The sequence below is a fragment of the Mastacembelus armatus genome, chromosome 24 (assembly GCF_900324485.2).
Source record: "Mastacembelus armatus chromosome 24, fMasArm1.2, whole genome shotgun sequence".
NCBI lineage: Eukaryota > Metazoa > Chordata > Actinopteri > Synbranchiformes > Mastacembelidae > Mastacembelus > Mastacembelus armatus.
The window spans coordinates 6,964,814-7,080,226 of NC_046656.1; the positions used below are offsets into that span (position 1 = coordinate 6,964,814).

General features: G+C 41.4%; 5 protein-coding genes across 13 annotated transcripts; 3 read left to right on the forward strand and 2 right to left on the reverse strand.

The window, feature by feature from the left end:
- Positions 1–6,918: 6,918 nt before the first annotated feature.
- On the forward strand, positions 6,919–15,704 carry hnrnpub (heterogeneous nuclear ribonucleoprotein Ub). The gene is made up of 14 exons (XM_026318427.1): positions 6,919–7,363; positions 8,674–8,788; positions 10,869–10,948; positions 11,077–11,216; positions 11,422–11,521; positions 12,153–12,265; positions 12,482–12,745; positions 12,898–13,017; positions 13,148–13,276; positions 13,375–13,543; positions 13,651–13,932; positions 14,047–14,318; positions 14,622–14,759; positions 14,968–15,704. The coding sequence occupies exons 1-14, from the start codon at positions 6,919–6,921 to the stop codon at positions 15,016–15,018; spliced, it is 2,418 nt and encodes an 805-aa protein (XP_026174212.1). The 3' UTR covers positions 15,019–15,704.
- A 2,782-nt stretch (positions 15,705–18,486) lies between these two features.
- On the reverse strand, positions 18,487–20,509 carry lft1 (lefty1). Its single transcript, XM_026319103.1, is given in 5 exon segments — positions 18,487–18,811; positions 19,165–19,404; positions 19,592–19,838; positions 20,069–20,434; positions 20,437–20,509. Coding segments are annotated over 5 exon segments (1,251 nt in total).
- A 6,076-nt stretch (positions 20,510–26,585) lies between these two features.
- Positions 26,586–92,558, forward strand: cdc42bpab (CDC42 binding protein kinase alpha (DMPK-like) b). Of its 8 annotated transcripts, none has more exons than XM_026318125.1 (44): positions 27,856–28,033; positions 52,363–52,454; positions 56,129–56,212; positions 57,758–57,853; positions 58,808–58,956; positions 65,896–65,989; positions 66,841–67,041; positions 67,244–67,382; positions 67,646–67,755; positions 67,911–67,990; positions 68,745–68,923; positions 69,050–69,172; positions 69,352–69,485; positions 69,808–69,929; positions 70,189–70,309; positions 70,784–70,894; positions 71,072–71,319; positions 72,782–72,887; positions 74,156–74,280; positions 75,262–75,367; positions 75,663–75,811; positions 75,968–76,059; positions 76,338–76,414; positions 76,675–76,722; positions 77,837–77,875; positions 78,501–78,620; positions 79,405–79,488; positions 79,597–79,702; positions 79,970–80,106; positions 80,400–80,539; positions 80,985–81,066; positions 81,183–81,402; positions 81,793–81,855; positions 82,045–82,298; positions 82,524–82,648; positions 82,846–83,060; positions 83,182–83,279; positions 83,590–83,674; positions 84,541–84,664; positions 85,107–85,224; positions 85,864–85,981; positions 86,105–86,262; positions 87,165–87,239; positions 89,390–92,558. In XM_026318125.1, the coding sequence occupies exons 1-44, from the start codon at positions 27,856–27,858 to the stop codon at positions 89,519–89,521; spliced, it is 5,457 nt and encodes a 1,818-aa protein (XP_026173910.1). In that variant the 3' UTR covers positions 89,522–92,558. The 8 variants fall into 8 exon arrangements, with proteins under 8 accessions (XP_026173917.1, XP_026173910.1, XP_026173911.1 ...); XM_026318126.1 differs by having other exon boundaries at positions 85,879–85,981; XM_026318129.1 differs by lacking the exon at positions 87,165–87,239 and having other exon boundaries at positions 89,390–89,521.
- Positions 92,559–93,325: 767 nt separating this feature from the next.
- pomp (proteasome maturation protein) lies at positions 93,326–95,645 on the forward strand. The gene is made up of 6 exons (XM_026318906.2): positions 93,326–93,417; positions 93,659–93,756; positions 94,372–94,432; positions 94,918–95,019; positions 95,151–95,244; positions 95,323–95,645. Exons 1-6 carry the CDS (start codon positions 93,415–93,417, stop codon positions 95,388–95,390), a joined length of 426 nt encoding a protein of 141 aa, XP_026174691.1. The 5' UTR covers positions 93,326–93,414; the 3' UTR covers positions 95,391–95,645.
- Positions 95,646–96,263: 618 nt separating this feature from the next.
- Positions 96,264–114,859, reverse strand: fzd3a (frizzled class receptor 3a). 2 transcript variants are annotated; one of them, XM_026318903.1, is made up of 9 exons: positions 114,769–114,859; positions 113,449–114,003; positions 103,063–103,259; positions 101,901–102,363; positions 101,507–101,806; positions 101,124–101,375; positions 99,141–99,289; positions 98,372–98,629; positions 98,025–98,283 (listed from the first exon to the last, which is right to left on the reverse strand). In XM_026318903.1, exons 2-9 carry the CDS (start codon positions 113,647–113,649, stop codon positions 98,025–98,027), a joined length of 2,079 nt encoding a protein of 692 aa, XP_026174688.1. In that variant the 5' UTR covers positions 113,650–114,003; positions 114,769–114,859. The 2 variants fall into 2 exon arrangements, with proteins under 2 accessions (XP_026174690.1, XP_026174688.1); XM_026318905.2 differs by lacking the exon at positions 114,769–114,859 and having other exon boundaries at positions 96,264–98,283; positions 113,449–113,649.
- Positions 114,860–115,413: the final 554 nt, after the last annotated feature.

Sequence of the window (115,413 nt, forward strand, 5' to 3'; positions counted from 1 at the left end):
CTAGGTGATTAGACACACCTAATCAAGGTTACTCATCAGTGCATGGACTATATATATATATATATATATGCTCTCTGCTTCATCTAATTGCTGGATTGTTCTACCACAATCTGACCTTCTCCCTTGTGTTACTTCTACCTGACATTCCTGGTTCTGCACTCTGCAGTTACCATGTATTTCTGTTGTCCTGTCTCGTCCTGATCTGGACCTGGTGTGACTGTGTCCTGCTCCATGCACTCAGCTTCACGATATGTGGCTATTCTTCAATGAATCTCCCTGACTCGAACCCAAATCCGTTTCCCTGAAGCCAAGCCAGACCCTGTAAGCCACAGTTTAATCCTGAAGCCACCCTCACCAAGACCTCACCTGACCCCTGGTTATCTAGCCTGGTCCCTAACCCAGTCCTCTGGTACCTGTTCCCCCCAGACCCATGTTTCCTGATTCCCTGTTTCTGGTCCAGCTCCTGTCTTCCCAAGTCTTGTCATCTCATGATCCCAATGTCTCCAGGTTCCATGCCTGTTCTCCCCGACGACCAGTCTAAGGTCCTGCTTGTATTGTTTATTTAATAAACTCATTGTCTGCATTTGGGTCTTAGAGAATTATTCCACACAAAACCTAACAAAAGTTTAAAACCACCACCATGAAAACCCAGAATTTAGACCTCTACAATCACTGCTTTTTTGAAGTATTTTCATGTTTTAAATGTATCTTTTGAATAGATTTACTATAACATGCATACCACTACGACATTAAAAATGCATAACCATTTGTGATATCGTTGGCTTATTTTTGTGGGTGGTAAACTTTTGCACACGACTAAGTTTCTCAGAGAGGAGAATAAATTCTGGCACATTGCTGTGAACTCACCAAATGTTAGGTAGATTCTTTTAACAAATAGACTCAGAGGATGAACTTCAGTAAGTTACATAGAAGTTTTAATTGCAAGGAGCAACGGTCATACAGCACCTTAGGGTTATGATAACATCATGTGAACAGGACAAGGAGGTAATTTCTCACTACAAGACATCTGGGTTTTGATACTAAGTGTCTTTATCAAGAAATTAAGGTGAGAACAAACTGTTCTCACTGGAAAAGTTATGTCTGCACAATAGGCCATATTCTAGCAGTGTTTCAATTATACTAGAGTGAGGTGGATTAGGTAACTTGAGGATAAAACATTTTCTTGTGTGTTAATTTCTCTAATACCAAATGTTAGGCATGTTTAAAAGCAGTCATTAGATGTGTGTGGTCCTTTGAGATAATGGGCTGTATAGTCCAGTCTCTGCTGATTAACTGAGTTTTCATGAGGTTAAAAAATGTTCCATTTAAATCAATTAATTAAATGCAATTCTGAATTGCTGTTTATTCTAATAAATGTGTTTCATATCACTCCTAAAGATAAAAAAAAAAAAACAAAACGTAAAAATAGTTCTCTGCAGTGATAAAGTGATTTCTGTTGCTATCTGGTAAGCCAGCTCATAAGTTATGTTCATGTTTGGAAATAAGCAACATCATAAATTAAGAAGTACACTAGGGAAGAAACAGTAATTTGAACATATACACTAACATAAATGACTGTTAAAACATAATGGTGAGCATGCAATAAACATCCATGTCTTCACTGTGCACAGAGGTTTCTGTGGCTGACTGTAGTCGGATGAAATTAACTTACTTGAAGCCAGAGCCAGAAAATCACCAGCATGAGGACCATGTTGGGAAAAGCAAAGGCGAAGCAGCGGGCAAAATTGATCACATCACCCTTCCCAGGAAGGAGCCTTCACGTAAGATTAGAAATAAGAGAGGAGGGTATAAATAGAACAACACGTTGTTGTGTATCTGGAATAACAATCTCCTGGGCATGCTGGAGCATATTTGTTAATGACTGACTTGTGTAAGAATGACCCTTAAGAATGAGGTTAGGGCTGATGACAGTGAGTGTGGACGTGCCTCCAATACTGCCAGAATACACACTCATACCTTTGGTCAGAAGGTTGTAGGCCTCCATCGCTGCTCTATTGTCCTGCAGCGACTCTGGACTCGTCATGTTCTTCTGGAGCCCCACACATGCAGTTAGTTATTGAAAGGGTTAGTCTCTTGTAACGATCAATTTAATCAATGTTTATACTGTTGTTTTAGACAACTTACACACTCTGTCCTCAATGGCATCTGACTGTTTCTTGTTGGTTATTTCCTGCTCAGTTTATGTGCTCTAACCAAGGTTGGACGAGATGCTCATTAAGCCTATCATTAAGCTGTATAGTTATGAGTAGTGACACACTGGGAAAGGTGGAGGTGATGGAATCTAGCTGCAGTAGATTACTTTGAACATGCTTAGCACAGGCTACATGTGACTTATGAGAGGATGAACATGTAGCACATATAAAGAATGTAAGAAAGAGTTCAAATTGAGATACATGCTGCAAGTTGCACATAAACAAAATTTAGAAAATAAAGGTGAAGAGCACACCTGGACACATCTGGAACTTGAAATTATTGAGATTCTGCTATTTAGAATCAGCATTTTGTAGTTACTACCCTAGCAACTCCAACAGTGATAAATATAGTAAAAACCAAATGATGCATCAAGAATGTTAAAACTAAAAAAACTATTAGCTAATTTCCATTAAGTGAATTCAACTTTTTGTAACTCATTTCAGTATTTCTTTGACTTGCAGTGTTCCTGAATCTGGTTTTTCACAGTTTATCTGTAATCAAATGCACGATCTCTCTAAATGCTGCACAACTGAGGAAGCTGTGGTTTTTGTTTTTTTTTTTGTTCTGTTTTTTTGCTTATATTTTCAGGCCACAACACATAATATAAGATTCAATGATTTTATCAAGTGTCTGTTTTGTCAGGACCATAAAAATCCTGTTAGGCACAGCTAAATCCTGCTGCCTAGTCCCAGCTTCGTTTTTGTTGCCTGCTGTAGTTTACACAGGTGAGTTTTATCATCTAACCGGGATGGACAAACACCAGCCAGCAGCAAAACCCGAAGACCAACACGCTTATGAAAGTTCCAGTGCTCCACCACTATTGCCACTAACAGGCCGCATATAAACAGCATGTTAAGAGTCAATGAAATGCTTCACACTGACCTGAAATAGATCAGAGACACAAACGTCAGCAGAATAATTGACATGCAGAACAAACAACAGGTTTTTGAACTGTCCTGAGTTTTCATATACTTCAGAAATGTTTATTCAGAATCTGTGTTTAATCTCTAACAACCTGAGATTTTTCTAATTGGGAATCAACACTGTTTTCAGCCCACCATAGAGAAACCAAATGTACTTTTGTGTTTGAAAACGTCTTGATTTCATTTTATTCTGTTCTGTTCCACACAATATGAACATTACCTTAGATAAAGCACAGGAGAGGAGGGATGTTGACCCAAATGCTGGCCGGTTTGTCTGCCACCAGTTCACCACAGCTTTTCTACAACTACGCACCAACACGAGACAAAGGTGGATGTACAGACTGACCTGAGGGACGATCAGAGTACACCAGTGTCTCTCTTTTTTTCTCTCTCTCTCTTTATATCTTTCTCCCATCCAGAAAACGCCCATATAGATGTGCCAGTTACAATCTGTGTGTATCTGTGTGTGTGAGCATGTGTGTGTGTGTCAAAGCCTAAACAATAAATAATGTGTATGCAAACACACACGTGGACATCCATAGGTCACAGTTTGGCATGGCACAAGCTGTAACATGATAAACCAGCAACTTTTTAAGCCACGTCAGACGGTTTTTGCTCTCTAGCCATGCCATGAAGTGAAAAAACAAACTCTGTATCTTCAAATTATGAAAAAATGATTTTTTCCTTCCTGTACAGAGAAAACAGGCACACATAATGTGGTAATACATCACTGCTAAAGCTAGGTGAATCTATAAACTTCATAAACCTTTTCTTTATCATGTTTACTACAGCCAACCATTTCTATTACATTCTTCTACTTGCTATAGAAATTGAAAGTGGCTTTTATTTCTGTCCTTTAAATTATAATAAGAACTTTTTTTAGCTCCTTGATGTCAGTGATGGGATCCTACTGTAACACATTATTTTCTGCCAGTTTAGGTTATTTTTGACTAACAAACTCTTAAATAACAGCTTTTTTACTATGATGCTTATATATGAATATTTGATTTCTTATTTTCATTAATTAGTGAAATTATTTTAAAAAGTATAGTTCAGAAATTTTGATTTTAGATGCCACAGAACAAAACCAAGACTCAAAAATACGTTGATTCTGAATTTGTATTTTTAGCCTCCTGTAAACCTGGTTCATCTAAATTAAGGCCCACCTGTAATAGAGACTGTGTATTATGCACTGTATATAAATTTCACCATGTCGATGACTTTGAGATTCCCAAAGGAGAAGGTGATGGGTGGTGTGGCCACAGGTGGCATAAAGGCCAGAGAAGCAGCGATGATGCAGGGCAGCATCAGCGGCTGAAGTTTAATGACTGTGGCCTAAGGAACAAGCCAACACCACACAGTTTAATACGTTAGGAACATTTCCATTGACTTTTTAAAAATATTTTTGTATTTAGTATGGGCGGGAACAGGGTGGTGGTTACAGTGTTACCAGAGCATGTGGTGAATGTTGCCACCAACAGACAGAGCGTCAATGTGATGGCATAGGTGGGAATTTTCTGCAGGGGTGTCAAGCTCTGCCCCAGCCACTTGGACAGGCCTGACTCCTGGAAACAAACAGAGAAAACAATTGTACAAGAAATGTTGATTTTTTTTTTTTTTTTAGAGAAAGGAGGTTCAGTATTAATTTAGTCCAAACTGTTACGGTGTTGATGGTGTGGTGGGTGAAGGGATGAGGCGTAAGACCCAAATGCAGGACAAGTTCTTTTATTCGCCTGGACTCACCAGGCACAGGCAACACTAAACTCCGCCACTCGGCGTAAAGTAAAAACCCTCTCTTCTCAAACATACACGAACAAAACATCCACTGCAACTAACGCTCCGACGCTTAACAAAGGAAAACGGGAGACATAAACAGACTCAGAACAGAAGACTAACTAAACACAGGTGAAAGTAAATTTCCTAATGAAACACAAAGCTACCTATAACTAACCTAAGGAACACAGGAAACTCAAAAACCAAAATAAGAGTCCATACCAGAAATAAACCTCACTCCATGACAACAAACTGAGATATATGAAAAAATATTGGAAAAAGTGCAAAATTTTGTAAAGCACACATTCACTTTGAAGACCCAAATCTCTTCTATCACCACCATGAGGATGACATTTGTTATTTGTAACTTTTTATGTCTCAACAACTATTTGAAGACATGCAATTTAATATGACTACATTGTAACACTTTGGTAATCCCAGTGTGAAGGTTCCAGGTTATTTTAATTTTGGAAACATGTTTGATACTACTGATGCTGATGCTAGTGGTTGACCTTCCAGTGCTGCAGGGTGGGGAGAGCCTACACCTGCTTACTTGTGTGATCCAAAGGAAGTTTGAATATGAAACAGTAAAGAGCAGTGTCAGGTGACCACCCAGTGAGCTGAAATTCAGATCATGTAAATATCATTGTACAGAATAATTGAGAACTTATTTCAGTGATGGCTAAAATAAACATTACACCTGCTGTGTTGTAACCATAGCCTCAACATGTGGGCGGGTGGGAGGAGCAGCAACATGAAGATAGCAACAGTTGCATCTCTCACAAGCCTGGCACATATACATAACATTATCCACCATGTTGTTTAAATATATATGCCATTTCTACTCCCTTTCACTGTGAGGTCTCAGGGTAAACGTGTCTGAGCTTTGGAACTAAAAACAAATCTGTACTGAAACGTATTAGACTCACTCTCCCTGCTTGTTGAAGAGTCCTGTTGCTCAGCCGTCTAATGATTTTAGATATACAACATGGGGCAGAGAATATATCAAAACTGCAGCAATTTAATATTGCATTTCCATTTACCTAGGGCACTCATGACAGACAGTAGCCTTAAGCACACTGGATAAATTTGATGACACAGTCTTATAGTCTGAGTCCAGGTCTAACAACTAGAAAATGACTAGAAGACCTACTTAAAACCAGGCTGTACAAACTGAGATATGGAATAAGTGCCCATTTAACTTAAATTATGATTTTAAAAAATAGTGACCAAAACCTTCTTCAAAGTGTTTTAGTACTGCAGCTGGTAACACGTTGTTCTTGGGTTATCAATATGCTAGAGATAAAAAATGAAAATGAAACCATATTGAAAAACATGCATATACTAGATTTAAGTGAAGCTCTTTTACTTTAATAAATAATATCAATCTTGCGATGGCTCCACCTTAAATGACACCATTAATTTATGTTATCATATAAGCTGATGGATGAATAAGAGCTTCTTTTTATTAACCTACTTTTAAATCCCATTTTCTTTTGGAAGACATTACCTTTACAAAATGTGCCCTACATTGTCACCTCCCCCGTAGACGCCAGTTATTGCCTAATACTGTAAACTACGCTATGACATACGGTAATTGTTTTAATAATTGCCTTATAGAAAGTATTGAAGTATTTTCTGAACTTGTAGCTTGTTTATTTTTAAATAAAGATAAGTAATATAATGCGTGTCATAATGGGTGAGGGTGTTTTCCTCCACATTTTGTCCCATTGTTTGCACTACAATAGTTTCGTTTTGTTGTGTTGACAGATGGTGGGCGGGATATAAAACCAAGCTGCGCTGCTCGCTGGGTAATTACGGTAGGGGAGCGTCGTCCTCCCCCTTCCCCGCAGGCTCGGCAGCTCTTTTACCGGGGAAAGGTTGGTCGGACAGCGGGTGCCATTTGGCGCAGTTTTGAGTTACATCCGTTAACAAAGGGCGTCCCGTAATTTATTTATCGTCGTATTTGTGAATATTTGTTAATACAGTTTGTCGCCAAACATTCACAATGAGCTCAATCAACGTGAAAAAGCTGAAAGTTAACGAGCTGAAGGACGAGCTGAAAAAGCGTAATCTTTCTGACAAGGGGCTGAAGGCCGAGCTGATGGACCGCCTGCAGGCCGCGCTGGATGAGGAGGCCCTTGCCGGAGTCTCCCCGATTGAACCAGAAGCTGCGGTCGATGAGGGTTTTGCTCAGGCCGCCGAGCAAGAGTGTATGGGAGAGGAAGAAGAGGGCGAAGGCCCGATAGAGGAAAGCATGGAGGCCAACGAGGAGGAGGAAGAGGAGCCGCAGAATGGGGGCGACGGTGGTGATGCCGTTGCCGAGGACGAAGAGATGGGTGAGGGGGAAGAGGAAGAGGACGACGACATGGACCCCATGCTAAAGGGAGATGTGGACGACATGGAGAAAATAGACGCGGAGGATGGCGAGCCCGGGGACCAGGCTGCCGAGGGTGAGTCGACCGAATTGGTTATGGAAATGTGGCTGGCTGGATGCACTGTGGCTGGGTGTCGGTTTTTTGCTATAGCAGTAATGCGGCCGCGGGAGGGAGCTGGAGGGGAAAGACGCTTCAATAACGAGATAAAGACGGCGTCCATGTCGAGCTATCTAGCTAGCAGCGTTAGCCTCAGACCGAAACCGTAACGCTGCCGTGGTTAACTAACGGTGACCATTTGTGTCGGTAGGGCCGTCGGTAAACGCTAGATGTTCACTGCTACTTCACAGATGAGTGTCCTGAGCTACACAGGGAGAAACCAGATCCCAGACCAGCTTAGTCAGCCCTTCGCGTGTTAGCTTGCTAGCTGACGCCGTGTTCTTTGTGTTGGTGCAGAGCTAACTAGCTGGTCGTCCGCTTGGCTCAGTCACTGGTCCCAGATTCAGGTCTGGATACCAGACTGGGTGCTAGGATGGAGGTGCGTAACGAGAAGCACTAACAAACGTAATGACCGCTACAAAAACGGAAAAAACAACACGTTTGACTAACGCTAAGGTTACAGTAGCCGCTGTTAGTTGCACTGAGCTCACAGGAGACAATTGGACGGTTTCTAAAGAAATGGAAATAAAGATCAGGTTTGTCCACACGGGGTGGATTGTGTCTTACTGTACAGGTCCAAGTGTATTTGAGTTCAGAAGGTCCAGGGAACACCTGAACTAGCTAAGCCAAAGCTGTGCTCTGCTTGTCGAGCCAACACGTGGTTATTTTGTTCGTGGTTTGCCTATAAAGAGTCACTTTGCTGTTGATCACATAGAAAATAAGGATTGACAGAGACTATCTACTGCAGAGTAAGACTGGGCGGGTGGGAGGGGCTTATAATACAGGTGTAGGTAGGTTCCCCCATGTCCTTGCATGATGCATTTGTCCCAGACAGCAGTACATTTATCCTCTTAATGAAATATACTGATATTTGTATCTTACTGAAAACAGTATATTCTCAGCCCTTCACTGTAGGGTTAATATCCCTTTTTACTTTGCAGAGACTTGTTTTTCCAGCCCCAGCAAACACTGTTCACAATGTTTATTTGGACCAGCTTATATTGTAATTACTATCTGGTCATTAGAGCTGTTACAGTTTATGGAGTATGATTGTATTGTTTAAGTGTAATCATGAGGTGTTGCCTCTTAATTATCTTAATATTTCTGATTATGGTCGACACAGTGTCACTAATGAACAGGCTTTGTGGGCCAGAACCCCACTGCCAGTCCAGCCTCTTGCTCACACAAAAAGGAGCACCTCATTCTATATCTTTGTTCTATTTTCAAAGGAGATGCGGACAAAGACACGAATGCTGATCAGAAGAATAAGAAGGGTGTTAAGAGACGCCGGGAGGAACATGGAAGGGGCTACTTTGAATTTATTGAAGAGAACAAATACAGCTGGTAAGGATGGGACAGAGCAAAAATGGCCTTCAGCATCCCTGAAGCGCCATCCATAGCTTTGTTGAATTGTATTGGCTTTAAGTGCCAATGCACATATAACTAGCAAGAGGAAAACCCTCATTTTTAAGTATATACTATTTACTAATAACCTTACTTTCACACATGTTTTGAGGGTCATCTCTGACTATTTAAAGAGCCTTACCATTTACCTTTGTACAGTGCCCACTCATATTGTGTCTTTAATTGACTGCATTCTGTAGCAGAAGTGCATCTATCAAGTCTCTATGAATTTTCACATCTGTTCCTCATGCCACTTATTGTTTTGGAAAGCCCGTTGTGTCTTCAGGGTGAATCGAGGCTACTCAAAGAGAACCCAGAGGAAAGTAGCAGATGTACATTTTTGAATGGAGGGTGGGTGGGGAGGAATAGCTGAGAGGTGTGGGAGGAGGGGTCCACTGCTGCAGGATAGCACACAGGGATGTAGTAAAATTCCCAAAATGTTTGGAACGTCCAGAAGATCTTGCTATTGACGGTCCATCGTTTTGCCTCGCAATGGTCTTTTTTTTATTTTTTTTTTTACCGTTTTGTTTTTTTTTTTGTTTTGTTTTTAAAAATTATTTTTGTTTTTGTTTTTTGTTTCACTGGTTGTAAGATGTCAAAATGCTATTTCTGTCTCATGTATCATGTCTTGCGTGTGTGTGATCATGTTGGAAGGGTGGATGTATTGTATCTGAAAGCTCCTTTTCTATCCCTTCGCAGGTGACATCATGCATGGTGTGCATGGATGTTTTTGAGTGTGTGTGCATACATGTAACTACTTCTTAGTGTTTTGTTTTCATTGCGCTGTTGACATACTAAAGATCAGCGGGCAGAAACATTTTTGAAGTTTGGACATAGTCTGGGACGCCTCACAAATATTCAGAACAGAATTAATGAAACAAAATTGTATTGCTTTTTCTTCAAAACACTTTTCTCCCTGTCCTGAAGTTTTTTTTTTTGTTTGTTTGTTTTTCCCAGGGTTTATTTATTTTCAATTAAAAGTCGGCTTTATCTTCTCTCCCACTACATTTTTGTTCCCCACAACAAGGTTGTACACTTTAAATGTAGCCTACCTTGTGTGTAACCATTTGCCACTAGGCATCCACAGACTCAGAGTGGCAGCCAGTGTGGGACCTGCTGATTGGCAACACTGGCCATATGCTTCATCTTAGACGTTATGTTCTCCAGAGCCAGCATGAATTTCCACCATAGCAGCTATTTATACAGTGGAAAAATATGATGACAGAGTTCTCTGGAATTGGCTGCTTTAGATTATGGGAGTCGGGGACATTCAACCCCAGAGAGTTGATAGTAATTCCAAATTTACTCTCAGGGATTAGTGACGTTTATCTTATGCCTTAATGAGTTTACTCCACTGGGCAGAAATCATAGATTTGACTGGAACAGTTCTTAAGCTGTATTTGAAATGCTGACTTACTCTTTTTCCCCTTTTTATTTTCTTTCCCTCCCAACATTTGTTAAACCTTCCATAAGACTCATGAACCAAATCTGAAGCTACAGAGTTGGTAAGTTGCTGTAGCTCTGAGTACATTGTGATTTCAGTCGGCGACGCAGGCTGGCAGCTCATGCTGCATAGTGGCACGGAAGAGTGAATAGTCGTGACCTTCTCATTTAGAGTTCCACACGTGGATAGTTAAATATAACTACACCCGCTATTGCTGGGACTCAGTATTCCTGGAGACCAAACACACACTTCTCTGAATGGGAGGGCTTTGATTCCCCCACTTTAACCAATGAATAGCCTTGGATGCTACAGCAAGCGGAGGTGCTTTCTTTTTGTTTATCTTTCACATTTTAGATTTCGCTGGATACTGCAAGGTAAGTGTTGTCTGCTAAGGTCTACAATACAGCTGACTATCCAAAAATTTCGAAGCTCGTCTGCCCATTTTACTTGTTACATTTTGTATTCCCATAGTCTCTTTCCACTCCCTTTCTCCAGTATTTTTCAGGAAGTGGTACCCAAGGCTATATTTTCACTGCAGTCGCATCCTCTCATTGACTCACTGGTGTCTCTTTTCAGGGCTTCATTTAAGTCTCCTGTGCCACCCTTGGAGGAGGAAGATGAGGAGTTTGATGACACAAAAGTCTGCCTGGATACCTGTAAGTTTAGCAGTTCAATTCTTAGAAATATTTGACTTAAGACTTTTATGACTGTTAACATTGAGCACACTCTTTACTTTTTCTTTGCATGGATACAAATGACTGAGTGTTAAATGTTTTGTCTCTAGACAACTGCGACCTGCATTTTAAGGTGTCGCGGGACCGTTACAGCGCGTCATCTCTCACAATGGAGAGTTTTGCTTACCTGTGGTCTGGAGGCAAGGCCACGTATGGTGTGAACAGTGGCAAGGCCTGCTTTGAGTTGAAGGTACTATAACAGCACTGATGCATTCGGTGCTTGAAATAATTCACCTTTTCCTACTTTGCCTCACCCCTCTTTACACCCTACAACGTTTATAGGCTTATGTCAGAATTTAAGGTGTTAAGCTGTAGATGCTAAAATGAATACACCCTTTGAACTAGTAGGAATGAATGCTTCATATTTTGGCTTGTGGTTTGTATTACATCAACAGATTACAGAGAAAATTCCTGTAAAGCACATTTCCAGCAAGAACTTGGAGATCCATGATGTGCAAGTCGGCTGGTCCCTGGCTACTGGCACACTGCTCCTAGGTCAGTATCTGCACTTTCAGTCCCGCTTTGTGGCGTTTAGTTTCGGCAAAATGAAGTGTTGTGGTCAACAGCAATTTTCAGTTTACCCTGGAAACAATTAATTCATTGTCAGGGTTTGTGCTTGGTCGCATGAGGTAGTGAAAAGACAGTTGTAGTCTGTCCTGGTCTTTACTGGCCAGTGCCACAATTCATTATGATTTGTGATGATTTGTACATGCCAAATAATGCAAGGTTCAAGATACTGTGCTGCATTTTTAATAGTGTGCATTGCATTAATTAGGTGTCTGCAATAAAATGCACCTTCTATCAATAAAACAGAGAAAACACTGGAGTTTAGTCATTTACATGATGGATTGGAATATTAAAATGATAATAAGACAATGATTCTGTGAAAAACATGTTGTCCAAAAAAGCCCCCTCTAGTGGTTTGTAAGCAGCATGACATGCACATATAAAATGGCTCCATCTCCATCTGCATGATGGTAATGGTGGCTGTCCAAGTGTCAACACTAATGATGAACACGCCAGTTATAGGCTGCCACTCACTGAAACTTGATGTTGTAATAAATATCAAACCATGTCTTTGATCTTACACAATATATGTCTAATGTATTATCCTGTTACTGTTCAGGTGAGGAGGAGCACTCTTACGCCTACTCTGGTAAAGGCAAGAAGACCACAAACTGTGTGACCGAGGACTTTGGAGAAACATATGAGGAGAATGATGTCATCTGCTGCCTTATTGTAAGACATAACCCTGATCATATGCTATGATAATTGTCAGTTTGTTTACAATAGCGAAACCAAAGTAAGATAAATGTAAGTGCCTTAAAGAGATATTCTGTGTGAAATGTAATTTCTTGATTTAATGTATACCAGAAATGGAAGAAATCTCATGTAATACTGGAATTAATGTCTTTAATTGCACAAACAACTTTCCATTGTGCTTTCTTAAATTAGGACTTTGGGGGTGACGAGGTGGTGTTGTCATTCTCCAAGAATGGTGGGGAGCCGGCGGTTGCTTTTAGAGTTAGCAAGGACACACTGAACGGCCAGGCTCTTTTCCCCCACGTCATCTGTCACAACTGTGCTGTCGAATTCAACTTTGGACAGATGGAGACTCCATATTTCCCTCAGCCCGAGGGTTACACCTTTCTGCAGCAGATCCCTGTCAGCGAGCGAGTCCGAGGGCTCAAGGGGCCACAGACAAAGGCAGACTGTGAGGTAAGCATGCTATGGGTGTAGATATTCTTTTAGTCACACAATACAAATATATTTTCACATGGATATTAACTGTAATCATGTTTTTGCCTGTAAGACTTTCATCCTGATGTTTTTTTTTTTTGTTTTTTTTTTTTGCCTTTTATGCTGCATAGATCATAGTGATGGTGGGTCTACCAGGCTCAGGGAAGACTACGTGGGTGAAGAACCATGTCCAGGAGAACCCAGGGAAATACTACATCCTGGGCAGTGACACCATTGTTGACAAGATGATGGTTAGTGCTGACAACAGCTATGTGGCAGCCTGAGCAAATCCTGCCATGCTATATGTGTTACAGTATCCATACTTTTAAAACAATCAAACAAACTTTCATCTAAATATTTCATCCAATCTCCTTTATATAGATCAACAGCCTGAAACGGCAGTCAAAAGACATTACAAAACTGACTGCCATTTCCCAGCGAGCACCACTCTTTTTGGGAAAGTTCATTGAGATTGCTGCCCGCAAGAAACGGAACTACATCCTGGATCATGTAAGCTGTTTGTGGGGAATCTAAACCCTGTACCTTGTACATCTACAGATGTGACTTTAAAATCACAGGCCTAATGGCGTGTGCTTTCCTGTGCCCAGACTAACCTGTCTGCCCCGGGCCAGAAGAGGAAGATGTGTTTGTTTGCCGGATTCCAGCGTAAGGCTGTGGTGGTCTGCCCTTCTGACGATGACTATAAGCAGAGAGTCCAGAAGAAGGTCGAGAGTGATGGCAAGGAAGTGCCTGAGCATGCGGTCCTCAAAATGAAAGGTTTAAAAATATATTTGGACCTACAACCCTTCAAATGATTTTCCCTACAAACATGTTTATCTTTTTGAACCTTTGATCATGTTCTGGTTGCTTGCTCTCTGTTACAGGCTTCTATTCTCTGCCTGAGGAGGGAGAGAGCTTCAATGAGGTCATCTATGCAGAGATGTCAAAGGAGGAAGCTGCCAAGTTGCTGGAACAGTACAAGGAGGAAAGCAAGACTGCTCTGCCTGCTGAAAAGAAACCCAACCAGGGTAGCACAACCCCGAAAAGAGGTGGTGGACAGCGCGGCGGTGGCCGGGGAGGAAAGAACCAGTTTGGCCGTGGTGGTGGGCCTGGGCAGAGGGGTGGAGGCCGTGGAGGCTTCCAGAACAGAGGCAACTTTAGAGGAGGTAGGTTTGATATAAAGGTACTGCCATTTTTGAAAATTCACCATTGTTCAATATGTTATATCTAAGCAGGTGAAAATGCATCCATCCCACATGTACTCTTTGATTTGTCTGCAGCTCCTGGCCCTCGTGGTGGTTTCAACCGTCCGCCTCGTGGCTTCATGCCTCCCCCAGCCTTCAGAGGAGGATTCCCCAACCGTGGAAACTTCAACAGAGGTGGTGGCCCTATTCCCAGCCTAGGTGGGTCCCCCAGGGGTGGACCAATGAGGGGTAACATGGGACCCAGAGGAGGACCCATGAATAGAGGTGGCCCAATGAACAGAGGGAACATGAACAGAGGAGGTGGAGCCAACATGAATCGCGGTGGAAACAGGGGACATCCCAGCCAGGTGGGTGTGCTAAATTACACGTGATGTACATCAGTCTTCTGTTGGCATAGGCTTAAAGACGTTTGCATCTGGTACAACTTCGGGTCTGTCTGTGTTACACAAATAAACCGTGGTGGAGACGTATTCACGGAGTTTTAATGTTTTGTTGCTTTGCCTTTCTTTTACATATGGATCATAAACTTAACTGCTCACACATGACCCTAAGCCTACACACGTTTGTAGCTAAGTGATGCCATCTGAAATCTTTTATTATATATCCTACAAGTTCTCATTCAGTGCAGTCTTGGGTTTCTACCTTTACAGTATCAACAGAGAGGTGGTAACCGTGGCAACTTTGGCAACAAGAATAGCAACTTTGCTAACAACAGGAACAGCGGCAACTTTGGCAACAGAAACGGCATGGACAAGGCTCAAGCCTTCAACCAGAGCTGGCAGCAAGGGGTCAGTATTTCTGCAGTGGAGACATTCTCCTTTTGCTTATCATACTGACGGCTGTAAAACATGTTTGACAAAACATATTGAGTATACTGACTAGAGTCTGCTGTTATTGGTACAGAGAGCCTTGTTGGATCAGTGTTGGGGAAAGTGTCTTTTGTCAGCAGTAAAGTGAAGTAAACACATTAAATCCTGTCTCTTGTGTCCCATGCAGTTCTGGAACCAGAAGCCGTGGAGCCAGCAGTATCAGCCTGGGTATTACTGAGACTTGTTCTAAGGGACTGGTGGCCGATGCTGAGACCCACCACTAGCCACGGAACATCCTTGGACCCAGCTGTTCAAGTTTTGGTTTCTTTTGTTTGTTTTTGTTTTTTCTTAAAACCCACTTTTAATCATTTAAAACCCACGAACTGACAACCAAGACTAAAATGATATGGAGCAACAACATTCCACATCAGAGGAGACCAGACAACCTGAGTGTAACTCAAGGTTTATATATGTCTGTATACTCAGCATGGGTTCAGTCACACTTAATCTTCTTTTTTTCTTTTTTTTTCTTTTTTTGTTGTTGTTGTATATTTCATTATCTTTCACCACTTTTAAATGATGTGCTTTTAAGAAAAAAAAAATCTCATCTGTAATATCAGGAACCAGAACATTTTGCCAGGCTGGCAGATGTTAATGATTTTCCTCCCCCTTCAGAATTGTGCATTTTATCTGTGCTGTGATTTTTGTTTTGCTTTTTTTTTTTTTATTGCAATTGTAAATATTTGTTTTTGCATAGTTTGTATGAGAGGTTTAAGAAATGGAAGTGATTGAGTCCACTGTCAAACAGGTGAACTGAAGCAGCAGGTCAATTACAGCAACTTTTTGTCTTTTGTTCCCACAATCAAACCTGTAACCTAAACTTCATAGACCTACAATAAACAACTTGTTGGCTTTTTTACATTCTTCCTGTCTTATGACTTTTGATTCACTTCAAAGGTGTGTAACAGACCTTTGAAAGGGCGGTGGCCTAGTTTGCTATTTCAAACAATAAGGACATCAGCCCCACTACAAGCCTCAGTTTTCACCTCATTAGTCCAAGTGTCCGTCATCTCTAGCCTTTTTGCTGTTTTAATGAATGTTTTGAGAAAGTACTTTGGCCAAGCCATTTTAAGGATCAAAGTAAGCCATTTTTAGTACTACATTAAGCCTTCAGTTCTTTTACTTAAATCTTTCTAATTTATATTCTTAACATTAGGGCACTGACTATGCTTGTTTCTCAGGAGACAGTGTGGTTCTTAGATTTGTCAACGGTTCCTTTAGTACAGGAGTCTTCTGGAAAAACAGCTAGCATTGATCAGTTAATTACCCACCACAACTACTATAGCATTTAACTCCCTTTTTTTTAGATATATATGTTTTTTTTGTTTTTTTTTCACGCAACAATTTTTATGTTTAACTAATTCCCAGTGTTTCTAGTTTGGCACAGAAGTGGTTGGAAGCAGCCGAGGTTGCTCATCTTCACCAGCAAACCCAAAGGGCTACACAATGTCGCAGCACATCCACACAACCAACCAGTTCATGAAAACCTTTCCACCTGATGACAGTGAAGGGCGAGTGTAACTTTTCCCCACCAACAGTTAAGCCATTAGTACGCAGATTCAAAGCACTCCAGAGTTGATGTTGGTGACTGTGTGGCCCGGCAATAATGGCAGCTCCTCGTTCAACTGACTCATATTGTCTTTCAATACTGGAATAACATCAGATCTAGAAAACCAACCGTTACAGTGGATCGAACTCCAGTAGTGTGAATCCAATGTTTTTTTTTATTTTTTTCCTGCTCATGTTATAATTTAATACACATGTAAATACTTCACTATTTCAGCCATGCACGAATGTTCATTAATAAACTGAGTAATAACTGTATTGTGATTAAGGAAGTGTTAGTTTGCCCGAGTACTGCTGTGTGATGTTGATCTATTTATATGTCTGGAGAGTTTGTGCCCTCCTGTTTTATTGTCCTGGATACACACATCTAGCAAAATGCAAGCTTTGACTTTAGAGAATAACCTATAAAACAACAGACACTATATTTTTATCACTTTACGTTGCAGGTTGTATATCAGGTCTTTTATTATTAAACCAACAGTACAAAAATTTTGAGACTTTTTGAGGTTTGTTGTCTTTTCTATCTGACAGTTTTTGATATTTGTGTTAAAGAATTTGCGATTGTATTTTCTTTTTTAATTTGTCTCAACTCTATTAAAGTCAAGAATCTGGTGTAGAGTGACTGGTTTGTTACAGCGCCTGAAAGAACGACTCACCCAGTTTGTGACCAAATACCTGCAAAGCTAATGACATTCCCATCAGCCTCCTCTGCACTCCATGTTTACAGCTAATTAGCAAGTGTTAGCATGCTAATACTGAGCCAACATGGTGAAGATTATATCTGCTAAACACTGTCATTGTGAGTATGTTTGCATGGCCTGAAGCTTGGACCTCCTTCACATTCATCTTAAGTCCCTTGTGTGGTCCATCAGTTTTGGAGGATGACCAGCTGAGTCAGCTGTACTGCAGGAGATGTTAGGTTTTGATGGAGTTGATTGTAATGTTTCTTTGTCTTCACTGTGAATACTGAATGATGATACTGAAGCCCCAGAAGTTGGACCAGGGGCATTTATGCTACAGTCAACTCAAACCCTTTGAATCAGCTAATTATGAGACCTTTAGAAATAATTGGCTGCACCTTTGATGATTTAGGTGTGACCCTATGATGATGCTGTTACTACTGTTTCTGCTTTGTTTTAATGTAGGAAAATATATCGCAATGAATGTTTGTATCAAAAGGCTGATTTTTTTACTTGTCTTTACAGCACCACTGTTTCTTCCTTCCTCATGCCTCCTGGTGCTGCTGGAGGTGCATGATGGGAATCCACTTCCCTTCCAGACAGACAGCTGCTTGTCCCTGGCAGGGCAACATGTTTACCTCCATCAGCAGCATATTAATGAATGACAAGACCCCCGCCCCACCCCCTCAGACAGTAAACAGCACATTAGGCATTGGCCCTGATTACCCACGTTTGGCCCGGTCTAAGCCTGATGTAAACACACGAAGAGCCCATTCTTGCTTAATGTGGAGAGACATCATGTTTCTCTGTATGTGGCCGTATAGCTCCATCCCACTGTAAATAAAGCATTACAAGGAGGTTGGAGCATCATTGTCAATGACTGTGTGACCTCAGTGTAACAAGTGTTATAAGTCATTAGGCAAATTGTTTGCTCTGCCCTACAATTTCCTATAAGTGTAAATAAAGAGGTGAAAGGGAAGGCAGGCAGCTGCATGTGACTGCATGTCAATGTGTTCATGAATGTGAAAAGGGCTGGGCAGACATTCTTGAGAGCAGGGAACAGGAAGACCAGAAACTTTTAAGTGAAACATAATATTTTATTTTTCAAACATAAACTCATCCATATTATGTACAGAATTTGAATGATTTCTGCAGATTTGACACAACTCATACAAATTCAAATAAAACAAAAAACGTTATAAAAATTTACAAAATATATAAAAGTGCTTGTGGAAGGAGATTAATTTCAATGGCAACAAGACTGACCCATTAAATGTCAATTTAAATAGAAAGTACTAATGTGTTGTGTAAAAGCATTAAATATATGAACACAATAATCTTCCTATAAAACTTCCCAGAAGTCTGTACATATAGGAATAATATAGCTGTTTTCCATGACCTCATACTATGGAGACATTATCCATTGTGCATGCACATCTTTCTACAATCATATTGGGGAATTCAGCCACTTCTATCTCAGTATAGTCCCCCTTCTTCACCAGGTACATGATGGGTAGTGGGGCACTCTCAGACACTGTACACCTCCGCTCCCCATAGCCGTAGTTGCGCTTGGGCTGCTTGCAGCCTCCGGTGCACCTGAAGGCCTGGTAACCTGCCGGCTCAATGATCCAGTACTGTGTCCAGGTGAGGGCGCGGAAGTTGATGAAGTACTGCTCTCTGCAGCAGGTGTCTTTGTTTTGGCTGACATCACAGTCACCACGGGAGCTGAGGAAGAAATTATAAGGGAGGTTAGATGACCGTTGTTGACATGTTCCAGTTAAGGAGGCCTGGATGCCCAAGAAAGGCTGTAACCTCTTGGGTACACCCACGCTCTATCTATCTATCTATCTATCTATCTATCTATCTATCTATCTATCTATCTATCTATCTATGGCATGGCATATATATCTGCTGCTACATTTCTCCACACTATGATAATTACCAATCTTAAGCCCCTCTGCCACACTACTACAGCTCTACTAATGAATGCAGATGCTGGCAGGTGAAAACAAGAAGAGGATACAGGCTAATTGTCACACTGATACAATATCCTGTATATCAAAAGCTCGCGCCCTTACCCGTACTCTTCGAGGCTGAGTGTGTAGAGGATGAGCTCGGGCTTTCCCAAGGTGTTGTCAGTCTGCTCCTGGGTGGTAAAGCGGACACTCTTGGCCACCTCTGCCGCGTAGTTGCCAGGTCTCTCGCCCTCGATCCACACCTCCAGGTGCATAGGTGTCTTCTGCTGCGTCTTAGACCAATAGTGCACCGCCTGGGTCACATCAAAGCTCTTCCAGCCGGTCTCGTGAATGGGGATCAACCTGTGAACATAAAAGATAAGGATAATTAGTTAAAAAGATTAAACTTATATCTCCTGGAGAATAATGTAAGTAAATGATGATTAAGTTAACCCGCTGAGCCCATATTAATGTTGCTTCTGAATTGCCCCAAACTCTTTACCTATTGCCTTTACTCCTTAGAAGCAAGCATGCGTAAATGAGCCCTTACCGTGAATCCACCAGCGATGTCCGGTTGGATCCGTTGGGCAGTACCTCCACCCAGTAGATGCTGACCCGGGCATTGTTGACGGGCCGGTGGTTCTTCCTTTCCATCGCAAAGCGTTTGTGATAGTAAGCCCGCTGGTAGAGCTTCAGCTCTGCCATGGTCACCTCACTGTTATCCGGGATCCTCGCCTCCATGTCGAAAACCATCCGATGCCGAGTGGTGTCAGAGTAAACATACTCCCCAGAAATATCTAAAACACAAAGTACTGTAAGAATATTTGTCGTTTCTTCCCTGTGGCTTAAAACAACTGTTTTCTAAATGCAGTCTGGTGCGTAAAACCGTTTTTGCCCATTGCCGCAATCACGCACGGGAAAAAAATATGTACTTCAGCTTTTTCGGCTATTTTGGATAAACTATTTTATATGGATTCTTTAAAAAAATACGATGCTATATGAATTTCAAAATGTGAACGGTCTTTACCTGCGTTGCCAGGGATTCCCCTCAGGATTCCAGCCAGACTGGGCAGCGATCTGCGTCTCCTGCTGTGGTGCATCTTCAGCATGGACAAATACTTATTTCTAATGTTTGCCGGAATAACCAGGTTCTCCAAATCCCTTTTATGGATGTTTGGAATTTCATCTAAGCCCAGTTTGTTCAGCAGCGCATCCTTCATATCCTGATGCGTAAAGGCCTTGGCGAGACCGAAGAGAGCGGTGCACAGAAAACAAGCGCGGAAGAAATCCATGAGGTAAAAACTTTAGTGTGATAAACAGCAGCACAGTAGCACGAGTCACCCAGAGATGGACATCCCTCTGTCACCCCTCTGGCCCCTTATATTGTTGCGGGCCTCCCAGTCGTTCGCACTTTGTCGATGGGGGCAGGGACCCTTATCAGAACAAAGGTGCGACAATACAGCCCCATCCTAAACAGGATATCTAAGTGACCATACTTCAAACAGCCAACGATTAGACTCGAGCACCATCCGTATTGTGAAGGTGTAATTTCACCACAGTTCCTCTAAAACAATGCTTGATGTCGGTGGCAACAGGGTAATTTAGATTCATCCTGACTGGGGGTTCATTTTGAAGAGGATTTTAAAAGATCACACAAGTCATACATACAAAAAAAATATTTTAGAAAATCAGTGAAAATGTGAATTTAAAATAAATAACATCATCAAACCTATAAATGACTACAAGGATCACAACGACAACTGATGTGACTCATGAGCAGCCATAGCTCCTGGTCATTTCATTCAGTCAAACAAATTGCAGTGTTTCCCTTGCCTTGTCTTCTCCAGAAATCAAACTGTTCTCTCTGCTGCTACACATGTGTGCCAGACAGACAGCTCTTGACCCTCGTGAACCTGAAGTGCCCCCTCTTCAGTAGCACCGTTGTCTGCACACAGACCCCACACACCCTGATGTGTACATTCCACTGGACGATGTCAGACCGGGGCAGTCTGGCAACAGTCTGTCACACAGAGGGCTTAGTTCTGTCTTGATGGCTGGAAAGTAATTTTGTCCAGCAATGGTAGATGCTCAGGGCTAAGACCAACAGGTCACCCAGTCTATTCACTTTGGTACAAGTGCATAACAAGGGGTCCAGGAGGAAGTAGCACAGAGCCTCGAGGGCAGAAGGGGAACCTGAGGATTAGATGTTTATTCCAAACCCTGTCACCCATTCTTGGCCCTCTCCAGCAGATTAAAATTATTAGTCAAACAGACAGTTAATCCGGGGGCTTGGGGGGCAGTGTGGATGTGGATTGGGGCAGGCTCTTCACAGGTTGGTGATTATCTGATTCCATTGCAAGGATTTGCCTTGCCTTTTTTGTCACACAAACATTAGAAGAGGGGTGCTCTCACTGGCTGCCCAGAAGGCCCTGGCTGTGGTTGTGTATTGGACCGTGTTTGCTCAGAGATGTCAGACAGACTGAAGGGGCACACAGGAAGAGCAAATGACAGATGACTGCCAGACCCACTCACTCGCTCCAGCTAGTGCCTGCTGACCAGGTATTATTTAGCTGTGGAGACCTGATACTACATGACCCAGTCCATGATAGTGCAGTCATAGGGTGCAAGTGTTCCACAGCATGAAACTAATGAAAAAACATTTAAAATATCCAAGGACATGTGTGCAAAGGCAAATGTGTGTGTGTGTGTGTATAGAGTTAGGATTACAAGTTATTACAGAGCTATCTAACTACTTGGTTATATTTTGGAATATTTTATGCTATTGCTTTTGCCATTAAACTTGATTAATTACAATTTTACAGTCTTTTTTTTGGAGGTTTTCCAAAGCACCTTTTGCAACAATAAATGATACATGAAATCTGCAATACTATGAGACCATTTTCTGCATCTATACTTGAACCATTTTTCTTATATGTAATTATGTTTATTATGAGAGGAGACATTGTCATTTAAAAAAGTCAATATACTTTACGTATTAGTTTATTTTATTGTTTTTATTATTATTATTATTATGACTGGCAGAGTGTTTATAAATTAAACTGCTAAACAGAGTTTTCATCTTTGAGATTATTTTAAAAAGGGGTAATGCAATTAAAAATCTAACTACATATTTTATAAAATATTATCACAGCATACTAAATATCCACAAAGTGGTACAACACACACCTATCTACACTTGCACACAGTTAAGAAACAACATTAGTGAAATTCCATTTGGATTACGTGGCAGCAGCCTGAATATGATCAGTATAAGTTCATTAATAGAGTCATCTCCTTCAAAGCCCACAGATGAAGTCCAGACTGCTGTGTCAGATTGTCTGATATCAACATCATCAGTTCAGACATGTAAATTCAAAAGATATCAATTGTCCAATGCAGCCAAAGAGCAGTCTCAGTGCTTCTTCTCCACAGATTCACAGATTCATAGGCCTGCTCTACCCTCTCTCCCTGACATTACAAGCCCTAATTTGGGAAATTAAGATGCCCTTTGTGTGACATTTCTCAGTCTTTCTTTCTTCCCATGCCAATCAAAGACAAGTTGCCTAGTTCAAAGCTACATCTGATGCTCCTAGGTGCCATTTCTATTCAATCAAAGGCCAAAAAGCTCCTACAATCAACAACACAGGTGTTAATTAACATCCAACCATTTGCATTCAAAAGCAATCCAATTTATAGGTCATTCCCTTCCATTTGTGAAACATGAAATCCCCTTTGCTTGCAAAAACTGTTGTTTTTAAAAGGCCCCGTTTAGATGCCAGTATGAGACCAATATTACAGCGGCTGCTTCAGGGCGAAGCGCTGGCTGTGGATGTGGGTTTGCACATGTATCACTGCAGCATCTGACTGGGAGCGTCTCCCCGGGAACAAGGCGGAGCTGCAGCCTGCTCCAAGAAGTCAATATTGAACTTATGCTGGAGGTCAGTGCAAATTCCTCATTATTCACATGGCTGCATTGTCACCGACTTCCTGATCTGCTGCTTTATCTTAACATCAAATATTTGGGGTAATGAGCCGCTCTAGTTTGCACTTTAATGGCCCATACAAGCATGTTTTTGTGTGCGACTGCAGAGTCTGGATCGGATCCATCGAGCTGACTGCCAATAATCATCGATCCGTCTGTCAGAAAGGGAACGCGCTAGACCTGTGCAAGGACAATACTATTATTGCTGAATTGCCTCCACTTGTAGACAAAGTACAGGGCAGTCTAATTGCATTTCGAACAGCTAATGAGGGGGTGATCGGCGCAGAGACAGAGGGTTTAGGCAGAAGAGACTTAGCCAAATAGGATCAGACGTGATTAGATAGGACTCACTATAAATATTTCCATGAACTTTTAATTAATCAACATAAGAGGAGAGTTTTAGTGCGCAGGATATTTATTAAAATATCTGACAGTCTGTTATATGATATGATCAGTTCAGTAGAAAGGTTTAAGTAATTAAATCGCTTCAAACTAACTGAAACCCGAAAAACAAATAGAAAACAGACTAGTACTAGAAATGATCTGAATTTCCACAGCTGTGAGGAGGCTTTTTGTCCACCAGAGGTCGCTGTGGTAACAGGTTAAGCAGCTGGGGGCTTTAAAGGGAACAAACAGCTGGTTTTTCAGACTTTGTTCTCTAATTTGCATAGCTTTTAAATAATTTGTTTTTAGTCTGTTGTTCCTTTATTTGTTATGGGGCTTTATTTATTATGTAATTACGCTAAGGCTCCATTGCCGGGCTGTTTGAATTCTATTTCACTATTTCCCTTTGTGTTTTAAAATATTTAATTTTATCTTTAAAAATATATTTTTTTTAAAGAGCAGTTATTATTATTAATTTTAAACTTTTATAGAATTTAATTTGCACTCTTCTGTATTATCGTATTCTTATTTTATTCATATGCTTTTATTTTTATTTGCATTTGCTGTAACAAGTAAATTTTCCATGTGTGGGCTTAAGAAAGTTTTATTTATATAGCACAGCAGCAACTCAATGTGCTTCACTTCAACTTACAAAGAAATTCATCAATACGTTAAAAATCACAAATTAATATTATAAAACCAAATTACACACACACCAGCCATATGCCTCAGAAAATAGAAATGTTTTAAGCTTTCTCTTAAATAAATAAATAGTTGTGCAATGACCTGCATCTTATTTTGGGCATGCACAGCTAGAAAATGACCACTGGTGATTTGAGGGGTCTGACCGGACTACAGTCAGGCGACAGGTCAGATTTATAGTGGGACGCCAAACTATAAAATGCTTTGTAGACCATTAGTAGTATGTTGAAGTTCACTCCCTGTTGTAATGTGAGCCAGTAAGAAGATTTAAGAAAGTTTATCTTATTTTTACAAAATGCTTAAAGTATAGGACTTCCTGCTGTCAGTCAAATGGTCCCCCACTAAAATCCCCACTGCTGATGTGTATAGCATGTTTCATTATTTTGATGTTATCAAAATAGTGTTTGCTGCTCATCTATGGAAATACTGAAGGAAGCACAGATTTCAAAATGTACATTGATTTAAATAGACAACACTGTCATCCCATTCAGCTTTTTGTCAGGTCAAAATGCTGCAAGCTGTATATATACCATTAAACTGTAACCAATAGGCTGATAGACTGGATAATGACTGGTGTGATTAACCATTTAACCCAGAGTGATAAGTATCTCCAAACAATCAGCTATTTTAACAAGTGACAACAGTACACACAGAGTTCTATATTACATGAAATAAAAGTATAACAATAATAAAAGCAAGAGATTAATTTTGACAGATTAAAACTGAGCTGCTCAGTATAATAGATAAAATACCTGTGAATTTTCTCCTTTAATGAGGTGACCTGGTTCAGGATCAGCACCCATTGGAGAGAATCAGAAATGTTGTGAAAGGAAGAGGCAGAGCAAAGACATGTTCTAATCTTAACTAGTGTTGCTATGTTGTTTTATACTGTCATGCATATTATTACCATATTTCCAGACCAGCATAATCAATCATCCCAAGGCGGTTACACATTGTATGATATATTGACTGTTCGTTTGGGTGTTTCTGATGAACAGCCATGCCAAGACAGTATGCTTCAAATTACACTTGGTCACCATCAGAATTCGGTTTATTGGACACATCTTGTATCCTCAGTTGTTTTGTGTGGGCCTGTTTCACCACAGTGTTCCTTTGTGCTTTTCCTCTCAAGAACTGCAACAAGAATTAATTTGAATATTTTCTAAATTATATTATTTCGTGAGGGTCTGTGTGCCTTTCTCTCTCTCTCTCACACACATGCAGCTTGTATCTCTCCCTACCCCCTAAGATCCAGCTGCTCTGTAGGCCATTGATCATTACTACATGTACTTTGAGCAGTGATAAGCACCGCACTTCAAAAGGATGGGACATTTCAAAAGAAGAGATGATGAGTTCAGAGTAACACATTGTGAAATGGCATAAAACTGGTCTTTGGTTATTTTATGTGCTGTGCAATGGTTGGCTAATAGAGCTGGATTATGCTGCTACATATAACATTTCAGCTAATTCTTTTATAATGAGGTACATGGTTACCTTTAAGGCACGGACATTTGTGTTTTCATTCAATATATTATTGTGTTCTTCATGGCTGGCCAAACAGCTAGATGCACGCTTGTTACTTTTACCCAGACAAAAAGTGCAGTGAAGTTACCACGTGCAGGTTGTTTTATTTGCTGGAGACTGCAACATTGAGGCTGTGTCTGATTCCCATGCACTAATCTGTGCAAATAAAAAGTATGACTCATTCATTCATTGCAGGGGCACAGCAGACCTCAGGGTAATCTGAAAGACAGAGACAGAACGTTCCTGGACAAATCGACACATCTAGATGTTGTAGCCCTGCAATGAAGTATACAAACTACAGCATTTGATTATTTTCATGTGACTTACTGCCAGTGACTTGGTCCACACACAGGATGCAGTCACAGGCCTGGTGAGTGTGCATCGTTATCAAAGCTGTAATTTCTGTTGTCATCTATAACTGTGTGATGCAATGTATCAGATGAAGTCACCCCTCAATGTAGACATGTGGACATACAGCACTCTTATAAAGATGTAGTCAGGGTACAATAACCTGCCAGACTTTTAAGCTTATGCAACTGAATTAATGCAACACACAGGAAAACCAGGCCAGGTTGTGGGAATGTGGCCCACGGAGCTCTGAGCTCTAAGCACAGATTGGACTGACGCAGACTCCGAGCTGGGCCATATATCCACAACCTAAATGTTATGCAGCCAGTTAAAGGGACAGTCTGAAGAAACTGACTGACAGGCAGCCTGCAGTTTCCATTCACAATATTGACAGCACCCCCCCCCCCCCTCCGCACAGCAGATGCTATGACGGGCGCCATGATGATGATCCTAGACTTTGCCTGCAGCAGCGACCAGAGATGCCATAACTCCGGAAGATGGGCTGGTAGCTGAATGGGGATCGACGGGTCCACGCTGCGGTACAGCAAATATGGCTGGTTTGAGGATTCCGCGCAGTACGCATGCGTGACCATCTCCATAGTTTTCCTTAAAAAACGACACATGACGAAGTTAAGAACTCGCGGAACGTATCCCGTTGCAGCCAGGACATTATTCATTGAGTGAAAAAGTGGGGATAAGTTGTGTTTTAACTGTGTAGAAGAAGTGTGGCGAGCGGAACACTTATTTGTACCTCATTCATATTTTACGGCCGAGCCCCGCTTCCCATAATCCAGCGCGCCGTTATGGACAGAGCTGTCCACTGGGTGCTCCTGAGTGGGCAGCGTCTCTGGCAGCAGGCAGCCGCTAGTTGACTGCAAAGACGGCGAGAAGAGACCGACCGGCGGGGGAGGCAGGCACAGCAAAGGGAAGGACAGGGGGAGTTTAGGCTGTGTCCCGTATTTGGAATAAGCAAAACTAGACTCCAGCTTTCCTCTTGACGCGAAACGAGCGCCCCTGTAACCTTCAAAAAGGACCTGCGTTTTGACGGCCAACTTACTGGCTGCTGCTCTCGGACTGACCGTCGGTTTAAGAAACTAGAGACGTCTGGTTTGTGGACGAAGAATGGGATTTAAAGAACATATCTGAGTTGTTAAAACAAGGAGGTATTTTCCAGCTGGATGAAAAATAACCATACTGTCAAAAAGGGGCGGAATTTAGTCAAGATTTGCCAACATTGTGCATATTATATGTCAGCGCTTTTAAAGGGTCGATGATGGCATTTAGTTAACGTTAGCTCACGGGCTAGCTGGAGCTAGGCTAGCAGGCTGCTAACTAAGCCTGTGTCGGAGCAGAGGAGGGGCACTGGGGCTTTGTAGCATTGCAGATCTGCCTCTCATTTCTGGCTTGCTGCAAGAATGGAGAAGCCTAAATATCTGCCACAACAACTCAAGCAGATCTGTTGAACTGCAGCGACTCGACTATTTTCAGGTCCACACGCAGGGAAGACCAGCAAACCGCAGGATAACACTGGGATTTCACTAAAAATCAGCCGGCCCGGGCCAGCCAGGGTCTGTGACTGTGACTACTTCTTTCTTATGTGCCCTGTGGGTATTATAAAATGGGGAAGTGCTACACCTCTTACCCATCTCCTAGAAACTGGATCTTGAGGGGGAGACCATGAATAAATTGGTTTTAACGCGGAATTAGTCCCGACTTGGCCTCTACTTAATTTTATTATTTTGGAGAAATATTCAAGGTGAGAGAACTTCTTCACAGGCCCCTCTGGGCTAACCACCAGGCCGAGGAGGTGTTTGCTCATCACCCCCCAACCTCCTCTATCACCACCATCATTACTTTAGAAAGCAACAATAACCATGTCGGGAGAGGTGCGTTTGAAGAAGCTGGAGAAGCTGATCCTGGACGGGCCAGCCCAGTCCACCGGCCAGTGCCTGAGTGTGGAGACGCTGCTGGATATCTTGGTGTGCCTCTACGATGAGTGCAACAGCTCTCCCCTCAGGAGAGAGAAGAATGTCCTGGAGTTCCTGGACTGGGGTAAGCAAGCTTTTATTTCCCTGTTGTTTGGCCTGTGCATCCAGCCTCCCTGTCGTTGTGGTAAGATGATAGGCTGATAATGCTGGTGGTGCAGTGGCCCTCCCTTCCCCATCACATTCCTTTTATAGTAGTAGTGGGACTCAGTTGGCCTGCTCTCTTCTCACTCAAACCCTCCCTAAAACTAAAAGCAAGGGCACTTTATAATCCTCTCATTTAATGTTTTATGTGTTTTGGCAAAGAGCAGAATAGATGACAGCACACTGAAGTTAGAAGGATACACGTTAAACACAAGGCACGTCTTATTACCAGAAACAGAAATGTTATTTACAAAAGGAGGTTTCCAAATGCACAGAAAGACATTTACTATAGCAGAAGATCTCTAACAGGCCCACTCGGAGTTTTGATAGGAAGCCAGGAAATATCTCATAAAGATGTCTCATTCTCTAGGCCACCATTTTTTTTTTTTTTTTTTTTTTTATTGTGAAAAACCAGTTTTACATGAAGTAGATGCCGTTCCCCCTGTGCTCAGTTCAGTTTTCATAGCTGCTTTGCATGGCAGTTCTTTAGAGGCATGTAGGTAAATGCTTGTTGATAACCTACCTGGCTGCGTAGAGAGACATTGTTGTAATGAAAGAAAAGCAGCAGTGTTTTGCCATTATCTGCACCGAGATGAGTCGGATCAATATTTTACCTAGGATTTGACTAGTTTCTAATGAGGACTCTCCTTAGTTTGGGCTAGTAGTTTTATAACTTGCCCACTTTTAAAAGTGAGGTTAGAAAAAACAACACACTGGAGGGAGGAAGACCACACACACACAAACAACTCAAGCATTTGTGCAAGAAGTAGTGTGTGTGTGTGTGTGTGTGTGTTTGTGACACTGGGGGTTTGGTTTGTGCATGAAGCAGGAATGTGAACAACTCACCTTTTTATCTGGTGCAGAGGCCCAGCAAGCTGCCGGAGCATGCCTGGCTGGGCATGCTTGTCTTTTAAAGCCCTTGAAGAAGTGCTGCAACACTTTTGAGGCAGCGCAGGAGCAAAGTACAGCAAGTGATAAGAAACAAAATTATAACGGGGGGAGGCAAGGACACACACACACACACACACACACACACACACACACACACACACACACACTTGCTGGCTTATTTTCTCTTAATTTCTAAAACTACACTATTAAACAGGCTGCAGTTTGACCAGATGTAGGGTGACTGTGTGTGTGTCAAAGACAGACAGGACAGCAGTTAAATCTGTCAAATGGTGGTACATTTTGGCTGTGGCTGCAAGGTTTGTCAACCCCACCAGCAGCCATCTGGGCAACTAGTTCTGTGCTAAATATAGAACTATAATGGCTCATAAAATACTGGAAGTTGTTTTTTGTGTCTGTAAGGGGATAAAGATGTACTTTCCTGTCTATCAAAAGTCTAAACCAACTGTGTCTTTTCATTACACATGTATTGCTTCCTTTAGAGCACTTTATTTTCCCCTATTTGCTAGTCCTACGCCTGTCTGCTGCAGAAAGCCTGCCCATGCAGTTGGCTGTGCAACAATGCCTGTATGCCCTGGCCTTTAAGCTGAGGTGCCCTCTGCTTGGGTGCCAAGCACTGACTTCATCCTGACATTTCCCTGTGTTGACACTAGGAACTCTCTGACAGAGCTTGAGCAGACACAACACAAAACGTGCAGGTGTGCCCAGGCCATCACAGTTGGATAGCAGTTTCATGTTGCTGCTTGTTGTGACGTGGAATTCATATTTCACAAATAATGTCAGTGAATTAATTAAGGTGCAGAATTTGCTCTTAGTACCTAGAAGTCAGTGAAGCCAAAGATACGTTGAGATCTATCTTCTTCTTATCGTTATTAGTTAGCCCATATACAAGATTCCTTTGAGAGCAACAAGATACAAAAAAAACAAAAAACACTTTAAACAAAATACAAATGAATTTCACGTAGCAGGTTACGTGGCTGACTAACAGTAACGTCTCTAATCATCTGTCCTATTCTCTGATGTTTTTAGCTTTATTTGACTTTTGACTATAGGAGTCAGACATTGATTCAGTGGATAAGGTTGCTTCTTATAGAAGGTGATAAAAAGATCCACTGACCCTGTTTAAACAGATGTGCAATATGAATGAGGATGGGGTGATATTGTTTTGGAAGTTTGACTTCTAGAGAAATGGTAAAAAATATTTTAAACATTACTTCTGGGTCACTGCTGTCTTTGACTTTTATTTTTATTTTAAAAACGTGTATTCTTAGAATTCTTTGTTGGATAACAGCAGGAACAAATAGACTATACACATTATGGCCGAGTGGGGTCAATTAAGGATACAGTGATTAAATGATTCACATTGTGATGGTATACCTGCTGGCCTAAAACATACCCTGAGCCATAGACAACTGGATGTTAGAGCAGAGGTAGCAGGCAGCACTAAAGAGTGCTTGTGTACTATTTGGACAATTACAAGCTAAGTGCTATCTGAGGACATGCTGTAATACCATTATGGCCCTGTGTTTATACTTTAACATCAGCGTGTGCACATGACCGGTTGTAGCTTGTAAGAAACATATCGGTTCGGACAGATAGTTAGCACATGCTCAAAACACAGTTCAGTCCTACAAGCAGGAAAATGGTTCAAGATGGCCCCATGAAACCGAAGAGCCCTTTGTCAGCCACTCAGACTGCCTCTGAAGCTACAGCATGCTTTGAAAGCAAAGTTGCCTCATCATACTTCAGTCGCTATGCCTGGGTACCTTTTTGATACAGCGGCACAGGCATGACAAAGGTGCAGTGATGTTCCCTCGTCTTCCGGAAAACTGGTAAATGAGCCAGAGAAGAATACAAACATTTGTGTTGGATTTGCTTTTCGTCTTGTTTGGTGACCTCATTTCAGCTGAAACAGAGACCCCTACATGACCTGCAGCCACAGGGGGAACGAATACGGGAAAGTACGCTGTATCCTGACCCCACATATACCACAGCAGTTCCACACTTCCACCAGCTCAGGCTTTTTATTCCCTCATAACCTGGTTTTGAAATCTCTTCACTTGTTTTAAATGAAATGGATTTCAGTGATTTGCTGTTGTTGCTTATCTCAAATATCGAATTTAAGTTGCTATAACACCATAGATATTTGTGGAGACATAAATGCAGGCTGAGGTTGAGTGTCATTCTACACTATGAATATGACTTTCAGTAGAACAAGCAACTCTTAGTCAAAAGCTCAATAATGCATGTGCCTATTACTCACAGTGTGGGGAGGGAAACCTGTTTACACACTCACATTGTTGGGTTTTGGCCATAATGGTACATCATTGAATTTTAGGGAAGCTTGGTTTAAGGTTAGGGTGATGTTAGGGTTAGGTAAGTAGTGGTTATGTTTAAAGTTAGGGAGGAAATGTGTGTCTTTGTGAGGTTCTTTCATTTCCACATCAGTACCTTGCTTATGAAGTGTAGTGTTTCAGGATACTCCACCAGCAGATACGATGCCGTATGTATTTTTGAACTGATTACCATAGCAGTATTAATGTCATCTTTTTTTTAATTGCTTGGTTTTTATTAACTATTAAAAAAAACTTCATAGATGATTTCTCATAGATATTCTCTTTTCTTGCTCTACTTTCATCATTTCCTGCTTTTTGTTTTGTCCTAATCTCTGTCCCTGCTTTGGGAGACTGGTTGTCGGGCAGCTGAATGAAAATGGTCAGCCATGCCAGCCAGCAGTTGGCAAACATGGGGGAGGCTGCATGACCTTTTCTCAATCCAGACTCAGTGTCAGCCTGCAGTGGCCAGCTGTTCAGCTGCAGCTGATGTGTGCTCCACCCTGCAGAGCTTTCATTGGCAGCATGCCTCACACACTACTCACAGTGGAGACACACACATAATCACACATACTTATATGCACGCATATTATTGTGGTTTTGACTAGGCTATCTCTCAGTGCACAGCTTGGAATCCCTCCCTGTTATTCCAATTATTGAACAGACCGGAAAATCTGCCACTGCGCCTGTAAGAATTTGTGTTGCTTCTGAAGAAAAATTTTTGTGTCACATGGTTTTAAATTCTGCATTGAATCTACACCACCATGCAAAAAACAAACAGCTCTTTATACAAGGCTGTCTCTTTGAACCTCTGGCTTCCTATACTTAGACCATACCACTGCTGCAATAACAAATGCGTGTCTAGACCAGTTGAAGCTAATGGATTGACAGCTGCCTTCAGTTGTACTGTAGCAGTAAGAAATATTAGTGATGTTGTACAATGTGCCCAGTTCATGGAGGAGAGAGAGCAGGCAGGAAATGTACTCTGATGCTTTTTTTTTTTTTTTCCTTGCCACGCTGTGATGAAAGATGAAGCGGAAAGTTTATTACGAGGCAAGATTTTATTGTTTTGGCTCATGATCAGGACTAGTATGACATGTAATTCAATGGAGAAATTAGTTTATTGAAATATTTCCTGATAAAATCTATTGTGTGTAGTTAAATGGTATTTAGAAATCACATGACTGACTAGTTGGCTTTACTAGATTTACTAGAACTCAGATTTAAGTGATTGGAAAATATATACTGTTAGCCCTGTAGTATTAGTAATATGACTCATTAATGACCCTAATTTGTACCCTGATATACATACTGCTTGAAAGTGATATAACCAAGGTACTCTACAAGGTCTACATGGATAATATTGGTAACAAAGTAAAGGTGAGACTTTAGTGATTATTATAAATGTGAAAATTTAAATACACATTCTACTGCATAAGAGCAAATGAAGATGGAACACAGCAAAAATTTTGGATTTCATTTCGGCCTAAAAAAATATAAATTTATATTGAAAATCCCCTCTATAATTATGCTCATGCAGCCTAAAAACCCAAGAAAGCATAAAACAACATCTGATTGTCATCTGTGCCAAGAGTAGTGCTAATAAAATAAACTGTATTGTTATAAATTGTATTGTTGGAATCTGCACCTTTAGCTTGTTTTCAATCACTTGCATTATCTGACCTGCTCCACATAGGGATCATTACTCCACATGGAACGTAATCACTGTTGCACAACACATTTCAGTATCAAAAGTTGGCACTATGGCAGAGTGTGAAACTGTCCATAAAAGGCAGAAAATGTCCAAAGTTTGGGATCATTTCGAACTTAAAAAAGATGACAACACGGTGCAATGCGTGTATTGTAAAGTAGAAATGGCGAACCACAACAGCACTTTGTCAGTGCTTCAACATCTGAACAGAAAGCATCCAGTTGTAAACCAGACCAGCTCACAAGGTAACGTCATTTCAAGGTAACCTGTCATTTCTGTCATGCATTACACAACAGTATTATTTAAAAATGCAGAAGTCTATTTTATCTAATTACTCGAGTAATCACTGAAATATTTGGCTGGATACTCGACTCCAAAAATAATTGATAGCTGTAACCCTAGATTGAATTGTGTTTAGTTTTCCAAAAATTGGTTTTGATGACCTTTTGTGGACTTTCTGCTGGTTACGTGGATGTATAGCTTGTGTGTATTGCTACAAGCGTTTCACATATAACGTCGTAAAAACACAGGCCTAACAGGATATAGTATTGGTGTTGTACCTTAAAATCCTGTATAGGCTAGCTCCTGTGAGGACATCCTTGTCCTTTTTCTGCTCTTTCCTGTCAGGCTGTATGGTGGTTGTGGTGGGCATAGAACAGGAAGGAACCATAAGGGCTCACTGAGCTAGTCCGGACCCAGTGGGTACATGATGTCATATGAGGAACTGGGACAGCTGTATTGCATTGTGTCATTGTGTACTCTGTGGCTCACTTGTCCAACATTTTTAGTGTTGTTTGGAAGGCACAAGGTCACTGGTGGATTTTCTCTTTTCACACCAGTTCACAGGCAACAGATGTCTGTTCACTACAACCCTCAGAAGCCTTTGTCACATTTTCACACACACACACATGGTCATGTCTCACTATAGCTGTGAAGACACTCATTGACATAATGCATTCCCTAGACCTTTACCTTAACTCTAAAGTATTAACCCTTAAAAAAAAAAAAAAAAAAAATTGAAGTTGTGAGGACTTGTCAAAATGTCAGCACATGAATGGTATCAGAGTAAAACACAACCACAGGAAGACATCAGCACATGCTGCTTTTATTGTCTTGTGTAGACTCACAAACAATTAAACATAGCTAAGGCACCCATGTACATCCTGGTTAGTTTCTCTCTTACTCTCAGCCTAATTTAACACAGAAAGATGATATGATCATTTATTACTGTACATATAATTTTAAATTACCCATTTTATTTGGTCCAGCCCAAGCAAAGATTACTGGGACTGGTGCCATTATTTATGAGGAGTAAGCACAACCCAGAATGCACCATGTGTTAAAAAGAAGGCCAGAGTAACAAGTAAAGGCTTATCGCAGCTGGTTAACATCTGTTTGTGAGTTGACCATATCATGGTGCATGGAGCATATTGGTCATGGCAGACACCACAGAGGAAGCTGCTGCTCTAACAAACATTACTGCAGGCCTGTACACACTCCACAGAACTAGTGGGAAAATATTTTTTGGACTGATGAAACTCACCAGACACCAGACATCATAAGAATAAGTCAGAGCTGAAGTCCTTCTGTAAAGAGGAATGGCCCAAAATTCCTCCCAAATGCTGTGCAGGTCTGATCTGCTGCTGCAGGAAGAGCTTGTTTGGGGTTATGGTTGCCAAAGGATTTAGCCAGTTATTAACTCCAAGGGGTCACGGTCACAGTTCAGTCATGACATAAAATATTGGGGATCCATTGGTTTATTGTTACTGTCATTTCACACGTCTATTAACTTTTCTTCTCTATGTGCGGTGATTTGAAGCATTTCTAACATGAATTGGCTCTGCAGGATATAGTCAAATTGACAAGAAACCTACAATATTTTCGTCCCCAACTTTTTTGTATTTTGTGTGCACGTAAAATTTTGATATGGATCACCTGATTATTTTATAGGAGGTCCTGGCCCTTTGCCAAGGTAACATAAAATTGTGCATGGCATTTTCAACATAAAGATATTCACAGATGGCCTTTAAAAACACTTAGTGAATCTGTATGGGAGCTTTTGTAGGCTGAGAAATGCCTGCTGCTAATTGTGATGTGTCATCAGAAAGTGGCAGGGGAAGGTTTGGCTTCCTTTGCTCCGTCTCCCAGAGGACACCCTTTAGTGGAGGTCATTAGAGAGTCTTTCAGCACCCTTGGGATTAGACTGCAAATGACCTCTTTTCCTCCTTCCCCTTTTCTTTTTTCTTAACCCTGCACTGCTGGTTAGGTGGGTTTGGTTAAATTCTCTGCTCAGCTGTCTGTCCATCACCTCAGCCAGTGGTTACAGATTGTATGAAAATGAAGCTGCATCTACTCATTAAAATGATTACTTTTCACAATATCTTCTCCTCGACCTGTCCAGGGTGTACCGCTGCACCCAAAGAGAGCTGGGATAGGCTCCAGCAGATCCCTGTGACCCTAAATAGGAATAAGCAGCTATAGATAATGGATGGATGGAATATCTCCTCCTCTGTTGTATTGGCCTAGTTTAGCCTGAAGTACATGACATATGCATAGTCATGTAATTATTTCTGGATGTTAAGTATTAGCATTACTTATTTCTGTACACTATCATCTGTAGCCTAGTTACTACTACATCACTACTATCTTAGCTAGTGCTTTTAGTAACTACTGCAGATTTCAGCCGTTGGAATTAGCATGCAAGGATTCCTTATGAATTTTGAGAGGCTTAGGTGCTGCTTTTACTTTTAATTATTTGTAAGTGTGTTTTTCTGTAAATACTGGAAGAAAAAAAAAAAAAATACCGGTCTGCTGTAATGACTCGTCAGCTCACCGAAGCCATTTAGTAAGTGGGTGCCACTATTGACAAAGCAACATTGTTTTCTCATATTTTTTTTTAAAAAATGTTGTCAGAGGGTTCTAGTCCCCTCCCTCATCCGAAAAGGTCCCATGGCCAGCTGGCAAAGGTGCATGCTCAAATAGTTTTGTCCCTCCCCATCCTCACTGAACTGGGAGTCTGTGTAAGTGAATGGGGTTGTATCTACACTTTGGTGTAAAAGCCATTTCATAACAACAGCAGAAAAGTGCATAACATACATTCTTCCCTTTCTCCTTTTCTAAAACTAGATGAAATACATAGTAATTACAACAGCAGCTTAAGGGAATATCCCTGAAAATGTATCTTGTTGGTCTTTGGTCTTCTAGTACAAAGCTTACTTTTACTGTCCTGCCTAATGACGGATTCTATTACTATTATGCTGCATGTGTATGGCATGTATTCAATAGTAGTGTATTTCATGCTGTATGTATTGTGATACACTTTTGATGTGGAAAGAAGCTTAATGAAATGTGTAACCCTGAAAGTTTAACCAGTGGTAAATCTAGGGATTAGGTATTCTAAGACTGTGTGGGCAGCAGTTGTAGACACACTTTGGCTTCCATACAGTTTCTATTAGAGGCCATTCAGACTGTGTGTACATAAAATTTCTTTATTTTGTATACTATTGATTTTCTTTGTTATACCAGTTCTTTGCAAGGTTTTTCTCAGTGACTTCATAAATGTTTAACAAAACCAAACTGGGCCTTTATTTTATTAAACTATGTATTTGTGTTCTTTTTAGTGCCTGCTTGCAATTAGCTCCTTTTTACCTTTGGTGGCCTGAACTCTCGTATGAACTGACTCTTTTTATTATTATTTTACTATATATTATTTATTTAATTATTATAGATTCAAATGTATGTATACACAAAATACAATTTCAAAAAACATTTTTGATCATATTCTGGGATTCCGTGCCAAATTGACTCCATGCCAGTGATTCATAAATCTATCAGCACCAGAGTGTGGCTGCTGCTTAGGCTTCATCCCCACTGTCTCAACCCCAGGATAAAACCTATTAGCTGCTGTAAAACCACAGCCCTCAGGAGCCTTGTCAGGGCATAGGTTCATAAATAACATGAAAGAAACTGCAGCATGTGATCCTCTCTGGCCCTTTGGATTCTCCTCCTCCAGTTCCTTCTCTCCTCCCTTCCCTTTTCTATCACAGGATGTGTGGAGAAACAGTAAGGCAGTTTGACATCAAACCCCAGCTGTGGTAGTATGGGGAGATGCCAAGGGGTCTAATTCACTTCCACTTGTCTCTGCTTCAGGCTTGTTGGCTGTTTTAGCAGGGATATTATTTATTTATTTGGTAATTTAGAAGGTTTTGGACTGTATAATATGGCAGTTGCCATTGGGAATTTGTCCCTACTTTCCATCTAATTGCTGTTGGTTCAGGTTTTTGTGTGGTGTGTAGTTTGCCATTGCTTTAGCACAGTAAGTAGCATTTAGCATTAATTTTAGATGCATATTCCAACCTTATGTTGTTTTATCGATAAAGAGTTTGTTCTTCAGCAAGAGTTTGGCTTCTGCTATTATGGCTCGGCTCTTTGTTAGATGCATTGCTTCCTGCATTGATTGTGCACCATAGTACTGCCTCACCTTTAATCCATCAATTCCATTAGCTTCTAAATGTATTCTTGTGATGCAGGTCAGGATAAAATTGAATTTGCAACAAAATTAGAATTAATAACTGTAGTTCATGGTTTGTCTTCAATAGAAAACTGCGTGAGGAACCCACAACTGGGGATGCATTAAAATGTCAGACAATGTCCTTAAAAAAAATCAGTAAAACATAAACCTGTATTTGGGATATTTTTCCTATTGGAAGAACCCCAGTTGGACCAATATGTTTCTTCAGTGTGTTCTTGACTGCTGCTGCAGAATTTTCCTTTCTTACATTGTTTAACAAAAGCCGGTCAGAACTCCAAACATCTAATAGAGGTTGCTTTTCTGTCCCTTACCATGTGCCGTAGCCACACCCCCTGGCTGCTTTGAGAGGAGGGTTCAGCTGTGTGTGGAAAAAGTACTGTCTCAGGCCCCAGCCCATCATAGCTGGCTGCCTGTGGAATTTGGAGCTGAGGTGCAATATTAGGGAGAACAGCAGTTGTGTACATGAAGCCAGGTCTGCCACTTTGTCCACCAGCACCACCCGTCATTCACTCTCCCTGTCTGTCTGCTTCTGCTGCCTTGATTGCCCTTGTTGTTTAGGTCTGTGTCATTCAACCAGTGTGCTGTCTCCTCTGTTAACCTGCACTATGATAAACCCACATGCACCTCTTTACATCTTTGGGGTTTTGGCTCAGTATTGTCCTTCTTTTTCTCCTTTATTTCCTCTGTTTGCTCCGTCCTTCAGTCCCGCTCTGCTTCCTGCTTCTTGCATCTCCTTTGCCCCCTCCCTTGCTCCCTCCCAGATTGCTATTTCCCAGCTTTGCCTAGTGACAGAGAAGGCTGGGTCGGTGTGTGTCTGTGTAGGGCATGCACCAATAGCATTGTGTATTGTATGTGGGTGTGGCTGTTCGCCTCTTTTGGTTGTGTTTGCAGGGTTAGCATGTGCAAAACAGACACACGTACAGAATAAGTCGATCAGACAGCAGCATCAGACCAGCCAGCTACATCCTGACAGCACAGCACAGAGCTGAGCTGCATCCCTAATAAAGCTCTTCTGCTGCATCCACTGACACACACACACACACACACACACACACACACACACACACACACACACACACACACATATATACACAGGCTTTGATCCTCTGTCTCATGCTGTCATACTTGTAAAGGGAAGTCTATGAAAAATAAAAAGAAGAGGTATTTGCTGTTTGAATTTGTTCAGGCTAAATTATGCCACTCATTATACAGTTTCAGCACTACTCGGCTCTATTCTACTCAACGCGGTTTTGTGGGATGAAACGGCAGCATGAAATTACTGTGATGCCACCAAGTACAGAAACGTCTGCACCTCCTTGTAGGACCATAGTGTTGTTTTGCCAGTAGCACTAGCCATTTGCCTCGCTAAGGACAATAAAATGGAAACAAATGGTCGCCGTTTCCGGCTTTTAAAAATGGCGGGTTTGATTCTCATGTCGGACACGGTCGAATGACATTCTCATGACTCCTCTAGTGACATCACTCCCTGGCCAATCATTGCCCCGCAGTCTGTTGACATCACATTTTAGTATTGGCTCAGCTCTCTTGGAACCTCGGCCGAGGAGGTACTAAATAAAGAACCGGATAGAAGGTACTATCCACTAATGGAAAACCCCAAAATCCGAGTCCAGTCGTGTAGAGCCGAGTAGTGCTAGTGGAAAAGCCTCATTAGGTGCTTATTAAGACTTATTAAGGTGTGCTGCAGCAGCCTACAGGTTACACAAGCAGGCTAATTTAAATCCCAGAACACCAGGAAAATGAAGGCTTGCGCTTCTGCCCCCACTTCTGAGCATCAGCTTTTAATTGAGCTACACATCCAATATGTCAAAACCAGTATCATCTGATAATTATATGTTTTTGAGTCAAAACAGGCTAAATTAATAAGACATTCCTCCCTGTTATTAACCAATTACATGTTTTTAAGTTGATATTTTGGAGGGTATATGCACAGTCCTCAGGGCATATGCATGGTGCCCTCTAATCCAGGTTCAGGCCGTAATGCACCTGAATCAGTTTGATAACTGTGATTAAAGAGAGAAGAATAACAACTGCTGATGCTCTTTGCTTCACACACAGTGATCAGTTGTGCTGCCAAGGTGTGCCTTCTGGAGTTCATATTGTTTCTTGAGTAGTACCTGGAACTAGTTGTATGCTGATAGACTGATTTTATTGATACTAACTAGTCATTAACAAGGTACTCCTGAGCAAAGCAGTTCATTTTGAAATGCTACTTGGTCAAGGCACAGCTTGGTGTAATTGGGTTAAGTAAATGTTTGCTTCTCCAGATGTTTTAAGATTGAAGCTTGAATTTTGTGGCATTTCTGCTCAGTTTTCTTAAGTAGGTAATAAGAAATGAGATGTGAGAAATTAGACCAGGAGTGTGTGAGAGACAGAAAGATGGGGATGAATTAAAATAGAACTTAGGATCCCACAGAATGGCTTGAACGTGCTGAAGGAAATATCGGTAGAAGTGATACTCTTTGTTTCTCTGCATCACTGTTGCTAACAATAGCTGGCACTGATGGAGCATTGACCTTGTCTCACGGTGTGGTGGCAAATTTGACTGTGACCTGATCTGTTTTTAGGCCTATCTAAATGTCCACACTGCTGTATGCCTGTCTCTTGTACTCACTGCACAGACCTCTGTCCTTACAGTGGATATGCCTGACTTTAACCATGTTGGCTGGGCGAGTAGTTCATCAGCATCATTTAGTCATCTTCCACCTGAACAGCGGTGCGTCTCACATACAGCTCATCTGATCCCTCAGTCCTGCAGCTTAAGTCTGAATCACAGTGTCGCCGGGGTACATTCTCAGTTATGAAGTGATAAAGTGATGTAGTGATGAATGTGCAGCCCCTGGGAGGCTCACAGGTGACTCTGTAAACAGTTTGTATGGCGATATTCAGTTAGTTATTGGGTTGTTACCAGTTTTGACTGAGATCTGCTTTTTGGTGAAGAGTGAGAAAGAGTTTGTAAATGGTTATGTGCACAACTGAAGGAGTTAAGACGCAAAACCTGTTTGTGTGTACGACAGGTGAATATTTTGAAACTGTCTTTGTGTATTTCTTTGAATTTGAAATGTGTCTTGACTGGCCGACATCCCACTATATCTATATCCTCTTCTGTCTCCTGAGACGTCTGTGGTGGGGGAAATCCTGAGATCTCTGTTGTTCCCCTCTATATATAGAGAGCTGCCTGACACCGTTTCCTCCCTGTGCTGAAGGTCATGATGCAGACACAACAATTTGACATGCTGGTGATGACTAAATTTCATCACCCCCAAATCCATTTTTATCCCCTGAGGCATTCGAAACAAGACTAATAAGTCCCACAGATATTTCATTTATTTTCTCCCTTCCTGTCTATTGATTGCTAATATTTTATGGTAGCCACTTGAGAGTTTTTTTTTTTTTTTTTTCTCAAGTACAATTTTAGTATGATGTATTAAATGTAATTTATTTAACATTTATTTATTACTATTAAATGTGATATTTAACATTAAGTTAGTGAAACTGAAAGAGACACCTGTCTACTGTCTTTATTACACATATCGCTGGGGTTTGGTACACTTTTTCTGTTGGTCCAAAACACTTAATTTACAGAAATAATAATACTAATAATTACTCTATATACAATCTAGATGCTTTACCCCCTCCCCCCAGCCAGATGCTAAGCCTTAATTGCTTTGCTGAGTATCCATCTGTTTTCAGAATACCTTATTTGTGCAAATTTGTTTCCTTCCAGACTCATCCCCATCGGATAAGGAAATAATAAATGAGGCATTTCCATTTATAATAATGATATTCCCAGGGTCAGGAAATGGCTTAGCTGGGACACTTATTAGGCTGGGTGTGTTGTTTGCCACAGAAAAAAGGTGTAGTTATCAACGCAATATGATTTCAGTTAATAATGCTCCAATGGGGAATTTGCTGATTATGGCATTTTTAAGTGTGAAGTTTTTAGTTTTATCCTCAGAGAAGCACAGGTGTGGCAGAGGTGTGGTACTTACTGGCACTTAATGAAAACTGAGAATATATAATCTACAATTCTCCAACTTTGATCAAGAAAAGTGGATTTTTCATGGTCTGTGGCTTTTCTTTATCAAAAATCTGCTTTTTGCATCTATATGACATTAACACTGAAATGAAGCTCTGTTACACTCCATTACCACTTCTGTTAATTCCCACTGATTCATCCATCAATAAAGCAGTTGTGTGAAAAGATGCGGAAGTCACAGGATGATGTGAGATGCTGAAATCACAGGTGTCAAGCTTAAGTCTGGGGGTGGTTACTACTCACCATGGGTGCTTGGTGCTATTCTATACCAAGTCCAGCACACTGCTGTGGAAGCAGATCATGTGCAGCCTGTGGTTTATCAGCCCCTTGAGAGAGTTGATGTCTGAGATCACCTAGATGTCTCATGTCCTCGTCAAAACAAGGTCCCATCCCACTGTAGCCTCCCACGCTGACTCAATCTGCTTATCACTGAGGTCATTAGTCTCCTAATTGTTATCTAGGTGTCTGCATGACCACACTTCGTTCACACAGCTTACACCGTTGGGCCTGAACTCATTGATAAGTCCTAAATGGAAAAGGGTTGAGGTTTCTTTGCTTTAACTCTTAGTTGGAAGCTTAGTTGGAAGAATGACCAGTTATTGAAATTATTTGGGGAAAAAAACAAACAAATAAATAAATAAATATATCTAAAAATATATATATATATATAGATACTGAAAGTTGTTTAATAGATTGTTGCTTATGTAAGCAAGAGGGAAATTATAGAAGACAGAGCATCTTCTCTACTTATCTTGTATGTTTTTGAAATAAACATGGATTGTCTGTCTATGATAACATGGAAAAGACTCGAGCCCTGCCCTGATCTCATCTGTCTGTCAGCTATGTAACATAATCGTACAGTTGTATCCTTGCTTTGAAATGTAATTCATTTTTTTCCTAGTGCTCACGTGTACCTTCCTCCTACTCTGAACAGGTGGTGCGTCCTAACATGCCCAGCTGTTGCCAAATGCATGCTTTCATGATGCTTTTGGTTACAAGTCCCAGTACTGACACCTTACCTCTGGAACTTACAATTAGCAGCCAAGCTTGTGTTTTTTGCACCAATGGGCACTCACTGTGGTCTCAAAAAGTGATGGGGAAGTGTATATATAGTGTAACACTTTAGTCCCCTTTATATAGTTTGAAATCATAATGTGGTGATTTGGTGGTGTAATCCATATTAATGTGTTGGCCAACTTTACAGCCTATGGCCTTGTAACAGGAGGTGCCACAACCTGCACTGTAGAAGTGGACTTTGTTACAGTGTTATATTAGCATGGAGTTACAGCGGGGAGTTTTCTATCCATGTCAGGTGTCACAGCATGCCAATGATTTGCTAACCTGTTCAAGTTTATTGCCTTTTACTGTCATATTTTGTTCTGGTCTCATTCTTGTGTGGAGAGACACAAACAGGAAGAGCCTGAGTTACATAAAACCCTTTTAAAGAAACTGTGCTGCCAGTCATTGTGTATATCTTTACCTTGATTTGATAAATACCCTTAATGGTAGGATTTACATCTAAATGCATAGGTTGTGGTCTAATACAAAAAACAAGACAAACCATGTATTGTACTTCAAATTATTTATTTAATTCAATATGATGATTCTATATTAAATGTTCTTATTCAAAATAAGTCTAACTTCAAATCAGTTATTGTCTCTATTTTTCAAACAGTAAACACAACCACAACAAACACAAATATCCCAGTCACAGACAAAGTTGTTGTCACTTCAGTGTTCTCCATAGCTTCAGGTCCTGTTAGCCCCAGCTTGAGCACACCTAACTGGGCAGATTTCCAGAGAATCAAAGGGATCTTGGGTTACTTCATCAGAGAACAGCTGAGCACATCCTAATGTTGAATAGATCACATCTGGATAACTTGTGAAGTAAATGGCAGCAGCGGGTTCTCAGTATTTTCTAAAATATCCCTCTCAACTTATATTTTCTCTCCTTGAAACTCCTCACTTTGCTGCTCCTCCCTTCATCTCTTGCCACCTCCCAGCCTATCTTCCCACCTTCCTTTCCTCCCTCCCAGCTGGCATTTCTTTTCCTGTCTCTCTTCTCTTTTCCCACCCTGTGCTCATGCCTTTCCTCTACATCATTTTTCTTTTGATGTTCTCCATCTCCTTTACCTGAGATCTGAGGTTTCCTATCAATCTATACCACTTTAATTATCATTTCCTTAAAATTGTCATTGTTATTATCCCCCTCCTTATCTTTAAAGGTCTTAACAAATACCATGTGAATGTTTCATTTATTTGGGTGGATCCATTTTTAGTATGGGTGGTCCCACTGGGAATCAAACCCTTAAATGGTGCGGTGTCAGCGCTGGGCTGTACCAGTGGAGCCACAGAGGACTGTAGCATGGTAACAACCCCCTCATTTTCCACAAGCTGCCGACATCTAAAGAGGGAAAAAAAAAATGTGTGAGCGGATGAGCCTAGAAAAGGCAGTAGGAAACTTGTGTTATAATCTGTGTCAGGAAGTTGTGACATGCTGCTGCTGGAACATCCCTGGTAGTAAAGATGTACTTTTGTTTAAGTGACTTTAATTTGGCTTGTTGGGAAATTTAGAAGGTACTCCAGGAACTTGATGAGGTGCCACAGCACAGCTACATTCTTATATTTGCACTGTGCCAACTTGGAGTTTTACATACATAGGAAAATATTGTCTGGGTTGCTAAACATTCCCACAACACATACCAGTATTCCTAGCTCTGGCTCATGTACCCACCCTATAGTGTTTTTCCTTTCAGGCTGATGTGGAAGCTCTGGCCTGTCCACGCAGCCAGAGACTGACATAAACTCATTTGTTCCTGGGTTTGAACACCAAGTGTTCTTGCTGGCAGTAAAAGCAGAGGATTCATACAGCTGTCAATGTCTGTTTCTCTGGGGGTCAACTCCAGGGCCTGCACCTCCTTCCAAAGTAGAGTTAGGCCAATGCAGTAATTCCGTCAAGAAATGGTCTTTTACAGCACACAAAAATCTATTAAAATAGCTTAAAAACATCCAATAAGTTACACAGAAAATCAAAACATCTTCTTAATGATGTCACCCATCTTGTTTGATTGATCGTTGCAACAACCAATAAAAACACTTTTATCTTGGTTTGAGTGAAGCACTTTGTTTAGGCTCATCTTGCTTTTTTTTTTTTTTTTTTTTTTTTTTTGCATCTAACCAGGTGCTGTAGCTCATTGCACAGCGCATGTCCTCTAAAATAAATAGTGTTCCATATCTTGTAATATAAGCAGGAGTAGGTATGTGACCTGACTATCCTTGACATCCTACAGTCTTATCACAGTCATCATTCTGTCACTGTGAATACCCAGCAGAGGAACAATGCAGCACCTGGTGCTTCCACTGTCACCAGACTGGCAGACTGGGAGGAAACCCAGCCAAGTTGGATAATGTGGTCTGGCAGGCTCCTTTCATATTTGCTGTTTATCTGCAGATGGTATCAGGAGGCCACATTGAATTGTGTAAATCAACTTGTTTGCAATGTGGGTTGAACAGGTCGATATGCAGGCACCATTCTTTGAAGTGCTGAGAACACTTCCTGTACAGATGGCAGAAACTCATGTTGTCCAGGCAGTTTTTCACACATTGTGGCCCTGCATTTATGTTCACTGCAGCAGTCTTTATGCTGTAACACACACCAGATCGGCTCTATTGTTTTGTCAAGCCCTGCCTCCCTCCTTCTCTTTGGTGTTTGTGGTTTCTTAATATTTTGGGAACATCCTGTTTGTTTAATGCTGCTGGGCACAGATTGTTTACTTTAAGGCCTCTGACCATTCCTGCCCTCTTATTAGTGTGACAGAACAAGAAAGACAGACTGAGGCAGGAGACAAAAAGAACAAGAAATGGAGAGAGAGGCAAGTGATCTCATTGGACAGCTCACAGGATAGATGAGAGAGAAGACAGGAATTGATAGGGAAGGCAGAGAAAGGAAAATGGCATAGAGGGAAACCTGACTCTTTTGGTTGGAGTGGGGAGACAGACATACTGTAGACCGAACTGGGAATAATGGTGACACTGGTGTGCAGCCTAGCATTAACCAGAGTTAAATGATTTAGGATATGTCTGTGTACTATAGGGAGTTCCCAGTTTGCTTTTCATGAATAGCTTTTGAGAGCTGACATGCATCCACCTCTCTAATGCATCATACATGGCAATGTGTTGGGTGCTGTCAGTGCAGGAGAGAGGAAGAGAGGAAGACACGAGAAAAAGTTTTTACTGGGGTTGATTGTACCTCCCTCCACACATCTGTTGGGAGAACCTCTGGTTATGACATAAAGGGGCCTGTTTCTATTTCCATCTGTAATTTTGGTAATTTACTGGATGTTTTTAAGCTACTTGCAACTGAATTACTTAAAGGGCCTTGTTTTGAAGTACCTCTGGCTCTGAGTCACTTTCCCTTTTAAGGACTAGGTTATTAGAATCACACTGCTTCAGTTTTTCCTTTGACCTTGCAGTGCTATTTGTTCAGCCATCACTTAACTGTATTTATTTAGCCTTTATTCTTCCTAACCAGGAAGTACTTTTGTAATCCATCCTTTGCTTCTAGAAGACCAACGTTTTATATTGATGAAAAATAGGGTGTTCTAGACCTAGAATAGTTACAACTTTGCTGCTTTTTCTAAAAGGAGCAAATGAATGCTTCAGCTAAATAGTGTTATTCCAGGTTGTGATAGGAATGTTGGGATGAGATGAAACTTATTACTGAGGCAAACTTTGATGCTACTGCCCACACTGTGGCACTGAAATGTCACATACATGTAACAGCCTGGCCAGAAGCATAATTTAGGAAAACTCTGCCACTGTTTGACCCCTTGAGATGCTACAAGCTGGCACATTTATGATATGTGTGTATTTGTGTGTATGTATATATATATATATAACTTCTTGGCTATTGACTGTTATGCTGTATCAGAATGAAACTGGCCGTCATTAACGATTGGCCATTTGCAACCCTGGCACATTCACAGGCCGGAGTCATTTAGGCTTATCATTTGAAAAATGTTTTAATGACTTGGAGTATTTCCTCTGCAAAGGTTTACACAGTCTAGAAAAACTCCCAGCCTGCTTATGAAGTGCAATATGTTCATTCCCCCCAGGGTCAGATGGAAGGAAAGGCCATCCGCGGGACTCTTCCTCTCCTCTCTCCCTCTTCATGTGAGATCCTGGAAAGCTTTGCTCTCCATCTCTCCGTCTCCTGTTGTCTCTCTTGCAAGCAGCATTTTTGTGTCGTTACCTCATTGTGGTTGTAAATAATCCCAGTTATGGCTTCCAGATGTCCCTCCGTCCCACTCTGGAATTGGGGATAGGGTTGGAGTGCGGTGCGGGTGTAAGGGTTGGACACTTACTGTAACTGGCTCAGCTGCTGACTGGGCTTGAGGATAAACCTTCCATCTCGCAGTCTTCTCTCTCGTTTTCTCTCTGTCCTGTCCAGTCTCACTTTTTTCCCACGAGCTGAACTTAATTGCTTTTTCCATTCTTGCCAGTTCTGTCTTAGTTACTCATGTTTGTTTTTCACTGGCTCTGTCCCACAACTCTGTCCTTTCAGTTTTGTCATGTTTTTAATTCCTGAAATTCATACCAGAAGCTCTATGGCCCTATCCATTCATTTAGTCTACATCAACCCATCCATCCTTTGTAGCCATCAGTGGTGTCAGAATCAGTCTTTTCAGTAACACAGCTCTTTGTGTATGCCTGGAAGGACAACAGCTGGCCAAACATTAGGCAGAATATGTGAGACATACCACCAAAAACAACTAAACTAATTTTCAGCTAGGCAGCAAGAGCTCCATACACTAGAATATAGGCATTATACAATAAATTATAGTCTGTTCAGTTGCTCTGCAGAGTTGGTTCTGGTTAATGCATTTATTGAAAAAGAAGTGTGTCTGTTCTGTGTACTGGATGAGCGACAGATGTCTAAAATGCTCCAAATACTTCAAAAACAATGTGGGTGTGGATTTCCATTCAGCCTCTTTGTCTCTGTGTTTGTGTCCACCTGGGTCATCATTTTTCTGTTTTGCTCTGCTTAGCTTCCCTATTTTATTTTCCATTGGATTGTCATTCTTCACAGATATTTGAAGATGCATGACTGAGTAGCATGCACAAATTAGCTCTTAAACATACACAAAGAATTCCTGTTTAGCATGTGTAGTGCCTATTATACACAGACAAGCACACATGTTTCAGGAAAGGTTGCTTTTGAACATGCCCTGTGGCTTGTTCATTTAAGCAATTCTGAAGCTGGAGCTACAGTTTTCTGTATGGGGGCTTTGAGTTTTCAGTCCTCTGTAGGGTGTCACACACAGTTACTCTGGGGCTTAGAGAAAGTATTAGAGCGACTGTATGCGTCAGGTGACCATATATCTTTGTGAAGTGGTGGGTGTGCCATTTTGTGCTACAGAGCATAGAACATCTAACACACCCACCACAGTCCCAAAACAGTCAGACTGTTGACAGTGTCGTGCAATGTTTCAAACTCTTCTTTTGTATTTCCATTATTTAAAAAGTAAAATGGACCAGGGGGTAATAAAGTTTTGGAATGTGAAACTACTTCTTAAGTATCCATGTAAGCTATTACAAGTAGTATAAGATAACTACTCTTCTTACAAAAATATAGTTACACCCTGCATTCAGTGAGACACACACACACGCACCATGAAAGTATAACAGACCATGTACACACACATACTAATTTCATATGAACACACTCTGCAGACATAGCATGAAAGAGACCCATGCTGAGGCCTGTTGTGAGAGCTGAGCATATCATTTGTGGGCTGACTGCTAAGTGAACACACTTGCCTGTTGTTACCAAGTTTAACACAAAAAAATGTAGAGAAATGACTTCTCTTGTCAGATGGGCCTGATAAGTTCTTAATATTTTGGGTTAAACCAGTCTGGCTATGTGCATTAGCTTGCGTCACTCATGTTTTTCCAGTTTCACTGCATCCTAAGGCTTTTTACTAAGCATGTAATTTGCATAGTACAATCTGCAAGCGTGTGTGTATCTTTCAGTGTTTTTGTATTTCTGTGCATGCACTCAAAGTGTGTGTCTGCAGATGGATGTCTTTCCCACAAGGCAAGCAGTGACTGACATGTCATCTTTTTTCAATCTTGGCTTACTCACCCCTACACATTGCAAAAGCCTCTGAAAACAAAGAGCCCTAGTCATGCTAAAGCTTGGATAGCCACCTTCTCAGGCACTGCCAGGGCTTCCTACCACACCTTATTGTAGCAACTGTTGCTATGTTTAGGCCTACCTGTATATTTTGCTTGTGAGTAAAGACCGATGACTAAACTGTTTGGTATTTTTTCTGTGTTGATAAAAAAAGATGTTGCATTTTGGTATGAATCCTTCATGGTTAGAGGAAAAGTATCCATTGATCCCGGGTTAAATATCAGTAAGGCTGGTGACCACAGGCAGTCGTGTGAGTCCGGGAGTTTTATATGTTGACTCCAAATACTGATATATAGGTCTGTATTCTAAAATGCACACATACACACAATTTTGTTTATAAATTACAGGCCAGAAAACAGGTTAATAGTTGCTGTGAGCTTCAATAAACCACCTGCTGTTTGACGATGCCCATAATTTCTTCTCTCCAGAAAAGCAATTTATATAATCTGTAGTATTTCTACCAAGGCCAGAACAAGACAAAGGCACCAGTGATCTGTAAGATGTAAATGTAGGGGATCTAGTTGTGTGTATGTGTGCGTTTGCACATATTTGTATCATGTGTCTGTGTTCGTATGTGTGCTTTGTTGTGGACAGGGCCTGTGGGCTCCTGGCTCAGAGATGAAAGACGTTTGTCATGTGGCTGGTTTAGTGAAGCTCCTGAGTCAGCGTGCAGCTACTAATCAGAGTTTTCTCCCTCTCAGCTAGCCTGCCTCTGTTCCCCCTACTCTCTATCCTGCCACCCTGTTAGCACTGACTTACATAACTAAGACTTAAACCACTCGTAAATTAGCTATATGTTTTAGTCCATAGTCCATCTGGTAGTTCCAGACTACCAGTGACCAATCGCACCATGCCAGATCAGTTTAGATGAAGAAACTGAATCGATGAAGAGGGTTGCTTAGATTGTCTAGTTGTTTACCAGTGGTACTGGCCTTGGCTGTTAAAGACTTTGAGTATTAAAGAAATCAGGACAGAATGGCAAGTGGGAAGGATCAGCACATCCAAGGTCGCCTCTCTGAAAAGTAGAGCAGTCTAAGTCTTTATGACAGGGAATAGCCTTAGTTTGGATAGGGTTAGGGGCAAATAAGACTGCACAAAATATGTGCACAATATATAACTTTTTGTAGATTACAGAAAAAGAAACATGTGCCTCCTGGTAGAAATTACAGAATGTAACTGTGTTGCTCTCACTTAGAATGTATATAAAAAAAGCAAGTGACACAGAGGATAATGATGGCTTCTGTTTTCAGCCCGATACTGTATATATACTTCTCCAAACCTTTTAATGAATATCCATCATAACTTGTGTTGAAGTCTTATGTGTAGATTAGCAGCATAAAATGTAAGATTTCAGTTGCGAAATAATATCTTTGGTCTTGCAAACACGTTAAATCTGGTTGGAAAATGCTGTTAACCTCAGATCAACCTGTTGTAAATAAAAGACATAAAGTGATGATGACATCTAACAATGGCAAGATGACATGTGACCTTATGGGGCACCTGTGGATTTCTTGGTTAGGACTTTATTTTATATGCACAGAGATTACATCTTTATGGATTTTGATGGGTTTTCCAGATGATATTTTGCCATAAATTAAATTTGGAGAGTTTTGCCAGCCAGCTGTTCCATAGACCTGACTGTTGATGGATACTTTGTCTCTAACTATGAATCTTTCATGGGAAGCCTGCTGTATATTAGTCTCTCTTTTAAACTTTGTATCATTTTCACAGTTGCGCTATTACAACATAATGCACAGATGGAGATGCTGAAGATGCACAAGAAAATCTGTGAGAAAGACTAATTTATTTGTATGTCACGGCCTTGTTTGTCATCAGCCTTGTTTGTTTTGCAGACATGGTGATGTTTTGCGATAGTAGCCAGCAGCTGGCTCACAATTTGCATTACAGCAAGGTTGATCAACCATTAGAAATAGTTTCAGTTTCTCTGATCCACTTGTTCTGTAACTGCTCTGCAGAGAAATGAATGCTATGACTAAGCATCTTTCTCACGACAGGTCTTTGCCAGTCATGCTCAGCCTGATGGCTGACTTGCTTTTGTGTTTTTGGTCTGTGGTAATGTGTGCCAGGACATGGCACACTGCACTGACCCTGACTTTCCCTCTGCCCTGCGGTCATAGCAGGCAGAGTCGGTGGTTGTGGAGCAATGAGTAGCCTGTTTGTTTTATTTCAGCAGGCATTTCCCTGTTCCACAGTGGGGGAATGTCCTTTTCTTCGAGGATCTGTGAAGTCAAGGCTGCAAGACAAGTGTAGTGTGATGTGTGGTCAGTCAGTGATTGAAGACGGGCTCAAAGTGTAATCTTGGCTGTTGGTCAGCTACCGCATTCACATGTTACAGCAGCCAAAAACAAAAAGGGTGCTTGTATAGTAGCAGTAGATTGTCTTTTTTTTTTTTTTTTTTACTTAATTAAGAAAAAATCTAAAACTGAAGTGTATTTGTAAGTGAATGCTCACTTGTCTGTGTGCTTATAATAAAAATCTTACTCATTTTACTGTTAAATATACTTAAATATAGACAGGAAGTGTCAAATAGCTCTCCACAAATGAGGGAAATGCTGACTTTGTCAGCCATAGATGGAATCTGTCTAGCTTTGTGAGTCAAAGTTGGCGACGCTTGCAGTTCCCTCCCAAAGCCTTTTTTCACCAGGAACCATAACTGCAGCCGTAACAATGGCTAGCTTTATCATTCAGCCTCTTTACATCCGGTGTCATGTGCTATAAAGAGGCTGAGATGGTTACTAACACTTTGATACACTCCATTTAGAATTGCATTGCAGCCTTTCATGAGTTAGTGGAAAAATGGTGCGTCCCTGGTGGGTTACCACATGACTGACACAAGTATGTTTCCATAAACCCGGCTCATAGAATACATTATCTCATAGTACAATATCCCATTTTGGGCTATTGACACCGAAAATCTCTACAAATCTTTCTCTGCCTGACCAGGACCAGTGGCAAACAGGTCCTACTGGTCAATATGAACTTTAAATTATCTTCAACATGTCAATCTCTGGGTAAAACATCTGCCCAAGAAGTGATCAAACTGAGATCAGTAATGTGCTTGACATGCAGTGCAATTGTCTTCATGCATCTGTATGGGATTGTAACTAATTTGGTTATTTGTCTGGAGTTTTCATTACTTGTAAAATCTCAGGTTTACTACTTCCTGGCATTACTAAGTACTGCTGTCAAGGGACTGTTCAGTCAGTTTGAATCACACAGAGTGATGCATCTTCTGTCTTTACTATTGTAGTTTGTGACATTTTATATAATGGCTCTACTCATTAAATGCAGTCACCATGAGATTTAGCTTAATTTTTCTGAAACCTAATAACCCTTTATAACATAATGTGATATATGTATTTAATGAAAATGTAATATTTTTTTCTCCATTAGTAAAACTGATCATACAGTATATCTTGGGTTGTATGTTCTGAAAATGTCATACAAATCTCTGGTCTGATTCTTTTTTTAACCAGACTTCTGTCTTCTCTACAGCCAAACCTTTCACATCCAAAGTGAAGCAGATGCGCCTTCACAAAGAAGACTTTGAAATCCTTAAGGTGATTGGGCGAGGAGCCTTTGGAGAGGTAATAAATTTTTTGGTTTTACACTCAACCATACAGCCGTTTATTACCATACACGTTGAAAAGCTGCAAGTTGGTTTCCTCTATTTGTACAAGAAACAGGTGTTCTAGTTCATTTTGTCTTAGGTACAAAGTCTGTGGTGTATGGTTTTAATCTACTTGTCTGTTTGAGAGGGAGCATCTCATAATCTCAAACTTCTTCCTTGAGGTGAAGATATTGAAGTATAGTCACAGAATAATACCTGCCAGACGAATCCTGTTCTGTTGTGTCCTTAAGCCCTAATACCAGAGTTATGAAAGGCCAGAGTGTTGTTGTGTTTGTGAGCGGTGATTTATTTTCTGCTACATTCCAGCAGCTGTGTGTGGTGTTGGTCTGCCACATGAGCATGACTCTACTTGCAGCTTAAACATAACTTTTAAAATCTCTTTTCACACTTAACCTGTGAATGGAAAATCAATTAGTGTGTCAGTGAAAGCATCCAGGATGGGTTTTCATAGTTTTCTTTGTTTAGGTTTTGGTTTTTCATGTGACTGTAGGGAGGGTGAAATAGATGTGCCATAGAGTTTCAGGTAATGATGTCAAAGCTGGGGAATGTTGGAGGGACAGGTATTGTGGTCCTCAGCAGAGACTCTTATATAATGTCAGTGTCCTGCAAAAAACACATCTTCACTGATTTCACCAGCGCCCAGCATTGTTGTAATAGTCGCTTGCTTAGCAGATATAAACTGTGAATTGATCATTATGAGGCTCCCATATGTTCTCAAGCCTACATTTAATCTCTGAATTGATCACACATGTACAAACAGATAAGAGCAGTAAAAAGATAGAAACACAGTTGTACAGAGTGTGTTAGTTTGATGGATGGATGATTTAATACATCAACCATCATGTAGCTGCAATACCACCACAAAATAGGTGCTCGCTTTGTGCCACTGCAAAGAGTGCTGCTGTCACTTCACTTGAGTTTTTGACTGTACAGCCAAGGACAAGGATATTTTATGTTCAAATTATTCCACAAAATTTGGTAAAATGAAATAAACTAAACTTAAATAGCATTATGGAGACTTGCACCCCAAGCACTTTTTTGAACAGCAATAGGAGTTATGGAAACAGTCACATAAAAAACAAAAAGGAAGTAGAGATGGACATAGGAAAACAAAGTAAAAGAGAGTCACAAAGGGGGAGGCGAGAGAGCTTGAGTGCAGGATGTTTTGATTTCATCCTTCCATTGTCAGCAGCAGGCAGAGAAATGGTGCAGGTGTGTGACGTGGAGCTCCTCTGCTTAGGACACCAGAGTGTCCTGGCCTGCTGCCTGAGAGAAGGCTCCTGTCAGGTGCTCAGTGTGGTGGAGATTAGTGGATAGCACCTGAAGCAAACAATGCCAGAGTTAGGTATCCCTGGCTGACTTTGGATGTCATTAACTTTCTGTGGACTCACTGTTCATCAGCCAGTGCTACATACTATTGTACTGCTTGTTGGATTGTGGCACTAGTCAGCAGCCACCACATTATGTGCATATGTGGCCTTGGCTGTTAAGTCTGTCAGTCCTGTTACCAGTTTAGCACAGACTGGTGTGTTTTCAGTCTGTTTTGCCAGTCAGAGAAGCCCTGTGAACAATTAGATGAACTGCTGTGGTTTGTTTTATGTCCATTTACAACTTATTAAACCAGTTTTGAAGAATGTGTACTTTTATCCATGAGTATAGATGGGAATAGTGACTTAAAGTCTTCTTAGTCTTGGGCTCAGCTGACACTAGGGCTGACAGGGAGGAAAAGATTAAGAAAGGAACAGTACAGAGAAAAAGGAGAGATGCAGAAAAGGACAAAAACAGCCAGGCGTTGCCAAGAACAGTGCACTCCCCCCATCCTCCTCTGTTCCTCCTCTCCTCTGGTGAGGGATCACTAGGGGAAATCCAAACACTGCAGGAATGTTATCATTGTATTGCATTAGCAGCATTCCCCAGCTCATTTAATAAACTACAGACCCCTGTTTTACACAGGGTGCTTGTGTTTATTTCACTGCTCTTCTGTGTGTCTGTCTGTGTCTGTGTGTGTAGTTCACATACACATTCCTGCCTGTTTGTGTGCGTTTTCTGAGCTTTTCAGAACCGTGCTTACATTTGTGAGTATTTCTGTGTGCCATTAACCATTAAAGAGGCTGAATAAAAATAGTTTTTTTGCTTTGTGAATTAGTTGAATATTACACACTGTTAAAGAGGCTGATTCAAACCAAGCAGGGCACACATTTACATGAACATGGGCTTTGTCTGACAGCTCACTGTGGTTTGTCACAGTCGCCTGTACAGCTCCTTTTTTGGCAAAATGTGAAGCCAGAGCTGAGGAAGTTTATCGTTGTAATGTTCAGCAATTATCAGTGAGGGGAAAGTTGGCAGTCGTTAGGGTGTTAAGATGATAGAAGAGGGTATGAGGAACACAATAGGAGAGTGTGAACTGAGAAGACTAAGGAATCTAATTTGTTAAAGGTGAAAACATTTGAAATGACAGGGTAACACTAGTAGCTATTATCTGCAGTATTTCCTTACGTTTTCAAGTTCATGGGTTGGTTTGGTTTAAATGTCCGTTTACTGTGTGAGACTAATTATTACAGTCTATTTCATGTTCAGTCAGGTTTTTAAGTGACGTTTTTGGCCTTTATTGAAAGTGGACAGATATACACAGACATATATTAAGTACATATGCTATAGGTGCATATAGTGTCAAATGATAGTGTGGTTTCTTTTTTTTTAATCTGATTATGAAGGAATGCATTTGTGAACTTCTAGGAATAATGTAAGCTGATTTTCGAAGTTGTCGTTTTGAATATTGATGAGACTTCTTATTTTTGATAATGAATATAATATCCATAACCCATAAAGGGACGTTTTTTAAACATCTGCACACATTTGTCCACTCACACAGTGATTAAAGAGTGCTTTTTATTTGTTTTTCTGCTTGACCACAGACTGTGCTAATAGCAAACCATGACTCATACTTAAGTGTCCAGCTGTGTGAGGCTGTGCATGAGAGTGCGCTCCAGGTGGTGTGGGTCTGTTGGCCTTTTAGGTCAGCATTTTAGTATGTATGGTTACTTCCTGTCCCTATTAGTCCCTTTCCCCTGCTCCACCTTCCATCCTTTGTGTCCTGTTCTCCATCCTTCTGTCTCATTTCCTCTGCATCATCCTTCCTTCCACTCCCAGTCATCCCTTCTTTTTATATATCCTTGCAAACCCATCCAATTTCTCCTTCCAACTCATCTTTTGTTTATGTCTCTCCTCCTAAATGCAAATAGCTTTTGTAAAGTTTTGCCTTATTCCTGATTTTTCTCCTCCTCCTCACCGTCTATCTTCCTGTCTCCTGTCCCTCTGCTTCTTCTAAATTTCCCTCTTATGAAATGGGGTGTCTTCAAATCATCTTTGGCTTCAAATGGGGACAAACGGTGGATAAATAGATTGAAGTGAATATTATGGCTGAAATTCTAATCAACAGTATTTTGTAAACTAAGCATACTCAGCAGCTATTTTCACTCATGTTTTTTTTAGGTTGTTTGACTATAGTAGGAGCGATTTAAATATAATCTCCCTAGAATTATCCTTGCACCATTCCTGTCCTTTTTCTTGTTCCTGTTACCTTAAAGATAAGATCTTAAATCTGTTAAATCTGGTCTTTTCTTTTTACAGGTTGCAGTCGTAAAAGTGAAAAACACTGACAAGGTATTTGCTATGAAGATTCTCAACAAGTGGGAGATGCTGAAACGAGCTGAGGTGAGAATCACGTACTGATTCTGCAGTACTGAATTTTTTTTTTTTTTTCATTTTAAATTTATGTTGGGGGGTTACAGCAGTGCTGGTACTATATGACTAATGTGGCAGTGCGGCAGTCTTGGCAATATATTTAAAGTAAATAATAATATGGATTGATAATTAATTAAATGTCACTTCTAGCAAGAGAAACCACAGCCCTTGTTCCATTATCCGTGTACCAGGCATTTATCGACAGATCTTTGCAAAACATGTAACTGCCTGAAGTGCACGAGCTGCCGACGCATGTTTTTCACATCGACCTCTTCCTGACAGTCTGACATTCCTTTTAGTCCCCTGGGTTTTCAGTCTTCATGCCTCTTACGTCACAGGCCAAAACTGGTCTGTGCTGTGTGTCTGCAAACGCCTGGACATGGGAAACAATGTGGAGCGGTTGATGTACTGCAGACAGTGCACACTGACTGTGTAGCTGTCATCATAGATATACAGTACTGACCAGACGTCTTAGACACTTTAGATGTTTTAGATTCTTATCACACTACACCATCAGGTGTCTGATTGATCCCAGGTTCATTGTGCAGGACAAGTCCATAAAGAAGCCAGAAATGTAGAACATCAAAGCACTGAGAATATTTTACATACTGATATTTGAACATTAATTTCTTTCTTGGCATAAGGTGATGTATCATTTCATATATACTGTTTATTTATGTTCTTGATTGTCTATATGTTTGATCTACAGAGAGATTATCACTCAAAATGAGCTATATACTAAATTAGAGAAGCAGAACAGCACTCCAACAAGGTGGTGTGTACACTAGTATATACACACAAGCACACAAGAAACCTGGCCATTGGTGAAGTCAGGCAGGAAGTCAGAGGACACTGCCATAAAAAGAGCTGGAAACTGTATGTGAATCTGATCAGTAATCAGTTTTCATCTCTGTCTCATTCTGTATTGTTTTGTTTAAACCAAGGAGTTATGTAAGATATTATAAACTGAGGAGTTTTCTTTTTTGGTCAGAACATTTGGACTGACCGTAAGAGGCCATGATGTGTTTTGAGACGTCACACATTTTTTCCTGTGTGAATGTGTCTAACTTTTACAAATAACTTCCTCTTTGTTTTCTGGAATTTTTCATATTTATTTTACTTTCAGATTTTGAATTTAGACCCACAGCTGCCACACTAGAGTTTCCATGACTGTATTAATCAGGTTTCTACGTTTTTTTCTTATTCACACCATGTCAACGAAATCAGACCAACTGACACACCCAGGTTACTTGACTCAAGCCAAACCAAATTGTAATTATATAGCCCAATATAACCATTCATAAACAAGCCTTAGGGGACTTAATATAAGAACACTGGCGAACAGGGCTGAGCTAAAAGCTAAAATATCCCCATACTGAACTGTCCTTGAGCCAAGAGTGAATCCTTGTTAATTCCAATCAGGTACAACAAAAAGTTGAACTGTCATTCTCTCTTATTGTTGCCAGTATATGTGGCATTTAAATCTTAAGTTTAACATGTTGTGTCTTTCTTTAGACGGCATGTTTTCGGGAGGAGCGGGATGTGTTGGTAAATGGGGACTGCCAGTGGATCACCACCCTGCACTATGCCTTCCAGGATGACAATAATCTGGTAACACCACATTTGTTTTCTGCTTTCTGTATACCTGTGTGTTCTTGAGCAAAAAATGTTTTTCTCCCACTGCCATTTACTAAGTGTTCTTTCCATACAGTTCCTACTGGTTGTTAATCATAATTTGTCTGAGGAAACTGTAAAAATGATCCAGTGCATCAGACTTTGAATAGTCTTATCAGACTCTTTTCCCCACCTTAGGTACTTTCCAAACTAACACCCACAGGTTTCTACTCCAAAGCTCCACCTGCCCCTTTCACCAATTCACTCTTCAGCTCACTTTTAGAATACAATACAAGCTCTGGATGATGGCTGGTGACTTGATGTGATTTTGACCACCCGTTCAGTTCTTACTACAATGCACAACATACATAGACTTAGAATTGTCAGCAATTGGCAACGGCAAAAAGTTAACAGACCCCCAAAAGTTTTGAAATAAAAGACCAAAGGTTTTTGGACCTAGATGATCCTTTATCAGCCAAATTTCTTTCCATTTTCATTGGTGGCTGCAGGCAGTCGTTCTCTTTCCACCCTGACAGCCTGTGTTCTGTGTATCTGTGACCCTGAGTTCAAATGCCAGGACTGCTCGTCATTCCATTTACCACATTCTCACAACAAATGCTTTACCCTGGACACTCCCCAAGACTTTGAAAATATACACTGCTGCCCATCCAGATGCCTATTTTTAGGAAAACCTTTATAAGTAAAGAACTGTTTAGATACCCAGTTTTGTAAGGTCAGAAATTGAAGGATGTTGTATTTTTGACTTTGTTGTGCAGCTTTCTTATCTTCTTTCTACAAAATAATATTCTGTTCAGTTTTTTCTTTACTGTTACTCTGTACTGTGTCTTAGGTCACTAATGTTTTCCAGTCCTGTCATTATCTTTGTTGCTGCTAATACATTAATACATTTGCTGATTTTCTTTCTTTCTGCCTGTCTCTTTATCTCTCTAGTACCTGGTCATGGACTACTATGTGGGTGGTGACCTGCTGACCCTGCTCAGTAAGTTTGAAGACCGACTGCCAGAGGAGATGGCCAGGTTCTACCTGGCTGAGATGGTGTTGGCCATTGACTCTGTTCACCAGCTACATTATGTACACAGGTGAGGTGCAGGCAGGGTGTGTGTGCATTTTTTTAGGCTAAAAGTATGTGTCTGTAATTATTTTCTGGGTGAAAGAGTGTGCAATAAGCCTTCATGATGGATGATTAGTGTATTTACATTATTTTCACTGTGTGGGCAAATTTCCAGAACCACAGGAGCTAAATGAAAACAGGGGTGTCTGTGTGTGTGTCTGTGTGTGTGTCTGTGTGTGTGTCTGTGTGTGTTCAGTCATCACCAAAGGTAATCAACACCGTTGACTAAATATAGAGTATATTAGTTTGTGTTCCTGTGTGTATTATTATTTTACTCTTGAAAATTGCCATTGGAGGTTGTGTTTGTGTTTGTGTGCAACTATGTGTGAAAGGCAGGATTTTAATAATTTAGAACATAATTATTAAAGTGAAACTTATAATTCATATAAGTGTGTATTCATTTTGTCTAGCTACACTGTCAGCTCTTATTGCTTATTTCACATCAGACACGTTTGTTAATTTCACCAATTTTGCAAAAAAAAAACAAAACAAAAAAAAAAACTAACACACCACCCAAAGGCAGACTCGCAGCGTGTGACTCTTGTAACCTTCCCATTCTATGACTTAAATGCCAAAAGAATTTTTCAGCCAATAGAAAATGCCCTTGGGGAAAGGAAATAAGGCCCTGCCAGACCAGAAGTGATCACATTGGCATGTCTACATTACTGCAGCGTTGCTTTCACTTTGGTTTCGATGAGAGATGGGGAAAAGGTCAGCTAAAGAGCCAGATAAATCTAGAGAGTGAAAGGAAAGGAGAGGTTGGCTGGTCTGATAATGTCTTGGGAGTGTCTGTACTTGTTCTTTTCTAATACGTCAGTAGAAAGTCAGACAGAAAGAAATGTCCTAAGAGGCCGATGACAGAGTTGTATAGAGATGTAAATATAAGTATATAAGTACAGAAATGGAGTGAAAGAGTAGAGAGTGGGGAACCACTAATTGCATGGTGTTATCTGGAACTGTGGGTGGGGGTTGGTGGCGGCAGCTGAGACAGAGAAGCGGATGCATGAAAAAAGGGACAGGAAGGAGGGGCCACCACTATTTCTCTCTAGGTCCCCTCATGGACGCTTTGGGACAGTAATGATGGGGTATGGGAGGTGTGTGGGTGGGGGTGTGGTGCTTCTACCTCTTCCATCTACCAACCCCCAACCCCTCCATAAACACATACTCATGGGAGATTTGTACACTTGCTTTGAAGAGGGTGGAGACATCTAGGCAGGTCCCCTGAGGAGGGTGTGTCTTTCTGGCTAGTCCCATTTGCTGAATGTCTGTGTGTTTGTGTGTATGCATCTGTGTGCGTGTTTGGGTGCACATGCACAAGGGTGCAGACTTATCTCATCGATGTTGTGTATATGTGAATTTGTTGTGTTTCCTTTAAGTTAAAGGACAAAGAATTAGCTCTGTAATTTAAAGGTTTAATGACCATTAAAACAAAAAACCCATTCACCCTGTATCCATGGCACACTTACAGTCCCACCAACCACACATAATTAGACCACTATTTGTGAATATAAATGGGCAGGTTGTGGCTGTACAGCAGGGCAACAGTTTCCTTAATTTTCTCGTGGGACTCACATTTTCAGTGGATTTTTCCTGAGAAGGTTTGAGGTCAAACACCGAAGTGTCATGTGATCTGACCTGTTTGCACAGAACTTAAAAATGCTATTTGGGCTCGACCATGAGACTGCTCTTATTATAAAATGACCAGACTATTCCTATTGGAGGATGTTCCGCATTTAAGGTAGTCAGCAAGTAAATGCTGCTAACAGACAATCCTTCATTTGTTCTACATTATACTCACATGCTCACTTGTGGAAATGGTCAGGATGATTATCTCTGGCAGTTAGCATTTTTCCGACTTGTTGTCTCTCGCAGTTCCTCGTCACAACATTTTACTCTCTGACACTAATAAGTCTTAGCTGCCTGACAGATGATGGCAGCAAACATGCTGCACATGCTATAAGAAACTCCTCTGAACTAAACACTATAGGCACTAAACCTAAACTTGATAGCATAGCAGCTTTAAAGCTATTAAAAACTATAATGAAAGCCAGGAAATTTTTACCATTTATGTCTACTCTTAATATAATAACATGACCCCATGCACCCTGCATTATATTCACGCCAATAGCACATCATGTTTATCAAATGTAGCATTGATTGAGTTCTGGGTTAGAATCTAAAATGGATCACTAGGTAATGCAGTGTAGTCCTCACTGGGTGAGGATAATGTTGTGGGTCACTAAATGGAACTTCATTATTCATGTGGTTTGCAGACTTAAAAAAGAGGGAAGACTTTAACATACCCACATGGTAATAAGTTAGGGAAATATTGTACTGTCCCTTTTATCGACTCCAGCTCCCACTAGCACAGTGGCTTTTGAAAAGGCTAAGCGATATTGAAGTATAATCTCATACACAGCGCATCAGTCCTTTATATCACTCAGCTAATCTTGTGCTTTTTGCTGTTTAGATCAAATTTAGTAGAATTGTACTGCTCACTGATTTACAGCGTTGCTAATCCAGTGAAATATAAAGGGATGTCTAACTTAGTAGAAGAGTTTCTGTTGTGGTCTATGTAATCATTTTTCCAAACCCAAAGCTGTATTATTTGTACCGCTAACCTTTTAGCTCATAGTCTCCATTATGGCTTTAAGGCTCAGCTGTTGGGTGCTTTTTCTTGTTGTCAAGAAGCTGACCTTGCCAACAGTGTTGGTCGATTTAAAAGTAATATCTTCAGGCCTGTTGATGCTGATGAAGTTGAAAAGAGTCCAGATGAAAGAAATGAAGAGCAAAGAGCCATGAGGTCAGCCTTCTGTCCCCCTCAGCTGAGTCCCATGAGAGTCAGCATGAGTCAGTCGCAAAGGGAGACTGTGTGTGTGTGTCTTCATTTATATTCAGTGGTCAGTGATCTGCGTGGCTTCCCAGAGGGGCCTGACAAACATTTAAATGGTCCAGCTCAGCATGGTTTTGTGCTGCCTAGCACCACATCTGTCTGCCGCAGGGGAACGTGTCTCTGTGTCAGTGTTTGAGTTAGTGGGATTCTGATAGTGTGAGTGGAGAGATGGGGGTTGGTACGGAGGGACAGAATGGCGTGTGTGTCCATGTGTGACTGTGTGTCTGTCTGTGGGTGTGGGGAGGGTGTTGTGAGGTTAAGACAGATAAGAACACAAACATGAAATAAGATGTAATGTGAGGGTGTGACAGTTAACATCTGTTCTGAGTGGGTTCATGCTACTGTAGAGAACAGTGTGTAATTGTGTCTGTGTACACCCCTGTGATGGGTGAGGGGCGACACTGTGTCTATTGCTATTGAGTGCAGCCCTTTTGTGTTTATTATTGATCCAGGCCATGTGTCTCTTCACAGCCTGGTGATCTAAGAGGACAGCTCTCTCTCTCTCTCTGTCTGTCTCTCTTCTCTTTCTCTCTCACACACACATATACAGTACACACACTTAATCAGCATTTATGAAAGAGATTGGTTTGAGGCGGTGTCTGTGCTGGTGTCAAGTAATGCCAGAAGTCATATAGGCAGCAGTTATTTGTCAGGAAATGGTCAACTAGGGTCATGTAGATATGCCTTGTGTGTGGAGCTTCTAGTGTTGTTGCAGGACACATTGTGTGTGCGCACGCTGTAAGGTGGTGTCCAGATGGCCCTCACAGATGGATGCTGTGGTCTTAGAAGAGATTATCTATTCTCGTCTCCACACTGCTCCTCAGGACTGCAGGAGTCCTGTGACACAGTAGCCCATTTAGCTACATTAACTAGTCTAGCCTAGCAATAGCTTTGTATTACCATCTCTCTCCATGCGTTGAGGAATAAATGTGAGCCAGGTCTTGTGCTGTGAGCCTCCAGCTGCGTTAGCTGGCCTTACCATCAGTGGGCCCATTACAACAGTTAAATTTTGGTGTCTTGATAGTGATCAGGTAGATTTTTGAGAGCAAGGTGGTAGAAACACTGTTGCTGATGAAAATAGGGAGAAGAAGCAAAACAGGGCAGACTGGGGCTTTGCTAAATTTTCAATGGTTTATCATTAGCATCGGCACCCACTTCTTACCCCCACCATGCTTTTTAAGCCTACCCTGGTACTGTACAGCAAGGCACTGGAAGTACCTGTGTATATGCTGTTCATACACACACACACACACCCACAAATCCACAGGCTCCCTGTCTAGTCTGTATGTCATTTGTGATTTGTGAAGTCTACATTTCCTGTCAAGGTGGTCCCAATTCTATGTGCAGAGGTCGTGTGCCTGTGAGGGTCATAAATCAATCACATAATCCTGCATGTGTAAATCAGAGACAAATGCATCTAAGAATTTAGAAATTCCAGTTGATATATTACATTTATTTTTTATTTACTACAGATTTGCTGCATAGGTTTTATGTTTTTATTTTAAAAATCTTAATACTCCTTAGTATATGTAATGTACATGTTCATGTTACTCCAAGATGGTTGTGTGAATGTATACACTTAAGTACATTATGTGGTTTTCATCCTAAATGCTATAAACAGTATCCCTTTTAGAAAGTAATGTACAGTCTGGAACTCATCTGTGAGCAGATGATTAACCCACGATGCAAATAGTGATGAAGTAGTGAGTATATATGTTTTGGCCCCCAGACTTTTATGTGTCTTTACAAGAGACACCAAAATGCACATATTTCTTTAATCCATGGTTTCATTTTTTGCGATTTCATGGTGTCTGTAAAGAAGAGGGATATCTTAGCCCATCCCCATGAGCTGGGACTATTAAGACTACTGGAAAATGACAGGGGCTTCACATCTGGCTTTAAGGAGATGTCTAGCTAAAGACAGGAACATCAAAGGCATCTTCAAAGCCCATTTATGTCTGTTGACTCTTAAAAGAAAAAAAGTCACTCAGGCTTGGGCTGTAGTCTCATGTCTTCATTAAGTAGTTAAGAAGAATTCAAAGTGGAATGTGGAAATTTCATGAGCTCCTACTACTTTTGCCATGTGGAAAAAATAAGTGTTTTTAGACACATTGTTATCAGATTGATTGTTGTCTATCAGAACATACTGGAATTCATTTTTGATATAATTACCATATTGACAACTCCTGCTTAAGGCCAGTTTAAGGTAAATTGTAACAGTTGCAGTTAAATCACAAACGTTAGTCTCATTAGAAAAGGACAATTCATGTAGTTTCATTTACCTTTAACCAGTTTAAAGCACACACAATTGCACCGTGTGCACTGTGCGCTTCCTGCTGGAGGCTGTGGATTTGATTTTGTTTTGATCGTGGAGGTTGTGCTTCTGTTTTGTCTCCTTGTCTTATTCCATACTTTCACCCTCTTCCTATTAACATGCGTATCAGCACTAGTATTTTGTTGGTTTGTTTTTGTATTAGAGGCACAGGCTGCAGGGGTGTGTGCTTGAGTTGGACATCAGGTTTATTATCTTGAGTAGAGCCATACTCACATTTCTGGACAAAAATAGCACAGTTCTGTAGCCTGTTACACCAACTTTGTGTTTGTTTGTTAGGTGACTTGCACGTCATCCCTCTAACTTGTGTTACTGGGAAGTGTTGAATACACAGAGTTCACTATGTGCCCTCCTTGCCATGCTTATTGAGGCGTGTCATGGCTCAGTGTGTTGATAAGGGGGTCTGGACAGGGTCTGCCCTCGGTGCAGTGTAATGGTCAGCCAAGGACAGAGGCTATGTTTAGTCATGATGGTGGGATACAGTGACATCTATGTTTTATATGAGCTCAGTGATCATGTGGTATGTTTTTTTTAATGATTATTATAAAGTGGATTTCAACCAAATACACAATTCACAAAAAGTAACAGTAACATCAAAAAGACACAGGTGAAACAAAAATAAAGACATATTTTCCTGGAATTACTGAAAAACCACAAGCTCACCTGGCTATAGACCAGGAATGGCTGTAGATCCACACCTGGGATCTGCATTAGCACTCAGAGTACCTTGTAAAACAGTAGCACCAACAGCCCAACACCTGTTAAACATGGTAGAATAATCAGTAAGGCAAATAATGCTAGTTGCAGCCCTTCTGATCATAAGCCAAATGCGGGTACATTTGTCTGTGGTTAGTACTGTATGACCGCCAGCCGCTGTGGTCATTCTAAGTAACCTAGTTTGTTAAGTGGCTGATCAATAATAAGATGGTCTATCTGTTGTTGTAGCTGGTACACAGAAAAGTCCCCTTTTTCACAGCATTGCATCCTATCAGCTGGAGTCAAGCCACAGTGTGTATCTATAATGTAAACACATCAGCAGCAGTAGTAATCTAGAACAGATGCAGTTGAAGACGAAAGTCTACAGTGGCCACCATGAGCACATCTCTGAAAGAATGTCAGTAACGCCTCCATTCAGCCAGTCTCAGTTCACAAACGCAAATATTGTAGGAACAGGGGAGTGTGTCTGTTTAGGACACAGGGTTGTTTTTTGAAAGTAGAAGTGTGTTTGTGCACTGCATACTTCCCCAAACAGACTGCATGTTTGTGTGTGTTGCGATGCCATCTCCTCCACACACATATTCACGAACAGTTAATTCCCATAACATAATTCATACTATTTCCAGTGTATATTCCTTCTTTTGGTCAATTTAAAGTTGTCACACTGCGGGTACTGTAAATGACCTGTGGGAAAGTGCACTTAATAAAATCACAGGTATGTCTGAATTACTATATACTAGTTTCTCAAGCATGTTAAGTTAAATTTGCTGATAATTAATGGGGCACTATAATATTGAGATGTGTGTAGTGTGTGCTGTAGGTATTGTTTTGTGTGGAAAGATCGCCTTATTTTTACCATCTTATTATTCTACTCATAGAAATCACTTGCTCAACTTGTCTTTTGCTCCTTTTTTCCTCATCCCGCCTCTCCACCCGCCTCCTCTTTTCTCTCCGTCTTCTTTCAGGGACATTAAACCCGACAACATTCTGTTGGATATGAATGGCCACATCCGCCTGGCCGACTTTGGCTCCTGCCTCAAACTCATGGAGGATGGGACGGTAAGTTTTTACCACACTGCTGCTGATGCCTCCTCCTCCAGTCCAAAGCAAACATACCAAAGCTTTACTGACCTCCTTGTCAACTCCCAGGGGTCTCCCAGGAGGAGTGTGTGGTTCAGCTGCTTGGCTGTGCCTGCGGTCTGTGATTCAGGCAATTCTTCTTCTAAAAAAAAAAAGTTCTCCTCTCAGGCTTTATGTAAAAGAAAAATGAGAGGATGAAATAGATGATCAAAGAAGTGCCTGGGTTTGTTCCTCCAATGTTAATAACAGTGATGAGGTTATGTGACCCTTTGAAAAAATAAATTCATTGCTTTGTTGGACACTCGTTTGGAACTTTGTCATAGATTGAAATTTTGAGTCATGATACTGAAAGTGTTTTTGGTGTTTCATCTGTCTCAAAGCAACTTCCTTAATAATAAAGAGAGATGTTACCAACATGTGATGGATATAAACTCTTAATGTGCATTTTATCTACCACTGTGGAACTGAATCATAGCAGTGATTTCTAAAAATTCAAATTTTTACAAACAAAATGCTATGATTTTAAAGAGGATTCATTCATTTGCTTTGAAATAAGTTGAAACAGAGCTCTGACAGCAGTGTTAAGGTAATTCATCTTGTAGAGGGGGTCTGAAAGCTTCAACATGCTCTCTGGTTGTTTGCTGTTGCTGGAGCGGTAGTATTTATCTTGCATGCTTCCAAGACTTAGCCTGTGACTCCCATCATCAACACTGTTATTGTGGTAGCATACAGCCTGAACTTTAAAATGTAAGGTCTGTGGTTGTTTGTTCATCAAATTTTGTCTAGTGTGATATTTTGAAAAGGTTATTGACTGTTGGTCCCTCCCCTAGGTCCAGTCCTCTGTGGCGGTGGGGACTCCAGACTATATCTCCCCCGAAATCCTCCAGGCTATGGAGGATGGGAAAGGCAAGTATGGGCCTGAGTGCGACTGGTGGTCCCTGGGTGTCTGCATGTACGAAATGCTCTATGGAGAGACTCCTTTCTATGCAGAGTCCCTGGTAGAGACCTATGGGAAGATCATGAACCACAAGGTGAGCTTATGAAAAATGAACGCTGCCTTTCTGTATACAGTGCTATACATTCATATGTGGTACTAGTAAAGGAGTTGTAGCAGATATCTTATGTAAACGATGCAGGTGCATGACTTGAGAATACAGACTCAGGATACACTGCATATTTGGGAATTAACTCTCAAGTTTCAGTTCCCTCTAACATACTTATATTTTTGCACAGGAGCGATTCCAGTTTCCACCGCAGATAACAGACGTATCGGAGGAAGCAAAGGATCTGATTCGCCGGCTCATTTGCAGCCGAGAGCACCGACTGGGCCAGAATGGCATTGAGGACTTCAAGCAGCACCCCTTTTTCACTGGTACAATATGTATTTCACATTGATTTCTCTTTTTTAAGTGTGCCTTTTAACCTGATTTCACACCACCATCATTGCATGTAGTGTCTACCTTTCTCGTTGTATCTTTTCTAAAATACTACTTTAGAATACTGTATATTGAAGAATGACAATTTTGGCAGAAAACACAAAGTCAAATTTCATCGATAAGTTTGACTTCATAGCCATTATTAAATAGTGAATCAATAATCATTCTGTGTTCTAACTGTAATCACTCTTGTGTTCAGGTATTGATTGGGATAATATCCGCACATGTGAGGCCCCCTACATCCCAGAGGTCAGCAGTCCTACAGATACCTCCAACTTTGACGTGGATGATGACTGTCTAAAAAACTCAGTAAGGGAATTGTTTAGATATCAACACACTAAGACAAACACTGTACTCTCATATTGTTGTCTGCCAATAAATATATTGAGATATATTTTTTTAAATTGTCTGTATTCGATGTGAAACTCTAACATCCTTATTATGTCTAATAATATTTTTTTCAGGAGACCATGCCCCCTCCTTCTCACACTGCCTTCTCAGGCCACCACCTGCCCTTTGTGGGTTTCACCTATACAAGTAAATGGTAAGTGGTACTAAGGGAACTATATATAAGGAGATTATATGGTAAATCATCATTGATATGGTGTTGAGTATAAGTGGGGGCACTGTTCTCCAGTGTTTTTAGCAAAAGTAAGATTGTTAAAAAAATTGATTACGTTATAAATAGATTTCCCAGACAAGTCTTCTCACTGAATAGCATCTGTTTATAGAGGAGTAGCAGTATTGAATTAGCTTCTCTCCCAAATAAGGTGATTCTCATGACAAAGAAGTGCTACACTTGAGAATAAAGCAAACTCTGAACTTGCTGTAACACTTCAAGGATCAGATCCAATGGCCTTTTCCATTCTTCCTTTATCTTTTCCCTTACACTGACTTCGTCTGTGTCTTTGTATGTCACAGCTTCTTTTATGTTGTTGTCTTTCCTTCCACCACCTCCTCCCATGACTCAACATTCTCCCATCTTTCAACTTATCTCTGTCTTTGTCATCCACCTCTCTTTCCTGTTTCCTCTTCCTTGCTGTTTCTCTCTTTTCTTTCACTCTTTTTTTCTCTCCCTTAATTACACACATTCACATTGGATTTTCTTTGTGTTAAACACCAAAATGGCCATTTGCCAACTCAGCAAATTACTTTTCCTCCTTCATTATTAACCTTTTTGGCCATTTTTATCTATTTCTTATAGCATTTTTATCACTCATACTGGCATTGTTCTTGTGACTTCTAATCAAATCTTTTTCTTTAGCATCTTACTCCTTTCTCTCTCTCCTCCCCTGTAGCACCTTATCTGATCGGGGGTGCCTGCGGCAGTTGGCAGGTGAGCCTGGTAAGACGGGTCAGGAGCAGTTGGACTTGGATGTCCAGCGCAGCTTGGAGGACAGCCTGGCCACTGAGGCCTATGAGAGGAGGATCCGCCGGCTGGAGCAGGAGAAGCTAGAGCTGAGCCGCAAACTGCAAGGTTAGGCTGAAGAAAGAGTCCATCTGGTTGCATTAATTTACAAAATCATGTACACTCATACTTTTTTTTTTTTTACTTTAACTTTACAGACAATATAACCATTGTCTCTTTCCTGACCTGTTGCAGAGTCAACTCAGACAGTGCAGGCCCTGCAGCATCCAACAGGTGAGGGCCCCCTCAGCGCGAACAAGGAGGTAGAGATCAGGAGTCTGAAGAGCGAGATTGACATCCTCAAGAAGCAGATCGCTGGTCAGTAGTCCTTTGTTCTTAATTAGTTTGGAAGGGTGATATTCAGGACAGGAAGGTACCTTTATAACTTTACCAGCCAATTGTATAGGATGAGAAAAATGAAGGGCATTTGTGATCTCTATCAGATTTCACATTGTCATTTGAACTTAAATGCTCATATACATTTGTGTGTATGTCAGACTCAGGCCAACTGGAGAAGCAGCTGGAGGATGTGACTTTGGCTCGCAGAGACCTGGAGGACTCATCCAAACACATTAAAACTCTGGACAAACAGTTGAAGAGCCTTACACAGGAGCGAGATGATCTGCATAAGGTGGGACTTGTGTTGTGTTTTATCGGGCAAGTGTGTGTGTGTGTGTGTGTGTGTGTGTGTGCGTGTGTGTGTGTGTATCCATCCATATATGGGCTGGTGTTTCATTTAAAATCATGTAGATCCGTAGAGCCCACCTGTTCTCTCTGTGCTGGAGAAATGTAAATGCTAAAATAAGGAACATTTAGGATTTTGATTTAGAGAGCAACAGTGCAGTTTTGTTTTTTCAGAAAAGTAATCCTTATTTTTACTTTGCCAGAGTTAAAAAGACTGCTTAAATGTGTCTGTGAGAATACTGATGCTACACCACCCCTTTTTTCACCAGGATCTTATGGATGCCAGTGAGAAGCTGAAGTCTCAGTCCAAAGAGCTGAAGGATGCCCACAGTCAGAGAAAACTGGCCATGCAGGAGTTTTCAGAACTCAACGAGAGACTCACAGAATTCAGGTAAAATCACTGCCTTCAACCATCTTCTCTAAACGGACACTTCTTAGTTTTTCCACAATTGTACCTTCCTGTTGAAAAATTGATTGCTATATTGAAAACTTAAACTCATATCATTACTTGGTGTGATACGTATCTAGAAATATGTTTTTCATACACAAATTCTATAAGAAATGTCTACGGTTCATTTCAGTGTGTCTCCTGCTTGTTTTGTACCGACCTTTAACATTTAGCCTGTGTTGTAACTGAACTTTCCACACAGGTCAGTGAAGCAGCGCCTGGCTCGCCAGTTGCGCGATAAAGAGGAGGAGATGGAGAGTCAGAGTCAGAAAGTTGAGGCACTCCGCCTTGAGGTGCGAAAGGCCGAGAGGGCCAAGAAGGAGGTAGAGTAGACTCCCTGTGGTTGGTAGCACACCCTGTTCTCTCTCTGTTCAATGGTTGGTGCACTACTCAGATTTGCTGTCTGCGTGTTGTAGCTGTATAACCTTTTATGCTGTAGATTAGAAACATTGTTGCAGTAGTTGAATTCCAATTTATGATATTGTGTTTGTGCACACTTGTAAGATATGCACATTGAAGATTGCTGAATTAATCATCAAATAGAGTAACATAACTTCCACTGGCTGAGTTACAGTACAAGTACGGTTAAGTGCAATTAGGTCACAAAATTTTACATTTTTGTTTTCGGAGACAGTTCTATTTCTTGTCTGCTGCTACAGTTGTCATGCGTGGTTTGAATATTTCTGTATTACAAAAACATGGCTGCTTCTGCTCCTGATTTGTTGATATGAGTCCATGAGGACCAAATTGCAAATGATGATGGATGCTTTGTTCACTTGTTCACTTTCCTTCATCAGATAGAGGCACAGGCAGAGGAGCAGGCAGCAGAGGCTCAGAAAGAGAGGAAGCTGAGAGAGCGGAATGAGCAGTACAGCAGACAGCTTGAGGAGGAGTTGGAAGGGCTTAAGGTAAGTTTGCAAACACACACAGTTGAACATTAACCTGTCTTCCTACAGGGTCACAGTGTGTCCTATACAAATACAAATTATCTGTATGTTTTAGAGTATCTTGTTTGTGTGTATGTGCCCTCATCAGTGTTACTCAGCCTCACCAACTCTACTTTTCTCCATATGTCCACAACCCAGCTGAAGCAGGCTGGTCCCTCTGCCACTCAGGCCTCGGCGGACCAGACCCAGGAGGTTGGAAGACTTCGGGGAGATCTGGAGAAAAAAATGCTCCTGTACGAGGAGGAGCTGGCTCGCAGAGAGGCGCAGCATAGCACCGAACTGAAGGCTCTGCGCAAAGAGCTGAGGGATGCTGAGAGCCACCATCTTGCCCTGCAGAAAGAGATCCTGATGCTCAAGGACAAGCTGGACAAATCTCGCCGTGAAAGGTGTTATATCAGTTTTTCATATCTGTGTATGCTGTCAGTTAATGACACCACCACTCACTTGATTTACTGCTGATAGCATTTATCATAAATGTGTAAACAGTTCATTATATTTCTTCATTGACCTTTTCAGTTGGGATTCCATAAGGTAATTACAGTTACATTAAAAATAGTTGCATCCCCAGTCTGTTATAAATGTGTACTAACTGTGAAGTGCTAGTTCTTTTAAATAGTTTATCTAGCTGTCTTGCAGATTTTGAAAGGTCCCTAACACAAATAGAGGTGAATTCTTATCCTGGTAACTCCTGTCCCTTTTCCCAGGGTTCTCAAGTGTTTTCATGGCTCGTAATTCATCCGAAACTGATATTCACCATTTCAGAGTAAATGTTTGGTTTTCCTTCAGAAATCGTTCATGATATAATTGGCCGTACATTAAAATTTTTAGGCTACAGAAGAAGATTATAAAATTACTGATAAATTAATTTCTGATTGTAAGTTATTTCAAAATTATGTTTGTCAGAATGAGTTTATGCCTTTTACCTTTTTTAAGAATGTTCAAGTTGAAAAGTTAAAAGAAACCGAGCAGACAGACTTACTCGAACTATTCACATCCCAGCGATCGTATTGTGTCGCTTAGTAACTCTGATATTTATCTCAGTTGGTCACATTCACGTAGCATAAAATTAAAGTTAAAAGCAAGGCAGTGGCTATTAGAGTCCTGTACAGATGAACTGCTGTTTTTCTCAATTAGCTGCACTTAACACTGGGTCCTTCTCTGAACTGAAACATCACTTATGGAACCAATGTGAGACTTGAATCAAGTATACAGTAGGTAAATTTGACAAATTAGAGTGAAAATAGTTACATTAGTAAAAACAAACAAACACAATAAACATTTTATCAAAATGTGCCAACTCAGATATTAAATGCCACAGAAGTAAAGAAGTATTTGTCTTATCCCCTGGTCCCACTTTGAGAACCACTGGTTAATTCAAATTTTGATAAAATTTGAGGAGAAATAACGTGTACCAAGTCTTAATACCAAACCTTTGATTTTCGTTGTGAGGAAACACAAAACAAAGGCAGGTGGAGAGATGAGGTTTTCAGAGGAAGGTTCACCGTGAAATTGGTGAACATGTGATATAATATCTGTGATATGTTTAAACACAGATTGTCATAAAAACAATCACAGCTGTAAGATTACCTACTATGCTATGTTAATGCAGAGTCTCTGTTTACAAGCAATATTTTAAAGAGGTAGGAAACCATTGTAAAAAACTAAATCTCTGAAAAAGTCCTATTTTTAAGGAATGCACTCCTACTCATGCTGAAATGGCAAAGTCAAGAGTCAAGATTAGATTTGCAGTTCTTGGTTATGGTTAGGGAATAAATGTAAGTTTATACTGTGTCACAGGTTTTTAAAAAAAAACAAAAAAACAAAAACCTTTGTGTGTGTTTCTTCTAGCCAATGCGAACGGGAAGAGTTTGAGACAGAGTACAAGCAGAAATATGAGAGAGAACGGGTCCTTCTTATCGAAGAGAATAAGAAGCTCTCCAGTGAGCTGGATAAGGTACAGTATCTGTTCATACTGTAGACACATAATGAAACTAAATGTACTCTGAAAACTCACATACAAATCAAATTCAAATCCTGTTTTTTTTTTTTTTCTCTTTTGCTTTCTCAGTCCTTGTCACTCATTGTATCTGTGTTTTTCTACACACACACACACACACACACACAGAAAAACACACACACAGAAAAACACACACACACACACACACAGAAAAACACAATTCCCTAACCCCAGGTAACCCTTTGGTCAGCCCAAGCTCTTTCATCACATTCTTCCCTCCACCCCCTCTCTCTCAGCAACGCCAAAGAAATCACTGTTCAATATCCCCCATACAAACACCCTGTAGCCTCCCACACAGTCAGATGGAATAAATCTCTGGATTATTCTGTGTTGACTTTGGAAATGGCTCTTGGAAGTTTAAAAAGCCTGTCAATTTAAACTATGTCTTAGAGGTGGAAGGCATATGGAATATAATGTCAGTGTTTTTAAAATCTGCAACTGATGAAAAACAAGCTAGCTGGCTGAAATGGACAGAATATGGATGTGGCTACATTAGGAATGATAGCATGTCATTCTAGTTATTTAATGTATTATTCTGTTATTTCACATTTTGAAAAGTGATATTTTTAATAGATAAAGGACTCACCACAGAGTAGATCTGTCTGAGTACTACTATGCTCGTCTTTGCAAAAAATAGTTCTTTATATTTATAGTCACGAAAAATATTATTTCACTACTCTCGTTTTTCTAAGGAAACTTTTATGGAGAATTTCTGCTGACACGATCTAACTTATCCTGTGAACAGTTCATCCTGACACAAGGACGCTTGTTAATTGATGATAAAATTATTTTACCAACTGCATGACCGTGACCTATTGGGCCTCATCCAAAAACGTCCCTAAATCTGTCTAAATCCCTGTTTTTGTTGAGGGTTGCTTGTGTCTGTTTTCAGACATGATCTAGTGACTAGCACATCACACATTTCCTCAAATTGTCCTAAACTAACAAAAACTAAAAAAAAAAAAATCTTTGAGTGAGAAAAGTTTCCATTATTGTTATTGCATCTGAAAGCCAATACACCTTTTTTAAAACTATACCATATTTCTGGTGAGGTGTCTCTGCATTGTCTGTCTGTGTATCTATCTGCAATTTATGAATCCATTTACCAGGTATCAGACTTTCTGACAACTTTAAGATTCTACACATTTAATATTGTGTTTAATGTGGTCTATTTTCTGTCTGTGTGGATGCGTTTATTCCTTCAGTTGACAACTATGTTTGAGAAGGTGAGCAGCTCCAACCGGCAGCTGGAGGATGAGATGAGGGAGCTGGCTGACAAAAAGGAGAGTGTAGCTCACTGGGAGGCCCAGATCACAGAAATCATTCAGTGGTAAGTTTCACACACACACATACACACACACACACACACACACACAAACACAGAGCTAAATGTGTGCACACAAATGCATGCAGGAACTTTTTCAGATACTCTAAATACTTTCTGAGGCATATATAGTCCCACCGATTCTATAGCACAAACTGAAAGATGACTCATAAAAGAGATACAGAAGCACGCACACAGCCCAGTGCTGTCCAGTAGGGATTGGGTTCCTCCATACAGTATTATTGGAGCATTTCTCACATACCTCTGAAGATCTTAGGGCTACTTGATCCTCCCCTCCTCTCAGAACACTTCCCATCACAGCTGACACCTTGCCAGTTGCTCTCCCTCTGTGGGACAGCCCTGGAGTCTTCACATAGCACACACACACATGCACACTATATGTCCATCTAGAAACATAAACACACATATGCACACACTCAATATATTTTATGCGTTTTTATTTTTATATACAGAGGAATTTAGTGATTAATGTTGCCCCCTAGTGGAGAGGTTGTGCTGCTGGAATGGATAAAGTAGGAAATAGGACGCTTTTGTGGGTAACTGTCTGATTATAACTTTTTGTTCTGAGGCTTGAATATGAAAACAATGTGTCTAATGTGAGTGCACATGTGAAGGTAAGTGTATATTTTAGTTAGGATCAGTTTGGGATTATGCTTTTTAACACTAGCAGTGTTTATTCTTCTTGAATGTTTGGCATTACTGAGTGCCCAAAGGGACCAGTAGACTGTTCACGTGTCCATGTTTGTCCCTGTGAGTGAGTGTGGGCACTGTTTGTTTCTCCTGTTGAAGGATGTTTGTAGAACAGCTCTCAAGTAGAAAAAAAAAAAAAAAATCTTGTCTTTTTACAGTGTGTGTTTTTTTTTTTTTTTTTTTTTTTTTTTTTCCTGTTATTAGGTTCTGTTTGTAGGCCTTTAATATTTATGGATACGGGTAGTCAATATGTGTATTTGTGTGTGTTTGCTGCAGGGTAAGTGATGAGAAGGATGCTCGGGGCTACCTGCAGGCTCTGGCTACTAAGATGACAGAGGAGTTGGAGGGACTGAGAAATACCAGCCTGGGAGCAAGAGCCACGGTAAAATACACAAACAAACACAGTTTTCAACTGCTGTTGAGTCATAAAATCACCTGTTATCTTTGATATGCAAATATTCAATAAATATGAATTGTTACATTAATAAAATGGCATTGTAATAAATTGTATTTTTACAGTGAAATTTAATGTTAACTAAGATTCGGACTTGTTTGACACTCTTTCACATTTTTATATTTTTATTCTGTTGATCGAGTGATGGATCAGTCCTATCAAAAGTAGCCTGATAGTTCCCTCTCTTTTTTCAAATATTCACATTTCCTGCTTTCTGTTACAGGACATGCCGTGGAAGATGCGGCGCTTTGCCAAGCTGGACATGTCGGCCCGTCTGGAGTTGCAGTCGGCCCTGGACGCTGAGATCAGGGCAAAGCAGGGTATCCAGGACGAACTGAACAAGGTTAAAGCTAACAACATCTCTACAGAATGGTATGTGTACTTAATGTGTATTTATACTTCTGAGACAAAAATATTCTGTTTTAACAGATAAAAACACTTAGATTTTTAGGTGTTCAGTGGGTCAGAAAAAAAATCTGTCCAAAACACTGGTTAATAGCTGATGCATTATTGTCTTTGATCGACCAGCAAACTGCAGGAGGTGGAGAATAAAAACCAGGAGCTCTTGGCTGAGATTGACAGGCTGAAAAGGGAGACAGAGGAGCTACGGCTACGCAGGGGTGAATATCAGTTGACCTCACTGTTGTCTTTGTCAGTTAGTAAAATCTGCAGAGACTGATGTGGCAATGCTTGTTCTCAGGGACTAAAGTGTTGAAATGTAAATTCTACTGTGCATACTTAATTTCTATGTCTTGCCATATTTGCTCCAAACTAGAAAGTTTTGGGGGTGGAGCACTCATATTTGAGACACAGAAACAAACAAACACACACACATTCATATTTGAAGTTTTAATATCACTGACTCATATCACAGTTGTTATTTATTCTGTGTCTGTAGGTGTTAAGCACCAGGATTCACAAAATTCCTTCTTGGCTTTTCTCAACGCCCCCACCTCAGCACTCGACCAGTTTGATGTACGTATTCAATAAAGAAATCCTTACAGGGCTTTAATTAGGGGATTTAATTAAATAGTTAATTTGATCATTGATTTGTCTGTCTGGAGCTCACCATTAGAAATCTATGATCACAGCCAACTTAGATATCATAAATGTCAAAAATCTGCAGTTCATTGTTTCTCAGTTTTGCTTTTATGTTATGTTAAGTTTTTTCCAGATTTTTATTTTCGTTTTACTTTTTTGGTTGTTTTCTTGCTTCACTCTGTCTGCTACGTCAGGACTCTTATTCCTCATCCTCATCCTCTTTAATTGAGTTTTGGGAAGACGTAAGTTTATCTTGGTTAGGTGGGGGTCAGTGTGTGTGTGTGTTTATATACCTAGAACAGTAGCTCTATGCTGTAGAAATGAGAAGACACACTAGCTGAGACAGACAGTCTGTATGTGCATACTGTAGATGTGTGAGTACGTGCGTTTGTGAGTGTGTGCCTGTGCATCAGTCTAATAATAAGGAACAGTGGATCCACTGCAAAAAATGCCAGCTCTGTCATTTTAGCAACTGTTATTTTTCTTAAAATGAAAAAAATATATAATATTTCAGTATAGTAATATAAATGAGGAGAGTGAAATGATCTTTTCCTATTGAAAGTCGTGTTGTGTTTATTGCTTTAAAAAAAAAAAAATGGTTTAATTATTTGAAATAGTCGAATAGTAAATAGTCAAATCTAAACATTTATTTTAGGAGGGCATATTTTGCAGTGTGCTGCCTCTGTATTCAGGTGCTTGCTAGTCCTCGTTGGCTAGTGGCATGGCTCCACTTTAGCTTCCTAGTGCTAGGACTTGGATCAAACAGAACCACTAAGTACGTTTTTTATGTCCCATGTCTTCTGTTGATAGCCTTTCTGTCAAAAAGACAACTTGACAAGTCACTGTGTCCATACTGACTCTTCCTAAGCTGTTCCTTCCCCATGACATGTATTTTTCCATCAGGACCCATCCCCCTCTTCAGTTCAACCCTGATGGACATTCAGTAGTCTAATGCAGTGATTCCCAACCACTGATGTAATAATTACCCCAGGTGGTAGTAATTAGGGGAGTATATGGAAAGCCTGGAGTGAAAGAAATTTATTAATGTATTTAGTTGTAGTGACAAAAATTAACAGTCAATTGCAATTACAAACTGGTGGGATCATCACTCCAGTTTCTGTAACCAGTCACTTTTCAACCTGAGTCACTTAGTGAGTACTTGAGCTCATCTGATTGACTGCTGGGGTAACCCTGCATCAACAAAAAAGGCTGGGAACCACTGGTCCAGTTTAATACAGGCTTATATTACCATTTTCATGTTTCTCCCTCAGTCTGTCAAAATGTGTTTTCAGCTTTTCTGATATTCACTCGTCTCTGTGTCTCTGCCATTCTCTGCCTCTCCTCCTGCCACTGAAGCGCTCGCCATCCGTTGGCCCAACTAGCAAAGGCAGACGTGTAAGCACCATCCCTGTGCTCTATGATCGCTGTCACTGAGCTTTTCTAAATGTGCCGTCTTGTCCTGTGTTTAAATTTGTGTGTTCATTTTCTATGACTGTCTGGTTGCATGTTCGGGGTTTTGGAAAACAGCTTTTTTTTTTAATGGATGTGTTATGTTGGATTATTTTAATTATACAGGGTATTGCTATGTGTGCTGATTGTTCAGGGTGTTGTGTTTTCTGTTTATTCCTCAGTGTAGCTTTGTGAATGGCCACGCATGGTGTATGGTGTCTTGAATCAGCACTGGGCTGTCTACATGTGTTATAATAATGGGGTTTAATGACGCTCTGATCAGTTTCCTCTGTAGCTTTGAAAACTCAACTTTGATATTTAGATTTTTGTGTATTATGGTGCTCTCCCTTCCCCCCAAGCATGGAAGCTGCACATGGTTCTGTGGTTTGTTTTGTTTAATTCCACACTTCTTTCTGTCTCCTACCCTTCCTATTCTCATCCTCCCTTGCCCTTTTGCCTTATCACCACCTCCTGTACTGATTCTCTCTTTTCTGACATCTGTCATTTCTTTCTCATTTTGCCTTTCTTACTTACCTCTGTTCTCTTCTACATCCTGCCACTATCTACTCAGGTGGACTCTATGGATAACTTCACCCCCTCCAACACTCCATCTCGAGAAGATGACCCTAAATCCCACCTCAAGTCCCGCTCACGTTCACCCTCCATGGCTAGTGATATGGAACCCATAGAGGTCAGACAATCTCTAAGTCTGGTTGAAAAAGTGTTGTATGCATAGAGGGCTCCACACATTTTCTAATTACAAATTTCAAATAACTGCTGGTTTGCCTGGTTTAAGTGACATGCCCTGCAGCCCTCAATGAGATATTAGTAGGACCTGGATAGTGTTTGGATGAAGTTTCCTGTTCCATTTAGAGCCTGATGAAGATATGTTTTTATTTAGAACAATTGCCTTGGAGAAATGATAAAGGTGAACTTAGCATCAGGAGCCTCTCTCTGAACAGTTGCCTGGGCATGTTGAGGAATGAGAAAATGTGGTTCCAAATATTTCCCATACCAATTCATTTTCAGTGAAGCTTCAGCTTAATCTGTTACTCAGAATACTGAGACTATTGAAGTCAAATAGGTCAGTGTTTTTGAATTGCAAGTAAATTATGGAGAAATGCAAGGAACAGCCGTACAATGTTAGGGAAACAATAAGGTCAGCAGTCAACTCAGATTAAATGGAGCTTGGGGTGTTCTCGAGTCATATGTGGTGCTCTAAATAAAGTGTCCAGTTTGCAACCTCAACCTGTTTTTTAATTATATAGGTGTAAACAAAGAAAAAAGTAATAAAACAGGTGTATTTCTATAGAAGTCAATCACATTTTGACCAGTTGCTGTTGATCATGTATTTGTGAATGAGCCCTTAGGAAAATGTAAAAAACATCCAGACTGTGTACACAATCAAAGAAAAACTGTGCAAATCCACTGACTTTGAAGGAGGTTTTTGAATCCTCTGTCCTTATCTCATGTAGTTGATAGACCATCCTCCCCGTACAGTCCAGACCCCCACCATGAGATCAGGAGGGTATGGCAGTATTGGACGCTCCTCTCCAAAGGTTAGACCTTTTTCTGTAGGGTCATATGTGATTGTTAGACAGCTTTTCCCCATTAAACCTCATGTTTTATTCACAAATGCTTTTGTTATTCATTCATACTCTCCACAGCCCAAAGCACATCAGTTTATAGTGAAAACATTCAGCACGCCGACTAAGTGTAACCAGTGCACTTCCCTCATGGTGGGGCTCATACGTCAAGGCTGCACCTGTGAAGGTAAGGACAGGAACAGTAGGAGGTGAGGAAAGAGGACAATGAAGGAAAATGCGATGAACTTGTAAACTCTGCTCTGATTTAAATTTGTAGAACCAACTGAAAATGTATGACAAACCCCAACCCTTTCTGTTTTTGGCTTTAGTGATCCCAGGTCATATATTCTAATATTAAGGTTTAATAAACTACAGGCCATTCATTTTAAAGGCTGATACTCAACCAGTCAAACCTCTCATTTGTCTCCATCTTGTTTCTTATCTCCCTGTCCAGTGTGTAACTTCTCGTGCCACGTAACATGTGCAGACAAGGCTCCAGCTGTGTGTCCAGTGCCCCAGGACCAAACCAAGGGCCCCCTTGGTATTGACCCCCAGAGGGGTATTGGTACTGCATATGAAGGTCATGTCAGGGTGAGTGTGACTGTCTTTGGCCTCAGTCAGTGATTCAGTGTACACAGTAATAGTCAGTTGAAAAGAATGCAGATGTTTGGAGACCATGGGATTAGATTTTGTTTCTAAGTTGTTTACTTTATCTGATAAAACATGGCTTTCATTACTTTCTTCCTTCTTTCACACAAAGTTAATGTGAAATATGACTTTTTGTGGGCACATGTACACACACTGCCGACACTGTACAAGATATTTTTTTCAACAACCTTTGGTGCTAGTGTATGTGTTATAACACTAAGCTGCGTTTGTCTTAGGTACCCAAACCAACAGGGGTAAAAAAGGGTTGGCAGAGGGCGATGGCTGTGGTGTGTGATTTTAAACTGTTCCTATACGAACTGGGAGAAGGAAAAGCCACACAGCCAAGTGTGGTAGTCAGCCAAGTCATAGATATGAGGTAACAAATCTACTGAAACTCTTCTTACTAACTTTAAATACAATACTTTAAGTTATTATTATTGTTGAAATATTTTATAGATTTGAAGATAGTTTAATGTGTTCCATACAACATAGTGTAGATATTAGCTACTGCAGAAAGTATAGGGTTGCTACTAATGATCATATTCATTATAAATCTGTGCATGATTTTTAGACCTAAATAAGTCAGTGTCACAATTTCAGTTTATTTGAATTGTCAGTCAATATTCAATATCCTGTTATGTATGAGAGAAAAACATATAGCAAATAGTTACATTTTAGAAGCTGAACATAGAGAATGTTTAGCTTTTTTGCCAAGTTTTGCCTGTTGCCAGTTCAATTAATGTATGAAAAATGCGCTAATCACTGCAGTCCTTCCACTGCAGGCATCACAGTGTCCTTCATGTCTCATTTTTGTCATCCAGGGATGAAGAGTTTTCAGTCAGCTCTGTCCTGGCCTCTGATGTCATCCATGCCAGCCGCAAAGACATCCCCTGTATATTTAGAGTAAGTTCTCTTGATTTTGAGCAACTAAACGTCCACTGTACTCTAACTACTAGTAAATCCTGAAATTATTTTCAGTATCTAATATGGCCTTTCACTTTCTTTGTTCTCTCCCCCAGGTTACAGCGTCCCAGCTCTCCCCCTCCAGCAGCCACAAGCCCTCCATCTTGATCCTGGCCGACAGCGACCAGGAGAGGAACAAGTGGGTGGGCCTCCTCAACGAGCTTCACCGTATCCTCAAGAAGAACAAGCTGAAGGAGCGCTTTGTCTATGTCCCCAAAGAGGCTTATGACAGCACCCTCCCTCTAATCAAAACAACACAGTCTGCTGCTATTATCGGTGGGCATTTAACACGCACATTCCAGTTAAAAAAAAACAAAAAAAAACAGGGTACTTTGTCAGTGAGATTTCCAGGACTCACAGAAATGATCGAATGTGCATACTCTTTATATCATGTCTTTGTTATCCAGTCTGTATGCGGACGACATCTGTACACTCAAAACTAGATACTTCCTTGTTTGTTGCATTTGCAGTGGAGAATAGCTGTTCCAGACAGTTATGTTTCTAGACAACCAATCAGATATAAGTGACCCTCTATGCCCAGTAGTCCAGACTCCATGTTATGAAAATAGACACTAGCAGATTGGAACATTTTCTGCACAGAATGCCCTTTTTTGTCTCCTTACTGCCACTAAAATAGCAATCTGCCGTCATCTCTTTTCTCTCCAGACCATGAGCGTGTCGCTCTAGGCAACGAGGAAGGCCTTTTTGTCATCCATGTCACCAAAGATGGTAAGGTCCACTTACAAGACGGTCACCATAGTGAAGTTTTAAATGTTTATATGGGTACAATAGGTGGATTGATGACCTGATTCTATGCCGCTTCCAGAACTGCCTGCTTTTGTTCCTCTCAAATCTTCTTTCTTTCTCTCCCCTTATCCGTCTTTCTTTTTCACACTTGTACATTCCCTTTGTCCTCAGAAATAATCCGGGTGGGGGACAACAAGAAGGTCCACCAAATCGACCTGATTCCCCAGGAGCATTTGCTTGCAGTCATCTCCGGCAGGAACCGCCATGTCCGTCTCTTCCCGATGCAGTCCCTGGACGGCCGCGAGAGCGAGTCCTACAAGCTGGCTGAGACAAAAGGCTGCCATACCATTGTCTCCGGGTCCGTCCGCAACGGTTCGCTCACCTGCCTCTGTGTGGCCATGAAGAGACAAATCATATGCTATGAGGTCAGAAGACATCCTAATTTCTGTATGTTGAGAAACATAAAGAACACATTAGTTGTTGAGCCATTGTTAATAATGCTACTCCATCACTCACATTTTAACCGTCATTGATTCACACCAATTTTCTTCCTTCCCCCTCCAAGGTTTTGCATCGATATAATATCTCATAAGGTTTTCTTTTTTGCCATAAGGTTGGATTAAAAAAAAAAACTTTTTTGTGACCTTCAGGTGAATAAAAGTAAAGCACGTCACCGTCGGCTGCGGGAGCTGCAGGCCCCAGGTCCAGTTCAGTGGATGGGTTTGCTCAGTGAGCGTCTCTATGTGGGCTATCAGTCTGGCTTCACCCGCTACAGGTACTCTCATTGTTTAGCAACAGATGTAAATACAGTGGAGGTTTTCCACTAATGGTTTTAATCTCCATTTTCTTATTACATTAAGATTGTTCTAATTTATTTATTCCTAAATGATTCATCCACAAATAATGAGTAAATTGAATTAAACACAAATCTTAACTGAATAAATCTGACTCTGTTTCCGATGTCCTCTTCAGTGTCCATGGCGACATGTCCCCGGTCAGCCTGCTGCACCATGAGGACCACACCCTGGCCTTTATCCCTCAGCAGGGCCTGGACGCCCTCTGTGCTGTGGAGATTTCCAGCAAAGAGCTGCTGCTGTGCTTCAGCGCCATCGGAGTGTACGTGGACTCTCAGGGCCGCAGGTCACGTCAGCAGGAGCTGATGTGGCCAGCTATGCCCAACTCTGCCTGTAAGTTAAGTTGTTATAATGTTACTAACATGTGTATCAATAAGAATATTTGAACATAAAAACATAATCAGAATGACAGAAATATAGTTAAAGCACTGAAATCATGTTTCCCGTGCTCCAGGCTACAATGCTCCGTACCTGTCAGTATACAGTGAGAACGCTGTCGACGTGTTTGATGTTAATAATATGGAGTGGATTCAGACCATCCCTCTCAAGAAGGTCAGTGCTGTGAGATGCTGCAGGTTATCGTGTCTGATATGTGATTCTGCTTCACAGAAATTAAATGAAAATGTCAAGCAGTGAGACGTTCGGTGGGGTCTCTGGCTCCACCTGCTGGATGAAATGAATTCATTTTATTTGCCCATCACCACTGAGACTGCTCTTAATATAGTTGAATTAAATTCAGATTTTGAAATTAACTTCACGTCAGATGGTAAATATTAGGTTGACTTCTTTGGAATAATGTAATAATTATAGTCAGAAATTATTTGTTGTGAAATCATTTTTTATTTCTTTGACTGCTCTTCAGGTGCGACCTCTGAACATCGATGGCTCTCTGAACCTGCTGGGACTGGAGACAGTCCGACTTATCTACTTTAGAAACAAGATGGCTGGTAAGACCACGAAAAAGTCTGTTTTATTTTAACTGTGGTCCAAAATGTAAGGGCTGAAGCTATCTAGAACCAAAAGTTAGAAAAGTTGGAGTTAGTCTATCAATGAGACCAAATTGGAGATGTGGGTTAGAGCTACTTTGGTTTATGAAGAACACTCGTGTTTGATATTCATAAAGGTTTCAGGTGATGTGAACCATGTCTCAAAAAACAACATCTGAGAGGTTTATAGTTATTGATTTGTGTGAAAGTGAAAAAAGGGTTAGTTTGCAGTTTGACAAACTGTCTCTAGATGGAGATGATTTAGTTCTGTGGGTGCCCCGCTCACACCAAAGGTACGACCCAGAATTCTCCATGTGGTAAAAAGAAGCTCAAAGGAACAGCTAGAGGCTCAGAGGAATCAGCGGACATAGTTAACATTTCTGTTCTGCATCACTGCAGATCATAGGCCAACAAAGATGCTGTGGAATCAGGGGTCAGACAGCTGTTCGCACCAGATATCCAAGTCTGAGCTGAAGCAGTTCTTTTATGAACAATGGTCAAAATTTTTTGCGCAGGTCTGATCTACAGCAGGAATCACCTGTTTGAGGAGACTTGATCAATTACTAATCCAAGGGTTCAGGCACTTTTTCCAACAGCACTCTGATTTTTAATGCTGTGTTCAATAAAAGCATGTGGAATTTCATCACATTTTATAACCAGGTCATTCCCAGTGGTTCATATACCGTACTTCTCTCCACTGCATACAAGTTTTATAGCACAACAGTACCTTGAGTTATTGTAGAACGTGTGACGTGCCACTCTGAGAGATCTGAACGGCTTTGTAGTTGCTGATGTAAACATCCCAGTGGCTTTGTTGTGACATCCAGAGGGTGATGAGCTGGTTGTCCCGGAGACGTCAGACAACAGCAGGAAGCAGATGGTGCGCAGCATGAACAACAAGAGACGCTTCTCCTTCAGGGTGCCTGAAGAAGAGCGACTTCAGCAGAGGAGGTAGTTGACTTGAAGACTTGGCAGTAGCATTTTTCTTTTGTTCTTTCTGTCCTGTGGGCATTTTTATGTTTTTTTATATATTATTTATTATATTTATATTTCTATACCTTATATTTAGATTTATTTACTGTAGTGCTTCTGAACTATTTTATTCATCATTACTACATTTTAACTCTGAAAAGCACTAATAAAAATGAAGGCTTCTCATGCAAAATGCTGAGAGGAGAGTCTGTTGCAGAAAATAGAAACTTATAAACTTATAAACTTCCTTATATGACCTCTGTAGTTGCAACTAAAGAATCTGCAGTTGAAATCAAATTGTAAATGCTTCTTGGAGATGTTTAGGAAAAGCAGCTTCCTTCTGGCTTTATGCACTACATCCTTGTTTTATGAGCCTTAGTGAGCCTAATCTGTTTTGTGGCTCTGCTCATGTGTTTGGCAGAGAGATGCTGCGAGATCCAGAGATGAGGAACAAGCTGATCTCCAATCCCACCAACTTTAACCATGTAGCCCACATGGGACCAGGAGATGGGATCCAGATCCTTAAAGACCTGCCTATGGTACTCAAGCATATACATATACATATACATATACATTGCCAGTCAAAGGTTTGGAATCACAAACACAAACTCTTCACTGTCGGTGGTACACACAGAGCAACATTTATATACAGTATATATGTATGTATGTATACTTGTTTGTTTGTATGTTTGTATGTATGTATGTATGTATGTATATGTATATATATGTATATAAGTTCAGATGTATGTAGAGCATCCTGGAAAAACAAAAGCACATAAAATACCCAAATATAAGTAAAGACTAGTCAGGAGGTGTACACATGATACATGAATGTTGTTTATTGTGCCTAAACACTGTCCCCCTGTGTCCACTGATGTCTAGCATGCAAACAGTAGGATTGCAGCTAAAAAGTGAATTTTCTGTGCTATGTCCTGTTTTGCAGCCTGACCTGAAAGAGTCATGTTATTCTATAAAATCCTCTGTCCTTTTCCCACCTGACCTATTGTATATTTATGATGAGCATGTGCATGTTTTCAGCCTAGGTCCTACTGTTCAGTCACATTTTGGCCTTTTTTGTGCTCAGTTGTGTGTAGTGTGTATCACTGTGCACCTGCTAACTGCACTGCATGCTGTCTGTGTGTGTCTGTGTGTGTCTGCCCTGTGCGCATTTAAACCAGAACGTTCGTGTTCAGGAAACCCGCGCAGGCTTCAGCGGTTCAGTCAGCATCCCCTCCATCACCAAGAATCGGGCCGAACCGGGCCGCTCCATGAGCGCCAGCAGTGGACTGGGTATACGTAAGTAACAACAAGCCAGAAATTTTCTTAGAACCAGACAAATCAATAAACATCATCTCTGCAGAGCTTTCAAATAGATTCACTGCCTTCCTCTGTTCGTTGCCCTCCCTCTTCTCTTTCTAGGCTCGTCCTCTCAGAATGGCAGTGCTCTGCGCAGGGAGCTGTCAGGGGGCAGCTATGGATCTAAACGTCAGACCATGACCTCTCCCTCTGAGAGCTCCCTGTCCTCTGGTGGAGGCATGGACTGTGGTGATGCTCCCCTCTCACAGTTTGACAGAGAGGTCAGTAAATACAATGAAACTCAACATATAGCTTCATGTGCAGTTGACTCTAAGCAAAGGTTTTTATGTGCAATACTAAAAGTTTTGGAATGATTGGCCTAAGCATACTTTAGTTTTCACTAATTGGTTCAAGTCACAGCAAAACTGATTGGGCAGATTGTTGTGTATTCATTTTATAGCTGTGAATATGGAGGTAATGTCAACCCAACATCAGTATTCTGTGTCCAGGCGGAGATCACAATTGTTTCCTTGTCATATGATTGTAGTGTTAGACCTTATGTTACAGATGACATTGTTCCCCACTAAAAAACCCCCTTCTATCCCATCAGTCCCAAACATCCTGGTCTCTGCGTGCAGGCCTCACCTCATCCCGCTTCTCTGGCCGATTGATTAGCTCCCTGCGATAAGTGATGTCAGCGCTTTCTAGTGAACTCAGTCAGCTCACCGCGACCTCTGACCTTCTCTCCCACTACAGACTGTTACTTGTACCTTGCTGTAGGTGTAGGTAGCTGCTGCTTCAAATGAAGCCGTACTGTGACTCTGGCTAATGCTTATGTCTCTTTAATAGTTTATACAAGTAATCAACAGTCAGGCAGTGGTAAAATGCTAGCATCCCCAGCAGCAGCATTAGACATAACATTTCATCATACAAGTTAAGCAACGGGTCACACAGCTTTTGCGGTTCTATCCCCATCCACCCACCGACTCTCAGATCGCCTGCCATTCTTCCTGTGGCTCCCCATCCTCATGGCTCATTAGCCTGGATGCTGTCAGCTCCATCTTGCCCCATTCCTCGCCTCCCCCCACCCTCACCCAGCTGTGCCCCGCCCTCCCTGCCTGCGCCCTGCCACCCCAGCATGCTGTCTGAGGGCTGGGCGCTGAGTCTGAACTCTCCTCTGCAGTGGCAGGCAGTCTCACCATCGGAGAAGACCCCCGATCTGAAAAGGGCTTTAAGGACCCTGCTTAGTAAGATGAAGGTAATGTCAACAGCTGCACAGCTGCACCAGACACACCAGTGAGAGCACAGTGTCATTGTGTATGCACCCACATGCAGAACACTAATATTTCAGTATTCAGACACAGAGTAGCATGTGGTGCATCCAAAGCCTAAACACAAACACACGCAGGTTGTCACAGAAAGTCTGCCGTCCCTCAGCCCGTCGCTGCACCATTCCAACCCCTCATATCAACAGCTGATGCTTTGACACATGTTTTACTGGAGTATCAGTTGCACCATCAGTCTGTCCCTCACCCGGCCTGTGTTACTGTTTTTGGCTGCTGATGGAATGGTGCAATGCTGCTGCTGCTCGGCCATTTAGCACACTTCCTCCCACCGCCGCCCACTCAGCCAGTCCAAGAGCATGTCTGCTTCCATGGCTCCATGTTTCTGTCCATAATATGTCCAGTCCAGAGCGCATCAAGGCCAGTCTGTGCTCAGGGTCCCACCTCAATCCTGCAATGTTCTTTCATAATGACGACATTTCTTCTGTTACCAGAATGATTGATTATTAATAATAATGGAATACATTACAAAAGTTAATGTAGACTGCTTTCAAACACTATGCCACATAGACAAGGCTTTCAGACAGTGCAGCTGGGCAGCGCTTCCCTCAGTACAAAAAACTTTCCAGGACCTGTGAGTGTTTCAGAAAGCACAGCTACCCAGCTGCACTGACTTGTGTTTGTGTGTGTGTGTGTGTTGAGAAACAGATTGCTGCTGTAGGTTTTTCTCACAGTACATTAGCAATCAGAAGTTTGTGAAAGTGTGTCCAAACTTTTGACACAGTAAGACGACTGTGCCTTATGTGTTTGTGCAGGTTTCGATTGGCTCCAAACCGCAACAGTCACTGCACATCAGTGTAGTCACTGCACATCAGTGTAGTCACTGCACATCAGTGTAGTCACTGCACATCAGTGTAGTCACTGTGTAGTCACTGCACATCAGTGTAGTCACTGCGCATCAGTGTAGTCACTGCGCATCAGTGTAGTCACTGTGTAGTCACTGCGCATCAGTGTAGTCACTGTGTAGTCACTGCGCATCAGTGTAGTCACTGCGTAGTCACTGCACATCAGTGTAGTCACTGCGCATCAGTGTAGTCACTGCGCATCAGTGTAGTCACTGTGTAGTCACTGCGCATCAGTGTAGTCACTGCGTAGTCACTGCACATCAGTGTTAGCACTGCGCATCAGTGTAGTCACTGCACATCAGTGTAGTCACTGCGCATCAGTGTAGTCACTGCACATCAGTGTAGTCACTGCACATCAGTGTAGTCACTGCACATCAGTGTAGTCACTGTGTAGTCACTGCACATCAGTGACGTCACTGTGTAGTCACTGCACATCAGTGTAGTCACTGTGTAGTCACTGCACATCAGTGTAGTCACTGTGTAGTCACTGCACATCAGTGTAGTCACTGCACATCAGTGTAGTCACTGCACATCTGTGTAGTCACTGCACATCAGTGTAGTCACTGCACATCTGTGTAGTCACTGCACATCAGTGTAGTCACTGCACATCAGTGTAGTCACTGCACATCAGTGTAGTCACTGCACATCAGTGTAGTCACTGCACATCAGTGTAGTCACTGCACTGGAGAAAAAGGAAAGTCAAACATACTCAGCATCCACAGGCCTCTGAATGAGCTTGATTTCTCATGCACAGTGCTGGATTGTTTAGGAAGGCTTGGCTTTTTCATTACGTTAATTCATGGAAGTCATACTGTATGAGGGTTGAGCCACACCACCTCATCTGGCTGCCTGCATGTGTGTTTTCCCTCAGCTGATCATTTCTGGTCAGTTGAGCTGCTGATCTAACGTTGTGGACTGCAGTGAAGATGAGGTGGGGGTGGGAGCAGTCTGACCACAGACAAGAATCGTCCAGGTCTGAGCGCCTCTTCTCTGAGCTTTAGTTCAGAAGGCATTTAAAATGCATCATGTCTAAATTACTTACTGTATTCATTTATCATCATGGAGACAGGGCTTAGAAGCATTTGCATCATCACTGTGTGGCATTAATCAATTTTTCTTCTCTCTGTTTTCTTTTCCTAACCTCACACTCTTCCTTTATCTCTAACTCCTGCTTTCTCCACTTGTATCCTCCTCTCCCATCCTCTCTTCTCCTCACCCAGGACTCGGATTCCCCCCGTCACTCCACAGCCTCCAACAGCTCCACCTTCAGCAGCCCTCCCAGCCCGGCCTCCCCACACAAGACCAAGTCCCTGTCCCTGGAGAGCACAGACAGGGTGGCCTGGGACACATGAGCCCCTGCTTAGACCATCACCCGCCTAACGCCAATAACCAACAGCACAGGACTTCAAACCCTCCTCCCCCTCCTCCACCATGACCTCCCACCCTTTTTCTGAACACCCCCCCCTCCATCACCACCCAGAGACCTGCACCACCTGTCCACCGCGCCCTCTTGAGCAACATTTGTCCCATTATACAACCTCACTTTGTCTCTCACAGTACTTCCAGGACGGGGCAGGAACACTAAAGCAGTCTGTCGTCTCTGAGGGAGAAGTTATCAGCTAGTGTACATGTGGGCGCTGATATATGAGGGTGCAAATGTCTGTGTGTGTGTGTGTTTAAGAGAAGCCGTATACGCTTGCCAGCGTGTGTGCATGTGTTTATCCAGAAAGGGCAAACAATATAGGAATGAAAACCTGCTGTCTCTGCTCTTTTTGCTATCAACAGCAGCGACAGCGCTCTGTCCACAGCCCCCTGTTGAGATTCAGTCAGACTCAAAACCCTCACGCTGCAACACAACGACAAGAGGATCATTATGGAGAGAAAACGATTTGTACTTGTACATAAGACTCTTTGGGTTTTAGGGGACAATATTTTAATTTATTTATCAATCTTAGATGAGGAAAGTGAGGCTTGTTGCTTCTTCATGGGCTGAGGCAGATGGGTGGAGTTTAAACCCCTCCTCACTTCCCTCACTTGCTTTCTCTTTAGGTGCTGCAGAAATTGAAAATGTTTAAAAAAAAAAAAAAAAAAAACCATTGGAGAGAAAAAGGAAAGCGATGATTTTTCTTTGTTTTGCTTATGATACTAAGTGCAGTGACTTTATTTTTTATTTTGACCATCAGCAGAAAGCTACAAGCAGCGTTAACAATGCAGACATGTATGACATCATCACAGCTACCCTCTTCTCATTGGTCCAGTGTGAGTGACATCATCCAACAGCCCTGGATGTGTCCTCCCATTGTAGCGTAGGTGTTCCTCTTTGCTGTACAACCAAACTGACCAACTAGCAGTCTCCCATCACAGTAATGTACATAGGTTCAAAGTAGAGAGTAATATATGATAAGGAAATACTATAGAAAACTACACAGGAAAGAAAAAGCTCTTTATTTTCCTTTTTTTTTGTGTGTGTGTTGAGTGATTTGGAGTTGTATTCACACAAAAAGCCATTTTGAACCACTTTCCAGTTTTCTTTTTTTACTGATTGACTTTTAGAGTTGAGTTTTTTTTTTTTTTGTATTTTTTATTCTATGACACGCTATGTTTGTGTGTGTTTCCCCCCTCTACGTAGTGTGCATTAGAGTGAAGAAAACACATATGGATCAACACTACTGCCCGTACTGTAGAGTGACCGTGCATTTATCACAAAACCACCTATCACACATGTATCTGTGCACAGACTGAGGGGGAGTTTTATGCCTTGTCCTGCTCCTCCTCTGCAAGTGCAAAGAGGCGAAGCAGCTCTGATCAGTTAACCAACAGTTACCGTGTGTTTGGAAATTCACTGTGGTACGTGATGGGAAAGCTCAGTCCTTCCACTGAGATCGGCTCGATTTAACCACAAATGGACAAAGAGAGGGAGGCTTCGGGGCATTACATGTCTTTCTCACTGCCTTGGTTTATTCTGTTTTGATGATTTGTTCATTCAGAAGCTACATTTTATGAGATCTCGATTTTACAACACTAAAATAAGAATGTGAACACTTACAGGTTGCGAGAAAACCGACACATGGGTTTTTGTTTGTCTTTGTAAACCATGCATAAAATAACCTCAGTGATGCCTGTCAGATCTCTAACCCTCCCTCCAGCCGGGTTTTCTTTGGCACGATGAAAAGGCCTTTGAAACAACGTTTTACGACATGGGGGCATCTCCTTCACTTTAGAGACAGGTTGTGTTAAAAAAGAAAAAAGAAAAAAAACATTTTACTTAAGGAATGTGAGAAAGCTGTACTGAACAGTGTGCCTGGAGCAGAAAATGTCCTGATGTCAAACAGTAACTGTAAGCTGATTATAATATGTGGTATTATCTGTAAGAATGTATCGGCTGTACTCCAGTTTGTTCAGCTTGTTTGTTAGAAAGGGAGAGAAAATGTCTGCTAGTGGTTTGGTGGTCATTCCTGCCAATTCCTGTTGAAACACAACAAAACAGCCCATTCCATGTGTTTTATTTAGTATTCCATTTTATATGGCGACAGAGAGGTTTAGAGCACCACGATGTAAGCTGGTTTTATTCCAAATATCCACCTCTTAGAAGCTTTTTATAAACTCGACTCTCCTTGGTTCCTGCTGGAGTTGATCTGTAGGGTGTACTAGCTGAGGGAGAGGAAGCTGTCTTAGCCAGGTGTTGTACTATTGGCCAATACTGTACAGGAAAACTGATCCCAGGGTGCCCAGGTTAAGCTGAAGGGGGAAGAGAAACTCAGGAAATGTCAGAACCAATGAAATATTTTCATTCAGATGAGAGGGAGCATGTTAGAGGGTTGTTTGATGGAGCAATGGATGGAGGAGTAAAGGCATATGTGACCTGGGTGAGGCCAGCAGGAAGAGAGGGGGGCGAGGACTAGCACATTAAATATTAATGAAATGTTTCAGGGGTGAAGGGTGACAGGTGGTTTGATGGCTGAGGTGCCACAGTGGTAACATTTAAAACGAAGAAAATTGAAAAAATAAAAAACGCCTTTGCATTTCAGTGAATTCTTATCTACAGTACCTTCTATATTATTTTGCTCTTTCATATCATATTACACTTTGTTTTTTTTTTCTAGGATTGCTTTGTAATAATTTGTACAGTTTTGCATGTTATAGATGTAATCATTTTTGTTTTCGGTTGGTTGTTTTACTTGGACTTGCTCCTTTTTGAACGGTTTGGGCGTTTTACTGAGGATAACCCACTACAGGTGATGTAGATTCTTTTTTGCACAAAAAATATTTAAGGTGTAAGGTCAAAACAAAAAAATAATGTATGGAACTGGCTGCCACACTCGTGGAGAACTCATTATATTAACCTGACTCCGATGTATTTCAATAAAGCGGAGGGCTGTTACAATTACACACCCAGCGTGTTTCTGTGTGGTCATTTCTGCTGCCAGACCGTCCTCTGTGTCTAAAACTCTTATAGTTTAACACACTTAGCATAACATGCCATGAAAACACAGTAATAAAATATGTATGTAGTACGTCTTTAAAAATGTCCCTTGGTCATGCAAATGTGTCCATGTGTATAGTTTGCAGAATGCCCCTCAGTACACTGTCATATAAAGTGCACCATATAAAACTGCACCTTAATACTGTATACAATGAATATTTTGCCTCAGTATATTATGTGATCAAAGATTTGCCTTAGTAGAATATGGCCTTATTCCTCCTTAGTGTTTTATTTGAATGCTGCATGCAGTTCACAGATGATGTAGTTCTGGTCCTAATGTCGTATTTCTGTGCACATGCTGGGATCAGAAGAAATGAAGTGGACACCTTAGTAAAGAAACCAGTGCAGTCAATAGAGCCACTGTTCTGTTATAGCAATTGAAGTAGTATGGGTATAAACCTGGGAATAACAGTATGACAATGGCAACACACCCACCTACCTGGAGCTATAAGTTAATGTTTGTTCCATATTGTGCTGCAAGAGATGATGTTCAACTCATCCTGCCTCCTTCATCTGACACCTGACACTCTGTGGGGAATAATACGCACTGAGCCCAGCTGCTGATTTATCGACTGAAGTCGAGGCTCTAATGTGATACCTAAGTGCAGGATTATTAAGAATTCAAAGTGCATGTCTCAGATAAACCAGTAGGTGGCAGAAGTGCACCTAAAGGTGCTTTTCTACCCTCCATGACAGAAGAAGAAGAAGAAGAAGCAGCTCATCATACAGAACTGAAAGGAAAGTGGAAGAAGCGGCAGCACAATGGTACAATGTTATTCACATGTTGTATGTCGTGTTTGTCGTCGTAACTTAAATAATGAGCGTGTTGTTGTTTTGTTTGACCTCTGCACACCTGTGTCTTCTGTCTTGGTGCGGCCTGTAGACCCGCGGCTGTGAATCTGATTAGTCACTCCAGCTAATGCTAGTTAGCTCCTAGCCTAGCCACGAGCTAACATCGTTCATTTTATCCGTGTGGAGGTTAATGTTTGTGTTGTGTGTTGGACAGAACTCCCGAGGACTCCGCTCTCAGCTCAAAGACAGCGTACCGGTGGCTGGTCTGTGTCCACAGGGGGCTTATGGGGTCCAGGACTCTCTGCGGAGCGGGTCAGGCACCGCACACTCACTCACTCACTCACTCACTCACTCACTCACTCACACACACTCCCTCACTCACTCACTCTTGATTTGGTTTTATTTTTTATATAAATTTAAATGAACTCAAACAGCTCACTGCTGCTCTACAGTGACAAAGCCAGGAGCATCATGGGAGACGAAGTCCTGAGGGGTTAAAGTTATATCGCAGTGACGGCTTGGCATTTGTTCATGGAGGAGTCTGAGCTCAGTTAATTTTTAATGTAAACTAAAATAATACAGCGCGTCGCCTGTTACCAACAACACATTGTCCAGGCCTTAGTGTCTCTGCTGTAACAACATGTACGGCAGCTGGGAAGGGACAAGAGAGGAGGAAGCAGAACGAAAGTCCCAGTGGTGTTTTAGGTGACTCATGGTGCAGCCCCTGTCAGATCTCTGTGAAAGGTCCTGACAGTGTTTGTTCATGCTGTGCATTCATTTGACTAGAATAATGATATACAGCTTAAAACATCCAGTACTCATTAAACTCATGTTACTGGTTTCATGCTGACCTTGGCCCCTGTAATCATCCTATACAACTATACAACTACACTGTATCACAAATACATATTTCTAATTCTTCTTCAGCTTCACCAGTGTGAAGAACCAGCTCCTTCCCAGCCACCCGCTGGAGATCTCCGAAAAGAACGTGAGTAATGTTCAATTGTCTGTTTTTACCAAAAGTTAGCGCTGGACTGTAGTGTAGATCCCAGAAAGTCAACCTTTTGCCACAGGCTTTATGCACGTGTTGCTGTGTTCGGTTCACAGTTTCACACGATCCTGGATCTGAAAGAGATCAACAAAATTCACTAGTCTTCAAAGAACAACTCCCAGCTCAGGAGTTTTCAGGAGCAGTAAGATTTGATACAGAATAACACTAAGTGTTGTCCTCAACATAGTCACGAGATGACTGATGACTTTTATCTTTTTTTATTGCATTTTATCACAAAATACAAAAAGCACTTTTAAATGTGATCTAACAAAGGGAAATGTCAAATGTTAGACATATATGTGCTGTCAGTATGAACATTGGCTGATTAATAACCACAATACTGATATAATGTATAAACATACTGTCATATTGAGTGGCCATGACAAAAACATTGCCTTTGTGTGTGTTTGTGTGATGTGCAGTTCCAGCTGAACCAGGACAAGATGAATTTTTCCACTGTCAGAAACATTCAGGGTCTTCATGCTCCACTCAAACTGCAGATGGAGTACATGGCAGCCAGACAGGTGATTGAGCTTCTAACCCACCCCCCCCCCCCACCTGTTGGACCTCATCAATTCACACCTTGTTTTTGTTTTGATATTTACTTTTCAGTTCCTTCATGTTTCCCTTTACATCCTGACTTCTGTCTTTCCAGATCCAGCGCCTGCCTTTCTTACAGAGTTCAAACCTGGCTCTGGATACGCTGCGAGGAAGCGATGAATCCATTGGCTTTGAGGACGTCCTCAATGGTGACAGGCTTTTTCCCTTTACAGTCACTAACTCAACTACCTGAACATGAAATGTGATCAACAACTTTTGTCTTTCAGACCCAGCCCAGAGTGAAGTAATGGGTGAGCCTCACATGATGGTGGAATACAAACTGGGACTCCAGTGAAAGAAGATGGACACAGACCCACATGTATATTTAGGTGTATTATGTATTATCTAGATACAATTGTTTATTGGCTCATTAACACAAGTCAGGTTGTGGAGAACTGCGGAGTCATGTTTTGAGAAGTACCGGGCGAGTGTTGGCGCTGATCAGTCAACGAAAAGCCCTGAAGTAAACAGGTGTTCAGTGCTGCTCTTGTATGATTCCAATGTGGTTGGCATTTCTAATAAATTTCTTTTCTTTTCTTATAAAGTTGAACCTGTGAAATATCTACCCCTTTACAATCCGTCCATTTGAACAAAACAAGGATCTTTAAAATACAAAGCTAATCTCTGAAAAAAAAGGAAAAGCTACTATATGGGCCTCACTGGGTCGTCTATAGATTGAACTCCAAGTACATCTGTAGTACTCAAAATTTTGTTTCATGACTCTACAGATACAGCGTTGTTTGAACCGGTCAGGTGATCAGCTCTGTTACTTGAACCGCAAGTCAGAGACACATGAAGGCAACAAACAGGCAGAAACTGTTCATGTCTTTGTCACTGATACTTTAATCTAAATCCAGTCTAGTTCAAAACACAAGATTGGAACATGGTATAAAACAGCTGACAGGTGTAATAAAACATGGTAAAAAAAAACAAAACACTAACAACTCTACTCATGTATTTGTCTTATGCTTCTTAAGGGCTGTTTCCATTTGTAGAAAATACTCAGGTTTAGCTCTGATCAGATTTGAGAGTCAAAATACTGATTTCCCATGTTCACAGTTTTGTTGTTCACTGAGGTAATGCAGGTTTGTCCCACCCTTCATTTGACCACAACAACCAGGCACTGCTTACTTAAATAATGAATGGAGAATAGTCAGAAAATGCCTAATGGTTAACAAAATGTTTGGTGGTGACTAAAATATATTGAACAATATTTTATTAATAATCCATTCACCTCATAAATCATAACATATTACTCTCCCTTATATCACATCAGCTGCTTTCAACTATAAAAAGTATCAGTATTGGCTGGGAATTACCTTCTACTGGATCAATATCAAATTTTGTGTTACTGCCCAACCCTGTGATCATTATATTTCAACTGTATTCAGCCAGTCAGTGTTGTGCCAGGACAGACCTAACACTGATCTCAGACCACACAAGGTGAGTTTATCCAGCAAACCGCAGCATTAGATCACATGATCCGATCTGCCTAATAGTGAATTTGGTGCAGTTTTTACCGCAAATGTCATTAACTTTTGCTGAATAGGAAAGTAAAACTTTTCAGATGCAAAGAAGATGAAGTCGCCTCCTGAGATCAGTGTCAGTGTGGTCTGTACTGGCCCATCGGTGACTGGCTGAATTACAGTTTGAATATACTCACCCTTAATTTATGTTGGATTTTTTTTCCCTGCAAAAACAGATAAAAACTCTTTTCTTTCTCGACTCTGTTTCATTCTCTCGTGATACCGAGAAAAACAGCGTATTTTAAAAAAAGCTGCATCCTGATACTTTGTACAGGTTTAGAAGTGGCATTATTTGTCCTTTTTGGCTTGCCATACATCTTTACACTGACTCTAAAGATCACTTTGTGTCCTGTCTGAAGATACAGGCATAAGGCAGGAGTTTGGATTCAGCTGTTTTCCTCTATTTCAGCCCTTGGATTCAAACTGGCCAACCACAGACTCAGATATTTTTCTTCTTATCTGTACATACCCCATTCCACAGCTGTGGTGTTTGAAAGGAGACAAAGCTTTCATAAAGCTCAGGAGACACGGACAGCTTTTCTGAAGAGTGCTTGCCAGGTTTAAGGTAACAAACCACTTGGGTTTATTCTGTAAGTGTTTAGCTCTGTGTTTATGTGGAGTTTCAAATTGGTTTTTAAATAAATGCTTCTATAATAAGGGAATTTTAGCATGTGAAGGGCAAACTCAAACTAGGCACAGCTGACTTAAATTGTGCCAAAGCATGGACCAATCACACAAGTCAAACATGCCTGGTCACAGTACAGGTCACCTAGTGTGAGTGCACCCTAAGTGTCCAGCATTTTGCACATTTGGAACTGGTTAATAATGTGGACGTTAGACCATAGAGAGGCATCCTCTGCATCCACCTTCTCTTCTAGGCCTCATCACGTCTCATATCCTTCAGTCCGAGTCGTTTGTACACGTACTGTACAAAACAAACCAGTCTGTCAGTGCTGCTCACATTGTGTTCCTGACCGGCTCAGTAGTGTATCGTAGGTCCAACAGTGAAGCCTTCATGTCATTTTCCAATAAAGTCTATCCAGACGTCAACATCAGGATCGCTTTTGTAAACGTGACTCAAATCTTGTTGAACTTTAGTTTTTGGAATCAGCTAGTAGCTTCAGTAAAGCTGAGAGGAGATTTTAAGGCAGAAATCCACACTCAGGGCCTTAGTTTGATAGATGTAACCCTCGCCTGGCTAACTGCAACAGTAAACTGGAGCGGACGTTTGTGCTTCAGCTCTGAACTCCTAATTTAAGCTCTGCATTCTGTCAATCTTGCTGTGGATCCTCACATTCTTCAGTTTTCTAGGAAAAGAAAGAAGAGTCATCCTTCCTGCCCCTACACCCCCCCATCCAATCCAATCACACTTTCTGACATATGCAGAAAAGGTACAGTTCAATTTAGGCTGTCCCTCCGTCCTCCTCCAGGACTCTGTGAATCCCGTTTCCACGGATACCGAGAACAGCCTGGGTGGCACTGCTCAGGTCCCGGATGCTGCTGTGTCGCGACTGGCTCTCCAGTCGTTGGGTGGAGCTGTGCCGTGACAGGCTGTCCAGGCGGTTGGTGCTGCAGTGCCTAGACTGTGATTGGTCGTTGAGGCGAGGCATGCTTCCGTAGGGCAGCCGCTCATCTGCAGCCCGGAAACTGGAGGCTGTGTATCTGGGATGGAAGAGAACAGAAATCTGCTTCAGAACTGGGATATTCTGCAGAATTCATTAAAAACTGTGGAGATGTGCTGAGAACCCACCTGCCGTCTCTAGAACGGTGCAGGCTGCCGTGGTAGCTGCTCATCTTAGACCGTGCACTGTGCACTGAGCCAGCTCGGCTGGTGCTGCCACTGGGCGGTTCGTCCAGCATGGCCAAGTGTGTAGAGGAGGCGTGAGTGGAGGTCCCCTGGGTGGACGTGCCCCGTGACTTCCTTACAATGGGAATGTTGGGGTCCCTGAGGAGCAGCTGGGTGAAGTCAGGCTCCTGGAGCACCTGCCTGCTCTCGTTGACCATCCCGCTGCAGCAGGGGAGGGAGGTGGAGGAGGAGAAGGGGAGTGAGAGCAGGGAGAGTTGCAGGAGGGTGGGGAAGGACAGGGGGAAGGTAGTAAATTGGTGGGTGTGGTAGAGAAGGATGGAGGAGTGTGTGGAGCAGGCGGTGGGACAGGGGGTTAATGCTCTGAGTTTGGAGGGGAGGGGAGTGAGCGCAGAGAAGGGCCTGTGTACTTTGGATACCATCACTAAAATCATTGGTATATTATTAGTTGAAGTAGACTGTATGTGCTCAGAGCTGCAGCTCAGATGAAGATTTGACCATACTTTAAGACATTTACACAGAAATGCAGATAATTCCAAAGTCTTCATTTACTTTTTCTTGCTGCTGTAATTTATAAAACTTAAATGCACTTTTTCAGCCTCATTATCATTACACAGAGATGCATTCTGCCTCAACTCCAAACTTTTCTTTTCTACTAAAATATTTAGCATTATATATTTGAGTTGAAGGTTTAGAGTGTGTTTAAAGTACGTACTCTTTGCGTCTCTTGCCGTGGAAGAAGCTGGCCCACTCGAAGCAGGTCTTCTTACTGCCCACCCAGAACACTGAGGGGATTCCTACAATCAGCATCATCAGATACTTGATCAGGAACAAGACCAGGTCAGGACGACTTGTACTCTCCACCTACATGACACGCAAACACACACAATGTGTTAACTGGCTGGATGGTAAAGGTTTGTGTTGATTGTGAGGGCACTGAAATGGGAGAGAAAATACATCAATAACTTTGAGTGTGTGTGGTAGTGGTGGGTGGAAGAGCTGGAGGTAGTGAGAACAGAAAACATACAGGCAATAATAATAATGATAATAATAATAATGATGATAACACCCACAGATGACCAGAAGGGAAGTGTGTGACTGTGGAAGATAGCTCAAACAGAGCATATCTTTGACAAATACAGACAAGTACATAAATACAGAGACTTTTCAGTCACATCACAGATGCTGTGCAGTCACTGCTGTGTTCCACCATAGCAACAGTGCACAGCTGGCATGTAGCAGACCACAGAAATACTATGTCCCACTATGTCTCTCTCACACACATGCACTCATGCAGTCACACACAGATGCAGTCATGATGGCCTCATTATGAGTGGGCCAGACGGAGAGCCCTGAGGCTCAGCGGTCCACAGATAAGCTCATTATAGCAGAGAGATAAGAGAGTGAACTACAGCCAACATCCCCATTACAGAGGATGTCATAAGTTCTGCTGCAGCTGTACGCTGACTGAAAGCTCCAACATCAGCTTTAGTGGACAAAAAGTTGGATGTTGGTTATGTTGGCTCATGAGGTCTAAGCCAATCACAGCAATAGCAACACTGCAACTGTGTATGTGCACGAGCTGTGGGTTCAGCATCATTCAGGAGCTGTAGAGCAGAGTGGGAGTCCAAGCCTCAGGCAAGGATTTTAAGATGACTATAGTCAGGCTGGGTCCAAGCTGACTGTTGATGCTTGTTATGAACTTTGTTATGAATACAGCATGTTATGAATACATGCTGTAAATGTGTGCTTTCATGAGCACTGTGGGGCTGGGAGCAAAATGTAATCTTTGTGTTATGTCCGTGTAAAAAAAACATCACAACAGTATACTGTCCTATAGTGCAATGACAGGTCAGCTGTGCAGCTTGTATTCAGATCTGTTGTTCACTATGAGTGGCTTGACTTTTCCATGTTCTCTCACAGCAGAAACACACACTGGATTACTACACTGCTCTCTTACAGCAGATTAAGAGCAGAACTCTGCAGCACAGTGCATCTGATCTCAATGCTCCTGCATTCCTTCCTCAGCAATACTGGCATTTCATTCCTTTCTGCAAATATTCAGGTCATGTTTACAGCTAAAATTAGTTCAGCTGGGGCTACAGCTGCAAAGAAATGACACCAAGTGTCAGTGAGTCACCCATTTTACATTTAATGTAAACAGTACAGTTAAGCGCCAGTGCTGAGATCCAGATTAAGTGATGATTATATGCAGTCACAGAATCAAACACGAGTGGCTACTGCTGAGACTGGTGAACCAAAGCAGATGCAAAGCCAGCTACTCACATGGGAGGTGATAGCTGGCTGAAAGGAAGAGAATGAATTATTAACAGCTGTGTAAAGTGTGTGCTGCTGCTGGAGGCGACTGTGGGTCTGTGAAGCATCGCAGCATCTCTTGAAAACAAGCAGCCTGGGAAAACAACGGGATCGTCTCATTTATGACTGTGTGCACCTCTATGTTGGACAGTGATTGTGTTTACAAACACCGAGTTGTCAGGACACACAATCTCACTGAGTATCTGCTCTCTAATGTCCCTGTACACAAACACACCTGGCACTTCTGGCTTTTTCCCCAGATGTTAAGGTCCTTCCTCACAGTGGTAAATTTCAAGTTAACTGTGAATGTGTCTATTATCAGTACCATCCCATTATCCTTATTTGGGTTTCTAAAACCGCAGTACGAGAGTCAGTAGATTACCTGGTAGGGACAGGGGATGTGGTAGTCTCTGCACTTCTCCTGTACCCAGGTCGTCTCCCAGATCGCTCTGTAGCTGTTTTCATAAAGGTAGCAGCCCAGAACAGTCAGCAGAGGGACTAGGTAGAGCACGGAGAACACGCCGATGCGAATCATGAACTTCACCAGTTTCTCCTGGTTCTCCTTCTCCAATGGGATCTCAATGCGGACACGGTTTAGTGCTGCAATACCTGCCAGCAGCAGTGCCACACCCACCTGGGATGATATGAGAGACGGAGTGGGTTAAATGTTAGCACTGGCAGTTCGTATCTGTTTGCAAACAAGTTTTATATGTTGTTAAAGTTGTAACATTGTGAGGCAAAAAATGTTCTAATAGCCTTCCTCACCACCACATCCAGTCCTAGTGGGACCAGTAGGAACCACCGCAGTGCCATCAGGTTGTAGAGCCCCACAAAGCAAACACCACTGACACTATCTCCCTCGATTTTGTTCATGGCAAGCAAGGTGACGGTGAGGACCCCAGGGATACCCCAGGCACAGGCGTGGAACAGGAGGGCCTTCTTCTCTATAGCCTCACTGCCCCACTTGGGAACAGCAGCCAGAAACCAGGTGATGGTTAGAATGACCCACCAGACACTACCGGCCATGGTGAAGAAATACAGCACCATGAAGAGAAGAGTGCAAGCCTGTGATGGACAATAACAAAACACAAGCTTATTTTCAATGTGTCGGGAGCAGAAAACCAGAAAAGAATACAAAGTTGAGGATATGGTTTCTGACCTTGTTATGGGAGCCCTGAGTCACTGTTGAAGCCCTGAACCTCCCTGGACTGGCTGCGTTACAGGAAACTTTGTCCTCCAGCAGGAACCCCAGGAAAAACACCAGGGACACCATCATGTAGCACACAGCATAAAATATTATAGGGCGCTCTGGGTAGCGGAAGCGTGACACATCGATGAGGAAGGTCAGGAAGGTGAAGAGCGTGGCGGACAGGCATACGATTGACACCACCCCAATGAAATAGCGAGCAAACATCAGCTCCTCACGTGTAAAGTACATGTTGGGACAGGGGGGCGAGCAGTCCCGAACACCCATGAAGGAGTAGCCAAGCTCAGGGTCGATTTTCAGTTCTCTTGGACACCAGAAACCATAGTCTCTCTGGACGGAGATAGGGGATTCAGTTGTGTCTGAGCTGGACAAGAGATCTACAGGGCGGGGGTAGGACTCGTCACAATCTGGGAATCTGGGAGGAGATGGAGACACAATGAACTCTGGGAAATTTCAGCTGACAACAGGTCCCACACACACACTGCCAACAATAAATCACTGCATATCAGTTTCACAAGTACTTTATAGCTTTTTCAGATTGACGACTGCATTTTTCTACCCAGTAGTCAACTAGTGATTACAGGTCATCAGCTCGAGCCTGATACCTGCCTGATCAAGTGTTTTGCTGTCCCTGCTTTCTGACAAAGTTACATGATCTCATTGCACAACTAGTGTGTGTTTTGGTAGAGTGACAGGAAAAATATTTCAGCAACCAATTCTCAAAAATCAGACAACAGAGCTTCACAGTAGGACTCAACACAGAACACTTTTCAACTCCATTCCTACGTATCGCTGCAGTTAGATGTTCACTTTGATGGACTACCTGGTGCATGGAGGTTTTACATCAACAGGTTTTTATTTAGAGGCACAAAAGTAGGTTTTTGGCACAGATAATCAAAGAGTTAACCAACAGAACAATCTCTCAAAATATGCTACTGTTCTAAGCCTATATTTCTGTGGTAGTCAAAGTAAAGGATTTTTTTTAGATGCTTGTGTGACTTCTGCTCCACAATTACTCCATCCACCAAATGAAAATCTGCTTAAATGACTAATGCACCACGGTTGTTAGCACTGAAATAAATCCAGGGGGAAAGGACATGGCTCTTGTACCAACCTGTTGCAGTCCATCTCCTCTGGCCAGCTGACACCAAACATGTCCATTAGTTTGTAGCAGTCGCTCTTGGCCTGCAGACAGAGACGCCGACAGGGCAGAGTCATCCGCCCGTACTCGGTACACACTGGGGCATAGAGGGCACACAGGAATATCCTGAGCTCTGCAGAGCACTGTAGGTTCACCATGGGATGGAATGGCTGCAAGTGGATACACAGCAACAAACAGAGACTGAGTTTTAGTATAGGGGTACATCAAACGCCAGCACAAAATAATGGATCTTTTTATTTAAAAGAGTTTACAAAATGAGAGTAGGGTCACAGGCCAGTGTTACTTCAGCCTTACAGTGTGCGCCAAAGACAGGCACAAAGAGATCAGTGAAGCATGTTGTCTGACAGTTTCTAGAGATCTGTCCATAAAAACAACTCTGCTCCCCTTCCTATTAATCCACCCCCACCCCAATAACTTCAGCTCCCCCCCTGTCTTCTCTCTCTTCCTCCCCCTACTTCCAGATAGGAGTAGCCCTTCAAACTGGGCAACCCCCACCACACACACACACACACAAACACACAAACACACAGGGGCTGCTTCTGCTGCTGACAGGGCCTTTGTGTTACAGGGAGGACCATGCTGTGACTGACTGACACACTGCAGTAACATGTGTACACTCACTCACACACACAGGGCAGTACCATCGAAAGTATATTATTCACTTATTCACATACTAACACACCCATGTACCTGCATAATGACAGTCTCACACACCTGAACTGAGCCAGGAAGCTGCATTAGTGAAAAGGATAATGTTAATATGCAAAGAGCTCGGGAATGTGTGTGTGTGTGTGTGTGTGAGTACGTGCATGAATGAGTGAGTGGGAAAGCATATTCCATGTATCCAAGAGTGCATACATTTGCATGTACCCCTATTTGGTGTGTGTGTGTGTGTGTGTGTGTGTGTGTTTTTCCAGCCACACCCAAGTCAGTCAGACACACACTACCCGCCCTCCCCTGAATTTAAAGCCAGAGGCTTGTACAATAGACAGGGGCATGGAGGGGGAGGGAGGTGAGGACTGGCTGGGGGTGATTTGCCTCTGTTTGTTGGAGGGATGGATATTAACTGTCGCTGTGGTTTAAACAGGTTCAACATTAGTTCTGTTTCTTCTAAACCCAGGACATGAAGCTGTCCACTGTTAACTAATGTTCACTGAACAAAATATCCAAAGGCTGGCTACAGAGGACAAAATGTTGCTCCGTACATGTTTTTCACCACACTTTCAGACTGGTATTGTTGACCGAGTAATGCTATTCTGCCACATCCAAAGCTGCTACACTGACACAGTCAAAGGAGAAGTTGAACTACACACTGTGGTTTATACAGAAACATATAAGGCTCAGTTTAGCTTACACAGACACAGTTTTTTTGTTATTTTGTGACCTAGATTTAAGCATAAAAAAATACAATGGATAAATGACATACTAGGAAATGTGAAAATTTGATTTTTAAAAAAACATGAAAAGAAAATTAAAGGCTGCATTTATGTACCATAACAGGTCATTCAGGCTGAACCTTGGCTAAAATCTGTTCTATCAGTTCATTTCCCTTAATCCTATATTACTACATGGCCTTAGAAATGAAAAATGTCTGCAGCACATGATAAGAATATTTTCTAGCTCAGAATGCAGCTAGGAAAACCATTTGATAAAGTACAATTTTGTTCTCATCTTCTCAGTTGCTTGCTTCCTTAACCACAATCAGATTCAAACAGACGACTGCGTGTGTTCCCACCATATGGGTACGACATCAGGACACATCCTTCAGACAGTGTGTTCGTCTGCCACCCACATGTGATGTCTTCATGTAAAAAGGATTATAATGGGTGTTAAGCTTGGCCCTTGAAGCACAAAGCACCCACATCCATGCAGCTTTTGTCATCGCATTGTTCATATCACTTTTCTGCTAAGAATTCATTCAGCTGCTGAGGAGACACCATGAGACAGGTTTTGAGACATGAAGGTGTTCAGAGTGGTTAGTCACTTCCACTGTGAGGGATCAGGGATGAACGCTTGATGACAAGGATTTATGATCACAAGTAGAATCCAAAATGCTAGTCTTCACTCAGCAGAGTACTCACGCTCTGTAAAATGCAGAGGATCTATTTAGGTGACATACACGCCTGTCATAACTGCGATCAATTCACCAGCGGATCATGTCATTTCTGCATAAATGGATTTATCATGTGTCACTGGGCACCACTGTACAATGACACAGTGCTTTGAGTGTGAATCGTCTATGAACCATAAATACAACAGCTGTGTAAGTGAACTACCATGGGTCTATTAGTGCAGATGGGAATCATTAATCACACTGCACCGTATAAGATGTTTCAAAAAAAAAAAAAAGTATGAAACCTGAATCTTCCACTGAAGATTTTTATATTACTGGCTGCCAAAAATCATATCTTGAAAGGGGAAAAAATAAACTTTTTTCTAATTAACACCAACAATGTTTCTAGATATTTATAGACGGTACATCAGTGTCTGGCAAATATTAAAAACAATTTGTGTCTTGATTTTTCTTAATTCATAATTTAATCATGTTCACCATGATTGAACTAAACTTAAATTTAAACTACATTTTTTAATTGTTTAAAACAAAAGCCTTAACTGTATATTTCCTGTCACCTGTTTGTATATTTTGAAACCAGACAAATAAATAAAATGAAAGATGTACAGTGACATATTGTAAAACATCCTAGTAGTTGGAGCAGAGAGAGGTACCATCCCTGCGACAGGAAAGCACAACACAAAGAAAACTGGAGTACACTGACTGTCTCTAGAGAAATAACCCTGTCTCCTGTTGCAAAAGCAGAATCCCCACCCTGCCAGTATTATAAAATAGGTGCTGCTGTACTGATTATGCTCCATATGTTCCTCTGTGTTTTGTTGTCACTGTGGGGTCCCTGTGACATCTTTGACTTCATCTGTGGCGTCTTCCGAGTGTGGGTTAACCACTCAAACATGATTTAATGCAACCAAAGTGAGTTTGCATCTCTGCTCTTCTGCTCTGTATTGATTCCTGCAGGCTACTGACATGCTTCAGAGAACACAACATATTACGCTCTTCTACAAACCATGGGTGATGGTTGAATAAATATAAAGGCTACAAGGAGAGATGATTTACCAGGGGGAAAAAAAAAACTCAGCTTCTCTTCATATTCATCCTTCTTCCTATTTATCATGCTTCCATTTTTCTATTTTTATACTCCTCCATCATACATATCTCTCCTACCCCTCCTCCACCTCTTCAGTCATTCAGCCATTTTATGACACACAACCGTCATGTGAGCCAGAGTGGGCAGGCCTAAACTAAGGGTGGATGGAACATGCAGCTGGTCGCTCTTTTACCCACACAGTCAGTGGCCTGAACAAATCCAAACACCAACATCTTGCACCACATCTTGGAGCATCTACAATCTCTATATGGATTTAATGGTCTCACTCGAAACAGCTGGTGAACCACTGGTCTGATAAATGGCTCTAGGGGTTTGTCATGACGTTTTCCACCCCAGAGTCGTTCATGTAGGGAGACTCAAGCGTGTAATACACAAATCTGTTGAATGGTACAGCCAGGGAGCCGGTATGCTAATGTAATTTCAGCTTCAATCCCACTGCTACAGTCATTATGTATCCATGGGAGCTAGGGGAATTTTGATCTTTGTAAATGTGAAATAATGTAGTAGCTCACACACAGATACAGGAGTCTGCAACAGAAGGCCAACAACCCATCCACAGAGCGGGATAGATGTAGTTAACTGCTGTTTAGTTTTGCACAGCACTGAATCTATCTGTACTATACACAAAATGTGTTCCTAAAGATTTTTCTATTCTAAATTTCAATTTCCAAAATAAAAATAAAATGGCTGAGCGATGGGATCTAAAATCTATACACTGTCACAAAGAATTGTCAGGACAAACCACTTGGGATTTGCAGGAGATAGTGCCTCTCTATAGCTTAAAACGTTTACATAAGATTAATTAAGAACACATTTTTAACTAAGTGATTCAGTACAGAAAAACATTTATCAAAATAAAAAGTTGTCAAATTTACTACAATAAGTATGGATTCCATCAATTTAAGAAAGGTCATTTTAAATTTTGTATCTTTCCACCCATAAAATATTTTTTCTAATACTAAAATTCAAATTTTTCAGAGCAGACTTTTTGCATGGTCATTGCAGACAAAGCACTGGTGTTCTTAAAAACATACGCATGGGTTCTTTTCTATTGAAATGTCTCATGACATGACAGTGTACAATATCTGTATTGTGAGACTATACAGCTAAATGGAATCCAGCCATTGTTAATAATAATAATAATAATATAGATTTTCCTATATCAAAATGTCCTTTGTGATCTGATGATCTGATGTGCACAGCACTGTACAGCACTGGGACGCTATTCTTCAGCTCGTTAACTGGAGTTAATTGCATATATTCAGTTGCATTCTCACATGTGTAAATCATTTGATTAAATGGCAAATGCTCTGAGATAAATAATAAAAAAAAAAACTAAACTAAATACTAAAATAAATACTGGCGATATTATTTGAAATTGTGCATTTTAATGTGGGGAACATTAAAGAGAGTATATTCATGCATGTTTTATGTGAGGCCTTAGACCCCAAAACAAAGGTCTTTGAAGAATAAAGAAAAAGAGCCCTGACCTTAGTTTCACCTCTGTTCATTTTTAGTCTACCCAGCGTGTTTTGATTCAGAACAAGACTGTTGTGACATTAATTATTAATACAGCATAGTCCAATGATGCACATCCAAATGTGGCTATATGTACCTTCTTAATGCTGAAGTAATTAGTTTTTAATAAGTGCACTGAGTCAGCTGCTAAGATGCAATGACTGATGAATTGCTGACAAAGAAGCCCACCGTGGCCAACTGGTTGATCTGTTCTTTTATAAATACCTCCCAGTCACCTCTCTTCCCATCATCCCCCTCCCTTCTTCAGCCCCTTTCCCTGAACATTTTCTCTCCCTCTCTCTCTCCCCTTTTATCCTCTGCTGCCATTCCAATTCTCCAAATTTCCAAGCTCAGCGCCATGGCGACGAGTGGTGCATCACCAGGGACGAGGAGGAGGAAGAGGGAGGAGAGCTGGGTTCGAGGGGGTCAGGGTGCGGGGCGGAGGGGACCACCTCCTGGGAGGCAAGAAAGCCTCTGCAGCCTTTGTTAACAGCACAATTGGGACCGTTTCCCGGGCAACGGGTTAGCCCTTTGTGGGGGGAGGGGGGACAAAAGACACTGGGGGTGGGGGGTGGTAAGGATGGGTCAACCGAGTCAGCCATGTCATTCATCGCCAAGAAAGTATTTGAAAACCTTGTGCTCTGCCAGGGTGTAATGTCCATGTACGTACACACACACACACACACACACACACACACGGAAAGGTTGCTGTGGACCAGTGGCTTGTTCTCTGGATGTGCTTCTTATTCACCCCACAACCAATAAACACGGGGTTGGACATTAAATAAAACAAGAGGCTCTTTTATAGTCTGGGTCACGCTAGGTAGGATTTACCAGACCATGTTGTGTCTGTGTGTGCTTAGCTGGATACATCTTTACTAGCTAACACAATAAGCATGCTAAATGGTGCACCTCTGTAGCATGTTTTCACAGACCTGGAGCCATCAGAGAACTTTATCAGCACTTTACAGAAACTCTCACACACCTCACCTCTCCTTTACAAACCCATTCTCACACGATGGGTGGAGTATCTAGGTTATTCTACACAGCAGCTGTAACATGACACAGTTTATCTGGATGCGTTGTAAACCTGAGACAAGAGGCTGATTTAATGACCTGAAAGGAGGACAGAATGAATGCAAGTGGGAGTGAGCAGATTAAAAACAGGCTGTCGATTAGTCTTTGTGTCACTGCACACCCTTCACACAGCATCCAATACAAAACAAAATGCCACAAATACCATATGACCAAATGAAGGGGTACAAGAAAAGAGCTGAACAACTTGGTCGCTTTTTTTTTTTTTTTTAAATGAAAGCAAAAAACATGACATCTCTTATTTTCTTATTTACTATTGTCACCAAATTTCACACATGATCTCACTTTTTTTATCTTCAAGCTATTAAATAGAGTTGTGGGCTTGGCGTTGCCTTCGAGGAAACAAACCCACTTATCAGTCTAATACAATTAAAATCTTCAGCTGGCCATGACCCACACTTGTCCCATCTGGCCTGAAAGAAACATTCAAACAATCACTGCTCCCATTACTTTTTACCAGGACAGTCACATGACTCCAACAATTCTGAAGACCACCTCCATCACCCAGTGTTTGCTCCTAAGGGGCCAAACAAAGGAGAAAAATAGCCAGTTCAACCTAGGCAATTTCTTGTCTGGCGCAAGTACTTTCCATAGTATGTTTTGGTCCCAGGCTGGAGAAACATTTTCTACACTTTACAATAAAGCACAGGGCTGCCATACATATTTTTCACACTAAAGTAATACTTATCTTTTACAGTAACAACGACTCATTTGAAGATTTAACATATAATTTAGTTCTTTGTGGAACAATACACAGTATAAAATATTAGTAAATCTGTACTGATAATGTTGTTGTTAGCACAGTTATCATGTACTAAAAGAGATCTGTTAAATGAAGAACCAACCTTAGATGAAAAATGTTAACGTCAACATCCCTAAACAGCAGTTTTAGAAAAAACAAAGCAAATTTTTAGCTCATGGCAAATTGCCTCAAAACAATAATATTGAGGAATAAAATATAACAGTGGAGGTGTTATTGACTAACCCCAGTAAAGAAAGAGAAGTATCATACTATATATTGTTGCCGAGATGTGATCTTAATGCCGTCCGATATGGATGACAGTTCATACCAGCTTCATTAATGTACTCTGCTGAACCCATGCTGCTTTGCATTCATCCAGTAGCTACAGTGTGCATCTATCTCCAAAGAAGGGGATTTTAGCGCATTTTGTCTTTTCTTTTTATAATGCCACTCAAATCCGCCACGCTCCCACTTATCTTATGAGTGTGGCACAATATCATTGTGGCACAGAAATTCCCAGCCCTGAGGCCGCCATCCCACTTGAGCTGTGAGGTCATTGGGCGGTCAACGATGACTGACTGAGTGGGGATGAACACCGAAAAATAAAATCCTGTTTTGAGAAATTACCTTGTTCGTGGTGTTTCCTGTTCTGACTGCCATAAACACATTGGAGATGGCAGTTTTATAAATTCTTATCTCAAAGGGCAAAAAAAGTGGAAAGTTTATAAACCTGCTCCACCTTCTGCCAAAAACAAAAACCTTGGAAAGACCTTGAAAAGTAAGACATGATTAAGAAATTCAAAGACACTGCTTCAGGGGGTTTAGAAAAAAGCTGCAAGAGCGGCAGACGCTGGTTCTAGTCCAACTCCCAGTCTCTCCACAGTGCGAGGCATTCATCATCATTACCATGGCTATTCAGCGGACCTAATTCCCTTTAAAAATCAACTGTCAATTCTCATTTGGCTGCCCTAAACATCTTATAGGATTTAAATTCTCCCATGAACTGGATGTAGACTGAGTTATCTGGAAAACAAGAGCCAAACAGAAATGGTCTCCATTATTTGGAACCTACTGTGTTTCTATGTGTTTTCCAATCCCAACAAGCACTAAAAGAGACTTAATTGTGGATCCATGACCAATCAAAGTGAACACCATCTAAACCAGGATTGTCTCTCTGTTCAAGGCAACCCACACATTGATTGGCTGCAAAACGTGTTGGAAAAAAAGAGAAACTGATTTTACAGAACCCGCACATACACCTAACTGATCTACACAATTAAATTTAGCCTGTGTTTTCCTGAAAGCCCCAGTTAAAACTACGACACTATGCCAGAGAGTAAGAGAAGGCAGTCAACACAAGCATTTGCATCTTATCCAAACATGAGTGCAGCGGTGATGTGAAGGGATGCTGCGCTCTCTTGCAGCCGGGCAGGGCACATTTAGAGGTTACATAACCCTGGATTTTTGTGGCACACAGCTCCTCCCACCTTCCATCTTTCTCTCGGTGTGCCTATGCCGAGTACGGTGAGGTGGCACATCATTGCTATACTAGGCAGGGTGAGCCCAGGTCAAAGGGTAAAATGAATAAGTGGGTGCCAGTGGGAGCATGACGCAATGCTTAAAATGGATAATTTGAGATGAATATAAACACACACAGGTCAGCAGAAAGACCATCCAACAGTCAGCCTAATGTTATGGTGCAGTTTGGCCAGTAATTGCCCAATAGATTGAGCTTCCAGAGGGATCAGCCTTACAAAGCATGGGATTAAGTTAACAAGATAATGCATCTGCTTCATGATTAGGTTTCAGTGTCTTAACTTGACATTTCAAAGAGGATAACAAAGCCATGAGAGCCAGACGGTGTGTCCAGTAAATCTATAGATTATCTAAGCACTAAAGTGGTAGTAACAAAAAAGCATGGACTAAACATTAAAATCTGAGCTCTAATCCTTCAGCTGGACTAAACTGAAGCAAAGAACAGTTTGGTATCTTTATTCCCAGACTAAGTTGACTAACTGCTCAAAAGCCTGTTATGTAAAACAGCTTTGTGAAGCGTCTCTACATGTTGTGGCAAATCACTTGGTCTGTCAACATGCCAGATGTGCAGCCACAAATCATTTTAGGACAACATGCCCTGTTAAATCAGTGGCATTTAATAATGCACTATTCCCACAGCCCCAGAGACGAATATTAAAAATTAATTTTCTGCTTAATGTTTTGGTAATACACTCCCAGTCCCTGGAGCTAGAGGAGCCAAATTAAAGTAGGCTAGCACTTTGATATTACTAACTCTCAGCACATTCCCAGTTAGCCACAGTATAGCTACAGTATGTAGGCTGCGGGCATCCATGGAGTCTTCAGTGTAGCAGACACAATGAATCACCTATTCAACGTGTGAGCAAGACTAGTTTTTTTTCACAAATCCCGGTCCTGAGCTGTGTAATACAGAAGGTATATGTACATTAAATTGCTGTCTGTGTGTTTGTATATGTGTTGGTTTTATTTCCTTACAGCCACAACTTGTGTCAGAACAGAGGAAAGGAGGGCCCAGGGAGAAAGCCCAGTAAAGGTCAAATGCAGGTAGAAAACACAGAGAAGACAGAGAATTACCGTACAGGACAAAACAAGAGAAAAGGTCACACTGTTCACATTGTCGTAATTTAGCACTCGCCACTCCTGTTGTAGAGACTCAGGGAAACAAGGACTCATGCAAAACAGCATACATGGGGGTGAGCTGCCTGATTTTCAAATAAGTATGTTTTTTACACAAATTATTTAACTTGCCTCTATCTGACTGTGAATACAGAATGTGACTGCCTGCAGCAGCTTTTAAAGCTCAAAGCACAGGGATCTACACCTGTAAACTTTTCAATAAAAACTCAGTAGGTTGTGAGCCACTCTATAAGACAACGGTGATATGAAAATTTCCTGGAAAGGACCGTCTCGAAATGTCTCTCAAAATATGATTAACTGTAGTTAAAATAATACTATATTTACTGTAGGTGCAAGCACAGTTGATTTCATTTCCTATTTGTTCACCAGTTTAGGTCACAGCAGTTTCAATTCAAATCACTATACAGCAAATAGTGTGTGGAAAAAAACGTTTAAATCCATCTATCAAAGTAGCTGCCAATAATTTTTTGCTTATCAACAAATTGACTGATAAACTAATTGGTTCAGCTTCAGAAAAGACCAGGAACAAATAGTGTTAATAAAACAGAGGAAAGGCTGCTGTGGGAAAAGTGGGATATCCTTCTCTTTATCATTAACAACACTGAGTCTCTTTGGACTGTGGCCCGCCAGTCAGACAATTTTCTAGCATTTTATAGAAAGTGGTTATTACTTTGGTCACACCAAAGCCCATTTCATACAGTTCAGCACTCTTTTATGGCCCCAGTCGCAGATTTTCAGAAAAAAAAAGAACAATAAGATAAAAAAATCCTTTTTTTTTTTTTTTTAAATAAAAGGTTTATATATGTCCAGGAATAGGTCAGAGCAACTGCAGTGATATTTTTTATTTCCTGGAAATTTTAGGAATTTTAAATTCAACTGTTCTTGATGTTCATCTAATGTAAGCTGCTCAACTAACGTGGTGAATTACAAAGCTCCTAATACATCTGAAATAATTTCACATCTCTACGTTTTAGTGAGTTCTACTGTGGTCAAATGTGTTTCAACCCATCTTCCCCTACATGACACTGTGGCATCCTTTAATTTTCAGCAGCAGATATTAGCATACATTTGTACCAACCTTCACAATAAAACAAAATAAACATCTTTCACAGCTCTAATGTACTATACCTCCATGGCGAGGGCTGCGGTCTGCTGGTCGTAATGGTTCAGTATATTGGGCATGAAGGTGGAGTTGTACGGCAGCCCCTGACACATGCGCAGGGTGATGGGCTCACAGGTGAAGAGGCTGTGGCTCCCGGCTGCCGCATCCATGGGGATGGCAACACACGCTGTTAGCATGGACACTGACAGCACCCACAGGAAATCCATGACTGGTTCGTACCGGCAGACAGATGAAACGACCTGAGGACAGCTGGTTAGAAGCTCATTCGCCAAGAAGAGGAGATGGTAGGACTTATGGACGGTCTGATAGTCTGTTCCTCCTCAGATCACAGAGAAAAAGTCTGGGCTGGGCAGCACAATCCAACACAGCCATGACTGAAGCTGGCTGCATCCATCACTGTGGTGATTCACTGGACCTCCATCACCTGAGAGATGCTGTGCTCCTTTAAGATGCTGCGCTGTGACCAAATGGCTCTCACTGCTGCCTATCCGGCCTCGACACGCTGTAATGATGTTTCCAAGAATTATCCACGACATCCACAGATGATGTGCGTCTGCTGCCTAGAAAATAAAACCAGACAATTCAAAGATACAGATTTGTTTAAATACTTTAAGCTCAACATTAGCCTGTTACTACACATCTATAGTAGATATATATATATTTTTAAAAAGCAAATTAGAAATGACCTTTTGAGGGAAATGACAGAAAACTACAGACTTCAATAGAGAAACATACAAGGCTGTTGTTTGAGGGTTTGCATTTGCTTTTCAGGTAACTAACTGTGGTAGGTAAAAAAAAATAATTTATAGCAGCAAAAACAAATATCCACATCATGTCAACACTCAGAGACGTTTTTGAGAAGATAATAATTTTGTAATATCCGTAGATTCACCACAGTTCAGAACCAACCAGTTCCTTTCCCGGTAAATAAACTTGTAGATCCGTGTCTGCTCCCAGTTCAGCTGCTTTGAGCCCTGCACGGATGAAGCGCCGTCACCTGTGCCGCTGGTACCGGCTCCTCCTACGTTAGCTCACGCACCAACTGCTCCATGTACCGTTACCGGGAGCCTCGTCACGGGGGTTGGTTTGTGTCTGCAGTCGTAAGGGGCTCACTGCCCGGGGAACCGAACAGACAGACACGTTTAGCGACGCAGCGAGACAAAGAAGACGGTGGGTCCGTCCTGACTGATGGTAACCGCTGAGAAATGTCGCCTGCTCGGTACCGCTGCAATGAACCAGTCGGGCGCCAACGGAGGCGGTTCCCCACGGGAAACAGTCCGGGTGTAAACGTGAGCCCCGCATTTAGAAATGAAAGACAACTTTACCTTAATGCTGCGCCCGAAATTCACGTGTAGCGATGAGCTCTGCGCCGCTCCTCGACTTAGTAACAATGAGCTCAGGTCCCTCTTCCAGCACCTCCTCCTCCTCCTCCTCCTCCTCCTCCCTGCACTAGGATGTCCTGTCAAAACTGCCAAAATAAAAGCCGTGTAAAGTAACGCGCTGTGACTCCGCGGGTAAAATAGGTGAGCAGAAACACATAAACACTGGCTACTGTCCACACAAGCTACAAAGATCCAGCACAAAAAGACTAAACTGGGCCAATAAATGAATCATGTACTGAGGTGCACTTTATTTTTACTTTATTGACCCTCACTGAGTTTCAGTACAATAAACTCTATGCAAACGGCAATTTTTAAGGAATGAAAAGTGAAAAACGAGCAGAAGTCCAGATGACTAGATTTAGTACTATAGTTTAGTACACTCTTTGAGGTAGTCTTACTACCTTTTAATGTTTGCTACTTTATACTGGGACCTTTTTTGCAGAACGAGTACTTTCACTGTGATAGGTGACGCATATTTTGCTAATAATGAATTTTGAGTGGATTACTTGAAGTAAGAGAGAAGACTATTTTCACAGCGCAGGACTTTGATGTATGATTGTAAACTGATGACAGACTGATGAATCAAAA

What these genes read in the sequence shown, in the direction of transcription:
- pomp (XM_026318906.2), top strand. An exon ending in TGGAGATCTCCGAAAAGAAC is followed by an intron (nt 94,433 to 94,917) that starts GTGAGTAATGTT and finishes TGTGATGTGCAG; the next exon opens with TTCCAGCTGAACCAGGACAA. An exon ending in CTTTGAGGACGTCCTCAATG is followed by an intron (nt 95,245 to 95,322) that starts GTGACAGGCTTT and finishes TTTGTCTTTCAG; the next exon opens with ACCCAGCCCAGAGTGAAGTA.
- fzd3a (XM_026318905.2), bottom strand. Translation starts at nt 113,649, where the DNA reads ATGGATTTCCTGTGGGTGCTGTCAGTGTCCATGCTAACAGCGTGTGTT. An exon ending in GAGGAGATGGACTGCAACAG is followed by an intron (nt 102,364 to 103,062) that starts GTTGGTACAAGA and finishes ATCTCCTCCCAG; the next exon opens with ATTCCCAGATTGTGACGAGT. An exon ending in CACTAGGACTGGATGTGGTG is followed by an intron (nt 101,376 to 101,506) that starts GTGAGGAAGGCT and finishes ATATCATCCCAG; the next exon opens with GTGGGTGTGGCACTGCTGCT.
- hnrnpub (XM_026318427.1), top strand. Translation starts at nt 6,919, where the DNA reads ATGAGCTCAATCAACGTGAAAAAGCTGAAAGTTAACGAGCTGAAGGAC. An exon ending in AAAAGTCTGCCTGGATACCT is followed by an intron (nt 10,949 to 11,076) that starts GTAAGTTTAGCA and finishes TTTTGTCTCTAG; the next exon opens with ACAACTGCGACCTGCATTTT. An exon ending in AGACAAAGGCAGACTGTGAG is followed by an intron (nt 12,746 to 12,897) that starts GTAAGCATGCTA and finishes TATGCTGCATAG; the next exon opens with ATCATAGTGATGGTGGGTCT.
- cdc42bpab (XM_026318125.1), top strand. Translation starts at nt 27,856, where the DNA reads ATGTCGGGAGAGGTGCGTTTGAAGAAGCTGGAGAAGCTGATCCTGGAC. An exon ending in GCTGAGCCGCAAACTGCAAG is followed by an intron (nt 68,924 to 69,049) that starts GTTAGGCTGAAG and finishes GACCTGTTGCAG; the next exon opens with AGTCAACTCAGACAGTGCAG. An exon ending in AGCGAGATGATCTGCATAAG is followed by an intron (nt 69,486 to 69,807) that starts GTGGGACTTGTG and finishes TTTTTTCACCAG; the next exon opens with GATCTTATGGATGCCAGTGA.